This window comes from Schistocerca americana, chromosome 4 (genome assembly GCF_021461395.2).
Source record: "Schistocerca americana isolate TAMUIC-IGC-003095 chromosome 4, iqSchAmer2.1, whole genome shotgun sequence".
Lineage (NCBI taxonomy): Eukaryota > Metazoa > Arthropoda > Insecta > Orthoptera > Acrididae > Schistocerca > Schistocerca americana.
This window is the reverse complement of record NC_060122.1, coordinates 595,021,045-595,165,223: the sequence shown is the minus strand read 5'-3', so window position 1 is coordinate 595,165,223 and position 144,179 is coordinate 595,021,045. Positions and strand designations below refer to the sequence as shown.

Genomic DNA, 144,179 nt, shown 5'->3' with positions numbered 1-144,179 from the left:
TAGACATTAAAATCACCCAGACGGAGAAAAGGTGGGGGGAGTTGCAAAATGAGTGCAGCCAATACCTGGGGCAGTGCATCACCATCTGGAGGGAGGTAGATATTGCAGGTGGTAATTTCCTGTGTTGTCCTGACAGCCACAGCTTCTAAAGGTGTTTGAACCAGCACAGGTTCGCTACAGACAGAGATAAGGACAAAGATACAAACTACACCTGACGGTCTGTCACAGGCAGGAAAGTTTTTACAGTACCCCAATAGCCACGAAGGGTTGGGATCTGCATTGCAGAAAACCAGGTTTCCTGAAGGACAACGCAAAATGCAGGTGTAATGCTTAAAAGTTGACATAACTCAGCCAGGTGGGAGAAAAGCACTGCAGTTCCACAGTAAATGACACTTTCTGTCATCTGAGAAGGCATGAAGTGACAAAGGAAGTACATTACACCTCAGCATTACCTGCCACCACTGGTTGAGAGTTGGCATCCAGTACCATTGCATCCAAAGCATCAGCTAGATCTAGGTCCTCAGGAGTTGCCAGAATCACCACCTTATCCTCAGATGCAGGGCCGTGGGTAAGTGGTGGTCTGGGGGCCACTGGAGGCTCCTGTTTCTTAGCAGACTACTTCTTTAATGTTTTGCATAGGGGGAGGGACATAAGTTTTGACATCACATCAGTATACCATAACCTTGATCTTTTCAGGTAATGAATCACCCTCAAAGTCCAAGAGGAAGGCACCGGTAGCAACCCTATTGTCTTTACAGTCCCTGTAAATGTGTTATATGAAATGAACACCCCACCATTCTAAATTGGCATGTAGCTTCTTGTCAGATTGCAATATGAAGTCGCAATGAAAAATTGTTCCCAAGACCATGTTGAGGCTTTTATGGGGAGTGGCCAAAACAGGACTATCACCCAGCTTATCACAGTTGAGTAACGCCTGGGACTGAGTTGGGGATGCTGTCCGAATCAAATCCGACCCATTGCACATTTTGGACAGTGCTGTCACTTCCCCAAAATTATCCTAAAGGTACTCAACAAAAAACAGACGCTTCATGTCCAGAAAGGAGTTCCCATCAGTTCTGTCGCACACTAAGTAATGAGGCAAATATGGATGTCATCCTTCTGTAGCCCTACATTCCTCCCATGGTGTTGCTAGAAATGGGAATGATTTAGGGTCATACCTATCAGCAATATAATCAACCTTCCCTTTCTTAGAGACTGCGGGGGCTATTCGGTCTCCAGCAAAAGAGGACTTGGCCCGCTTCATTGTGGGTCATCTACCCTGATGTCATCCACTCCAACCAGGGGCTCTCCCCATGGGCACCACCCAGCTTCAGCAAAGACCACCTGGCACAATGGCCGTTGCCGGGAGTCCTGATGCCCCTAGAAGATGGGCATCTACTTGGCAGATGTGGGGAGGTTGCAGCTCTGGCGTCGGCAGTGTGGTCCTTGTGTTGTCAGGAGGCTACTACCAAATCAGTAAATGATGGCCTCGCCACAGTAGACTGGCAACCGTACTGGTTGTTGGGTCCCAAGGAACCCAATATTGTCTTAGGCGAAAGAGGGCAGCACAATATGGAAGTAGATGATGTACCCTGTAATGCAGATAACTGGATTGCAGGTGGAGGAGCAGACCCAGGACAATATCAGGTGCTAAAGATCTAACCGCACACTGGATATACAGTGCACAATGTAAGGCATCCATCCCCAAATGGCCCACACTTCAGATAGTTTTGAATGAGGTGCAGGTCAAACCCTGAAAGGGGACCATAACTGAGTTGGCCGAAAAGTGTGAGACTCCTTTTAGTCACCTCTTGTGACAGACAGGAATGCCTCGGGCATATTGTAACCTCTGACCCACAGGGGATTTCCATTGCATGGATTGGGAGAAGGAGAATAGGTCTTTGACAAGTCCAACATGGTTAAATTTGGTTGCAGGGCTAAAGGTGAGGCTTTTAAATAGGACTGAGACTTCTGTGGAACTGAGAGTTTAGTTGGAAAGGTTAACAACAATGTTACAGGAATGTGTTGGTTCTAGATAGGTGGAGAGTTGGTTAGGAGTTTTGGGAAATGTGGCAATTTTAAAGGCCGGAGAGGCAGGGTTTAGCTGCTATGAGGGGTGGCTGAGGAGGACCACTTTGGGTGCAATAGTGTTTTCTGCTCCATTTTCCCCCACCTCCATGCCCCACAACCTCCTTTTGCTGCCCCTGTTGGCATTCTAGTCCCTGCACATTCCACCAGACAGTGTTCCTCTCTCTCTCCACCCATACATTACTATCTCTTCCTCGCCCTCTCCAGATTGCTACTTGCATCCCACGTGATAGCTGCATTATGGCCTGAGATGCTGGAGTTGGCAGTCGTGTGTGCATGAAGTCCGCTTGCTTTTATGTGTGAATGGTTTGTGTGTGTCTCTTTTACTAATGATGGCTGTGGCCAGAAGCTTTATGTAAGTGTCTTTTAATTGAGCCTGTCTGCAACTTAATGTGTCTTCTTTATGGTAAGAAGCAATCTATCTTTTCCTACATTGCTGATATTTCTGCCTGGAGTTTCCATTGGTTGACTTCCACGATTGAGTTGTTCTAACAATGCTTCCCATGTAACATCTTCCATAAGTAAATCCTACATGCCATTTTCACATAAATATACTTCTCACTCAGCAACCAAATAGTTACACAAAGTGTACTCCACAGTCACAGTGACCCTTCAAAAAATATTCCTTTCAATGTCACACAATTTTGAATGTCTGTCCTCTACTAGGTCTCACTCAGTGCTGAATTTACATTGGTGGCAGCGCAATGTGCATGTGCAGTGGTGCATGCACAGTAAGAAATGAAAACCTCCAGGGTCAGACTAACGTATACTTCTAAAGTTAAGGAAATAGACGGAATACTAAAAAGAAAATTTACCTCTTTTTCCAGCAAATGTGACAAACAAACTTATCTGTCTTAACAAAGAGGAATAAATACGTGCAGGGCCCATGATAGAAATTCACATTATTGCAGGGCATTCTGTAGAAGAAAAGAAGATTAATTTTAGTGTCTCATCCGTGATGTCATTTGAGACGAGTTTCAAACTGAGTAAACATGAGGAAAGAATCTGGCCATTCAAAGGAACCATCCTGGCATTCACCTTCACCGATCTGAGAAAACTATCACTTCAAAACATTGTCCAGTGTCTTCTCCACTGAACCCCATCCCCACTCCACCCCATCCCATCCCACTCCCACTCAGTGTACGTACTTACACTAACAACAAGATAGTGAGGGGATTGGAAAAATATAAATGATTTGCATAACATAACTGATCTGTTTTATACATTTTTTTCTATTTATTTTCTCTCACAGATCTCTGCTTTTTGTATATATCTTCGGACGGAATTTGCATTGACAATAAAACAATTTTAAGGTTCTACAACAACAAAAACAATCAATTTTTGATGCCATAATGTAATTGGAAAGCCTTTGGAGCCACTGGCTCCTTCTTCTGGCAGTAGGGTTGAAGGGGAAGGAAGCGGGGTGGAGGGAAAGGAATTGGAGAGGTTTAGGACAAGGATTAGAGTTTAGAAAAGTCACCCAGAACCCCAGTTCAGGAGAGACTTACTGGCAAGGCTCCCCTGACCTAGAGTTCTGGGTGACTTTTCTGAACTCTATCCCTTGCCCTAAACCTCTCCAATTCCTTTCCCTTCACTCCTCTTCCTCCTTCTTCAACCTTTTTGCCAGAAGAAGGAGCTGCTGGCTGCGAAAGCTTGCATACATAAAACCTTTTTTATAAGTGTGTTCTCCTGCCACCGCTTGGCGAGTAGATTTCTTATCTGTCCAATTACATTAAATTTTATAGTTCTGTAATAAGTGCTCTCAACGAAGACCAAAAGAGGTCAAGTAGGGGGAAAAATTTAAAATTTGTGTAGTAGGAAATTTTTGCATTATGGTATGAGGGAGTGTCAACAACCTACTAAAATTGCACCCCCCCCCCCCCCCACCCCCTGTCATCGCAGTAGGGTATGAATATTGGTGTAGGCGTGTGTAAAGGTCACTTTTTAATGTTTTTCTTGAGTAATCTTAAATAACAGCCTCTAGCAAAAATGACACAACAGCTGAATAGCTGTGATAATGACTTAAATGTACATTATCAGTCTTTTCCTGATGTCTGAGTAACTTTTGAATCATAATTGTTCTTAGTGTCATTCTTTCCTCAACGTATAAATAACTTTTGTGTCATAATTGTTCTTAGCATCATTGTTGATATGAGCAAAATAGCTATAGTATATTTACAAGGTCTGTTCAAAAACTCCAGAACTTCATCCACAAAATTTTTCTATGCTTTCCTTTTAGTTATTGTGCATGGTCTCCTTCAAAATATTCTCGCTAACGATTGATGCACTGCTCCCATCACCATTTGCAGTTCCAGAAACAATCCTGGTATGCCTGTTGCTGGATCACATGTCTACAAATTTTCCTTTATCTCACCCATCATTGAAATCTTCACCCTTTCAATGGGATTTTCAACTCTGGAAATAAAAAACAATTCTGCTGGGGCCAAGTGAAGAGCATACTGAGGATAAGGCAGCACAGTGATTTCATTTTCTGTGCAATTTGTTTCCTTCTCACACTTTCTCGCAGGCAATCCAACACACCCAGATAGCACCATTGACTAACAATTTGTTCCTGTGGCATGAATTCATGATGAACTAATCCTTCAAAGTCAAGGAAAACTATCAGCATGGCTTTGACAGTTGACTTGACCTAGTGAGCTTTTTCGGTTTTGGAGAACCTTTCCCGACCAATTGTCAAGACTAAACCTTGGTCTCAACATCGTAACCGTAGACTTACATCTCATCATCAGTTATGTTTCTGTTAAGGAACATATTATTTTCATTTGTGCAATCCGAAAGCTCTTCACAGATTGTGAGGCAAAGGTCTCTCTGGTCTTCACTCGTGAGCAGTGAAATGAACTTGACAGCAACACGATGCATTCCAGGATGCTGTGTCGGGATTTCATGACATGATCCAACTGAAATGTTACATTCTTCTGTAATCTCTCAGTCAGTCAGTCAGTCAGTCAGTCTTCAATTGGCACACACAATTTTGTTGATGTTCCTGGCATGAGTGTCGTTGGTAGATGTTGAAGGGCACCCTGAATGAGGGTCATCTTTAATTTTCATCTGGCCATTCTTAAACTGTGTGAACCATTCATAAAATCGAGAATGGCTTAAGCACTCATCACCGTAGGCTTGCTGCATCATTTGGTGTCTCTCTGTAAAGGTTTTCTTAAGTTTCACGCAAAATTTAGACACGTTGCTCCTCTAACTCTGCCATCTTGGAATTCGCAAACAGTGCGCCACAACGTTCTACTCAATGCAACACTGAACAATCACTAACGGACATACAACAATGAAACTTCCAGTAGTTACACATTAACCACAGGCGTGTGCAGGGATACCAACCATATTTCTCTCCAACACACCATTGGTGTGAAATTACAAATGCTCCAGAATTTTTTGAACGATCTTGTATTTGCAGTTGTTAAGTGAGCTACTGTGTACAAAAGTTCAACAGCTGGAGCTTTCAACTGCCTGCCACACTGAAGAGCCTGTCCCCTGTGTAACATGCTGTCAACACATATTTGACAATGCCTATTTCATTGTCTTCACGGTCATTGCCTGCAATTTTTTTCACAGCATTAGGAGTATCAAAGTTATCGCTAAATATCTGAGCTAAAGATCTGAACAGGTCACAATTGCCTGGCTTTACAATATCCTGTCAATGATTGACAGCAGCAAGGTGCCACATTTACCAATACAGTCTCTTTCCCTCAACACTACAAAGGTCACTGACAACATCACACTTACAAATTATGCGCCTCTCAACACTGCTTATAGGAACATATTTCACATTAAAGTTCACTTAACAACTGCAAATAAGTGCTCATTTAATATGCTGAAAATAATTCCACTATATAAACCCGAGCTTGGTGAAGGCATTTTGTCTACTCACATACGAGAACTGAACGGGAAATGTTGCAGAGGTATGGTCCATCTCCAAAATAAAAAATGAGCAGTATCAAAGATACCTTTTCCAAATTGCTACTGCTCCCATACAGGATGACTGAGATTCGATTTCCCCTCTAGCAGTGTAGAACAGTGTACACAGATTTAAACAGTTCCTGTACGTATGTGTTTCTTGTGTTAGTATAACTGTATTCCATAGAGTGTTAATGCACTTTGTGGAAAGCTAACATCCTCCGTGAATGTCTGCACACTGTATCACAAGTGGTTCATAAGGTGCACTGCAGAGGGTCAGTGTAACTTCATGATGCACCCTGTATTTGGTTCTTCTGACATAGCAGGGTAGACAGAGCTGGCAATCACCTTCTTGCCCTTCAGTTTAAAGACCTAAAAAAGAGGGAAGCTCATGACCAGAACCCAGCGACCTACCTTTCCTTGTGGGTCTACCCTGCACCCCTGCCCCCTTTCACAATGCCAGAACACAATTTATCCTTTAATGTGCCTCTACTGCACCTAGACGTGGTACACTCATGTAATAGTTGTATTTAACACGCTTCATTTAACAGTAAACAGTAATTTTACACCATTAAAACACTGTTTCTAATAGTCCGTGATTTTTGCATCCCCTGCCACATGGAAATTGTTGGTTCAACAGAAAAAATGAATAGGACCTTTTTTGTAGGAAATTTAATGTAGTTTAATTTTGTACTGGGAGATATTTTGACCAGAAGCCACAGTTTTTGAGTTAAAGAAAACCATAAAAAGAATGACCTTTAAATGCTCTCCTCACCCCACTGGTGGGAATTTTTAGTGTGTTGTTCACGACACTCCTTCCTATCACTCTACAAAAATTTGCAACTACACTAATTTTTTCCACAGATTCTCCTTCATTGACTGGACTGCTTTATAAAATCCAGAATCTTGCAGTGGACAAAAAAACAATGAAAATCATGCCTATGAGTATCACTGTAGGATCTCTAATAAAGTAATTTGAGTTTCTGGACCCAGTTTACCACCATTTTCACTTTATAATACAACACAAGTAGTTCTATGTGTCAACTTCACTTTGTCAAATTCATGGCACCAAGACTTGACACCATTTTATCCCTGCCTACATTGGTAGCCTCTGCACCACCATATGATGCTACTTTCTAGTGTAACTATATCATTGTTTCCTCATATTCTGTAAATGAATAGTAAGAATGGCTGTCCGTATTTTCTCATGCAAGTCCAGATTCCTCTCATTTTAATATTGCTGTCATTACGTGGCACATACACTAGTGTAAGTGATACAGCCCTTGAGAAGGCAGACACCTTGAATGAGTCAACTCTGTTTTGTCTTCCGCTGGAAGACATCAATCATATATAACACACTCTGATTAAGTAAATATCTAATAGTGATGCAACTATTATTTGAGCCCTTAGAACTTCTTGTTAAATATTTTTGGTGTGGATTCCAGTCCATGGAACATCACTCAATAACTACTAAAGTTGGAATTCAGTTGTGACCCTCCTGCATTTTTTGATAATCTTGAAATAAACTGGGCTTGTCATTCACTTTATGAAAAATTGGTTTTTTGTGGTTGTTCCACAGAAATCACCAAGGATGGTAATGCCTCACTTCCTTTTTTGTGACTGATCATTTTTTTTTTTTGTCATCAGTCTACTGACTGGTTTGATGCAGCCCGCCACGAATTCCTTTCCTGTGCTAACCTCTTCATCTCAGAGTAGCACTTGCAACCTACATCCTCAATTATTTGCTTGACGTATTCCAATCTCTGTCTTCCTCTACAGTTTTTGCCCTCTACAGCTCCCTCTAGTACCATGGAAGTCATTCCCTCATGTCTTAGCAGATGTCCTATCATCCTGTCCCTTCTCCTTATCAGTGTTTTCCACATATTCCTTTCCTCTCCGATTCTGCGTAGAACCTCCTCAATTCCTTACCTTATCAGTCCACCTAATTTTCAACATTAGTCTATAGCACCACATCTCAAATGCTTCGATTCTCTTCTGTTCCGGTTTTCCCACAGTCCATGTTTCACTACCATACAATGCTGTACTCCAGACGTACATCCTCAGAAATTTCTTCCTCAAATTAAGATCGGTATTTGATGTTAGTAGACTTCTCTTGGCCAGAAATGCCTTTTTTTCCATAGCGAGTCTGCTTCTGATGTCCTCCTTGCTCCGTCCGTCATTGGTTATTTTACTGCCTAGGTAGCAGAATTCCTTAACTTCATTGACTTCGTGACCATCAATCCTGATGTTAAGTTTCTCGCTGTTCTCATTTCTACTACTTCTCATTACCTTCATCTTTCTCCAATTTACTCTCAAACCATACTGTCTACTCATTAGACTGTTCATTCCGTTCAGCAGATCATTTAATTCTTCTTCACTTTCACTCAGGATAACAATGTCATCAGCCAATCGTATCATTGATATCCTTTCACCTTGTATTTTAATTCCACTCCTGAACCTTTCTTTTATTTCCATCATTGCTTCCTCGATGTACAGATTGAAGAGTAGGGGCGAAAAGCTACAGCCTTGTCTTACACCCTTCTTAATACAAGCACTTCGTTCTTGATCGTCCACTCTTATTATTCCCTCTTGGTTGTTGTACATATTGTATATGACCCGTCTCTCCCTATAGCTTACCCCTACTTTTTTCAGAATCTCGAACAGCTTGCACCTGATCAGTAGCATAATCAAACATAAGAATATTTATTTATTCATCCAGGAATCATATCTTGATGATATGCAGAGGTGCACAGAAAAATTTAGACATTCTTTGATAAGCAATACTAAAGTACCCACACGATATACCATTACAATTCTTGCAAGGGGGGAAGGTTATTTTGTGTGTTCAAAGTGGCCCCCATTAACAGCCAAATGATGCCAATGCTGCTGAACTATTGACCAAACTACAATTGTCAGTGTTGCTGGTGTGATAGCCCCACAGGATGCCTCAATGGTCTCTCATAGCTTGTTCAGTGTAGCTGGCTTCTGTCGATAAACTTCATTTTTCAAGGTCTGCCATAGGTAGAAGTCAAGAGGTGTAAGGTCTGGAGACTGGTGGGTACTCAGTACCTCCTCTTCAACCTATCCATCATCCAGGTAAATTTCCAACCAACTAGGCTCTGACATGTCAGTGCTAGTGCAGTGGAGCATCATCTTGGTCTACGTAAAATCTTTCATTTTCAAACAGCTCTTCGATGGCAGGAAAAATCGATGTTTCCACCATATGAAGTACACCTCACCAGTTGCAGTACCTTCAAAGAAGACTGAGATGATTGAAATGCATGATGACAGACCACACCACACATTAACACCTGACAGATTAACATGTTTGTCCATGTGAAGGCAAGGATTTTCCGGAGTCCAGTACGCACAATTGAGGTGGTTTACAGTACAGTTATGTTCAAATCATGCCTTGTCACACCAGATGACCATCCCTGCAAACTGTTCATCCTCGCAAAGCATGCCTTCAAACCACTTACAGTACTCCATCCTCCAATCCAGCTCGCCCTCATTCACAGCGTGCAGTGATCTCGGAACTTATGCTTTCCACTTTGCGGCCTTCAGACTTTGACACACGCTTGGCTTATCCTGCTTTCACATCTACCCTGCTTCACAGGTTTTTGAGGTGAGTTAGTAACATGTTGCAACACAGCAGTGCAGGGATCTGGACTTACTGATGTTCTTGGTCGGCCAGACCTTTCCTTATGCACATCCTGAGAAGTACCGTCAGCTTCAAATTGATGCTGATTATGATAAATTGTTGTATGCATTGGTAGTTGAATTTAATACACATTACACCATTGCCTTTGTACCTCCATCAAGTTTTCATACTTCCAGTACCATATCAATACAGCCTTGCATTGCTCAAATGACAATCTTACTTCGTTCATTGCTGCACTGTCATCTGCTGGAAAATGTGTGCCAAGATCTTTAGAGAAAACAATGGACTACACCACTACACTACCATGTAAAATTGTGACAATATATCATTTTGTTCCAAAGATATTAACTATCAAAGAGTGTCTTCATTTTTCTGGACCCCTCTGGGTCACACCATTTCATACGATCATAGGCCTCCCGCCCCCTGTGCTTCAGTTTCCCTGAAATTTGCTGTGGGTATAGATCAGTTCTAAAAATGAATCCATGCAAAATTTTAAAGTAGAAGCTTAAGTACGTGAGAAAGTGTGGCCTTCTATTTGGATGGCTTTTCGATGAATGTGGGTGAAAATGAACAAAACCAATTTTTGAAGCTCTTTTATTACAAGACAAAAGCAAGCTGGAAACTCTTACTTTAAGGTCCTGGATAACTTTTTGCTGTGAATCAGATAAATACAGTGTGGCAGAATTTAAAGGATTTTGTGAGCCAACATAATGCATTAAAGTGACTCAGAAAACCTGCACACAAAAGTGCATAGATTCTATTAGCACATCTTCTTGCTTAGCCAACTGTTTTCAGTTATACTCAATCACAAATATGGCGTCCAGTTTAAAATTACAATAAATAAGCCAAGTTCAGACATAAATATGTTAAAGTGTCATTTCAGATTTTTTTCTTTCTGGTCCCATTGTAAAGAACACAGTTTTCTGCACTAGCAACATCCTGTTGGATCTTAGGGCCAGTTCACCAAAGGGACCAAATATGAGGTTGAACTTCAACAAAAGACGTGTAATATGTTATGACTGCAACACGATACAGGTCGCTGAACAAATAACTTCAAGACAAGCAAGAATGACAACTAGTAAATTAATGCTAGTGTTCCAATTGGCCATGAAAACCATGGAAACTTGTTGACTCAACCAGTTCAAAACCATTAGTTGAGTCAGTTTCTGTCCAAATCCTGGTAGTGACCATGTATGATTGCAAAGGCAAGATTGGCATCACCACGTTAGCAGACATTGCTTATCCTGTTACATATAGATGACTGTGTTTGCTAACTTCTTCATCAAGGTTCCAAAGCCTCAGTTGAGTTTCTAGCCTTGGTTCTGAAGCTGTGTTAGATGGTTTCTTCATCGAGGTTCCAAAGCCTCAATTGGGTTTCTTGGCATGGCTCTCAATACAATATATGGGTCTCTTCATGTTAGTTCCCAAGCCAGCGCCACTTAAAATACTGATTCATGGAATTAAATTTTTCTTCAATAGTTCTCAGTATGGCTCATGGAAAGTTATACTCTCGTCCTGTTCAACTTGCTGAAGTTGCTACAGTGTTCATAATGATGTGCTGTTCACGAATCCAACATTTGTCTTCTTTTTCAGGCCAACAGAACAAACAAGCTGGACCAAAAGGGTGCATGAATTTTACCTGAGCATAATGTTCTTCATGTTGCCAGTCACACATACGAGGGTTGGAACTTTAATAGTGCAACTATTTATTTACAGCTCTTACAAAATAGATGTGTGTTTCAAAGTTCTACTGACCTTCAAAGTAGTCACCAGCATTGTGTATAACCCATTGCCATTGATGTGGAAGTCATAGGATACTCTTAGCAGTGCCGGTTGTGTTGACAGTTCAAGTGATGTGGTCTATTGTCCGACAAATTTGTAGCAGTTCTGAAGCGAATGCTGTGAAATGTTCCCTTCAGTTTAGAAATTGAGCTGAACTCAAACTGTTCATCTTTGGAACACAACCTACGACCAGCTTAGAGACAGAAGTGATGACACTTTCTGCAGGACCTGACCATCATTTTGCACGACAATGCTCAAGCACATACAGTGCAAGCTATTACTGATTTGATTGACTGATGGGGCTGCTAAGTGCTATATCACCTACTGCACTTCCCTGACTTACGCCCTTGTGAGTTCAACTTGATTTCTAAACTGAAGAAAACACTTCACGGCATTCGCTTCAGAACTGCTACAATTAGTCAGGCGAGAGACCGCGGCGCTTGAACTGTCAACACAACTGATACTGCTAACAGTATCCTACGACTTCCAAATTGCTGGCAACAGGTTATATACAATGCTGGTGACTACTTTGATGCTCAGTAAAACTTTGAACCACATACCTTTTTTGTGTGAGCTGTAAATAAATAGTTGCCACTATTAAAGTTCCAACCCTTTTATGTTGCCAATCCACCAGCGACTGCAGTAGATGCAGGCTGTGTATCGTCCGGGAATAAAGCTTAAAACTGACATAAAGCCACATTAATGTCAGTTTACTGATAAACAGAGGCGACCAAAGAAGTTGTATCACTTGAAACCCAACCAACTTGAATGTGGTTCAAATCCATTACCAAAAATTGGTGTTTTCGCGAGTTCCAACTGAAATATGGGTGTTTGAAAATCATTTTTCTTGTAGTTTTCTTTCGTCTTCTATTTCTTTACATCAGTTTACCAATCACCACTGTCACTTGACCTATCACTGTGCATTTAACAAGCTGTACAATCTTGTGATGGTAGCATGCTGCACATAATTTTTGGTGAAACTCTACCATACTTTCCACCCCTTTGCTGAATCGACTCTTAAGAGACAAAAAGATGTTTCTAGTGCAGAAAAGTGTGTTCTTTCCAGTGGTGCTGGAAAGGACAACTTCTGAAGTGACCTGTTTGCAATACTTGCACCTTAAGTTGGCTCACTTTCTGCAGTTTTATATTTGGCATATGATGTAGCTGATTGAGTGCAATCCACAAAAGTGTAAGGCAGGAAGATATACTGATAACAGTCTTGCCCCAGGTGCTGTTAATGTATGTGCCTAATTTTATGTCTTCTGGATTTTTTTCCCTTCCAGACACATCTGACTCCAAAGAAGGCCAAAAAATTTGAATGCTTTCCTCTGCAGGTTTCTTGGGGTACTCTTGAATCATTATGCTGGCTCAGAAAGTGTTTTACACACTGCTACGCACTGTTTTTCTGCTTCAGACAAAAAGTTGTGTACGATCTGAAAACAAGAAGTTCCTGTTCCCCTGTATTAAGAAAGGTTCAAACATTGGGGTTTGCTCACCTTTGCCGCACCCTTGTCAAAGAGCTTCCCAAATGTAGGATCACAGTTTCCAACATAGTGCGTATTACGAGCTCAAATTTTGTGTAAGTTCAGTTCTATGGTATATCTTTATCCACAGTAAATTTAAACAAAAATCAGATAGGGAAAAGTGGGAAACTTTTGAAAAATTGGATAGAATGACGCTTCTATAGAATCATCATAAAACGTTCAATGAACATAAATAGCTCACTTCTTTAATCTACAAATACAGAGACATTTTACAATACGTACTGTTAATGTCATCCCTCTGCAACGACAGTCAAGGCACAATGATACTAGAGTTATTTACACAGTCTACTACTTTAAATAGCATCAGTCCAATTACTCTTCCGTGGACGTAGCCTATCTGCACTGTGGACAACAATTTCTTTCTAATGCTTACGTACTTAGTTCAGCATCCTGTAAGCGAATATATTGTAATTGACTGGCAGCGCTGGAATGATGCAAAGACTTGGCCAAAGTCAGCTGTATCTACATCATTCTGGATTTTATGAAGAAATAAGAACAGTCAAGTTTTTCACTGCAGTAGTCTGCAGAAGTACATTGGTACACAAATAAAATAATGGGTTGACTCCAGAAACATCAGGTACAAGGTGTGTTGTGTAATTTTTCTACAACAAAATGTTAATGTGGTTTACATACTGCAAACCCATTGTGAAAGATTTATGCAAATCTGTTATCACCTATGCTATTCTCCAGTCTTATGGAACACACTGACCTATTTAGCATCATCCATAATAGTTGTCGGATTTAACTTCTAGTGTGTAACGAGAGTCTAACATGTCAAAGTTTCATTTCACCATATACACTACTGTTAACTAAAAGGTTTATTCTGAAAAACTCCCTACATTGGAGCTAAGACATTCTGCAACGTATCCAGGCTTTTCCAAAGAAGCTTACTGACTAGCTTGCACTAAACGTGTCACGAGTAGCAAAAACTTAACTGGCAACGCCACAGTACAACACATAAGAAACTAAAAGTACTGTTACGTCCAATTTGTGAACACACTCACAAGAAAAAGAGTTGCACTGTCAACATGTTCAGGTAATAGATTCAAATTACACTGATGGTATCCATGTCATAGCATTCCAGTACCGCATAAAGATGCTCTATGTAACACTGTTGCCTCCCGATCTGCTGTAAAGACAGCTCTGACAATGGAATGTCAGCAGTGTAGATCTCAAATGAAGGAATCTGCTGGAAGCTATCTACTGTGAATGGGTATTGAATTACAGGCCTATAAGAAATTGGCTTTCTTTTAGTGCATTGCACAATACATGAATTTTGCAAGTTGTGACCAATGTCCAATTCTGCAAGTAGTACATAGGAAAGAGCACATATAACCACTGGGAAACATCTGGATTTTACAGATTATCTTATCAGCAGTACTGGAGAACCTTTCAATACCCTCTGACTGAACTATCATACCTATTATCAGACAGCCTAACAGGAGCGATACCATAAATGTACTCTTCCACATCCAAATATTTTACTGCATACTGCTTCATGACTAAGAACCCTTCTGAAGCCATCTTTTATTTGTCAAAGAAAAGAACTACCCGGCATGATATCAAAGTGAATTTCAATTTTCACTTATGAGATTTAAACAAACAAAAGTTAAGAACTTAATTTTAAGCATATTTTGCCACTTTTAAATTCATTGTAGGTACTGTAATGACAATGTCAATATAGAACAAAAACAGAATATGTTATTTCCATCATACCAATTACTTTAATTCTTGGTGTAATTCTACACAAAACAAACAGAAGCAAATTTGCTCATTTGTTTTCATTTAATTGTGTTTAACTAGGTTTTATAACGGTGATCAACCATACATGAACATTGACTTAACAATGTTTAACTAGAAGTGCCTTGTGAAAATTGAAGAGTGCAGTTACATTGTGTCGATTGTACTTAGGAAGAAAATGTTCTTCCATGGAAGTGTTGATTACATACTCTCAACACAGCAGCAGAGAGGCAAGCAATGACAACACTGCACACCATGTCATTTTTTCAGGCAAGTTCCGCCCCTATGTACAGCACCACAATGGTCGTGTCCATGAGAAGAAACTCCATGAGAAAATGCTGCCCGACTGCATTTGTCATGTTCATTTCAAACCCAGCACCTGACGTGATGACATGTTGTGCCACTGAGCACACAATTATCCCTTCCGCTTTGTGTATCACATAATCTGAACAGCAGCAATTACATTTATGACATGTTACGGTCAGTAAGTGTGCCCTATCTTTGAGGTCTCCCTGCCATCTTCCAACAGGGTGGCCTAAGACTGAAACTGAAAGTGTTACTTTACAGACAGCATGTTTTCCAGATCTCTCACCCATTGCAATCCTCTGGAACTTCACCACTTGCCACGAACTATGACCATCAACTCTGTCGTAGAACTGATGTCACCCAAGCTCAATTCGACAGAGTGCCAAGTTTGGGTCACATCCATTGTTGCTGCCTAAGATGGCAGCTCTGAGCACTCAATTTCACACCCTGTATACCCCTAAAGTATCTAAGAAATTAATCACCAAGTATTGTTACTGCTACACAGCATACATACAATAAGTAACGTATCATTATTTACTTCCCTATCTGGTGTCACAGTTTTTAATGACCAATGGTGTACACACTAGCACAGTCAAGGTCTGTTTAACGCAAGCAGTCAGTGAAATTTACATACCTAAGTCTAAATATTCCGATAAACTCTCAAAGTGAATGTATTATGTTTATTTCAACAACTGTACATATTTTATTTCGTCAACTTATCCAATACACTCTTAAAACTATACATACATACACAAATGAACTTTCCACTATCTACTTTCCAGGCACTAGGATTTTAGGAGGTTCTGAAATTGTCATAATGAAAGTGATGTAACTGATACAGTACTTCATTATACCAGACAATTAACCCAATGGAGTTACAGCATCAGTTTATTTCCTTTCTTGTTACCACATGCTATGGTTCTCTACATTTTTCTTACACAGTTTGTCTTTTTTTGTTTCCTCATAATCTTCACCATGAAAAACTGCAATTTTTAAAGTGAAACTTATAACAAGCACAAATGAAACTGAAAAAAAATCACAACTGTTTTGCAAAACACAAAACCACAACATGTGCTAAAAAAATAATAAATAAAAAAAAGCATTTGTGCTGTTACTTCAGAGACCCATGTCCAGATAAAAGAAGAAAAATTTGTTTTTCCACAAGATGCATCAAATCTACGAGCAAATTCACTGACAGTAAGATTATCCTAAGGCACATATTCATCACATGAAAAGCCATTTTTTCCATTTATTTGGTTATTCTATTATCAGAACATCATTTTAGCCTCGTTTTGGTTTCTCTGTGAAGGAATAACGTGAAAAAAGTCAGCATTATGCAACAAACAATTGTGTCCATATATTTTATTTCAGTCTCATTACATGCAACTTCTTGACACTAATATAAAGCAAAGCAGACACCTTCACAATAAAAAATCACATATACTCAAACTCACTAAAAGCTGTAAGCTGCATATTAACAAGTATATCCAATGAAATTTGAATAAGTATACGTGCAAGATCTATCAGCTTGTAAGCTAAGCCTACTTTAACAGCCTCATATCAAAGCCAACTTAAGTACAGAGACCATCACACATGTTGTGGATATTTCACCTCTTCCATCCATTAACATACAGTATTGCAATTATGCTTCTCTACTTATGGAACTGTCTTCATCAGGCTGCACTGGAACAGACATGGAAACATTTTCGTGCACGTTGCATGTCGCAGTCACAATCAACTTTTCGTTTACACATGAAAGACAACAAGGCCTGGAATTACTTACATACCTCTACAGAAATTGCATTATCACCACACTGTTAACCGTAATTAATGTCATTTCATAAATAAAACGACATCCCAAATAAAGAACCTGATGTAGAAGCAATTACTGAGGTATCGGAAACAAATTTTAATTTTTGAACATCTCGATACATTGCTTGCCGCTGAGTGTGCACAAATTCAGAACTGATAATACCAACGAAATGCACCAAAATTCTGTTTTATTAACTTCCAGCGTTTCGTGTGTCAGGATTTTCTTCATCGTAGCTGACTCCCAGCGTTTCGTGTGTCAGGATTGTCTTCATCGTAGCTGACACTTCTGATGGAGGCTTGAATATAACTGCAAACAGTCCTGTTAAGTTCCAGAAATTCTTTATATTCCCTCTTAACTCTCAATAAATTTGCATCCATTTCTTCTGTAAGAGATTTAGAAATTTTGTTACGTATCTCAAATTTGCCTACTGACACATGTTACTTTCGAAGTACTAGAGGTTACTCACCAAGCTTATCTGTTAAGGCTTTCAGTCTACTCGTTACCATTTCATCATTACCACCGATGGCGCTCATGACGAACGTGTAAATAACACAATCGAGAAACAACTTTGAGCTAAAACGGATAGATTAATTAAATTTACAAAAGAACTCCCTAAACAAAAACTTTTTATGTGACATTGTGGGCAAAAGAAAAAGAACCCTTCTTATAAACGCAGGTATACAATCGGGACCCACCTTTGAAGTTGCAGATATGCGGCACGAAACTCCACTAGCGAAACACAGATGTACTGAAACGCCTTCCCACTTCGCTATTTCGGAAAACTGTGTGCAATGATCAATCGATAACTTCGCGGTTGTTCACACATACGGTCACACAGCACACACAAATTCAACGGCAAAGACGTTAAGGTTGACTTCCATATATATATATGATCTATAACCGTGATGGAGTTGCCACATTGTAACAGGGCAGTAGTACCTATTGTCATTCTTCTGCTTATGACTTTAAAGCGATAATGTTTCTTTTTCTTTTTAACAAACATGGTCAACAGTTTTGTTGCACACGGATATAGTAATCGATACACAACAGAAAGTGGTACTCAATTCCACCTTAAGTTACATATGCTTTAATATGTGTTAAAGGAAATAGCGTTTGGGAAATTCAGATCCTGCAAAAAGACATGTAAAATATTTTCAGTTTTCCTCACTCACGTCCAGAAATTTTAATGGAATAGATTTACGCATTACGAAGGCATTACTGGACTCTGTAACCGGCGCATGTCAACAGGGTTCGCGTGCTGACTGGCAGGATCACTGTGCGACGCTTTCTCCAGGCTGCAGCGTGCGCTCCATGAGTTAATAATTTGCTTTGAATTTTTTAGTAGTCCTGTTACTGTTTTCCTCATTTAGTTACCAAAAACTGGTAATATTCGGTGCACTGGAAATGTTTCATAATGTTATTCTTACTGTTATGTGAGCTTAAAAAACTTCAAGTCTAAATAAAGTGTTGAACAGAATTATACGTCATACGTATTCTCGCTGCGGACAAGAACACGATAACGAGATCGCAAGTACAACACACATAACTTGCGACAACATCATCATTTGTAGCTCTCATTTTACAAAAGACAGCTACATGTATGCACCAGGAGCTGATGGATGGCTGCTGAAGTATGACGCTATCCCAAGTTCATCCAGTTTTCCAGGACATTTTCAAGTGAAATTCAATCGGAAAGGCAAGTTGTTCGGAATAAACCATCCGTTTCTGAGGTAAAAACCATGTATTTAACTAGCAACAAGAGTACATCTTGCTGTTAATATATCGTTCTGAATTTGTAGTAGTTCATAATTGTTGCTAAGTGATTCTTTTAATTTTGTTTCAGGAAATGAATAAGATCCAAACGACAATTACGTTGTGTAAAACCGATGGCAATCATGAGAAGTGTGATGCAAGTATTAAGACTGATGTCTCTCATAGAACTCTGACCCTTAGAAAAAAGTGGGACATTTGCAGATGAAACTCGAGTGGCGTGAAAAGAAGGGTGGAAACAATGGCATAATTGATTACAGTGCTGAAAAAAGGAAACTGTGCAAATGACAACCGGGAATGTGTTCTTAGGGAACGTTTTTGTGGTTTCCTTTAGACTTTACAGTTACTGAGGTGAAAAACAGTGATGCAAAGAAGCAATCCAGGTGGTACCCTGAACTAACCAAATAATTTGCCCTCATACTGTATTTCTGTTCTCCTAGGGCATATAGATTTGTACACCCTATGTTTATTTTGCCCCTCTCCAGCATTCTTCGTGGTTTGGTGTCATCAGTAAATTATGAACCTGGTTGTCTACAAAAGGTTTTCAACTATCTCAGACATAATACCAGCGACAAACGGTATCTTAAAGTGTGTGCACTTACTTTTGATATAATGTCTATTAGGAAACAGCTTGTGTGGGACAAGAACAAAACAATGTATGCAGGCTGTATTGATCTGGGAAACATTGTGAATACAGATGCAGAAGAACTGCCTACTGACAGATAGTGTCATATACTGAAAAGTTTAAGTGCCCAATTGCATATTGCTTTGTGAATAAACTGTCATCAGATGTAATGTATGTATGTGTACATTAAACAGGGGACCTAGAAACGACGGTGAGGCTTCGTCCCACCGTAGCCATCAGTGGTTCACAACCCCACAGCAGTCCACCCACCCCACTGCCGCCGCACACAAAACCCAGTGTTATTGTGCGGTTCGGCGCCCAGTCGTCCTCTGAGAACGTCTCATACCAGACAAGTGTAGCCCCGAATGTTTATGTTGTAGAATAATTATGGTGAACACGTACATGGAAATTGTGTGTGTGCAGCAATTCCTGACACAGTGCAACTGAGGCAGAATAATGGGAACCGGCCTGCATTCGCCAAGATAGATGGAAAATCATATTAACAACCATCCACAGGCTGGCTGGTACACTGGGCCTTGACACTAATCTGCCGGGTGGATTCGTGGTGCCAGGGAGCAGCTTACCTTAACGCTCAGGAAACAGCCCATTACACCGCGTGGCTAGAGGGGCAGGCTGTCAGATGTAACGAATGAAATTGTGAGAGTTTGTATACTGAAACTGCTGTCTTTATGAGTTCAGTGACATGTGATGGTGCTGCTGTCAATATTGAGACACTGAAAAATATTGAATGCTTACTGAAGCTAGAAAATTTTGCCCTTTACTTCAAGAATCTTGCCAGTGACAGTAATGTTCATGCAATCCTTAATTCATGCCATATGCAGAAATTAGTTCATAATACTTTATGTGAAAAGAAAATTATTAACTGTGTAGCTGGAGATGTGAAGTGGCACTTTATTTTAAAGTTACATTACCTGCAAGAGTGAATCTTTAAAATTTGCCAGTTCACTCTCTGGCTCATAAATGAATTTCTATAATAAGAAAATGGATCTCTTTTTAGCAGCCCAGACAATGAACTCCAGTGCTGCTGATGCCATTGAATTTGTAGAGAGTTCCCGCACCCAGATATTCAGGACGCCTCTGCAACTGTAGAGTTCGTCAGAATTATTGATGAACTGCAACTCTAGGTGCCTTTACGCTAAGGGCTGTAAACAGCCATTGAGACCTGAAAATGTAAATTATTGGACAGAATTTCGTTCTTGTGTAGGAAACTTCGTACAGACATTTAGGATTGATGGTGTATGTACATTAGTAGATCCACAAAAACATTTGTGCTGGGATTTTTTATGTGCATACAAGGTGTTAGAAACCTCTATCAGGAGTTTCTGTTTTGGGATAATGAATTTCTAAAGTATTTTTTGAGATACAACCTCTCACAAGATCATCTAGAACTCCTTTTCTCCCTGCGTTAGTTCTAGGTTTGGGAAACAATAATACCACCACATTACAGTTTCAGCCTGCTCTGAGAAAAATTCTGCTGAAGAACAATGTTACTGCAAGTGTCAAGAGTAATGTAGATGACAGTGAAAAAGTGAGCTTTTTCAGTGTTCTTGAAATGAAATGCCATAAGAAGGAAAATCACAAATTCACTGATGATAGTGAAAATACTAGTTACTTTGAGGCTCTTGATTCAGCATTACTTAGTGAATACAAGGATGATATTTATTATATATCAAGAACAAACAAAAATGGAGAGAACTTGATAAACTTCTGCAGAAATTTTGATCTGAAAATCATGTCAATGCAATTCCAGAAACCACACAGAAAACTTGAAACTTGGAAATCCCCCAACCATGCTTTAGGAGAATTTCAGATAGACCACGTAGCAATATCCACAAAAAACACCAGAGAAATAATGAACGTAAGAACAAGGAAAGGAGTTCTCGAATCTGATCATCACCTTCTCCAAATTAAAGTAAAATTTATACCCAATAGACAAATCAAGAGAACCAACAGATCTTTCAGAACAGATCCAGAGTACCTACAAATTAACAAGAAAGAAATAATAGAAGAAATTACGAAAATCAACAGCAACAACTGGACAGAACTGTCAGAAAAAATAAAAGAACTGATAAAATTGGGGCAGCCACCGAGAAAAAGGAAACACCGATGGTGGAACATGACATGCGACAGGGCCATAGAAGACAGAATACAAGCCTGGAAAAAATTTAACAGCCATAAAACACAAGAAAAATGGGAAGACTTCAACAGGATACAGAAAAACACTCCAAAAATAATCCGAAGAGAAAAAAGAGGTTACGAAAACAGCAGGTTGAAGGAGATAGAAGAAGACTTCACCAGAAACAACACACGAAATTTTTACAGAGTATTCCGAGAAAATATGACAGGATATCAGCCACCAAGCTTATGCTTCAAAAGACAAGATGGGACACTGGAGACAAATCCGAAGAAAAACTGTGAAATATTAGCCAGATACTTTGACACGTTACTTAACTGTGATAAACCAAAACAGAGATTACAGTTTACAAAACCAGAACCCAACCGGGACTCCGAACCCCCAACATATGAAGAAATCGTGAAAATAATAAAATCCTTGAAAAATAATAGAGCACCAGGAGAAGATGGACTGATTGCAGAAATCTGGAAATTAGACCATGAAAACATTACACCCAAAATCCATAGTATAATCAAAAACATCTGGGAAACAGAAAAGATACCAGAAGAATGGAAGTCAGCCCTAATACACCCCCTCCATAAGAAAGGAGACAAAACAGATCCTAATAACTATAGAGGAATTTCGTTACTGCCGGTGACATACAAAATTCTATCAAAAGCTCTGTTAAATCGCCTAGAACCTCAGATAGAGCCACAGATCGGAGAATACCAAGGAGGGTTCAGGAAGGGAAGATCATGCAGTGAGCAGATCTGGTGTCTGAGAACATTATTAACAACAAGAAAGTCCAGAAACACCACAGTAACATTTGTTGATTTCAAGAAGGCTTACGATTCCATAGACAGAGAAACACTTTTTAATACACTAAAAGAAATGAAGGTAGACAATAAGACCAGAAAACTAATTCAGGAAACATTAACAAATACAAAGTCAAAAGTAAAGTTCATGGGCGAGATCTCAGAATCTTTCGAAATCAAGACAGGAGTGAGACAGGGAGATGGCCTGTCACCCATTTTATTTAACGCTGTTTTAGAGAAAAGCCAGAGAAGCCCTAGAGATATTGCATGAAATCGCAGCCAGAACAGGGCTACAAATATCATATGGAAAAACCCAGTACGTGGACACAAAATCTACAGACAGAAGCCCATTGATTACAAAGTACGGAAAGATAACACAAGTAGAAAGTTTCAAATACCTGGGAGAGATTATTCAGAAAACAGGACTGAATTCTACAGCCAATGAAGAAAGGGTTACAAAACTACAAAAAGCATACAGACTTACATGGAACCATTACAACAAAAGAAATATTTCTGTCAATGCCAAATTAAGACATTACAAAACAGTAGTCTTACCTGAGGCCTTGTATGCCTCAGAAACAACAGTAATCAGAGGAAGAACAAAAATCAAGGAAATGGAAAAGCAAGAGAGGAAAATTCTGAGAAAGATCTATGGGCCAGTTCAAAGACAGGGGATCTGGATAAAGAGACCAACAAAGGAATTGTACAAACAGGCAGAGACAATTACAGACAATAACAGAAAAAGAAGGGCAAAATTCTATGGGCACATTCATAGGATGAATTAAAATAGGCTGACCAAGAAGATTTTTAACATAGTGGTGACGAATAAGATGAAAACTAACTGGGTAAAGGAAACCATGGAAGACCTCAAAAATCTAAACATCTCCACAGAAGAAATATCAAACAGAGGAAAATACAGAGAAAAAATCAACAAACAGAAATTCGAAGATACACCAAAAGAGAAGAAACCAGGAAAGAAGTGGACAGAAGAGAGGAAGAAGAAACACAGTGAATTTATGAAAGGTTTTTGGGAAGAGAAAAGAAAGAGACAGAAAAAAGTGCCATGAATTTGAAATGTACCAATTTATGTACCATATTGTCATTGTGAATATTGATTGTGTTTTAACGCTCTCCTTAATGGGGAATTAACGATAATAATAATAATATCAAGATAAGTTGTGAAAAAGATTATGCAAATGTTCACATGTTCTGAGTACAAAGAACTTACTGCTGTTCGATAGATGACCAAATGATCACACTTACGGCAAGTCTCTTGTGCCAGATTCACCTGCCTTTACTACGCAGGGTGGCACATCCATCTGTGTTAACGTTAAAGATTTTTCATCCTGTTTACAGCAGAAATTAGTAACAAAGTAAAGGTTCAGCAGTTTCGTTTGCTATTGAGGTGTACAGAACTTGTCTCGTTATGTGTAGAGAAAAATGCACTTTGCGTCATGTGTTGCTCTATGAAAGTTCGCCACATATCTGATGAAGTAATTATAAGACGTTTTTCCTGTCAATGTTTCGGTCACTTTGTATTGCTGTATAGTTCCGTCATTCAAGAAATAAAATGTGAAAAGTGACAGCAAAACATCTTTTGCAGAGAGGTAAGATTCTTGAGAAGAATAATGTATCGGCAGCTTTAGCGGCACTACGGAAATTATATATGCAAACACAGCAGAATAACTGCGAAATTGATTTTGCAGGGAAAGGTTGGAAGGTACAAGACATTAGCTAACTGTCAACTATAAACTAAACACACCCAGCATCAGTAATGTAAGTAAGTGGCAATTACATTTTTCTTATGTAGCAGAACCGTTTGACACCATGCGCCAGTTTAACATTGCTTTTGTGACGTCACACCTCATTGTATTGTTTCGTGTAGTAGTCTCTCCAGTTTAGTATTGAGCTCACTGCCCTATTCTCAGCAGTAGCCAACTTTTCTGAGGGAGCACCCTCCTGTGTCGCTGTAAAACCATAGAGCAGCAATTTTTCCTCAATGTGTAATACCATCTGGCATGAGAGTCATATCTTTGTCAAATATCTTTTATAAAAGACACTTCATATAATCTTTGATGATGTACTGGGGTATTACCATCACACATTAAACAACATTATCAAATCGATAATACATTGGGCGCGTATTGATATATTTTCAGTCCTAGATATATTGACGACCAGTATCTGTGGTTCCAGATATTGTCACTTTTGTCAATACATACTGAACATGTGAAGTCGAATAGCCCCATTGACAGATCGACAATATTCAACACTGAGATACTGACAGAACTTCATGAAAGCCAAATGCTGCTAGTGTGTACTGTTTACGTTTTCAGGACTTTCATTGTGCATATCATGCACTAGATTCAAGTTTCAGGTACTCTTTTAAGACCAATTCACACTTCCCATCATGTCACATCAAAACATATTTCAAATGGTGAGACTCACACAGGTCGTCAATGTCACGTCACTGTTTCTTAGGAAGCCAGTTTCCACCGTGCGGTTTGTGGAGGAAACGGTGTTGTCGTCTGCTAACATGGGAACTAATTTATTTCCCCCGCACTCAGTCATGTTGTGGAAGTGGATTCTATGCTTCTGTTTCTTCTTAACCTTCCATGATGATTTGAATACTTTTCCATTGAGTGTTATTCCATGAACGAGTCAGATATTTGGAAGTGAAGAATAATTTTTGTTTTGCAATAACAAAACAGAGCTGATGCCTACACTGTGTGTATAAGAACACAAGGCGATGAAGCCTTTTTCATAAACTAATGTTTTAAGTGAAAAAGTCAGCTCTATTGAAGTAGAAACAAGCTGCTTTTTGTGACATTATTTGATATTTAGGTAAAAACCGCAATGGATAAGGTAAACAGGCTCTATATATTCCCTTATAAATATTTTTTGATGTGTTTGGTGCAAGTAGTCTCCTAGCAAATAAATATCTGAAGCGTTGTTTCACTACTAAGCAATTTACCATACTAAACTTGTGAAAACCTTTATGAAGAGTACTTTCGCCATTAATAAACTTTATCCCTGTTAGTTCCCCAATTCAGATACTACACTCCAACTTTTTATGTCATGAATAAGAGCACAACATGATCGTTAATTACAATGAGTAATTGAGGTAATAAGACCATTGACAGTGTCCATACCTACACTTTTTTGCACAGGGATGACGTAGAGATCAAAGAGTTTACATATGAAATATGTAGCCACTGATTCACTATTCATATCATTCCATCCCAAATTTCAACAGTGCTTGGGACTGAAATGTATGCAGTATCCAAAACGAGTTGTGACTTGCTGTTGTTGAAGGGATGGGCTGTGGTGCTGGACACTAGGTCTGTCCAGTGTTCTCAGAGAGTTACACATAGGTGGCATCTTGGTATTAGCTGTGGTGGAGGCTGCCTTCAATCTGTTGATGGATATTGTGATAGGAGGGTCATTGATATTGACATCAAATGTTTTGTTGGGGTGTGCCAGTACTGTGTATGGCCTGTCATATGGTGATTGGAGACGTTTTCGAATAGCATTGTGTCAGATGAAAACCTGTTTGCGCGACATTAAATCACAGAAAACAAATGGTAGCTCGACAGAAGTTCTTGTGAAGTTGCAGGCTGGGCTCAAGTCGTTGCGCAAAGTCCAAGGCTTCGGTACTGTTAGAAGTGTCAGTAAAGAACTCTTCCGGCAGTTTAAGAGTTTGCCTATACACTAATTCAATTATTGTTGCACTGAGCTATTTGAAAATTGTCCACCGGCCCAACAGAACAATAGTTAGGCTGTCAGTCGAGTGCTCTATGGGAAGGCATCCGAGAGAGACCTGTAACAGCCGATGAAGGCAATTAAAAGGACCATTAGCAAAAGGGTGGTAGGTGCAGGTTCGAATATGGCTCATGTTGAACAATGCTGAAGATGTTTTAAAGTGATGTGGCGCGAATTGCTTGCCCTGACTAGCAATTACACGAATAGGAATGCTGAAGTGTGGGATCCACTCTCGGAGTAAGATCATGATTACATTTTCTGACATTATGTCTGTCATAGGATAAGTTTTAGGCCAAGGAGAGAAACAGTCAGTTGGTGCAAGGCAGTAGTGGTTCCCTTCGGATGGTGCCAAAGGACCAGTGACATCGATGTGGACTTGTTAAAAATGTTGACTCGGTGGGACAAAGGTACCATGCAGCGCCAGTATGTGCTGAGTTATTTTGTTGTGCTGACAAGCATTGCACTGGTGAATACGTCCACTACAATCTTTCTCGATGCTTGGCGAAATAAATGATGAAATTACTTTAAAGCAATATGACTCGAATTCCTTGTTCTAATCAGTAGTGACATGAAAAGGAATGCCAAAGAGTGGGAAGCACTCAAGGAAGGGCGTTGACTACAGCTGTTGCCATTGTGTGTTTCATGGAATAGACTCCAAGCCAATGAGAGAAACGGTCAGTTACTGCAGGCAATATTGATACCCTTTCGATGGTGCTAAAGTTCTGATGATGTTAATGCACACATGTTGAAACTGTTCACTTGGTGAGGCGAAAGTACCAAGTGGACCATTGTGTGCCGAGATACTATTTTGTGCTGACAAGCAAAGCGTTCCACCGATGAACAAATGCCTTACAATCTTTCTCGATGTTTTGCGAAATAAAGGCCTTCTTCACCAATCTTACAGTAGCTTTCACTTCTGGATGAGAGATCGTGCAAAGAGATAATGTTGTTTGTTTACAAGGGCCTGCCGTAACGAATGGTCGCGCTTGTGGAGCTGATATGTCGCATTATAGAGCTACATTCGAGCTCAGTATCCAGATGCATCGTAATTCTAACTTTAAAGATGCTTCAAGGCATGTATTCATTCACTGTCTCCTTCTTAGTGCTATGAATTCAAGGTGCTTCAATACAGCATCAGTGCAAGATAGTAAATCTGCTGCTAAATTCTGTACACCTTCATCATGCTGCAAGTCCATAGCAAATTGTGCAATGAAGTGCACACAGATACTGTAGCTGATGCGGTGATGCCTTGTCTGGCTTCTGGGGGAAAGCAAACGAAAATGGCTTATGATTCATGAAAATTGTAAAACGCCTGCCTTCAAACATCTGCCTAAACATTTTGATTGAGGCGCAGGCTGCGTGAGGTAGCAGACATATGTTGACCAATGTGCTTGTGAAGGTGATTGTTTCTTGTTGAAGAGAATTAGAGCTTTCCAGTCATTTTGCACACATTGTTGTTTCACAGCTCCTGTTAGAACTTGACGCATCTGCTATAACGTCAAGATGTGCATCAGGAAGATGCTGACCTAGCAAAGCAGCCTCAGCAAAAGCAGCTTTTACTTTGCCTGAGGATGCTTTCTTTTTATCAAACCACAGTAGTGTGGCTCCACCCTTTAGCTTTTAGCATTTCATTGAGAGGTGGTGCCAACAATGCATGACGGTGCTCAAAATGGTGGTAAAAAATTGTCAAGTGCAACTAAGGCAATTCTTATACTGTAGTGGACTGGGGAAACTGAGATAAAGCTTGAAGCGGCGGAATTCCTTGTGCATTGATACGTTACCCTAAAAATGTGACTTCTGCCACTTCGAAGTACCATGTTCTTGTAGTGTAGTGAATAGATTTTAGATGCATTAGATGTTCAGCCTCTCTACATGACATCAGAAACAGGTCATCAATTTAGATTTAACAAAAGTCTATGTCCACAGTTACTTCATCCCTTATGTGCTTTAAAGTCTGGGTGGCATTGCATGGCCCAAGTGTCATTCACACAAATTCCTTAAGTCTGAATGGAATGAAAACAGCAGTTCTGGCACTGGACTCGCATTCGGGAGGATGACGGTTCAATCCCGCGTCCAGCCATCCTGATTTAGGTGTTCCGTGATTTCCCTAAATCACTCCAGGCAAATGCCGGGATGGTTCCTCTCAAAGGGCACGGCCGACTTCCTTCCCCATCCTCCCCTAATCTGATGAGACCGATGACCACGCTGTATGGTCTCCTTCCCCAAACCAACCAACCAACCAGCAGTTCTGGGTATATGTTCCAGTGCAATTGACATATGATAAAAAGTAAGCACAATGTCGAACCTAGAGAAAATAGTCTTACAGTGAATGTTCAAGCAAAGTCTTCGATATGTGGCATGGGATGTACTGTTCTGATAGTAATCTGAGGTTAGTCACCACTTGGGCGCTGCCCATTGCTATTTTTGTGAACTATTTGGAGTGCAAAGGCCCAGCTACTATTTATAAGAGAGACGCGATCTTGCAATGGTGTGTGTTGGAAGCTGCTTGACAGTCATTGTAATGCTGATGCGCTAACAGTAGTTTTTCTGCAGTCATGACACACTCTGTGAGAGTGCAAAATCGTCCTCCTGCAGCTTGAATGGACAGTTGCTGTGTTAAGTAGAAATGAGGTAGACAGGGCAAATAGCCATGGGATGTATTTTGGTGCAGGAGCGAAGCATGTTGTATGTCTGAAGAAAGATGGAAGCAACAAAGGAAGTCGATTCCTATTACCAGATCAATGATGTCTCTTATGTAAAAGGTCCATCTGAGTTGGTGATGAGGCATCAGTTGTAAGATACATGTGATTTTTGAATTGTCAGTTACGTGAAGTTGTAGTACTGACGTTTTGGTGAATGTCGATGTGCTGTCCAGTGATATTGAGCTAATGTCAGATCCAGTGTCTATTAAAAACAGCTTTCTTGAATTGAGGTTGGCCTCCCACGCATGTGGTCGAGAGGGGTGGGTAGTTTGAGTCAACAACAGTGACTGTCTGTGACTTGACAGCATGATGCAAGCCAGTGCATCTATGGCAGCATGTCTAGAGTTTGCAATCGTGCAAGGTGCGTGACAGTTATTTGCAATGGCGCCAAAGTGACAATGCTGCCAGCATAACTGCTGCCTTGAGGTGTCTGGTGCCTGCAGCCCCATAGCCAGGTAACACTGACATGATGCGTAGGCAGCTTGTTGGTCGTTTCGGGAGAAGGGGGTAGGGGGTGTGTTGTCCTCTTTATGTGTAATCATGGAAGATCAGGCGATCAGGTCAGCCAGGTAGTTGTCCAGGGATTGTTGCATGCAGTCAGCCAGATTCATCTGTTTCTCCAGGGGTTCACGTTTGTGTGATGTTACTGCCAGTAGTAGTTGTGAAAATTTAACATTCCAGAGATTCCAGAGGGCAGCATCCAGCATGAGGTTAATGTCAAGTGCAACCAAAGGTGAGGTCGCATCCTACCAGTCAATTGTTTGTCATAGATAGCTTGTTTTAGCTGTTGCATGGGTTTCTGTGAGAACCGTTGCAACAGAGTGGATTTAGCTGCATCTCACTAATTGTGGGTAGGCGTGTGTCATCATCTGAAATGCCTAATGAACTAAGTACATACTCAGGTGAATAAGACAGTCAACCAGCTGCAATAAATAGCGGTATTCAATTAACTTTAACCATGGTTTCAACGGGTTTCAACCCGTTTTCTTCAGAAGGAAAAAATAAAAACTTAGCATTAGCAAACAGCCAAGTAAAGCAATCTAACATCCCTACATGAAATGTGTTGGTAACGATATGTACATACATTTGTATAAGTTTAGGCCCCTAAAATCAAGGGCTTGTAACATCAGAAAAATCCATCACATTAAAAAGTCAGACCGTGTTAAGTGGTACATGCTGATTCATGATGGATGTGACCATCGTTGTTGACATATTTCATGAGGGGGTTTTAGAGTGGTTTACTAACTGACTGTTTGCTAATGTGAAGTTTCCGTCTTGTCCTTCTGAAGAAGATAGGTTTAAATCCGTTGGTACCATGCTTAATGTTACACTGAATACCACCATTTATTGTAACTGGCCGGCTGTTTATTAACCTGCTATTCTGAAACAGTTGCTGGATTGCAGCCATGTTCGAAACACACACTCCACACTGGCGAACAAGAAAGTGAGTTTTTCTGGTCGAGACGGTGACAGTTTGTATTGGGAGCTTAGCCTGTAAGGTAGGTAGTGGCTGCAATGTGGCTCAGTTATCGTAGGCTGAGCTGTTATCGGCAATGAGAGATGTTGCTGAGATCAGTGTGGTAGGAAACGTGGCTACTGAGATGTCATAATACCTGACCAACTGCGTAATTCACACGCAAATTGGGCAAATGTCTTTTCACATTACTTGGTACAGATGTTGTGGTTGATACATGAAGCATATCACAGTTTGAAATAAGATCTGCTTGCAGATTTTTGCACACTATTGTGAATTTGCGGTAGATTCCTGTTCAAAGTCCAGCAACAAGTTGTCTGTTGGCTGCCATTGTCGTAACATAGTAGGAGTCATGGTGGTTGGTAAAGTTGCACTTGTAGCTCTGGTAAAAACGTGTTCTATCACAGGTCGATGATCCACACAATGACTGCACTGTCGGTATACTTCACCCACATTAATACCATATGCAATGTTCCATGGAACTGGCAGAGCTGTATTCACAGCAATAGATGGCTTTATTGTTAATGCACATTAAAACGATTCATATGAAAACTTGCAATACGTGTTTCTTTGTTGACATGGGGTCAAAACTACAAAAGTATTTCCCTACTGGATTACAGGAAACAAATACTTTACCAAAGTGTGACACTTCAGCATGTCTAGATCGTATCATCATATAATGACTCAGAATGGAGCGCTGTCTTTGACTCACCCACACGGAAATTCCTCTGCTCTCTGGACAGCGAAGAGTGTCACCTTTGATATCCCCAGACATCAGAGTATTAGTTAGATAACACAGAATATGGGTTTGTCAAAAAATATAATACATGCCACACATAATAGTAATGATAATGAAAATATCTATCAGCCCATATAACACTTTCAGAATATATTTTTCCTCCTTTTTATCTTTTTCTGGAAAAACTTACTCCCACACCTACGCCATATGTAACACTAATACCTTACCCTCATTCTGGGCTCAACAAATCACTTGTTATAGAGGAATCCTGCCTTAGTTTCCCAGGCTAGCTAATGGGTTGTTGCAGTGCCCAAATATGGTCCTAACTGTTAAGAATATTTATTTAGTGAAAGGTAAATACAAATGGCTCTGCGTTTACAAAGTGGACACATTCGTGGCACAGAACTAACTGATGAACTGTTGTGCAGTAAATGTATAATATAATGATTATAAAGAATCTGCCTCGATTGCACAGATGAAATTGAGTCCTCTACGAGGTCCTTAAATTATTTAGATCTCATTTTGACTGTAGTGAACAGCCACATTGCTTTATATACGAAAAAATACATATTCTGATAACATTATTCTTGCTGACTCTGCACATCCGCAAGCCCGAAAAATGACCTTCTTTCATTCAAGTCTACATTGTGCCATGGCTATCCCCCTTTCCCCAGAGGCGCTAGAAATGGAATTAGTTACGTTGGAAACTATCTCTAAAATAATGGTTACTTAGTAAGACGAATGTACAGTAAGAAAATAAATATAAATAATAATACGGCTTCCACATTAGGTTATGCAGTAGGTGATGAACCAATGGCAATTATACCTGTTCCTTTCATTGGTAAAATAAGTTACAAATTAGGACAGTTACTTAAAACCTATGGATTTAGAGTAGCCTTCTCCACTAACAATAGTTTGAAAAAGAAGCTAATCCACTCTTTACTATTCGCTGGTGATAAACTTTACAAAATTACCTGTGGTGACTGTCCGAATTCGAAATATTATATTGGTCAAACAGGTCGACCTCTAGCTTCTAGATATAAGGAACTTATTCCCACCGGAAGTGGTGACGGTACGCGAGGTTCCACCTTCGCTGAACATCTTATACAAATGACACACGCGCCTAATCCCCCAGCCAGTACCGAGCTGCTTCACTCTGAAGTATGACATCAGACATATTAGAAGAACTAGAGATTTTTAAACATCTGTAGTGTGACAAAGACCGCATCCTTAACGACCAACTCCATTTAAAAAACAAAAGTTTTTTCATAGGTTTTATCCCCTTGCTCAGTGCTTCACATAATACCATACAACACAGGAGATAGCTGATGCATTCATGCGGTCGCTTGGTGTCACGGATGGTCAGTTCGTTCAGTCACGCTCTCCGTTCCCTTAAATTTAGTTGTGATGGCTGCCCTTACAAACGTGGGCACACTGATACAATACACATGTTTTTTTATTTCATTTAACGCCTTATAATGAGTGATTCTTGTACATGTTCACAGTATTCTCACTTCTTACAAGCCCCAATATTTGTAATATTGTCAAAATAGCCATTCCCACTTAGTTATAATTATCCAAGTTGAATATGGTGATGCAAGGATGTTTATCGTCATATTCATTCCAAGTCCGAGCTCTGGCCTTAAAGTAGGAAATAAATCCTTAACCTTTTTTTAAAAACGTTGAAGTGATGTTGCACGTCTCTTCACGCCTGTACACATAACTTTGCATATCAATTTGGTAACACCTGATAGCACTGATCACTTTGACCTCTGTTGGTCAATAGATAATAAGGGCAATGAAAGCGACGTTTTACGTCCTTTCACGCACGTATATTAGGCCCATTACATTATCTGACCTCTCATGTCAACAGCTATTAGAACATATAGGTAGTTTGTCTGTTCCACACTATATGCGTTCACAGACCTCACTTGAATAAGCTTCTTGGTTCAGTACCACAAGCACCTGATTTTAAGAAACTAGTTTAGCCTTAGGTTCTTTTTACACTATTTTAGTCATGTGTGATAGCACTGTTGAAAATGACCTCTGTCGGTCATTAGGTATTTAGGGCGATGAAGGCGACATTGTACGTCCTTTCACGCAATTAAATTAAGCCTGTCATACTAATTTGAGCCTTTTCTGGTCGATAGCACTTATAATTTAATATAGTAACTTTACAGACTTATCCAAGCGTAATCATCAAATACTATCACCGACCCCAAGTAATTGAAAAATGGGTTTTTCATCCCCATATTTTTAGCCTGCTTCTAGCTGATGGTATTTCGTCTATCCTGCGTGCATGCATTTTGACCATCCATGGAGTGTGCTATCCCACATATATAGTTTCTGCCTATCCACGTTCTATTGTTCTATAAAATCGTCCTCGAGCTAGGATATTATACAAACACATGCATTAACTTCCTGTGCCTTTGAACTGGTCATCGGATCACTTTCATAACACATTTTCTGCCAATCACATGGAAGAAGACGATTTCTCAATTTGCACATGCACGTTCCTTTCCAACATTCTCACAGTCCAGCTGCTGGCGCTACCTCAGTTAACCTGAGAGCCCGCGGTCCACCGAACGTTGGCTGGGGTGAGGAAGCACGCTTCTGACGTTTGAGCTAAGTACAGCTATTGATATGGTACACACGTACCAGCTATTTTATATTTTATGTGAGTCTTATGCCATTTTGGACGTTCTGTATTAATGCTGGACCTTGCTTCTTTAAGCAGTTTGTAGTTTTAGTGTGTTCCGAAGAAGGCGTGGTTATCTGCGCCGAAATCTAGGTCACCATCCTGTTTCTATTTCCAATTGAGGCGGATACTTTGTAATCATTAAATTATTCACGATTGCTGATGTGCTGCAGTGTTAATAGTTCTCAAATGTATAATACTCATTGTTGGGATCATTATCGACACAGTCAATGCATCGATATAAATGTGCCAAATTCCAACATGCCTCCTTATATTTAAATCACACTCAAGTTGCATTCAACATTTACTAAAATTTTAAAAATTTATCCTTGCTCAAAGATTTGGTAAAAATGTTTGCTGCAATGCTTTCTGAATCTACTTTAAAATGTCTACAATTCCATTCATTTAGCATTCATTCACAAAATGGTTTCAATTTGTAGCAAGGTTACCACATCTAGCAATACTGAATTCCGCCGAGTTGTCTTGATATACTTAAAGGCTTAACAGGCTTTGAATCAAAAATATTCAAAATATATTGAATTAACTGAACTTCAGTGATAGCCTTTGACAGTACTACATACTCAGCAAAAGTAGAAGGCTTTGTAATGCGTCTTTAGTTCTTAGGTTTCCAAAATATTACATTTCCAAACAATCTAATTTCATGGTCTGATGTGGACCTACGATCTTCAGAATCGCCTGCACGATACATGTCCACAAAATAATCTAAAAAATTAATATTTTCAGCCTTTTCATACATTAATTTAAAACCTTTTGTTTCATACAAATATTTCAGTACTTGCAAAGCATACTTAAAGTGAGAGTCATTGTAACAGTTTTGAAATCTACTCAAATAGTTTGCACTTTAACTTGTGTATTCCTGAGCTAATGTACAGGAGAGCACCTGCTAAGTTCCTGTGTTTAGTAGCATGACTCTTATCTTGTGCTATTTCTAGTTTCAAATTTGCTTCCATTGGAGTACTGTACAACACTGAATGTTCAATCTGATATTTCTTAGCTAGGGATTCAATAAAGCTTCCCTGACTCAGAATCACTATGTTCCTTGCATTATTATAATTAACGTTTATCCCAATATAATTCTTTACTTCACCTAAGTCTTTCATCTAAAATCGCTTGGGTTACTGATTTTTTGTTTCTTGCGTTTTTCCTTTTATTTTACAGCAAATTAACAAATTGTCAACAAACACGGTTTTATAGATATATAATTTGTAGTAATCAGTACATGTAGGCAGTAATCATACATACTTCTTTTAAAACATTGAACTTTTAAGAGATCATCCAAACTATCATACCATATTGTAGGTCTTTCCCTCAAGCCATATAATATCTTAAATAACTCACAAGCTCTCTGTGTTTCAACCTTGTATCAAGGAGGATGTTTCACATAAAGTTCTGAGAAAATTTAACCATTACGAAATGCAGTACAATTGAACCCTTTTGACAACAGAATGCCAACAAAACTTTCAATGTTTCTGTCATAGCAACTTCCAAATAAATAACAATTTCTTTTTGATGAAATTACGATACAGCCAATCTTGTTTTACAGTTGTTATCTGATTTTATTATAGAAACTCACTTTACATCAAGAATATTTACATTCAGTGGTTAAGGTACAAGTTTACGGGTTTTATTTGGTTTCAAACTATCGATTTCTTTTTACGTTTTTCACTTCCAAATTTCTGACTCATTACATTTCATTGCCGCCTCAAAATTTTCTAGACTTCAACACTACAGAAGTTTACATGAATGAAGTTATTCATGACATAATCAAAAACTCTCTCGAGGATTCTATGTTAGCTATTGGACCTCCTCACATCTTGTTCCTGTTTTTTTTTATTTTTTTGTGTTTGCTTGGACACAATTTGGTACTCCTTTCTTCCATCTGCCCATTTATTGATTCATCGTCTGTGCTCAGAATCACTAAAATGGTCACTTCATGGTGCAGAGTCCTCAAAACCATTATATCTGACGTCATATTCAGCAATATCAACTTGACTGAAATTATTACTTTGCCGGCCGGTGTGGCTGTGCTGTTCTAGGCGCATCACTCTGGAACCACGTGACCGCTACGGTCGCAGGTTCGAATCCTGCCTCGGGCATGGATGTGTGTGATGTCCTTAGGTTAGTTAGGTTTAAGTAGTTCTAAGTTCTCGGGGACTGATGACTACAGATGTTAAGTCCCATAGTGCTCAGAGCCATTTGAACCATTTTTTGAAATTATTACTTTGTTGTTAATCAATACTCTGAGTCCAACTGTACTACACCCTGCTGAAATCCCTCTTCTTTACTATCCAACTTTGACTTTCTTAGCGGTTCTGGCACAGATACAAGAATGTCGGCTTTCACGACCGGATGTTTCAGCTGCGGAGAATTCTTCTGGGTTGTATGGCTGTGGTACATGGAACTCTTCTATCCCTGACTTTTGGTCCAAAGCTACGTTGGACATCTTCAGAGGTGCTCCTGGTTGTGCTGAGTCTTGCCGACTGACGAGTCTGACGTCGAAGAGCGGCCTAAATACCGTGGAAAGTGGGCGCGGTCCGGATTTCACATGATAGCAGATATAAACCTTCTTAAAGATAAAATATAACTATCGATCATAGGACGTCAAAGAGAAAAACTTCTCATCAATTCTGTAGCGCCACTACCCATATATCGCTGAGTTTCATGGCTTCTTCTTTTCTGTTAAAATTATCCCCACGTTTATATATTTCAATGACTTTTCTCTATAGCTTTGGATAATAGTTCGCCATAGTACATAAAACTTCAGTTTACTACGCGATCAACCAACTGAAGGGAAAGCAGACAAGTCAGCTGTGGCGGAACATGGTCTTCAGTTGGGTGATCTCGACGATGTGCCTCATGTGTCTATGAATCGTTGCTTGTTCCTGACTGGCGACAGTCAATCTTTAAAAATCTTGGTTTGCCACATTTGTAATGCAGCCGCTCCTGGTAGTTTGAACTACTTTTCTCTTCAGTGTGAAATCCATTGGGTTTTACGCTTTCGCATCCATCCCTGGCTTTTAAATCCATCGTCTGAAGTTTATTTTTAACATAGTCGACTGTTTGATCGCCTTCTTTCAAAACATCGGTCAAGTCCCCAATACAGTTTACGAATCCTGGCAACGATTTCTACATGTAGTTCAGCTTCTTCTTTTCTGTCCCTTTTGAATCTGCTGATTTTAATTTATTAACTTTTTCCAAAAATAATGAAGAATGTTGCTGTGACCCTATAGTCTTCGAAACTGTTCGTCCAAGTTCTTTCTGTAAACAATTTGTAGTGCTGTTGATTCTTTGGAGTATAATTTGTCGATCTTTTTCACTACCTCAAACACAGTTTCCTTATCATCTACGAATTATTGAGCTTGTTCGAGATTATTCCATATATATGAGGCGTCAAAATGCAAATTGCTGTAAATCCACCTTTTCTCGAAAATGAGTTTGTCCCACCATTTTTTTCTCTGTGGTGCCATCTATCGATTACACTAACAAAACAGTTTTTTTTCTGCCCTCAAATGTACCTCGAAAACCGTCTACAGATGTAAAACTCTGTCTTTCCACTTCTAGTTGCAAAGCAATACTGAGTGAATCCATTGTATGATAAAGAAGAACTTGGTGTATCCTTAGTATGCGCCATTATTAATAAGGTTTGAAGATGCAAAACTCGCTTTGTATGCATTATGAATTTTGTCCGAATAATACAGCTTTCCATCCTTATTACTTCATACACTTTACTTTTGAGCCGACGGGTGGCAATTTGTCAAGTTGTCCCTACTGCAAACTAATGTGAAACAAGGAACAGTAGCAAGTAAACTGTTACCTACCCATATTGGCTCGTTTTTCTTGGCTTGGCTTGTTTGTGAGTGCATGGAGAGCGTTTGCGGTATTGTTGTTGGATAAAATACAAAGAGTGCTTTATCATTTCCTCCATAATCATGGATGTTACTGATGGAAAACATGTACAATCAGTTCCAAAAGGAATAGGCCATGAAAATGGGACAATCCTTGTGACTGGAAGAGGAACAAAGCAAAACACATGAGGTAACATTGAGTCCTCAACCCTAGTATTTTGTGCAATTTCACTGCATGGAAATAATAAGAACTTCATTACCAACATTTCTGTAAACAGTAAGTAAAACTGTGATGTTTTAGGTTTATGTTAATATAAATTATGTTCATTTCATATAGCTGCAGTCAGGAACGATTTCCTTGAATGAACAGGGCATCATTGACTTTATAATCATTTGTTTAGGAAAATGTAGTACAGTGCAGGATTTTCTTAGTGCATTTTCCTAGCTTTATCCTTATTAATACTGTTCTATGGTAGATATTCCGCAAGTGGGTTTCCAGTTCGTCTCAATTGCAAGCCTGCAGCTTCATCAGTATATCAGTGTGCAAGAGTATCAATGCACGATATAAGGAGATCACATCAGGCCTTTTATAAAGTTGCAGACAAAATTAAACAGGACTTGTTTATAATTATACACACATCAGTCGAATCTCCGAGGAGGCGTCGGATTGAAGCAGTGGATTCCACGAAAAACATCAGATACTATTTGCCCCATCTGAAAGAGGTAAACCAAACTCAGCAATTGCGTGTGGGCCAAAAGCTGTTTACTTGTGTTTCTTGGCATATCAACAGCGAGAATACAAAGAGTCTGTTGATGGTACTTACAGACAGGAGAAGCTCCAAGACGAGGTGGAGACGTAATGTTGAATATTTATCAAGGAAAACGAGTGCGGTTGCATGGGGGCTTAATTATAAATTTAATGCAAATATTTTTAATTTTTAGTAGCTAACTGTCCGGTTGCGCAGTCTCGTAAACGGTTGGCCCTGGCTAGTTTTAGTACGCAATCTGACTGCATAGAATAACAACAAAGAATGAAAGAAAGTTTCCGTTAACACAATTAATTAATTAAGTCCCCAGCAACTATAAAACCCACGAAACCAAAACACAAGTGTAATTGTTCTGTGTGTGGAAGTGTGATTCAATGTACACATCTGGCACGGTTCTTCTTCAATAAGACATGAAATTTTAAATACCATTTATGCTGAAGTAATTAAAAAAAATAGAAATACTATAATTGCGTAAGGAAACCAGAATTACACTCTAATACAAGAACACAGGCCAAATGCTTTGTTGACTGAACCTGTAATGACACATTATTTAAGACATTGAAATAATAAAAAGAAAAGGGAATTTTTTTTTACCTTCATATATATTGACGAAAAGCACTCTGATGATTACAATATCTCCATTCGAACAACATCTGCTGTCTAGCCCATCAAAACTGCATAAAACATGGAACAAGCACTCCCTACTACAACATCTCAACACCGACTCACTAATACCACATCTCGATAAGCACTGACTACTGCCACATCTCGACAAGCACTCTCCACCACGACTTTTCGACAAGAACTGCCAGTGGAGGCGGCGGAATAAAACTCTTTGGTGCAATCTCTGGCGCTGTGGCTCAGTGTAGCCACCTTTCATATGCCCTTCCTCCACGGGCCAGAATTTGATGGTATTTTTGCCAGCATTGGTGGTGAAAATACCACCAAATTCGTCCACAAAAAAACAGACGTAAATATCACATAATTTGATAAAATTTTGGCTTTGCACTGACCTTTCAATAACCTAATATATAAAATACAGTAAGCAATACAAATTCTTTCATACATGTGACTTTACATAATAGTTTACACAATACACAAAAAATCAGTTTATACAAATGTTCACATAAAATGCTTTCAATGATTCAAAAAAACAAGTAGTTGATAGTTCCAGCAGTAACACCCAGCAATGGTCAACAGGTGCAAACAGCAAGAAGTAACATCATTTCAGTAGAAACAGTTCCAACAGTGGCACCCAGCAATGTTGAGTAGGTGCAGACACCGACAAGTGATATCATTTCAATAGAAGCAGTTCCATCAGTTGCACCCAGCAATGTTGAACAGGTGCACACACCAACAAGTGACATTATGTCAGTAGAAGCAGTTCCATTAGTGGCACCCAGCAATGTTGAACAGGTGCAGACAGCAACAAGTGGCAACATTTCAGTAGAAGCAGTTCCATCTGTGGCACCCAGTGATGTTGAACAGGTGCAGACACCAACAAGTGACATCATTTCAGTAGAAGCAGTCCATCAGTGGCACCCAGTGATGTTGAGCAAGTGCAGACACCAACAGGTGACATCTTTTCAGTAGAAGCAGTCCATCAGTGGCACCCAGCAATGTTGAACAGGTGCAGACAGCAACAAGTGACATCATTCAGCAGAAACAGTTCCATTAGTGGCACCCAGCAATGTTGAGTAGGTGCAGACACCACAAGTGACTTCATTTCAGTAGAAGCAGTTCCACCAGTGGCACCCAGCAATGTTGAGCAGGTGCAGACAGCAACAAGTGACAACATTTCAGTAGAAGCAGTTCCATCTGTGGCACCCAGCAGTGTTAAGCAGGTGCAGACACCAACAAGTGACATCTTTTCAGTAGAAGCAGTCCATCAGTGGCACCCCGCATTGTTGAACAGGTGCAGACACCAACAAGTGACATTATCTCAGTAGAAGCAGTCCATCAGTGGCACCCAGCAATGTTGAGCAGGTGCAGACAGCAGTCCATAATATTCACTATCACTAATCACACTGTTCATCAGAGTTTATCAGCAGAAATTAAACCTGTCCTAGTGGCACTAATCATGCAGAAAAGGTGCAAGTAACAGTCCATAATATTCTCTATCACTAATCACACTGTTCATCAGAGTTTATCAGCAGAAATTAAACATGTCCTAGTGGCACCAATCGTGTAGAAAAAGTGCAAGTAACAGTCCATAATATTCACTATCACTAAACACAGTTCATCAGCAGAATTAAACATTTCTAAGTGTCACACATCAATGTTGAACAGGTGCAGGTGTGAACAACAGTTTGAATGCACACACAATTGCTTTTACAACATTATTATCAATGCTCTTACACTAAACATACAAATTATAATAAACATACAAATGATATCAGATAATTGTCATATTAAATATTACAAATACACAAATATCAGTAAACCTATAATATTTATGGGTGTCAGTGCAAGCCACAACAAACAAGTAAAATAATATTTTGGAGGTAGGTCGGTACCAATTATCTGGGATTAGAAAGGGAAAACACACAAAACACACTCACTCATCTTTCGTCCACATTAGTGCTACTGTGTAATTGAATAGTGTTAACTGTGTAAATGCAATTCTGTCAAAATTTGATGTTCATCATGTCTATCAAGTAGTAGTGGCAGCAATGTATAACAGTCAATAATAGTTAGTCAATGTCATAGTCATCATGTCAAGAGCAATGTTTGCCAACCAAATCAAATGTACTGTTGCTGAACAACTGTCAGTGTGCCAAGATATGCAAATGCTTCCTCTCTCAAAAAAAGTGTATACTGCTTAGTGATTTACCAAAATGTGTGTGTAGACAATCTTCCTTCTACTTGAGTGTTCTAGTCTGCCATCTTCATCCTCCTTGTTCCATATAAACCAACAAAAAAAAATATGCTCCTCACTTACTTTACCTCTTATCCACCAAAACTCCAATAATCATCAGCAACACATAATCTTAATACTTCAATAATACCTCTTACGTCGATACATATAAACCTTATCATCAATAGCATTTACCTTACCTCTCGTCCACCAAAACTCCAATAATCATCAACTTCACACAATCTCAATACCTCAATAATATCTCTTCAATACGTCGACACATATAAACCTTATCGCCAATATCATTTCCCTTCCATAACAACTCTTTCCTCTAGTCAGTCTCCTCGAACAAGTACAGATAAAATCCTAGTGCAAACTTCAATTCATCATCCCATGCAATCCGAAGACACAGTGTCCACACACAATCTCTGTGTAATCCATCTGACCCAAATCTTCTACTCATTATGAATTATAAAATACATTTTGGTTACCTTGTCCATCATTAAATAAAAGAAATGCATACATGACCTCTAACAGCCTTTAGTTTGAATAACTTTCAGTAAGTAAGTACGAGTACGTAGTATGAAAGATCACATAAGACTTTGAGTGAATAAATCGTAATATTTCACAGTGTGTACACCACTTCAAGAATCATGGCAAATCAGAAACATACATGTGGAGTACTTCTTGTGTCAATTGTCACTTCCTGTTTCAATTGCTCACGAAGAATGCAGTGTAATAACTGTCAATGGTCTAAACCTAGTGTTGGTATGTCATGTCGTTAGCTTCTTTCCTATTAGCATAAATTTATACAGCTTCCATAAAACCTCCAGCTCAAGTGACTTCAATGAAGTTTATTGTACTAATGTCGTTCGTAGCATTATAGTAGTTCATTTTCTTATCTTAAAAATATAAGGCACTGAGCGTAAGCAAAACATGCAATAGCGAGTAAATATACCATTAGAGAACAGAATATCAACAAGTGGATGCAGCACAATTCCTACCACGAGGCTCTGCCAAGCAAACAATCTATAATTAATACCATAGTGTGACCTAAACTCCATGTTCGTACCCAGTATATCAGCATTTCTATATACCAAATTAAAGAGTAGTAATGACAACAAAACAGAAATGTGTAAATATGCAATCCATACGCAAAGCAGCAAATATATATCTTACATAATAAACAGGTCATAAGCATCATATCAGCATAAGCAAATAAATGATCATATGAAATCTTAATAAGTAAACATATAGGCGCAAGCAGATAAATCACAAAGTATAACTTACACACATATCAGCACAACTAATCAGGTGACAACTATAATTTAAATAAATAAGCACAGCAGGCACATAACAAAAAAATATGACATCAGTGAAAAAGCAGTGCAGCCAAGCGATGCATAATATACATAAGTAACAACCCTGTTCATTAATCAATTATTGTCAAAATCAGTTAATGTACGCAAGCACGCCGTTTCACAAGTAAATTCATAGAACATGAAATTTAGCACAAAGTATAAATCACGTAATCGCGAGCAGCAAATTATGTCTAAAGTACATACCTAAGTGGAAATTTGTTACATGAAAAATAAACTCAATTAATAGTTACCTTTTTAGTTTATTAATTTCTTCTTCGAAATTACATTCTTCCTGAAATTTTCTCCATAGCAAGTCCTCTTAATGTCAGACAGACACAGAATTTACCTGTAGTTCTTAAATATTTTATACAACCGTATCCTGAAAAATACTGAACGTTAATAACATAATTTATCAAGTCACTATAGCTTTATACTGAATTTAATCGGAGACTTTAGACTGTGTATTTGTTTATGGCTGTCAGTGCATTCGCACTGAGCGCTCGATCAGCTGTAGGTACGCGTGACGTAAGAAGTAATTGTTTGCGGTCAACGACTGCCTTGTGCGGCGCGCAGACTTGACTGTTGCTTTGAGTATGTGCTGCCGTCGGAACGCGGCGCGGTATCCTTGTACTCTCCATGTGTTTACGCATAACTGTTAGTCTCTCAAAAGTATGTCATTCCACAAAAATTTTAACATTTGATATATGATGTATTCCCTTAGAGCGTCGAGATTTAAGAGTTTCTTACTTCGACAGTGTTATCATGAATAATTTTGCGAACTCTATATGGACCGTTATAAAGCAAAAAAAATTTGCGACACAAGCCTTTTCCTTTGTGAGACTTAATTAACACATTCTGACCAACTCACAAGATTTTTAAACGACCAGGATGTTTAGCTGATTTCTCTCTTCTAGCAGCCCCAGATGCAATATTTTGCAGAGCCAGGTTGACAACTTCAGAATGCCGCAGTTTACGTAAAGGCGGAAAAGAAACGATTTCAGAAATGCGATTTGTCGGTGCTTTGTTTTTTAATATCAGTATAGGCGGTAAAGAAGTTGAATCATTAGGGAGTTCATTCAGAATGTTTTGAAAAATATGAAGATACTGATCCCATGTTCTGTGATTCTGATGACAATAAAGTCGACAAAATTTATTGATTTCCTTCATCCATCTCTCTGAAGCATTAGATTGAGGGTGAAAAAGTGAGATGAAAATTGGTTTACCAAATTTTAGAGCGAAACTGTGATCCATTATCTGATGTAACCTTACCAGCATGATCAACTTCTTTAAGAAAATGTTTGATGAAAGCGTTAGATACTGAACGGGCTGTTTCTTTGCGTAAAGGTGTAAAACACACATATTTTGATGTCAATTCCACTGCTACGAAAATGTACGCAAAACCATTAGTAGAACGAACCACTGGACCGAACAAATCGACTGCAGCCATCTCCTCTAATTTCGCTGGAATGATAGGAAACAATGGTGCTCTGTGAGAAATAGTTGGCGGCTTAGCCTTTTGACATAATTTGCATTTGGCAAGAACAGATCGAATACGTTTTTCCATATTACTGAAGTAGCAATTTTCTTGTAATTTATGAAAGCATTTTCTGGGACCAAAGTGTGCATAACTGAAATGTGTGTACCAAACCAATTTATTAACCCACTCATCAGGAATACAAACTAACCAAACAGTGTTGTCAACCGGTTTTCGTTTAAAAAGAATATCATTGCGAACTAGATAATACTGTCTAATCGCTACGCTTTCCTTTTTCCTCCACTTCTCCTTAATGTCCTTCCAGATTGGATCCTTAGTTTGCTCCTTAGCGATGTCCTGGAGCGAAGACGAAATAAAATTCTCAAACGCAACACCTTCAATATACATCAAACAATAATTGTTTTCTTTGCAGTCCTTCTCAGCACTTTGTTTCAAACCCATAGGTGCACGTGATAAAGTATCAGCAATAATATTTGAAGAACCCTGTATGTAAACAATACTAAAATCAAATTCCTGTAGATACAGCGCCCATCATGACAATCTTCCATGTGTTAATTTTGTTGACATAAGAAATTCCAGAGCTCGATGATCGGTGTAAACCTTAGTATGTCTGCGAAACAGAAATGTCCGAAATTTTGTGAAAGCCCAAACAACAGCCAAAGCTTCAAGTTCCGTAATCGAATAATTCTTTTCTGAATTAGAGAGAACACGACTTCCAAATGCAATAGTCTTCTGTACTACAACGCCGTTTTCTTCTATCTCTTGAAATAAATGTGCACCTAGGCCTTTGTATGATGAGTCCGTCGCCAAACAAAAATCTTTAAATAAATCCGGATGTGAAAGAAGTGGAGCAGCAACTAAAGCATCACGAAGTTGTTCAAATTCTGATTGAGCTTCCTCATCCCAACACCAATTAGATTTCTTTCCAGATAGTTCACATAAACGAGGTGTGGTCAAATTGTCCAATCTAACAAAGCGTCTAAGAAAATTACAGACACCAAGGAAACTACGAACATCACGTTTTGTGGTAGGAACAGCATAATTACGAATAGCGTCTAATTTCTCTGGATCAGGAAGAATACCTTCTGTAGAAATAATGTGACCGAGAAATTTCACCTGAGAACGACCAAATTCAGATTTTTCCAAGTTCACTGTAATGCCAACTCTTGCAAAAATATGTAATAATGAATCCAAAATTTTGTTGTGCTCACTCCAAGAACGTTTAGCAATGAGAACATCGTCAACATATGAAGTAATATTGTCACGAAGATAAACAGGTAAAATTTCGTTTAAACTACGAATGAATGCTGCTGAAGGTACAGTAAGTCCAAACGGTAATTTCCGAAATCACTTTTGGGTAAAATAGTCATATCCGGTTATTCTTTAACGACTCTATTGATAGATTGATAGTCGAAGAGTTGTTTTGACAGATGCACAGAATAGTAAAAGAGTAGGCAGCGGTGCAGAAAACTAAAAGGGAAATAGCACCACTACAGCTCGGGGCCCTATGCACGCTAAGGCACATATTCACTTAGTGTAGCGAATCCCCTGCGGACTTTAATAGCCGCACATAAATTCCAGTTTGTGACTTAGTGGCCAGTTTGGTGGAAGTGCGTACATAAATTGCTCTAACCATGAACATGGATGTATGTCATTCTTCGAATTGCGAAAGATCTTAAATTTCCGAACAGTCAAAAAGTGTTTATAGTCAAAGTTTTCGCCTCGTGGCGACAAAGATCTACCGCGTCTGTCTCAGTCCGAATGTCGATTGTTGTCAAGTTCACGCGCCTGGCGCTCTCTTGTTGCATCCCGTAAATGAAACAAATTATTTTCTTCAAAGCCCTCTGCTATCTGTGATTCTAAATTTCTTCTGCTGTCTTTTCCTACGATTTCGCCTTCAATTTGTTTGACTTGCTTTCGTAATGCCTCAACTTCCCTTTTAACGCGTTCATTAAATTTTCCCTGATTTTCAACATGTTTATTTATGTTCTGGTACTCTTCAGTTTCTGCAAATGGTAATGGAGCTGTATCATCCGAATCTCTGTCGCCATTTAAGCCAAGACTTGTCAATTTATCTGAAATCTCCTCAACTCTTTCCGATAAGTCACCTAATTGTTCTTTCTGTTTATTTACGTCTTCAATAAGTGGCGCGACTCGGGTTTCAGTATTAACACATTTAGTAGTTAACTGTTCATACTGTTGTGTTAGGTTATTTAATCTGTCATTTGGTATGGATTCCTCGATTCTCTCAAATATTTCTTCCTTATCGTTTGCACGTTGTAAATTTAACTCTGAAAATTTCTGTACTATCACGCGATCTCTTTCTTCCTGTTCTCTATCCTGTTCCCTTTGTCTAATCTCTACTGCAACTAATCTATTATAGTGAGAATTCAAAATCGGTTGTACTTTTTCTCTAATTTCTTTCTTTAATTCATCTTTCATGTTTTTGAAACATGTCCCTATTCGTGAATCTAACCGTGTCTCCATTGTTTCCATCTCTGTTTTAATTGTTCCTATTTGTGATCCCACTGTTTTTAATTCAGATCCTAACTGTGATCCCAGTGAGTCTAACTGTGTTTCCATTGTTCCCATCTCAGTTCTCATTGTTCCTATTTGTGAGTCTAACCGTGTTTCCATTGTTCCCATTTGTGATCCCAGTGTGTCTAACTGTGATCCCAAATTTAATATTGCACCCATCAACTGCTCCATATGAACTGGTTCAAAATTCCTTTCACCCCTAACATTTCCCACAAAACCAGCTTCCTTCGTCATAGCTGTAAAGCTATCTGTGTTCGATACTATTGCAGAATCTTCTGTCGTTAATCTCGTATTCTGTGAATTTTCTGATTGAGAAAAATTTTGAAATGGTCCCGGACTATCTTCCCGACTTATTAAATTGCTTTCAACTTCATCATTCATCGTACTGTTCTCCTGTGTTGGCGAGTTCGCCATGTTAACAGTTTCGTCATTCTCACTATTCATCATTTTTGCCTTTTTCATTGATCGCATAATCATTTACAAAACGTACAAAACTCGTCACTATACGAAAATGACAAACAATGACATTTTATCACCAACAACACCATTCACACGAAATGCTTCCCTCAAACACGATCAACGAACAATTGAAACAATTGCACTAAATTGTCAAACTCGTAGACAAGACAACAAAAATTAAATTCTGCAAACAAACAAAAAACCATTAGAAGAATGACAATTACCAAATCTACACATGCAATATAGACTACAATTACTAAACTACGAATTACTACAACACTACTACTGTCTGCTATTTATACAATCAGAAGAATTCCAAGGGACGATCCGAAGCAGAGGTCGCCACGTGCATGGGGACTTAATTATAAATTTAATGCAAATATTTTTAATTTTTAGTAGCTAACTGTCCGGTTACGCAGTCTCGTAAACGGTTGGCCCTGACTAGTTTTAGTACGCAATCTGACTGCATAGAATAACAACAAAGAATGAAAGAAAATTTCCGTTAACACAATTAATTAATTAAGTCCCCAGCAACTATAAAACCTACGAAACCAAAACACAAGTGTAATTGTTCTGTGTGTGGAAGTGTGATTCAACGTACACATCTGGCACGGTTCTTCTTCAATAAGACAAGAAATTTTAAATACCATTTATACTGAAGTAATTAAAAAAAATAGAAATACTATAATTGCGTAAGGAAACCAGAATTACACTCTAATACAAGAACACAAGCCAGATGCTTTGTTGACTGAACCTGTAATGACGCATTATTTAAGACATTGAAATAATAAAAAGAAAAGGGAATTTTTTTACCTTCATATATATTGACGAAAAGCACTCTGATGATTACAATATCTCCATTCGAACAACATCTGCTGTCTAGCCCATCAAAACTGCATAAAACATGGAACAAGCACTCCCTACTACAACATCTCAACACCGACTCACTAATACCACATCTCGATAAGCACTGACTACTGCCAAATCTCGACAAGCACTCTCCACCACGACTTCTCGACAAGAACTGCCAGTGGAGGCGGCGGAATAAAACTCTTTGGCGCAATCTCTGGCGCTGTGGCTCAGTGTAGCCACCTTTCACAGTTAAGAAGTTTGTTGAGAAGCTGAAACCAGTTCAATCACACTACTGCCAAGGAAAAAAACATCAGTAGACTCTTTATGTCCATTGAAAATTCGATTACAAAGCTTTGGAAAATGTTTTATTTGGATCCATAGAAAACTGTGGACAAAGTTATGTACGAGTCTTTCAGATCTATTTTTGTATCTGATTATAATATCAGTTTCGCTTCCCCAGCAACCGACTGTTGCTCAGTGTGCATCAGTTTAGAACAACAAATAAAGCAATTAACCTGAAATACTTGAGATGAGGTGAAGAAACAAGAATTGACAACTCAACTTGCTTTACACAAAGCTACAGCAAATGCTTTTCATGATGTATTGAAAGTTGAAGACAATGATGAAATAACCTTGGCATTTTACTGCCAGAAAAACCCTCCATTGCCTACACTGCAAGATCAAAGTGCTTATTATGCATGTCAAATGTACATGTATAATTTTACTATCTGTCAAGGACCATCTGGTTCATGGCAAAACAAAGAGAACACGTTTATATACACATGGAAAGAAACAGACTTTGGAAAGGGATCCAATTAAATTGTTTCTTGTGTACAGCACAGGTTAACATCTACAGACCTAACTGACATCAATACCATCCAACTGATGTCAGACAGATGTGGAGGGCAAAACAAAAACCAGACGATGTTGGGTATGCTGTGCTATTGCCCAACGCAACAAGCTCCTGTCAATGTGAAACGAGCAGCTGAACATTCGTTTCTCCCGCCCGACAGAATTTCTGGCCGAACAGAAAAGGTTCTCAGGTCTAAAGTCGCAATTACCTCACAGAGTGAGTATAATGAAGTGTTTAAGGATCACAGGATAGTCTTGCAATTAGGAGTAGATGTCAACAATCTGTGTTGGAAGGAAGCAGTTGCTGATGTCATTAAGCCACATTGTCAATGGCACTTCAGATTTGCCCCTGTAAAGCGGGTTGTGACCACCAGAAGTAAACAAAGAAACGCACTAGTAAGAGGTGAAGTGGCTTATAGAATGGACGCTGGTAAAGGAAGAGGGATATGCAGACGAGGCAGAGCCTACTCGTCCATGGAGCCAAATGTTATCAGAATTGGAAGAGCCTTAAAGGAAGCTAAATTGAAGGACATTTATTTCTTGCTCAAAAAGCATTTCGGGCACACTTGGGAAGAAAATTAAAATCTTGCTTTCTACAAGAACATAATTCATTGTCAGACACCTGGGAACAATGCAGATGAAGATTCAGACTTTGAAATTCATCCAGAGGACAACGAGTTGCCAGTGTAATTTAGAGGGGACGGGAGAGGACTTGAAAGCTTGTGGCGTATTAACTACTTTCCAACTATTGTTTAATGTCACATAATTTGTAATCACATTCAGGTTTAGTCATTAAATCTTTTGTAACAGTATTAAGGTGTCTTTTTATTTTTGTTATTTTAATATATGCACATCAATCTCTACAGCAGCATAACTCGGTAGATCCCTGGGAACAGAGGCAAAAATTGGTGAATCCAAATTATTTTAGGTAACAACTAGCAAAATAAAAGCCGAATATTTCAGGGATTATGAGAAATATACTCCTTAGGTAAGCATAAATCTATGATGAAAAAGAATTTCAAATATCTGCCATATGAAGTAAGTAAGAAGTTTTTTGCGTTTCCTGAAAAAATGTTCTAGTGCAATCACTGCATTTTGCTTCTGGACGCCTCATATAGATTTTCTCCATCCCAAGTATCCGCTTTGCCATGTTCGTTTTCGCTGTTGAAGCAACTATATAGGATTTATTCCTTTTCAGATACGTTTCCATTCGCCTTTTCCAGTTCCCAGAGTCTTCTCCATCAAAAAGCGGTATCTTTATCTCAGCCACGTTCCATTTCACAAACGACACTTTTCGAACAACGATCTTCCTTTTAGTTCGCAACCGATCACTATTTTCCCGAATAACATTCTCCTTTTTTAGTTTACAACAGTAGACTGCTACCATCTTAAGAATATTTATTTGGAAAAAGGTAAATGCAGTTACATCGGTATTTACACAGTGAACGATTCATAGCACATTCAGCTGACTGGCTAAAGTATGTACAGTAAATATATAATGCTTATTGTTGATTTCCCTATCGACACAATCAAAACTATCGATATAATGTACCGTATTCCAGCACTGACATCGGCAGATAGTGTGTGTAGTGCTATGAAACAGTGTGTGTACTGTATGTTGTGTGTGCAGTGACTGGGAATTAGACATTAATGAACAGTGTAGCATTAGGTTTTCATCATTATTAAATAACTTGTTTGTACCCTGAGGCAACCCTAATGAGGTAACACTGTTCTAAACAGTCCCCTTGTATTCATGAGGATGGGTACTCCAGTCTTTATCCAGCCATCCTGATTTAGGTTTTCCACTGTTTCCCTAAATTAGTTCAGGCAAATGTCGAGATGGTTCCTATTATAAGGCCACAGTGAACTACCTGTCCATCCTTATCATTCTACACCAGAATGTCTGTATATGGGAATTACTTTATTTTTGTAGTTTTTAAAGTTTAACGCCAAGACGTGTCCAATAGCCTTGTAAAGTAAACCTTGTTGTTGTTGTTGTGGTCTTCAGTCCTGAGACTGGTTTGATGCAGCTCTCCATGCTACTCTATCCTGTGCAAGCTTCTTCATCTCCCAGTACCTACTGCAACCTACATCCTTTTGAATCTGCTTAGTGCATTCATCTCTTGGTCTCCTTCTACGATTTTTACCTTCCACGCTGCCCTCCAATACTAAATTGGTGATCCCTTGATGCCTCAGAACATGTCCTACCAACCGATCCCTTCTTCTAGTCAAGTTGTGCCGGAAACTTCTCTTCTCCGCAGTCCTATTCAATACCTTCTCACTAGTTATGTAATCTATCCATCTAATCTTCAGCATTCTTCTGTAGCACCACATTTCGAAGGCTTCTATTCTCTTCTTGTCCAAACTATTTATCGTCCATGTTTCACTTCCATACATTCCGGTTTTCATGGGTACTATGCACGTTTTCACCGCTGAATGATCGTGTGAACACTACTAAGTGGACCTCCTCCTTTAAATTTTCCATTGTCGTGTACGACATATGTACATAATTTCTTTGTGACGAGAGAGGTGGAGCGTGATCTCATGTCACCTTTAGTAAAATTACCGTTATCGGCTAGATAAAAAAAAACACTCTTACCTTTTGGAGGTGTCCAAACCTATGGATAAATAAAGCTACTACTAATAATACTACTGCAGTACATTAACATGTGACAAGTCGCTTCTTTGCAATAATTCTCAGACCCATTTCCTCTTTTTCTTTTTTTCTTTCCCTGCTGTAGCTAATAAATTTCGTCACACTTTTCCTTTTGTGTATCATTCTTAACCTTCCCAAACCACTGTGCCTTTGATGTCTACAATACTGGAAATACTATTGATGATGTGAGAGTCTCTTCAATATATCAAAGGGTAGACTGACTAGTATCACAGTCTAATAAATACAGTCACGACGCTCTCTGGTGTCAAAGTTGTTACCGTTTGATAGCTGGAGCGACACTAGCGCTTCAAGCGACTAGAGACTGGTCAGTCACATGCGTCGTAAGGATAATGTTCGTTTTTAATTATTTTCTACTTAATTAACGAAATATTTATCATAACTGTGCATTCCATGCGTTGGTAAATTACCAAGAGGCATGATTATCGTGAAATACATGTAAAACCAGCATAATCACACTGAATTAATGACATAAGCTACAACTTAATCACGAAAAAATACTTTCCAATATATGTGTATTTGCACCTTACTCCGCTGAAAGCAAGAGAATATTAACAATTGTTTCATGTGAAGCCTATTTTTTTGTTGTTGACTATTGTTATTATCACAGGCGCTCTGCTTGACACTTTAAATGTATTTTGTGAATTCTAATGAGTCACCCGTTCTTACACTTCACTCGGCTTTCCAATACATGAATAATTTTGTAAATGTAATTATTTTTGCTTCAAAAGCGAATTTGTTGAAGAGTCTTACCATTTGTAGCTCAATTGTGGAACTGGTTTGTTCTGTGTTGGGAAACTGTTTTATTGTTTTTGATGGTTTAGTATCACGCTTGTGTCGTTTTCTCTTAAGATACAGCTGCGGTGGCTTATTTCGTACATTAATTAATGTAAGTATTACATTCCATATAGGATTCCCAAGATCCAAATCGGTGAGCTGGTTGAAAATGTAGCGAACGGAACTCCACTTTTCTGGCTAGATATACAAAGACTTTCTGCAAAAGGTCAGGTCTTACGGTGTTTACTAGCGATTTTTTTTGTTATTAAAGGAAAAAGACATTATTCGGTAAATAATCGTGTACATGGCGAAACTGTGCTGTAAACTATCGTTTCGAAAATTCCAGGGTCCTCAGGAAACTAATGAATAACAAATGTGGTGTCATGTTGCAGTTGCTGTTATTGTCGATTTTTATCGCACTACATAATGATTCCCTGTCATAACAACTATTAGACAGATCGGTATAAACGTTAGCATTAGCACTCACCAGATAGCGTTTTCAGAAGTGTGCTGGCTAGCCGCTCGGGGCCCTGCTGTCGCTGCAGGTAACAAAATCGAGAGGAGAGTCGCGACTGTTATAGACTGTGGTAGTATTGTCAAATAACTTTTTCATCGTGACTCTGAAATGCAATAAGTTGTTTAACCGACATAAATTATTTTCGAATGTGCATGCCCGCACCACTACATCCATGATAACACGCCGAAGTTGAAAGTGATAAAATATGAAATTCTCTCACTATTCACATAAATCGATATCTATCGAATTACAATTGACATTTGGTCTGTTTATAGAAAAAAAAAAAAGCAAAGGTGTTTGTAAACAGTGTACAGGTGATTTGTTTTAGCTGGATTTAGCTTAAGGGTGTGTAATACAGTTGTGTGTGTGTAGCATATAATTTGGTTTATGTAGTGAATGATTAGTGTTTCCTTTTTGCAGGTTCATGACTAGAAGTTGGAGAAGCGAAGGATAGAAAACCGACGAAATAATTCGTTTCTAACCACAAGGAAATGCCTCGAAGTGTCCGTGCAGCCGGTTTTGTAATTTTTAGGTACATCAGCAGTAAAATTGAGTACCTATTACTACAGGCGTCATATGGGGAGCATCATTGGACACCTCCAAAAGGTAAGAGTGATTTTTATCTAGCCGATAACGCTAATTTTACTAAAGGTGACATGAGATCACGCTCCACCTCTCTCGTCACAAAGAAATTATGTACGTATGTCGTGTACGACAATGGAAAATTTAAAGGAGGTGGTCCACTTAGTAGCGTTCACACGATCATTCAGCGGTGGAAACGTGCATAGTACCCATGAAAACCGGAATAGGCAATGGTTATTAGCTATGTAGCTCTATTGTTTTGCATATTTGTCACAACGTATGCGAGAATTCTTCACATGCTACTAGTCATTTCCTTTCCTGTGCCACTTTCAAATAGTGATGGAAAATAAAATCCTGTCAGCTTTGCTATAAGCCCTAACTTCTCCCGTATTATCTTTGCAACCGTCATGTGAAATGTTTGCTGGTGGCAGTATAATCATTGTGCAGCTGGCCTCAAATGCCGGTTTTCTAAATTTTTCTCACCAGGACCTCGTGAAAAAAATGTTCATCTTCCCTCCAGGGATTCCATTGTGAGATCCCATAGCATCTCTATAATAGTTGCTTGCCGAGGGAACCAACTGTTATCACATCTAGCAGCATGCCTCTGAATAGCTTCAATGTAGTCCTTTGACCTGACCTGACCTGACCTGGCAGAGATCCCAAACACTCAAGCAGTACTCAACAAAAGGTCACAATAGAGTTATATATGTTGTGTCCTCTGCAGCTGAGCTATAGTTCCCCAAAATGCTCCTACTGAAAGAAAGTCAACCATTCACATTCCCTTCAACCAACCTGAAATGCTTGTTCCATTTCATATTGCTCTTAAACGTTTGGCGTGGGTATTTGACTGACACACCGTTTCATGCAGCACTCTTCTAATGGTGTATTTGAATGTTGTGGAATTGTTTTCTCCCCACATCTGCATTAACTTAATTTTTCTTCACTTGTAGCAAGCTTCGTTTTATCACACCAACTAGCAATTTTGTCTAAGTTGTTTTATGTCCTCCTACATTCACTCAGCCATGGCACCTTACTGTACAGCACAACATCATTAGCAAGCAACTGTAGACTGCAGCTCACCCTGTTTTTCAGATCACTTATGTACATAGAAAATAGGAATATGCCTGTCACACTTCCCTGGAGCACTCGTAACAATACCCTTCTGTCTGATGTATACACTCGCCATCAAGGACAACATGCTGGGTTCTGTTACTTAAGAAGTCTTCACTCACACACTTGGGAAACGAATCTGTATGCACAGACCTTCACCAACAGTCTGCATGGGGCACTGTGTCAAATGATTACCAGAAATCTAGGGATGTGAAATTTGCGTGTGCTCTTCATTCGTGGTCCACAGGATATCATATAAGAAAAGGGTAATCTGAGTTCTATACAAGCAATGCTTTCTAAATTCATGTTGATTTGTGGACAGAAGCTTTCTTGTCTCAATGAAATGTAATACGTTTGCACTTGAAATGTTTTCAAGGATTCTGCAACCAACTTATGTTAAGGACTTGTATGTGACTATGTGCATCCGTGCTTTTTCCTTCGTTGTGCACTGGAGTCACCTGCACTTATTTCCAGCTGCTTGGGACTTTGCAAAGGGCAAGAGATTTGTGATAAATGCAAGCTAAGTAAGGGGCGAATGCCGCAGAGTAATCTCTGTAACACCAAATTGGAATTCTGTCTGGACCTGGCAACTTACCTTTTTTCAACTCTTTCAGTTGCTTCTCTAACCCAGGGATGCCTATTTCTATGTCCTCTATTCAGCAGTCCGTGTGCCAGTATGTCTCCATGATTATTCTGTGTGAATGATTTCTTAAATGTGAAATTTAAAGCTTCCCACTTTCTGTTTACTGTCTTCTAATGCCACCCCAGACTAGTTGACAAATGATGTGATAGAAGCCTTTGACCTACCTAGTGATTTTAAGGACGAGCAAAGTTTCCACTTCTTGATAAGATCTTTTGCTAAGATATAATGGTGGAAGCTGTTGTGTACTTCTTGCATTGATCTTCTTACTGATGCATGATTTTCTATTAACTTTTGCCTGTCACCATTTGCACTTTCTATCAGTCTGTTGGTAGGGAGGAGGGGGGTGGAAAAAAAAGAAAAGGCAAACAGAAAATAGCAGCATCAAATGTTCTTATGACCTGTAATCTATGCAAGTATTGCCTGCTATCATGAATTTAAATGTAAGCATTCCTTACAGGTTTATGGGCTAACCAGAGGCAAGTGTTGCATTAATTTATTGTTGAATGCTGATAACACTTGGCTATTCAGTATGTTGTGTCAAAGAGTATTGTAGAAAATACTGCCTTAACCAACCTAACCATTTGTTTTAGGCACTTAATTTATATGTGATAGTGTTTGTTGTTCGTAACATAAGTTAGTCTAGGGACCAATGACCTCAGCAATTTGGTCCCTTAGGAATTCACACACATTTGAACATTCTTTCATCTAGTGTTGTGGTCATATATGTCTCAGTTGGAAATGACTGAGCAATGTTGTTTGAAAACTCTAAAGCTGAAGAAAGACGTTTTTGGCTATAAATGTATTGGACTGCCAAAATAATCTCATCACCAATTATATAGAGAATTATAACTATTCTTTCCCCCATAAAATTACAAAATTATCATATCTGCTGGCAGCAGGTTGAACATTACTTCAACCTCACTAATTGAAATTGTACACTCAAGACTACAGTATACTGGAATATAAATGTAAAACAAATTAAGAAACAGACAAATTCATTGTGAAATGAGATTCCCAAGGAAGAAGGGTGCCACTAATTCTTTCACCAGAAATTTTGCTAATCAGTGGAAAAAAGTCAAGCTAGATGAACCAGTAACATTTATTAGGTAATTACTTTTGAGAAAACAAACATGTCGTGGTACTGTTAAGTTGCCATTGTTAGCACTTCATTAGATATGCTATAAAAATAATGCCAGTCATTGAGGATGGAAAGACACGTGCATTGTGTCAAAATTGGTAATGGATGATACCCTTCTGCTAAGCGCACACATCAACAGCTGCTCATCTGCTGAGTTTGTGCCTCCGTGTGAATACCAAAGCATCCATTACCGCCAGTCAGCTTTGACCTGTGATGTCATCAAAATGGTGGGCACTGCCATTTCACACTTACACAGCGTGTCATCCAAGACGTCACACACTAAGCACATGAAGAAAAACATTATTATGACATCACCTATAATCCAATTAATTCAAGAAAGAGTATCAGTCTAGCAGGACACCCACAGGAATTTGGGGTTTTGGACAGGACAAAGTGAACAACGTACCTGCTAACAATACACAGTAAAAAAAAAAAAAGTAGCAAAAATTCACAAAAATCTGGTATCGAAAATGTTACATGTTCAGCTCAAACGAACCCCACGATACCATGAAAGTGAAAAACACTCTAAAGGCTGGTATCAAAAAGTTCACTTGACATGTATCCTGTATAGCTGAACCAAAGCCCACAATGCCAACAAACCAAAACTCCCATGTCTAAACTATTATCAAAAACCCAACCTGAGCAAAATAACTGCAAAACACACCATGATACCCACATATCAACTAATAGTTACGAACTTCAGTCAACAACTCAGCACACAAAATCATAAAAATTTGCCCCAAAATCAGTTTCCACTCCAACATATCAAAGAAAATTATGCACATAAACACCCCTCCCCCTCTTCCTTTCCTCCCCCAACCACTAGATTTAACTTACAAACTTCGGGCTGTATAGTTTACCAACAAATTTCAACACTGCAATTGACAATAGTTTTCAGGCAAACTCTTCCTTCAACAGAGCTCATAAAGTTGAGACTCTATAGTATTAGCACCATTAGCACCAGCCCCCATTACATAATTTTAAAATTCTGCACACTTGATTCATCATTTAATGTTGAGAACCCCTGCTCCCTAAAGAAAATTAATCTAAAATAACAGTAGAGCCCTCTACACTGTATTGCTCAATTAATCCAACCAAAACCTATTTTGTCTGCCTACCTGCCACCACACTGAAAAATCACATCAGTAAACGTAGCCAGCTGGGGGGGGGGGGGGGGGGGGATGATGCCGCCCACAACCAGACTCCAATAACACCACTACCCCTCCCATATTATTTAGCTTTTCCAAACACAGACTTGTCAGTTTCCGCACCTAATCCTGCACCCAACACCCCTCAAAACAATCCTCTATACTTCATAAACTCAGAATGAACCTCCAGACATATTGCTAAAGTCCATCTCATGGGTACAAAACCCTGTCAAAGATAATAAGTCAGCAGAACACTATACTACTTATCCCTTGTTAGACTCAGCCACTTCAATTAATTTCATTACTTCACCCCACTGTTGATCCTTCATACATTCCACCACAAGGCCAAATAACTGCTGAGATTTAAATGTCGTGTCCATGTTGTCACCCATGGTGGCATCTTATGTACGACTGGCAAATTTTGTTGTTAAGGTACATAACTAGTAACAAATGATAAACAAAAATTAAATTTCCAACCATTAACAACAAGATAACATACCATTTCCAAAGCTGAAAACAAATCAGTAGTGAACAACAATAAAATGACTCTGACAAGCCAGCAAAAATAGACTTCTAGAGTAGGGAATAATATAACAGCACTTAGTCTGTTAGCTTCACTAACATCACTGAAGTACAACTCCTAAAGATAGACATTCAGCAATAGTGTGCCACCACAGAAAACAAAATGCCATCTCCAAACATGATGCATATTAGATACATGGTTTAAACATAGCATAGCTATGTCACAGAGCAGAGTCATGCCATATTATGTACTCCCTGCATTTACTTTTATTTATTTATGGTATCCTCTTTCTTCCTAGAATTTCTTTTTGATGATTGCTTCCTCTACGATCTTTGTGTCATATTTACTTCACTTGTGCTCCTCTTGTTTGTCACTTCTCAAATGCCCTTCTAAATTGTTAAATTTCCAGATATCGTGTGTTACATGCGTTTAATTGTTAGCATTCAGCTCATTCTGTCTGTATATATCTCCTTTGGCATGGGCTCCTGAATACCATTCCTGTGCAATCCTCTCTATATTATGTTAAGGTGCTCAAATTTGTATTTTTTGTGTATCTGTAAACCTACTGTCATCCAGTTAACTCATTAGATTTTTATTGTAGCTGTCTGCAGATAGGTAGCTGCTGCTGTTCCATTTATAAATTTTAGAAGTACGTATTAGTGGTTGCATGTGAAATGAAATTTCTTTATTTAAATATCGCATCACTGATTCCAAATAGATAGTAAGTAATAATGGAAACAACATGTAGATAATCATATCAGAAAAGCGGATTTCGGTCACTGTCCTTATGATGTATGATGTGGATGATATCCACTAAACTTTGAAGCTAGCACACTAACTGGAAATTGTTGTTGTTGTTGTTGTTGTACCTCCCAGTACCTACTGCAACCTACATCCTTCTGAATCTGTTTAGTGTATTCGTCTATTGGTCTCCCTCTATGATTTTTACCCTCTACGTTGCCCTCCATTACTAATTTGGTGATCCCTTGATGCCTCAGAACATGTCCTACCAACCGATCCCTTCTTCTAGTCAAGTTGTGCCACAAATTTCTCTTCTCTCCAATTCTGTTCAGCACCTCCTCATTAGTTATGTGATCTATCCATCTTATTTTCAGCATTCTTCTGTAGCACCACATTTCGAAAGCTTCTATTCTCTTTTTCTCTAAACTATTTATTGTCCATATTTCACTTTGATACATGGCTACACTCCATTAAAATACTTTCAGAAATGACTTCCTGACACTTAATTCTATACTTGATGTTAACAAATTTCTCTTTTTCAGAAACGCTTTCCTTGCCATTGCTAGTCTACATTTTATATCCTCTCTACTTCGACCATCATCAGTTATTTTGCTCCCCAAATAGCAAAACTCATTTACTACTTTAAGCGTCTCATTTCCTGATCTAATTCCCGCAGCATCACCCGATTTAATTCGACTACATTCCATTATCCTCGTTTTGCTTTTGTTGATGTTCATTTTGTTTCCTCCTCTCAAGACACTGTTCATTCCTTTCGCTGCTCTTCCAGGTCCTTTGCTGTCTCTGACAGAATTACAATGTCATTGGCGAACCTCAGAGTTTTTATTTCTTCTTCATGGATTTTAATTCCTACTCTGAATTTTTCTTTTGTTTCCTTTATTGCTTGCTCAATATACAGGGAGAGGCTGCAACCCTGTCTCACTTCTTTCCCAACCACTGCTTCCCTTTTGTGCCCCCCCGACTCTTATAACTGCCACCTGGTTTCTGTACAAATTGTAAATAGCCTTTCGCTCCCTGTATTTTACCCCTGCCACCTTCAGAATTTGAAACAGAGTATTCCAACCAACATTGTCAAAAGCTTTCTCTAAGTCTACAAATGCTAGAAACATAGGTTTGCCTTTCCGTAATCTATTTTCTAAGATAAGTCGTAGGGTCAGTATTGCCTCACGTGTTCCAACATTTCTATGGAATCCAAACTGATCTTCCCCAAAGTCGGCTTCTGCCAGTTTGAAATTTGTCTGTAAAGAATTCGTGTTAGTATTTTGCAGCCATGACTTATTAAACTGAAAGTTCAGTTATTTTCACATCTGTCAACACCTGCTTTCTTTGGAATTGGAATTATCATATTCTTCTTGAAGTCTGAGGCTATTTCACCTCTCTCATACATCTTGCTCACTAGATGGTAGAGTTTTGTTACGCCTCGCTCTCCCAAGGCTGTCAGTAGTTCTAATGGAATGTTGTCTACTCCCGGGGCCTTATTTCGACTTAGGTCTTTCAGTGCTCTGTCAAACTCTTCACGCAGTGTCGTATCTCCTATTTCATCTTCATCTACATTCTCTTCCATTTCTATAATATTGTCCTCAAGAACGTCACCCTTGTATAGACCGTCTATATACTCCTTCCACCTTTCTGCTTTCCCTTCTTTGCTTAGAACTGGGTTTCCATCTGAGCTCTTGATATTCATACAAGTGGTTCTCTTTTCTCCAAAGGTCTCTTTAATTTACCTGTAGGCAGTGTCTATCTTACCCCTAGTGATGTGCACCTCTACATCCGTACATTTGTCCTCTAGTCATCCCTGCTTAGCCATTTTGCACTTCCTGTCGATCTCATTTTTGAGACGTTTGTATTCCTTTTTGCCTGCTTCATTTACTGCATTTTTGTATTTTCTCCTTTCATCAGTTAAATTCAATATCTCTTTTGTTACCCAAGGATTTCTATTAGCCCTCGTCTTTTTACCTACTTGATCCTCTGCTGCCTTCACTATTTCGTCTTTCCAAGCTACCCATTCTCTTCCACTGTATTTATTTCCCCCATTCTTGTCAGTCGTTCCCTAATGCTGTCCCTGAAGCTTTCTACAACCTCTGGTTCTTTCAGTTTATCAGGTTCCATCTCCTCAACTTCCCACCATTTTGCAGTTTCTTCAGTTTTAATCTACAGTTCGCAACCAATAGATTGTGGTCAGAGTCCACATCTGCCTCTGGAAATGTCTTACGATTTATAACTTGGTTCCTGAATATTTGTCTTACCATTATATAATATATCTGAGACCTTCCAGTATCTCCAGGCTTCTTTCATGTATACAACCTTCTTTCATGATTCTTGAACCAAGTGTTAGCTATGATTTAAGTTATGCTCTGTGCAAAATTCTACCAGGTGGCTTCTTCTTTCATTCCTTACTCCTATTCCATATTCACCCACTACATTTCCTTCTCTTCATTTTCCTACCGTAGAGTTCCAATCATCCATGACACTTAAATTTTTGATTCCCTTCACTATCTGAATAATTTCTTTTATCTTATCATACATCAATCTCTTCGTCATCTGCGGAGCTAGTTGGCATTTAAACATTTACTACTGTGGTAGGCGTGGGCTTCGTATCTATCTTGGCCACAATAATGCGTTCATTATGCTGTTTGTTGTAGCTTACCTGCATTCCTATTTTCCTTAAACCTACTCCTCCATTACCCCTGTTTGATTTTGTGTTTATAACCCTGTATTCACCCAACCAGAAGTCTTGTTCCTTCTGCCACTGAACTTCACTAATTCCCACTATATCTAACTTTAACCGATCTATTTCCTTTTTAAATTTTCTAACCTACCTGCCCGATTAAGGGATCTGACATTCTACGCTCCAGTCCGTAGAATGCCACTTTTCTTTCTCCTGATAACAACGTCCTTCCGGAGATCCGAATGGGGGACTATTTTACCTCCGGAATATTTTACCCAAGAGGACGCCATCATCATTTAACCATACAATAAAGCTGCCCCTTTTCAGGAACCACATGTTTGTCTGGCCTCTCAACAGATACCCCTCCATTGTGGTTGCACCTACGGTACGGCTATCTGTATCGCTGAGACGTGCAAGCCTCCCCACCAACGGCAAGGTCCGTGGTTCATGGGGTATGCTGAAAATTATTATATTACATAAAGTTTGAAAGTATTTTCTGCCTTGTTATACTGAAAAATTCTATACTACTGCAAAAAATGTTAGCTAGGAAAGGATTAGCAATATTAGTGCCATATATAAACAATAACACAATGATATTATTGCCATAGTCCACAGCATTTATAATCACTTGGTTGTAGCAAAATGTTTCCTGTCATATAACATGACATCACTAGTTTTTGTATGTACCGCTGTGCTTGTATGAAGAAGTTATTCAGGATGCCATATATTGTCACACGTTTTGACATTTAACTCACTGCGTGAAGTATCTGAGCGAACTCCAGTCCTTTATTATATTTTCCAGCAATTATGTTCCCATTCCTGCTGTTATAATAACTGATAGTGTTTTCGTTTCATCAAGGGTATACATACGGACCACAAGCCCCGAAGCCGTGTTTGTATTGAGGAGGAGGAGTAGCATTCAAATCCCCATCCTGCCTCCATGTTTATGTCTCTGGTTTCCCTAAATAGCTTAAACTATGGCTTACATTGAAAACAAAAGCAAGTGGGTAATTAGTCTCTTGAGAGTGTCATCCAGATCTTGTCATTGATTGTCACAGATTTCTGGTGGCTGGCAGCACTCAGGTACAATTGGTTGAGGTGGTTTTCTAAAGCATTTACAGTACCTTTTTCTGTCTAAGAACCACATTGTAACACCAAGCAAAACTAGATATAGAGGGGTGGAAATGGTGCTAGGTAGTGTTATAATTAACATATTTTTTTACTGGTGACAATCAATGTGTGTAAAAGAGTGATCCAGACTGATTTGTTCTTTTTCATGGGGAACTGTCATGACAGCGCACCTACAGAGGTAAGTAGGGTAAATACAGCACAAATGGTTTCAAATAAACATTGAATTTGTTTTCCAACTGTGTGGACAGTTTAAAAGACCATGATAATATCACACTGGGAGCAATTCACTACCAGCTAAAGATACGCAATAAGTTTGAGGGACCAGGGTATAGTCATAGCAGACTAAGGTAATAATTGATAGCATAGGCATGGGCTATAGTCTGCTATTACCAACAGGAAGGAATACAGGTGACTGTAATGCAATCACAGTGCGTGGACACAAGGGTTTAATGAACTCACGTAGCATGACGGCTATCTCACATTCAGACCCATTTGTTTGAATCATTAAGTCTGAGCACAAATAAATCTTCTACATCTACATTTATACTCCGCAAGCCACCCAACGGTGTGTGGCGGAGGGCATTTTACATGCCACTGTCATTACCTCCCTTTCCGGTTCCAGTTGCGTATGGTTTGCGGGAAGAACGACTGCCGGAAAGCCTCCGTGCACACTTGAATCTCTCTAATTTTACATTCATGATCTCTTCGGGAGGTGTAAGTAGGGGGAAGCACTATATTCAATACCTCATCCAGAAACGCACCCTCTCGAAACCTGGACAGCAAGCTACACCACAATGCAGAGCGCCTCTCTCGCAAGTCTGTCACTTGAGTTTGCTAAACATCTCCGTAACACTATCACGGTTACCAAATAACCCTGTGACGAAATGCACCACTCTTCTTTGGATCTTCTCTATCTCCTCCGTCAACCCGATCTGGTACGGATCCCACACTGATGAGCAATACTCAAGTATAGGTCGAACGAGTGTTTTGTAAGCCACCTCCTTTGTTGATGGACTACATTTTCTAAGGACTCTCCCAATGAATCTCAACCTGGCAACCGCCTTACCAACAATTAATTTTATATGATCATTCCACTTCAAATCATTCCGTACGCATACTCCCAGCTATTTTACAGAAGTAACTGCTACCAGTGTTTGTTCTGCTATCATATAATCATACAATAAAGGATCCTTCTTTCTATGTATTCGTAATACATTACATTTGTCTGTGTTAAGGGTCAGTCGCCACTCCCTGCACCAAGTGCCTATTCGCTGCAGATCATCCTGCATTTCGCTGCAATTTTTTAATGCTGCAACTTCTCTATATACTACAGCATCATCCGCGAAGAGCCGCATGGAACTTCTGACACTTCCCCCCTGCGGGTTCGGGGGTAAGAATAGGCCCGCGGTATTCCTGCCTGTCGTAAGAGGCGACTAAAAGGAGTCTCAAACGTTTTGGCCTTAATGTGATGGTCCCCATTCGGGTTTGACCTCCATTTTTCCAAATTCCACAGAAGTACGAGCCTTTTGGGGAAGGACACCTTATGTGGTGCGCCATCAGTCCTCTGTGCCCTACGACCTTGGCACTCTTGATCGTCTTGGCGTCGCCCCTGCACCCTCCATCCCTCATTTTGGGCATAGACGCCTGCTGTATTGTGTAAGTACCGCCCTTAGTGCGTCACCACCAGCACCCACGATCACTATGGACTACCCATGGCACCCGAAATCCAGCACGGTAGCCAGCCCGTTGTGGTGGGGTCGTCATGTACCCTCTAGGTTGTAGCCCCCTGACAACACAGGGATCGTACTGCCGATGCCTGAGCTGACTCCTCCCCACGTAAGCCACGGAGTAGATGCTCGTCTCTCTGGGGCATCAGGACTCCCGGCAACGGCCATCCTGCCAGGTGGCCTTTGCTGTGGCTGGGTGGCGCCCGTGGGGAGAGCCCCTGGTCGGAGTGGGTGGCATCGGGGCGGATGCCCCGCAGTGAAGCGGGTGAAATCTCAATCTGGTGGTCGCCCGACCGCCAATGTCTCTAAGCGTGGTAAGGTGGAATTTAACGCTGTGACGTATAACCCGAAGTCGTTCCCTTCCCTAGCCACACCATGGGAGGAACGTAGGGCTGCAGACAGACAGGAGCCGTATTCGCCACGATACCTTGTATGCAGCAGAACTGATGGGGATTCGTTTTTGGGGACTAAGCCTCTTTTCTTCGTGCACAATCTCGAAGATAAGTTTGGGGAAGTGGCGTCTCTTTCCAAAATGAGGAGCGGGGCCATTTTGATACAAGCAGCTTCATCTGCGCAGTCCCAGGCATTACTCGCCTGTGGGAAGCTCGGTGACATCCCTGTTACTGTCACTCCCCATAAGTCCTTAAATTTGGTCCAGGGGATTATTTTTCATAAAGATCTTCTGCTACAGTCTGATGACGAGCTACGTGAGAACCTGGCACGACGAGGTGTACACTTTGTCCGTCGTGTCTTTAGGGGGCCAAAGGATAATAGGGTCGCTACCGGTGCTTTCATCCTGGCCTTTGAGGGCGAGTGCTTGCCTGAGAAAGTCAAGGTCATGATATACCGGTGCGATGTCAAGCCCTATGTCCCGCCCCCCTATGCGATGCTTCCAGTGCTGGAAATTCGGACACATGTCCTCCAGGTGCACTTCCAGCCCCACGTGTCGTGATTGTGGACGACCTCCACATCCTAATGCTCCATGTGCTCCGCCTCCCACCTGCGTTAACTGTGGGGAGCATCATTCTCCCTGCTCACCGGACTGTGCAGTCTATCAACGAGAGCGGAAGATACAAGAAATTAAGACCTTGGACCATTTAAGTTACCAAGAGGCAAAGAAGAAATTAGAACGACTCAACCCCACTCCTATGTTGAGGAGTTACGCTACCGTCACACTGCCGCCACCAGCTCCTGCACAGACTCCCTTCTCTGTTGGCCCACAGAGAAATCAAGTAACGTCTGCCCCACCGCTGGGACAGGCCGCTCTCTCTTCCACTGCTCCCAAAACACCGAGGTGGGAGCAGTGCGCCCCAAGCAACCGGGGACGTTGGTCCCCACCTCTCAGCCGGAGCGGCGACGGCCCTCTCCGGCTCCTCAGCCGGGGAAGCGACAGCTCCCTCCGGCTGCTCAGCCGGAGACGCAACAGCCTCCTCCGGCCTCACTTGTTCGGAAGGGATCCCTTGGGGGCGTCCCTTCCACGGACTTCCCCAGTGTCTCACAAGACACTAGCCAGTGGCTGAAAAAGCCACCAGCTGCTGGTCGAAGGGCTTCACGCTCTTCCTCTGTTCCTGACAATGCGTCAGGACAGCCCTCCCAGCATGCCAACCCTCCTCCCAAAGACAAGAGAGAGAAGAGGAAGCTCTCCAAGAAGGATAAGGACCCAGTGGTTCCCGCACCAACGCTCCCTGTCAGCTCAGCCTCTGAGGACGAGGTCGAGCTCTTTGCGTCCCCTGATGACCTGGATCTCGCCGTCTCCTCAGAAACGATGGCTGTAGTGACGTCCGTCGCTCAGTCGGTGGCAGCATGTGACCCTGCCAAGTAATTTGCCTTTTCTGTGCCTGAATGCCCCTACCGGACACGCTTTGTACAATCCTCCAGTGGAATTGTGGCGGTTATTTTAGCCATCTCCCTGAGCTACGGCAGCTTCTAAGCCTGACACCTGCTTTCTGCATTGCCCTACAGGAAACCTGGTTCCCGACAATGCGGACCCCTGTCCTTCGTGGATACAGGGGTTATTACTGCAGCTGTAGCACTTACAATTGTGTGTCAGGTGAAGCCTGCGTGTATGTCCTTACCTCTGTATATAGTGCTCCTGTGCCCCTTGAAACATCATTGGAAGCTGTGGCTGTACGTGTAAGGACTACCCAGGACATAACCGTCTGCAGTGTTTATCTCCCTCCAGGTGGTACAGTCTCCCTGACCGACTTGGCTGCACTTGTCGCCCAACTCCCCACGCCATTTCTTCTCCTGGGGGATTTTAACGCCCACAATCCCCTGTGGGGTGGAACGAAGGTTACTGGCCGAGGCAGAGAGGTCGAGAATCTCATCTCCCAACTCGACCTCTGCCTCTTAAACACTGGCGCCGCCACACATTTCAGTGTGGCGCATGGCACGTTCTCGGCCATAGATCTGTCATTGTGCAGCCCAGGGCTTGTATCATCGGTCCACTGGAGAGTCCACGAGGACTTGTGTGGTAGTGACCATTTTCCGATCTTCCTTTCACTACCACAGCGTCGCTCCCTTGCGCGCTCGCCTAGATGAGCATTTAGCAAGGCAAACTGGGACACGTTCTCCTCTGCTGCCACTGTTGACTCTCTCCCCCATGGTACCATCGATGTGGCGGTTGAGACACTGACTGCAGCAATTGTTTCCGCTGCGGAACGTACCATTCCTCGTTCGTTAGGGTGCCCCCAGCGAAAGTCGGTGCCTTGGTGGTCTCCAGAGGTCGCTGACGCCATTAAAGAACGTCGGCGGGCTCTTCAGCGACATAAGTGGTACCCGTCTTTGGAGAACCTCATTTTTTTCAAACGTCTCCGTGCTCAGGCACGGCGGCTCATCAAACGGCGGAAACAGGAGTGCTGGGAGAGGTACGTTTCCACCATTGGTTCCCGTACTTCACCCTCCCAGGTGTGGATGAAGATTCGGCGCCTCTTTGGATTGCAGCACTCTACAGGTGTCGCAGGGCTTACCATCAACGGGGCGGTATCCACCGATGCTGATGCAATCACCGAGCATTTCGCTCAGCACTATGTTCGGGCCTCTGCGTCGGGGAATTACCCACCCGCGTTTCGCGCGCTCAAATGCCGGGAGGAAGGCAAACGGCTTTCCTTTGCTTCTCGCCACCCTGAGGCGTATAACGCCCCATTTAGTTTGTGGGAACTGCAGAGCGCCCTGGCACAGTGCCCCGATACAGCCTCTGGGCCAGATGGCGTCCACAATCAGATGCTCAAACACCTTTCCCCGGACTGTCAGCGGTGTGTTCTTGCCATCTTCAACCGCATATGGGGCGATGGTGTCTTTCCGTCGCAGTGGCGGGAGAGTACCGTCATTCCGGTGCTGAAGCCTGGTAAGGACCCACTTAATGTGGATAGCTATCGGCCCATCAGCTTGACAAATACTCTGTGTAAGCTCTTGGAACGCATGGTGAGTCGACGGCTGTGTTGGCTACTCGAGACTCGGGGTCTTCTGGCTCCGTGCCAGAGCGGCTTCCGTCAGGGCCGTTCCACTGCCGATACTTTGGTCTTTCTTGAGTCTGCAATCCGCACTGCTTTTTCCAGGCGCCAACATCTCGTCTCCGTCTTTTTCGATCTCTCCAGAGCATATGACACGACGTGGCGGCACCATATTCTCGCCACGTTGCACGGGTGGGGTCTCCGGGGCTCTCTCCCCATTTTTATTCAGAATTTTTTATCTATTTGGACATTCCGTGTTTTACTTGGCACATCCCATAGTTCACTTCATATCCAGGAGAACGGCGTTCCACAGGGCTCTGTATTGAGCGTGCCCCTTTTCCTTGTGGCCATTAATGGCCTTGCAGCAGCAGTAGGGTCGTCTGTCTCACCCATGTTATATGCTGACGATTTCTGCATCTTTTTCAGCTCCTCCACCATTAGTGTTGCAGGGAGCCATACGCAAGGCGCAGGCGTGGGCCCTAGCCCATGGGTTTCAATTTTCTCCTGCGAAGACCTGTGTTATGCACTTTTGTCGGCGTCGTACTGTCCATCCCCACCCTGAGCTCTATCTTCAGGATGCCATGCTCAGGGTTGTTGACACTTACCGTTTTCTGGGATTGCTGTTCGATGCCCGGCTTACTTGGCTTCCACATATTCGTCAGCTCAAGCGTCAGTGCTGGCAGCATCTGAATGCCCTCCGCTGCCTAAGCAACACAACTTGGGGTGCAGACCGTAACACGCTGTTGCAGCTCTACAAAGCCCTTGTGCTGTCCCGACTGGATTATGGGAGTGTGGCGTATGGCTCAGCGTCGCCCTCAGCGTTGCAACTAGAGATGGGGGATGCGCTTTTGAACTAATTCATAGAGTTGAATCTTTCAAAGGAGTGAACAATCAGTGATTCAGAAAAAAAGAACGGTAGCTCCAAACGTTTCTCACAGCAGAGAGAGAGAGAGAGAGAGAGAGAGAGAGAGAGAGAGAGAGAGAGAGAGAGAGACGGAGCATATCAGCGGGGCCTTTGCTGGTCAGAGCACACTGGACGCCACACAACACAGCCAGCGCCGGCCTCTGCCCTGCTTCTACCTTGGCTGCCTGCATTGTGCAGTGCCCCATTGGATTTTGTGTTTCACATATGCCGTGCCGTCCATGTGCGTCGTCTGCCGCGCGCAGTGTCTGGCGCAGCTTAACTTCGCATCGCACTCTGTCGGCGATCGTTTCAGTCGCACGTCCTGCCCTCTGGGCAGTTGATGCGAGCAACAGGACAGAGAGCCACCTAGCGGATAACATAGGAACTATTTGCAACAACCTGCTCGCAAGAGAACAGACGATTTGTTTCGGAGCGGGTGAGTTCACCGCTCCCCCCACCCTCGGAACTCGCCCGCTCAACGCTCACCCCACCGTCTCGACTCTAGCCAGAGCGTTGAGCAAAGCGACTCAGGTGTCACTCTGGTCTCTGCAGTCTCAGCTCACGCAGTAATACAGCTCGTGGCTCGACCCGCTCGACTCAGCGCCTCTGCATCGGAGTTCGTCCCTACTGGATATTGTTCTTCATAGTAATACCGCTATGTATATTACATTATTATGTTATGTATACATCAATTGTTTTTATTTTATTTTTATTTGTTTAAACTGATTAGATTAGGTTCCTGATGACTCCTCTTACTATAGGATTTTTATTATGGACACTCGAATTTACGCTTTAATTACGAGCGAACCGATAAACGTATCGCAAAATGTGATACACCAATATTTTCCTTGTTTTATTCTGCGTAAGGCTATATGCAGCACTTTCGTTTTACAGTCAAGTTTATATTTTTTTTCTTATTCTGGTACGGATTTTGCGATTTTAGGCGTCTTCGGAAGGAAACGTTCACTTTAAAAATATATGGCTTGCGATGAATTTGTATGAGGTTAATGAAATTTTAATACATTATAGCCAAATATATTGTTAATGTAAATCTCAAGTTACAACATTTTCCGATCACCCAAAAAACCACGATAGTGCAAAACAAATCAATAATCAAAAACTTTGTCATATCGTGGAAATTTCAATAAACAATACAAAATTCTTACTCATTATCTGTGTTACTTAAAAATAGGATAAAATAAGATCAAAATACAGGTGTAGTACTGGAATAAACCAAGTTTAAAGGACAATGTGCCTTCCATTTATTTTCTATTGTAAATGAGTGGTGAGTCATGAAAAAGAGCTAATTCATTTCAGGGAGTGAACAGTTCTGATCCAATCTCTGAAAAGAACAGTTTTGCCCATCTCTAGTTGCAACTGCTGGACCCCGTTCACCACTGGGTTCGATAGGCGACAGGAGCATTCCGCACCAGTCCTGTTCATAGCCTCCTTGCTGAGGCTGGGGTTCCTCCACTTCGTATTCGGCGTCATCAACTGTTAGCCAACTATGCTGCCCACGTCCGTTGTTCGCCCCGTCACCCTAACTATCGTCTCCTTTTCGAAAACGCGGAAGTCCATATCCCACACCAGCGGCCACGATCAGGCCATACAATTGGGACCCGTGTTTGGTCGCTCCTTAATGAACTCGAGCTTTTGCCTCTCCCATCTGCTTTCCAGGTCCGCCCACGTACACCACCTTGGTGTATTCGTCGGCCGCAGCTTCGGCTGGAACTTTCCCAATGGCCGAAAGATTCAGTTCCTCCTGCAGTCTTGCGCCGCCAATTCCTTGCGCTCCTAGGCGCATACCATGCCTCGGGGGTTATCTATACCGATGGCTCGATGGTTGATGGCCGTGTGGGGTACGCTTATGCTCATGCGGACTATGTCGACCAGCGCTCCTTGCCGGAAGGCTGCAGTGTTTACACCGCAGAACTGACAGCCATTTTTCGTGCCCTTGAGCATATTCGTACCAGCACTGGAGAGTCCTTCGTCATTTGCAGTGACTCGCTCAGTAGTCTGCAGGCTCTTGACCAGTGCTACCCACGCCATCTCATTGTTGGTGCCATCCAGGGGTCCATCCACGCTCTTGAGCAGCGTGGTCATTCGGTGGTGTTCATATGGACCCCGGGACACGTTGGGATCGCGGGAAATGAACTCGCCGACAAATTAGCCAAAGAGGCTACCCGCAAACTGCCGTTGGAGATCGGCCTCCCGGAAACTGATCTCAGAACCGTTTTGCACCGTCGGGTCTTTGGGTTGTGGGGAGACGAATGGCGCACTCTGTCTGCACCCAACAAGCTGCGGCAGGTAAAGGAGGCAACGACTGTGTGGGGTTCCTCCATGCGGGCCTCTCGCAGAGATTCTGTTGTTCTGTGTAGGCTCCGCATTGGCCACTCTTGGCTGACGCATGGTCATCTGCTGCGTCGAGAGGACCCCCCTCATTGTCGCTGTGGTGCGAATCTGACGGTGGCCCATATATTGTTGGACTGTCCTCTTTTAACCGCCCTCAGGCGAACTTTTAATCTCCAGGGTGCTTTATCATCTCTTTTAGGTGACAATGTCTCTATGGCAGATCGGGTTTTAAGTTTTATTCGCGCAAGTGGCTATTATAGGTCCATTTAACTCTTGTAACTTTACCCTCTTTTGAGCTGTCTCTTTTAATTAGTTTTGTGTTGTAATTCGACTCCACCCTAATTTTTTCGGCTGGAGGTTTTAACGTGTTGCAGAGTGGCTGGCTCATCCTATTATTTTCGTGATCATCCAGCCACAGTCCTCTGCTGTGCAGTTTTCATTCGTTCTGCCTTTGTTCTCTATGTTGTTTTTGTTGCTGTGCTCTGTTTTCCGTGTTGTCTTACAATGGACCATGGGGCTTTTCTTCCCCTGGAGTTTTTCTTTTAGTGCTTCGCTTGACTGGTGGATAGTTTCCCTGTGCCCTGTGTTTTTATGAAACAAGGGACCGATGACCTTTGTAGTTTGGTCCCTTTAATCTTTAACCCAACCAACCAACCAACCTTCTGACACTTTCTACTAGGTCATTTATATGTATTGTGAAAAGCAGTGGTCCCATAACACTCCCCTGTGGCACGCCAGAGGTTACTTTAACATCTGTAGACGTCTCTTCATTGAGAACAACATGCTGTGTTCTGTTTGCTAAAAACTCTTCAATCCAGCCACACAGCTGGTCTGATATTCCATAGGCTCTTACTTTGTTTATCAGGCGACAGTGCGGAACTGTATTGAACACCTTCCAGAAGTAAAGGAAAATGGCATCTACCTGGGAGCCCGCATCTAATATTTTCTGGGTCTCATGAACAAATAAAGCGAGTTGGGTCTCACATGATCGCTGTTTCCTTTGGACACAGCATTGTAACTCAGAAACTGTTTGAGTAGCATGTGTTTTCCTATCTTTACAAACAGTCAGAAAATCTTGCATCTGTCAAGTAATATACTTTCACACGGGTTCCCACATAACAGGAAAAGAATGTAACCGATAATATTCGAGCTCACAGTTTTTCCATGTGATTTGTAGTTTTACATGCACAGTAAGACTGTCATAAAGCCTAGCTGTCAAAATGTGGGTGGCAATGTAATAGTTAGACGGGTAAGGTAGGGTTACTGGATAAAACGTGTGAGGGTACCATAAGACAAGTGGAAGCATTAGTTAACACATGCATGAACAAGTTGACAGGTAAGAGGGCAGGACTAACTTTGTGCTGTAAACCCAACTGGAGAGTAGTATGTAAGATGCAGTTGAGCTGCACGGGTGTTGTAGGGAAGAATCTTTATAACTCCTGTTACCTCTGATGTAGCAGTGAGGTTGTTCATGTTCTCATCTACCGACTGTAAGTTCTGGACAGTGGTGTTTTTAGTAGCGAGCAGACTGTCTTCCAAATGCAGAAGGCAAATGTGTTGGTGGACGAAAGTGCTGTGATAGCTACCTTCAAGGGAAGTGGCATGGTGGATAGCTGCATTCCTGTGTTTGGTATCTGCCTGGTCAGATGTTCGGAATACAGTTCTAAGTATTGATCCTCCTGCACTGAACCATGCTGTCTTGAGGTGATCTGGTGGGATGACACCACAATGCCAAGTAACTGTTTGTGGGCATTATTAATCATTTTGATTACGTCTCGTAAGGAACAGAGGTCTTTCGGTTGTTTCATGTTGATCGAAGCATGTTCACTTCTCTCGTCCTCCAATTACATGCTGCAGTTTAGCTTCTTCATTGTGAAACAGTGACAATTTAATTTCTGCAAGAGTTACAGCCTGGAGCAGTGTGTGCAGTAGGTTGTTCAATCATTCAAATAGCACACCTGATTGAGAGGGCTGGATGTGGAATGGCAGTAGCTCAGTGATTATGGCTAGAAAAATGAACATGATGCCACACTGTATTTTTAAGCATTGTGTAGAATGCGGAAATTCACATGACAGACAGTGGTAATGTAGCATTCAACTTGGCTTGCAAGCCGACAGGCAGGTGGTGCAGCCACAGTGATGTTGATAGGCACAACTACCTAGAAGACCAAATTTTGCATCTTAAGATGGAGTTGAAAATGCATATCATATAGTATGATGACAAGAACAGTGTAAGTAATTATCTGTGCTTGGTGACGGAAGTGTCAACATTTGGTGTTTAATAGACATATAGTGGGACCAACATGTAGTCGCATAGTGATCACCGGCTGTGGACTCTCGAAAGTTTAAAAAAGGAGTCTTTGGCATCCAGGGATTGTTATCTGGTATTGCTCGTGAGTGTTGACTCTTGGGTTTTTCTGTGGTGTGGCAGCTACAAGAAGGCACTTGTCTACCACAAGACTGAAATAAGGCATTGGCAACACATTCTGGATCTTGCAGGAAACCAGAATCAGCATTTGTAATCTGAGATGTTTATGGGGTAGAGTTGAGTTTCCAATTCAATATTATTGCCTGCCATGGATGGAAGGCAGCTGTTGTTGTGGTCTTTAGTCCTAAGGCTGGTTTGATCCAGCTCTCCACACTACTGTACCCTGTGCGAGCCTCTTCATCTCCAAAAAACTACTGCAACGTACATCCTAAATCTGCTTACTGTATTCATCTCTTGTCCCCCCCCCCCCCCCCCCCCCCCAAACACACACACACTTTCTTCCAGTACAAAAGTGCTAATCCGTTGATGTCTAGAGTGTGTCCTATCAATTGATCCCTTCTTTTGGTCAGGTTGTGCCACATACTTCTTGTCTCCCCAATTCTGTTCAGTACTGCCTAATTAGTTACGTGATGTACCCATCTAATCTTCAACATTCTTCTGTAGCACACATTTCAAAAGTGTCTATTCTCTTTTTGTTGGACCTGTTTGTTGTCCATGTTTCACTTCCACACAGGCCTACACTCCAGACAGATACCTCCAGAAAAAACTTCCTAACACTTAAATCTATATTCAGTGTTAATAAATGTCTCCTCTTCAGAAATGCTTTTCTTGCCATTGCCATCATCAGTTATTTTGCTGCCCAAATAGCAAAACTTATCTTCAACTTTAAGTGTCTCATTTTCTGATCTAATTCCCTTAGCATCACCTGATGTAATTTGATTAGATTCCATTATCCTTGTTTTGCTTCTGTTGATGTTCATCTTATATCCTCCTTTGAAGACACTGCCCATTCTGTTCTACTGCTCTTCCAAGTCCTTTGATGTGTCTGATGGAATTGCAACATCATCAGAAAACCTCAAGGTTTTTATTTCTTTTCCCTGAACATTAATTCCTTTCAAAATTTTTCTTTGTTTTCCTTTACTGCTTGTTCAGTGTACAGATTGAATAACATTGGGGAGAGACCACAACCCTGTCTCACTCCCATCTCAACTACTGCCTCCCTTTCATGCTCCTCGACTCATATAGCTCCCATTTGGTTTCTGTGCAAGTTGTAAATAGCCTTTCACTCCTTGTGTTGTACCCCTGCTACCTTCAGAATTTCAAAGAGTATTCCACTCAACATTGTCAAAAGCTTTCTGTAAGTCTGCAAATTCCATAAATGTAGGTTTGCCTTTTCTTAATGTATCTTCTAAGACAAGTCATAGGGTCAGTATTGCCTTATGTGTTCCTATATTTATCCAGAAATCAAACTGATTTTTCCCAAAATTGGCTTCTACCAGTTTTTCCATTCTTCTCTAAAGAATTCATGGAAGTATTTTGCAACCTTGACTTATTAAACTGATGGCTGGGTAATTTTCACACCTGTCAGCAACTGCTTTCTTTGGAATTGGAATTATTACCTTATTCTTAAAGACTGAGGGCACTTCATCTGTCTCATATATCTTGCACACCAGATGGAAGAGGTTTTCATGGCTGGCTCTCCCAAGGCTATCAGTAGTTCTGACAGAATGTTGTCTACTCCCGGACCCCTGTTTCGACTTAGGTCTTTCAGAACTCTGTCAAATTCTTCTCGCAGTCTCATATTTCCCACCTCATCTTCATCTCTGTCCACTTCCCTTTCTATAATCTTGCTCCCTACACCACCTTTCAACTTTCCCTTCTTTTGTTAGCACTGGTTTCCTATCTGAGTTCTTGATATCTATACAGCTGGGTTGTCCTATGTCAAGTATCCTAGTTTAGAACTTGCTCCCAGCTCGGCCAGCTTCAATTTTGATGAAATTTGTATAGTCTGTACCTGAGGGATGTTCTTGAACTTCTGCAAAGTTTCAGGTTCACTTGTAACTTGGTTAACGTACTGGAGCCATTTTTGTGAATATCAATTTTTCAGAGACTGCAAAATCACAAAGAAATCTTCAAGTTTGGCATGCCACTGTTGCTAATCTAAAAGAGCTAGCCCCTTACTTCTGGGCATAGTGGTACAATGTTTTATGCTCAATGCATAAATGATGCCAGTAAAGATCAGAAAGTAATACTTTTGGCATAATCTCAGTTCAAAGTGGGTAACAAATCATTTTACAACTAGTAGGTAGTGAGGAAAGTGCACTTGGTTTTTTTGCCAAACTATTGTTTGTTTGGCTTGTAGATATTTCACAAACCAGGGCCTAGCGTATGTGTTTAATTACTGTGCTACCATTCTGCAAATTTGCTAAAAACTGAATGTACCAAACTATGCCCATGTTCAAAGTCACATATCTCAGAATGGATACCTACCACACTACATTCATTAATAACATGTCAGTAGAGCACAATTTCGTTCTACTACAAATATTTATTTCCATTTTGATGTCTCTTTGGGTAATGTGCAAAAATTTTGCCTAAAATATGAAATTTTGTAGCTTAAGTATTCATTTTTTATTTTTTGATTAATGAAAATTTAAACCTCTTGTGATAGGTTCATTGCTTCATTTCACTGTAGTGAAACTGCTACATAACTTTTTTCTGAATACTAATTGCCTACTTATTGTTTTTATTTCTTTTCTTTAGTTAGGACTCAACAATTTGATGTTAGTGCCTGAAGCTTATCAAGTTGTTGTTAAAATGGAGAAACAAGATCAAGTCAGTGCATGCAGTTATAGAAATGCTGATTCCCAATGCCAGTTAACGGCATACAGTGCCTTAGAGGGACTGAAAGCTGTAAAGGAACTTTCATTAGAACAACAAAAATTGCTTACTTGACAGAGCGCTTTACACACTACTGAAAATGCTCAACTATACTTACATCGTGAAGCTTTACTCTTACAAATGTTTGAATTTTTGCAAAGATGATGCTGCAACCCTTTCGGTAAGAAAAACCATACTGCACAGAAATGTTTTGTGTTCAGTCTACATGGAAACAGCTGACCAGTTAAAAAGGATAGACGACATCTGATATTAAACCTGCCCAAAAAATGTGCCATCCTGTAGAAAAGCATTTGATACAATGAAATATTCGCAAATGGAAGTTACACCTCAGTCAGATGAAGATGACGAGACTAACATTTACCACAATTTGAATGGAAGCTTAACAGCTGTTGGAATATCACCATTAAAATTTCAATGAATTGGTGCAAGGATACAAAAGGCTATGCAAAGTGAAAAATACATCAACTTGAAGGTGGAGTTACTAAGAAAACTGTAGCAATTGGAGGATTTGATTCCAGTGAACTGGAGCAGCCATGCACAAGCAAGCAATGCTTGACTTGTTTAGATTACAGCCAGCTGACCGAAAAATTGAGAAAAAAATTAAGTACATCAAATAATAATGAGGAAATTCAAATGTCAACCTTAGTTCCCCAAAGCTGGTCTATCAAAAAGACTATGGAAGGATTCAGTGTTCCAGAAAGAATGGTAAGAAAGACTAGAAAGTTAAAAGCTGAACAGGGAATATTGGCACAGCCATAAGGTAAATTTGGGGGAAAAAGCTTCCTGAGGCTGTGAAGGCAAGAGTCACAGAGTATTTTTATGATAAAGAATTTGGCCGGATATGTCCAGGTAAAAAGGACTGTATTATTGTTCAAGTAGATGGAGAAAATGTTTAAAAACAAAAGTATTTGTTACTGAGAAGCTGAAAAGAAGTGTTTGTTGCTTACTGCAATAAAAATGGACTGGAAACTGGAGTTTCCAAATTTTGTAAATTAAGGCCAAAGTGGTGTGTGACTGTTGGTGCACTGGTTCACATTCAGTTTGCATCTGCACAGTACATTGGAATGTGAAACTAACATTGGCACACTGTCCAATAAAAGAAGACTGTAATATTTTCTTGAGCAAAATTGTGTGTAATTTGGAAAAGAAAGATTGTACACTTAATCGCTGTGAAGTGTGTCCAGCAACAGAAGCTCTGGACTATTTGTAAAGTGTTTTCGCAGAAATTGATCCTGAGGATCCAATTCAGTTTAAGCAATGTTTTGACACAGACAGAGATACAACTGAAACCAGAGATATGACAGTGGAGGAATTCATTGAAGAATTAGTTACAACGCTTTTGGCCCTTTGTTCTCACTACTACATTGCAAAGCTTCAGGGCAAGCATTTGCAATTGACTAAAGAAGGTCTCAAACCAGGAGAATAGATTAAATTAATGGATGTTGCTGAAAATTATTCCTTTATTGTCCAGCAAACAGTTCAAGGATTTCATTGGGAAAATAGCCAAGCTATGTTACATCAATTTCTTATGTACTACAATAATAATGAAGAACTTAAAAGGATCAGTCACTGCCTAATCAAGACTGCCTCCGACATCAAATCCCTGAAGTGCACGTCTGCAGAAATTAAGCATATCCATCATTTTAGTGACGGTTCTGCTGCCCAAAACAAGAATTTTAAGAATATTTCAAATCTTTGCCATCATCAAAAAGATTTTGACATCACTGCAGAATGGTATTTTTTTGGAACAAGCCATGGGAAATCACTACGTGGTGGTACTGGGGGCACAGTTAACGTTCAGCAGCAAGGGCTATCCGCCAGCATCCAATTGAAAACCAAATCTTAGCACCAACTGATCTGTTTCAATATTGCAAAGCAAATGTGCAAGGCACTGACTTTATTTATATCAAAAAAGAAATTCTTGAAGATGCAAATATTGATCAAGAAAAGTGTTTTGAGGATGGATGTACAGTTTCTGGTACAAGAGAGCATCACCATTTTTTACCAGTTGATGAAAAGCGACTTCAGATTTGTGAAGTATCAAATAATATGTTGTGCTTTATAGCAAATGTTGACCGAAATGCTAAGTTACTTCTAAACGCGTAGCCATTATTGAACTATAATCTGGCAAGTACAATGCTTGTATTTATGATGGAAAGTGGTAGATAAGAAATATCTGAAGTTTCATACAAGGGAAAAGATGTCTTGAGTAATTTTGTGTTTTCTCAAGGAGCTGCTCAATCATTTCATTGGCCTGCTAGAAGAGATATATGCTGGATTCGAGAACAACAGATAATTGCAGCCGTTCCAGTTCCAGCCGCATCAATGATGTGGTGGTGATATCATTTGCCGCAAGCAGTAGTTTCAGACATCAGCAACCAATTTAAAGCATTCGACAACAAAAGACTCCCACATTCAGGCTTGGGAACCTCCAGTAAAGAAACCCACCTGTGGCTGACCGTGCCTGGCAGTGGGGTTACCAGTCACTGGGATTGGTAGTGACTTAGCCACCGTGGACAATGGAAGGATTTTTCTCAAATTACAAAAAAATGTTAATAGTTCAGGTGAAATTTTTGCACCTTGCCCAAGACACCAAAATGGAAGTAAGTATTTCTAATACAATGAAATGTGCTCCATTGACTGGTGTTAATGAATGTAATGTGGTAGGTGTCCATTTTGAGACACGTGATTTAGAAGGCAGGTACAATTTGGTACATTAAAATTTTTAGCGAATGTACAAGATGGTAGCACAGTAATTAAACACACAAACTAGATCCTAATTTGTGAAACATCTGACAGCCAGACAGACAATAGTTTGGCAAAAGACAAGGTCCATGATGCCCTTTCCTCACTACTTATGGGATGTTAAACTACGGAGCAAATTTGTCGCAAGATGATTTTTTGCCCACTTTGAACTGAGATTATGCCAAAAGCATTGTTTTCTGACCTTTATTAGCATCATTTATGTGTTGAGTACAAAATGTTGTACCACTATGCACAGAAGCAAGGAACAGTGGCATGCCAAACATGAAGATTTCTTTGTGACTTTCTGGTCTCTGAAAAAATGGTATTCACAAAAATGGCTCTAGTACCTCAACCAAGTTACAGGTGAACCTGAAACTTTGCACAAATTCATGCAGGTCCCTCAGGTACAGACTGTATAAATTTCATTAAAGTTGAAGATGGTTGAGCTGGGAGCCCTAGGACACCTGACCCAGCTGCTTCTCTTTTCCTCAAATGCCTCTTTAATCTTCATGTAGGCAGTATGTGCCTTTCCCCTAGAGAAATGTCCTTGTAAATCCTTCCATTTCCTCTAGCCATTCCTACTTAGCCATTTTACACTTTCTGTATTCATTCCCTTTCACTCGCTTCATTTGGTACATTTTTATATTTTCTCTTTCCATCAATTAAATTCAAATTCTCTTGTGTTATCTAAGGGTTTCTACTAGGCCTTATCTTTTTAAATATTTGATCCTCTGCTGCCTTCACTATTTCATCTCTTAAGGCTACCCATTCATCTTCTACTGCAGTCCTTTCCCCTATTCTAGTCCACAATTGCCTAATGCTCAACAACCTCTGGCCGTTTCAACTTAACCGGGCCCCATCTTTGTGATTTCCTACCTTTTTCCAATTTCGTGTTTTAATCTACAGTTCATAACCAACAAATTGTGGTTAGAATCCACATCTGTCTCTGACATTTTAAAATCTCTGTCTTACCATTATATAATCAGTCTGAAACCTTTCCGTGTCTCCAGGTCTCTTCCACATATAAAGCCTTCTTTTATTATTCTCAAACCAAATGTTAGTGATGATTAAATTATGCCCTGTGCAAAATTCTACTAGGCAGCTTTCTCTTTCATTCCTTTCCCCAAGTCTGTATTCACTTGCTATTTGCTTTCTCTTCCTTTTCCTACTGTCAAGTTCCAGTCCCAATTAGTTTTTTGCCTCCGTAAACTAAATTTCTGTTATCTCATCACACATTTCTTCAGTCTTGTCATAATCTGCAGAGCTAGTTGGTATGTAAACTTGTACTACAGTGGTAGGTTTGGACTTCATGTCTATCATGGCTATGATAATGCGTTCACTATGCTGTTCATAGGCTCTTACCTGTTTTCCTATTTCCTTGTTCATTATTAAACCCATCCCTGCAGTACCCCTATTTGATTTTGTATTTATAACCATGAATTCACCTGACCAGAGGCCCTGTTCCTCTTGTCACCAAACTTCATTAATTCCCACTGTATCTAACTTCAACCTATCCATTTCCCTTTTTAAATTTTCTAACCTACCTGCTTGATTGAGGGATCTAACATTCCATGCTCCAATCCATTAGCCCACCAGATTTGTTTCTCCAGATGACAGCCTCCCAAGTAGTACCTGCCCAGAGATCCAAATGCGGGACTATTTTACCTCAGAAATATTTTACTCAAGAGGATACCATCATCATTTAACCAGACAATAGAGCTGCATGCCCTCAGGAAAAATTACAGCTGTAGTTTCCTTTTGCTTTCAGCCATTCGAAGTACCAGCAAAGCAAGGCCGTTTTGGTTGATGTTAAAAGGCCAGTGCAGTCAATCATTCTGACTGTTTCCAGGCTGCTGCCCTCTTCAGGAAACATACATTTGTCTGGCCTCTCAACAGATACCCCTCTGTTGTGGTAACACCTACAGTATGGCTATCTGTATCACTCAGGCACGCAAGCCACCCCACCAACACCGACGTCCATGTTTCATGGAAGGCAGTGCAATACAAAATAAGGATTGCCACATATTTGACTGGGGTTAAGCTAACAGAGTTGGCAGTATGCTTAGAACAAGGCCAGAGTAGAAATTTTGACTGTGGAGGAAAGGTACAGGCAACTGAAATGGATCATTTTCTGGATAGGATTAGGATAGTTTTTCCATCCAAACCACAGCTTTCCAATCAATCGTGAAATTGCCACTCCGGCATTGGACTGGAGATAAGGGTTTACGGAATAGGTTCTGGAGGTATGTATTTGTGGTTTCTGTATTGGCTGGGTCTGGTACCCAATAGGTGGGCACTTAGTAAGGTATCAAAGCTTTCACACAGTCAGTTGAAAGCAGCAATGGCAGCCTTTAATATTTTTCCAGGGATGAATGCACAGGATAGTAGCTGGAAAGATAGTTATAGAAATAAGTACATAAACTAATGATGAGACACAAGTGTGTGTAGTGAAACAAGTGCCAGGATATTCTATTTCTATGGAAACTGTTGTGGAGGTATACAAGTGTTTAATAACAAGGCAGCTATGGGAATGCAGTGCTGGAGGCGAGATAATTTTAGTCATTACGAAGATTCAGAGTCAGGTTCCAGCTCTCAGCTGATACACAGATACAGAGTGGCAAGTTAAGTGTTTATATTTTTCTGTGTCTTCCTTGAGTATATTTATTAAATTTCATGCTTGTTTCTCTGTTTGCGATGTTTACTCTCGCATTTTTGTAAGTATAAATTCATTTGGTCCTTAGAGCAATAGTTGCTCTGTGAACAGGGAGCTATGTAGTTCATTAACACTTTAGTGTCCATCAGGAGGGTAGCAAGTTGCATATCTAGAATTGTGTGCTTTTATAGTTCACTTCCAGTTAGTCCTGCTAGGACAACTAGGATGTGTTCAGGCTGCGTGCAGACGCAGGAGGAGCTGGCCGCAGTTCGCAAACAGCTGAATGTGCTTTTGGTTACGGTCAGTCACCTTCAGGCTGCTGCCTGGGGAGTAGCGGTGGCAGAGAATCTGGCACATAGCATGGGACACTTCAGGTGTCGCTTATTTTGCCCACAGGTCTGCTACCAAGGCACCGCCTAGTGCGCACGACACGTTGGATCTGCTCTCACAGCAGGGTGAGTGGCAGGTGGTAACGCCGTGGTGTCGATCGAGGTGGAGGGCTAATGTGTAGACTGACCACCTTGCCTCACCGCTCACCCGTTCTCCCTGTGAGTGGACAGGTGGCTGTTCCTCTAGCAGGGTCCAAGCAGGCACAACGGGGGGGGGGAGATGTTTACTAGTTATTGGGAGCTACAATGTTAGGCACTATAACCCCTTAGAAAGATAGCATTCTGTTCTGGAAAGAAAGCCAATGTGCGCTGGGTATGTCTATGGGGGGGGGGGGGGAGGGTCCTTATCACAGATGTGGAGGCCTTACCTGTGGCTGTCGAATGTGCAGTGTGCAGGTGTCTGCATGTTTTGCTCACATCGGCACCAACGATACGAGGCCTATTGCTTGGGTTCTAAGGCTATCTTCAGTTTGTACAGGCAGATGATGGAGGTGGCTGACCTCACATGTGGGGAGCAAACAAGAGCTTGCAATTTGCAGCATAGTTCCCAGAGTTGACTGGGGTCCTTTAGTTTGGAGCCGAGTGGATATTCTCAACCAAAGGCTTCATCGATTCTGTGATGCTCTTGGCTGCAGATTTCTAGACCTGTATTATCGTGTGGGGATTTGTAGGACTCCCCTTAATAGGTCAGGGGTGCGCTACACAAAGGGAGCAGTTACTCCAGTAGCAGAGTACTTCCAGAATGCACATGAGGTTTGTTTAGGCTATGCAGTAGTTTGAGGTGTTCTGATGAACACTCGCCAGTTGATATGCAGCAAGGGAAGTCTGACGGCATTCAGAATAAAGACACTTCCACTATCACAGTTTTATAAGTAAACTGTCAAAGTATACTTAATAAAGATCCCAAATTTACTGCCCTCCAGGAAAGTTCTCTAGCTCAAATTATTCTTTAGCTCAAATTATTCTTGGGACTGAGAGCTGTTTGAAATCTGAAGTGGAAAGCTCAGAGGTATTTAGTGTGTCATGTGGAATGTATATCGGAAAGACAGTTTAGAGGCCACAGGAGGGGGGTGTTCATTGCAGTTGACAAAAATATTGTTTCTTTTGGGGTCAAAGCTGAATATGACAGTGAAGACATCTGAACACATCAACAAATAACTTGGTTTTACCTACACCTGTTATGTTTTTACTGTCCAACTGATTTGTTGTGACAGCTTTAGAGTCATTAAAAGAAAGTCTATGGTCAGTAGCACGTAAAAACCAAGATCATACAATACTAATTGGAGGTTACTTTAAACTGCGATAATAGATTGGTATGTCTATGGATTCTTTGTGGGGGATGTGGATAGACAGTCATGCGAAATACTTTTGAACTCATTTTCTGAAAATTGTCTTGAGCAGCTAGCTCAGCAGCCCACACACAATGGAAGTATCTTAGACCTTGTAGCTACAAATAGGCCGGACATTATCGACAATGTCAGTATAGCAATGGGGATTAGTGATCATGTCATTATAGCAACTATGATGACGAAAGTTAATAAATCAGTCAAGGAAGCTAGGAGAGTGTTTCTGCTAGGTAGAGCAAATCATCAGTTATTAGTATCTCTCTTAGACAGTGAATTGGAATCGCTTAGTTCCAGTAAGAAGGATATAGAGAAATTATGGGCAAAGTTTAAGCACATTGTAAATCATGGTCTTGAGAGTTAAGTGCCTTGTAAGTGGATATAAGATGGAAGAAATCCACCATGCTTTAAAAACAACATTCGGCAGATGCTGAGGAAGCAGAGGTTGTTGCACTGTCAGTTCAAAAGGGATTGCACAAATTATGACAAGCAAAGTTTAGTAGGGATTCGTGCATCTGTCAAAAAATGTATACACAAAGCGTACAACTACTACCACCATCGCACTTTAACAAAAGATCTGATAGAGAACCTGAGAAATTTCTGGTATTACATAAAATCACTAAGCAGTCTAAGGCTTCCATTCAGTCCCTTGTTGACCAGTTTTGTTTGGGAGTTGAAGATAGCAAACTAAAGCCAAAGTTTTAAATTTCAGACTGAAGAAATCGTTCACACAGAAGAATCCTGCAAACATATCGTACTTTGACCATCGGACAGACTCCCTTATGGACGACATAATAATAAGCATACCTGGCGTAGAGAAAAAACTGAAAGATTTGAAAGCAGGTAAATCACCAGGTCCGGATGGAATCGCAATTTGATTTTACAAAGAGAGCTTTATGGCATTGGCACCTTACCTAGCTTTCATTTATTGAGAATCTCTTGCACAGCACAAAGTCCCAAGCAGCTGGAAAAAAGCATAGGTGACTCCGGTATATAAGAAGGATAAAAGAACAGACCCGCAAAATTACAGACCAATATCCCTAACTTCTATTTGCTGCCGAATCCTTGAATGTATTCTCACTTCGAATATAATAAACTTTTTTGAGACTGAGTTTTAGAAAGCATCGCTCATGCGAAACTTAGCTTGCCATTTTCTCTCATGATATACTGAGAACTGTGGATGAAGGGCAACAGGCAGATTCCATATTTCCAGATTTCTGGAAAGCACTTGACACAGTGCCCCATTGAAAGCTGTTACCAAAGGTACGAGCAAGTCCACAGATATGTGAGTGGCTTGAAGACTTCTTAAATAATAGAAAACAGTATGTAGTCCTTGATGGCGAGTGTTAATCACAGACAAGGGTATTGTCAGGAGTGGCTTAGGGAAGTGTGATAGGACTGCTGTTGTTTTCTATATACATAAATGATTTGGCGGACAGGGCAGGCAGCAATCTGTGGTTGTTTGCTTATGACGCTGGGGTGTACAGTAAGGCGTCAAAGTTGAGTGACTGTTGGAAGATACAAGATGACTTAGAGAAAATTTCCAGTTGGTGTGATGAATGGCAGCTAGCCCTAAATGAGGAAAAATGTAAGTTAATGCAGATGACCAGGAAGATCAAACTTGTAATGCTCAGTTACAGTATTACTGGTGTCCTGCTTGACACAGTCAAGTTGTTTAAATATATGGGCATAACAATGAAAAGTGATATTAGGTGGAATGAGCATGTGAGAACTGTGGTAAATGGTCGACTTTGGTTTATTGGGAGAATTTTAGGAATGAGTCTGTGGAGGAGACCATATATATGACGCTGCTTCGACCTATTCTTGAGTACTGCTCGAATGCTTGAGATCTGTATGAGGTCGGATTGAAGGAAGACATCGAAGCAATTCAGAGGTGGGCTGCTAGATTTGTTACTGGTAGGCTCGAACAACACATGAGTGTTAAAGAAATGTTTGGAAACTCAAGTGGGAATCCCTGGAGGGAAGACAATGTTCTTTTTGAGATACACTTATTGAAAAAATTTAGAGAACCGGCATTTGAAGCTGACTTCGGAACGATTCTACTGCTGCCAATATACATTGTGTGTAAGAACCACAAAGATAAGATATGAGAAATTAGGTGTATAGACAGTTGTTTTTCCCTTGCTCTATTTGCGAGTGGAACAGGAAAGGTAATGACAAGTAGTGGTACAGAGTACCCTCTGCTACGAACGTACAGTGGCTTGCAGAGTATCTATGTAGGTTCAATAGACATTGTTTAGCAGTGGTCGCTTTTTACACTAAGGTACTCACTTCATTGGGAAAAGTTGAAGTGTACATATTCCAGGAACCCGTAGTAAGGCTTACACATCCAGTGGAACCGCTAGTGTGTCAAATATACATATAGTCTTAACCTGTCTTAAAGTTATGAAATCGTTTTAGTGGAAAAGGCAGGTAGAAATAGTCACATACGGACACCAGGAAGGATGCTCAGTCGAGTGCAGACTGGGCTAAATTCTTGTGCTAGTGGAGCACTGCACTTTGCCGGGTGCATGGGTGTAGAAAACGGAGGGGCAGATGAACCCTCTTGAGATACACTAGATCAGATCCATAGATTACTAGCTAAGAACCACTGTATACACTCGTATCTGCAAACAGCCAGGAATTCCACTGCAGTATTATGACTTGATGGTACAGCCTGATTCATAGCAAGGAGTTTTCAGAAGAGGGTTTTATGGCACATGCCAATATCACAAGAAATAAATGATCATACAGCCAGAAACACTGCTCTAGGTCCTGATGTGATCCATTATGCCATGCTTCATCATCTGTGCCCTGAATCAAAAAGACAGCTCCTCTCTCGAATGAGATTTTCACTCTGCAGTGGAGTGTGCACTGATATGAAACTTCCTGGCAGATTAAAACTGTGTGCCAGACCGAGACTCGAACTCGGGACCTTTGCCTTTCGCGGTCAAGTGCTCTACCAACTGAGCTACCCAAGCACGACTCACGCTCCATCCTCACAGGTTTACTTCTTTCAGGAGTGCTAGTTCTGCAAGGTTCGCAGGAGAGCTTCTGTAAAGTTGGGAAGGTAGAAGATGAGGTACTGGCAGAAGTAAAGGTGTGAGGACGGGGCGTGAGTCGTGGTTGGGTAGCTCAGTTGGTAGAGCACTTGCCCGCGAAAGGCAAAGGTCTCGAGTTCGAGTCTCGGTCTGGCACACAGTTTTAATCTGCCAGGAAATTCCAGCTCCTCTCTCATTTCAATCAGATCTGGTTTGATGGACAGTGCCCCATGACTTTGAAGGAGACAATATTAATTCCATTCTGGAAATCAGGCAAGGACCATAGTGCCCCTAACAGTTACCAGAGTGTAGCCCTTTTTCACTTGTATGGGTAAGACTCTTGAACGCATGGTTTACTGCCGCCTCATCTGGCTACTCGAATTCTGAGGTCACCTGAACCACTCCCAGTGTAGTTTCGGGTGCTACCATTCCACCCTTGACAACTTAATGCTACTGGAGATGGCAATACAGGAGTCCTCCTTATGGCAGAACCATTTCGTTGGTGTGTTTTTTGACCTCAAAAAAGTATATAACATTACTTGGAGTTAAAACATTCTTCACCAACTTTATGCATGGGAACTATGTGGACGCCTGCCACTTATTATCCAATTCTTTCTAGGAATGGCATTGTCAATATCGTGTTGGCGATGCCTTGTTTGACTTCTATGTTAAAGAGAATGGGGTTCCCCAAGGCAGTGTCCTCAGTGTCACATTGTTACCATCGTTATAGTGGAATGACTTTGCAGTCTTCTACTCTTCCTCTGATCTTATAAAGATGACGAGGCAGCTACAGCTGACCATTAGGAGCTGAAAACCTGGGCCAGGACAACTGGTTTTCACTTCTCATGTGAGAAGACTATGTGTGTCATTTTTAACCATTGTTGTCGAAGTTTTAGCCAACCAGTGCTCACAGTGAGGGACAATATTTTATGGTTTCAAGAAACTGTGAGCATTTTGGGTTTATTATTTGACTTGAAATTAACTTGGCTCTCACACCTGAAAGACCTATGAACAAAGGGCTTCCAGTCTTTGAATATTTTGAAATGCTTTAGCGGAAAAACATGGGAAGCTATCAGGTCCCGTCTCCTGCAGTTTATGGGGTATTTGTTTGATCATGTTTAGATTATGGCAGCATGGTCTATGGATCAGCCCATCCTTCCTACCTCAAGATGTTAGATGCTATCCATCATGAGGGCATTCAAATACCGACTGGAGCCTTTCGGACTAGCCCAGTTCAGAGTCTGTGTGCAGAGGCTGGTGTATCACCACTCTAGTTTCCGTGATTTATCCTTTTGGCTCGACAGGTGCTGAAAATCTCAACATCACCTCAGTCAGTGACATTTAGTTCATTGGTCCAACCCACCTTTGAACAGCTGTTCAGGAATTGGCCCCATGAGAAAACTTGTACTCCAGATTATGTTTTTACAACTTTGTGTTTGTCCATTTTAAGTACATACTACAGTGTTAATGTTGTTTATACGGGTGGATAGCAGCAAGAGAATGTCATCAGTTGTTCTGCTCTTTTGTTGGGTACCCAGTCACATTAGGATACAGGGCAACAACAAAGCCGCCAAGAAAGCTTGTCGGGATGGTGCTGTCCACCAATGTCCCATCCCGTTGCACGCCATCATCTCATTTTATGACCAATTCATCATGCATCAGAGGGAGACTGAATGGTTGCAGGTGACAGAAAACAAACTGCAGTCACTCAAATCGACCACAAAGGCATGGCAGACTTCATGTCAGTCTCACCGCTGGAAGGAAGTTCTACTTAACAGACTATGCATTGGAAATAGCCATTTAACACTTGGCTTCCTCCTCCAGCAGAAGGATCCAAAACACTGTATAGTTTGTGGCGTATCACTTTCACTTCAGCGTACTGTGGCAATGTGTGTCCTGTAAACTGATATTAGGACAGCCCTCAGTCTCGATGTAGATTTGCCCATCGTCCTCACAGATACTGGTTTCAGTATTACAAGGGTGGTGAAGTTTTGTGAACTGACAGTTTACAAAATTAACTGAGTGTTAGGTCTCTAAATATGGTGACAGTGCTGAAACATGTACAGTCCTAGACGTAAAACCCGGCTACTGCTGTAAAGACTAAGTCTGCAAGGTCGCTAAATATGGTGACATGTACTGAAATATGTACAGTCCTAGACTTAAAACCCGGCTGCTGCTGCAGAGACTAACTCAAAGTAATCCACATAAGGTGGTCAACATCACCGACGTCTCTCAGCTTTCTAAGCCAGGCCAAATGCATGGTGTGGTAACACTGTAGGATGCCCTAAATTGGTGGGGAAGGGAGGCACATTTTAATACATTATAAACTACTCCGCATGTGGGGACAGCCTTTGTCCCCACCCACGAGATTAGCTGAATTTTTGGTCAGGGTGCTGATGACCATGATGTTGAGCACCGATCACCTCTTATAATAATAATAATAATAATAATAATAATAATAATAATAATAATAACCTACTTAAGTAGTTTATGTATCATAACTAGCCATCAGTAACAATATTGCATAGGAATGCTCAGTGTATGAACTGATGGTGTTCAAGTAGAAATGCAGTAATAATTGCTGTTTGATTTTTATTGCTTGGAATGACAGCTTAGAGTACTCCTACACTTGACTTTTGAATCTTGCCTATAGAATCCAAATGTCACATGGCACTTAAATGGTTGCAGTTAACCACATGTGTCTGCTGCTGAGTCTTCCTGAATGTGGAAAATCATTTATACCAGAATGATCTTTCTTGAAACAATAAAATCCTTTTCCAACATGTTTTGCCCAAAGGCATTCATGTCACATGCAATAAAAAGATTCTGAGCCACTTCTGCTGCCTTCACCTCTCTTTTAAATCCAGAGTGAATAATATGTTGCAAATGTTTGACCTTTTCCCACTTGAAAGTGTATTTTACAACTCTTGTACAAGTTTCTTAAGTTTCAAGCATGCAACATCTAATACATAGCTATAAGATAAATACTAGAACTCCAGGTAAGACAATGGCAGTTGACAAATACACTCATAACCCTGTGCAGCATTCATTTGGCGTGTGGCCGGTGGCCACTGCAAGGTAAGGAAACTCAATCATAAACTGATCTCATCTTGATGCAGCCAAGAGCTGTTCGGCGAATTGTTCCTGGAAGTTCTTGCAGTTACAGGTGGGTTAGAAGGTGAAGCAAATGATCCTTGAGGTTCCGTGAAACTGATGAAATGAAGTGCCGTATGGCTAGAACCCCCCATCAGGTAGACTAGTCACTTGGTGCAAGTCGTCTTAGTTGACACCACTTCGGTGGTGTGCGTGTCGATGGGTATGATATGATGATGAACAAAGTACAACACCCAGTTTGTGAGCGGAGAAAATTTCCATCCCAGCAGGGAATCGAACCCAGGCACTGACATCTCAGCTATTAAGGCGGATATGAAACTGATGACTTTAGCAATCAACCAAAATGCAATTTAAAAATACAGGAAATGAAATGGACTCAAACTAAAGATGTTATTTCTACACAGCATGACAGTTACCTCTAGACCATGAGCAGATACAGCACTCTTAACAGCTCGTGAAGAGTGGCAGCACTTCCTCTATACAGTTCGACATCCTACAGTGTTGCCAGACCATGCATTTGGCCTGTCTTAGAAATCTGAGAGACAGCCGATTACATTGGCCACCTTAAGTGAATGACTTCTACTCAGCCTCTGCAGCAATAGCCTGGTTTTAAGTCTAGGATTGTACATGTTTCAACACAGTCACCATATTTAGAGATTTTGGACTCAGTTAACTACAGGGGGCATTAGATGGCAACAGGAGCCTTCAGGACAGGCACTATATCCATTCTCTGTGCTGTGATTAGGGAACCACCTCTAACCATCTGGCAAAAGTTCCTCACGGTGCAACATGCATATAAAGTCTGGCCAATTCCCCCAGTCTCTGATCTTTACTCTTCTTGTCCAGTGAAGAACAGAATGACTGAATCTTTTAATAACATAAGAAGATGGGACTGGAGTCGAGGAGCAACTTGCAGAGCTAGGTGTAATGGACCTGAACATTTTAACACAGATTTGGTGCAAGTATTTCTGTTGGTTAGTAGTGAGACCAAGGCTGTTTTTAAATTTGGAAATGTACAAGAAATCTTGTGTGCCAGGTTTTAAGAGGATGTAGATGAAGACGAAATGGGAGATAAGATACTGCATGAAGAGTTTGACAGAGCACTGAAAGACCAGAGTCGAAACAAGGCCCCGGGCGTAGACAACATTTCATTAGAATTACTGATGGCCTTGGGAGAGCCAGTCATGACAAAACTCTACCATCTGGTAAGCAAGATGTATGAGACAGGCGAAATACCCTCAGACTTCAAGAAGAATATAATAATTCCAATCCCAAAGAAAGCAGGTGTTGACAGATGTGAAAATTACCAAACTATCAGTTTAATAAGTCACAGCTGCAAAATACTAACTCGAATTCTTTACAGACAAATGGAAAAACTGGTAGAAGCCGACCTCGGGGAAGATCAGTTTGGATTTCGTAGAAATGTTGGGACACTTGAGGCAACACTAACCTTAAGACTTATCTTAGAAGAAAGATTAAGAAAAGGCAAACCTACGTTTCTGGCATTTGTAGACTTAGAGAAAGCTTTTGACAATGTTGATTGGAATACTCTCTTTCAAATTCTGAAGGTGGCAGGGGTAAAATACAGGGAGCGAAAGGCTATTTACAATTTGTACAGAAACCAGATGGAAGTTATAAGAGTCGAGGGGCATGAAAGGGAATCAGTGGTTGGGGAAGGAGTGAGACAGGGTTGTAGCCTCTCCCCGATGTTATTCAATCTGTATATTGAGCAAGCAGTAAAGGAAACAAAAGAAAAATTCGGAGTAGGTATTAAAATTCATGGAGAAGAAGTAAAAACTTTGAGGTTCGCCGATGACATTGTAATTCTGTCAGAGACACCAAAGGACTTGGAAGAGCAGTTGAACGGAATGAACAGTGTCTTGAAAGGAGGGTATAAGATGAACATCAACAAAAGCAAAACAAGGATAATGGAATGTAGTCAAATTAAATCGGGTGATGCTGAGGGAATTAGATTAGGAAATGAGACACTTAAAGTAGTAAAGGAGTTTTGCTATTTAGGGAGTAAAATAACTGATGATGGTCGAAGTAGAGAGGATATAAAATGTAGACTGGCAATGGCAAGGAAATCGTTTCTGAAGAAGAGAAATTTGTTAACATCGAGTGTAGATTTAAGTGTCAGGAAGTCGTTTCTGAAAGAATTTGTATGGAGTGTAGCCATGTATGGAAGTGAAACGTGGACGATAACTGGTTTGGACAAGAAGAGAATAGAAGCTTTCGAAATGTGGTGCTACAGAAGAATGCTGAAGATAAGGTGGGTAGATCACGTAACTAATGAGGAGGTATTGAATAGGATTGGTGAGAAGAGAAGTTTGTGGCACAATTTGACTAGAAGAAGGGATCGGTTGTTGGGCATGTTTTGAGGCATCAAGGGATCACAAATTTAGCATTGGAGGGCAGCGTGGAGGGTAAAAATCGTAGAGGGAGACCAAGAGACGAATACACTAAGCAGATTCAGAAGGATGTAGGTTGCAGTAGGTACTGGGAGATGAAGAAGCTTGCACAGGATAGAGTAGCATGGAAAGCTGCATCAAACCAGTCTCAGGATTGAAGACCACAACAACAACAGGTTTTAAACAAGCTTTGTACAAATTTTTAAGATGTGCCCTTTAATTTAAAAGTTAGTTACACTGTTTGGTCTATGCCAGGCCATACTGTTCACTGCTCAGTAGTTTTTCCAGACAGTATCTTTATGGTTAGAATTCCAGACAAATTTACAGTATTTCTTGCAGAGCTCTGTGGAATGCTAAAGACACAAGAGCAGATGAGGTGCAGTTGGCACAATAAATTTCTCATTTTCTCTGTTTCCTTAAGTGCCCTACAGACTGTTCAGCATATGTGCCCAGCAGATACAGCAGCCTCATACATATAAAAGGCACTTCACTTCCTACAGTGTCATGGAACAGAAGTACCAGGCCACATGCATACCCTGGGACATAAGCAGTCTATCATGGGAGTAAGTGAGGCACATGAGGCAAGGAATGTACTGCCTCCTGCTATCCCATGGTGTGTTGTTATCCAATAATTGAGCAGGAAGCTGGTGAAGCTGACAATTTTGCCATGGTGAACATTGCTCCATTCACACAAATGAAAAGAACTGCCGTTGACACAACTGAGCATAGGACGCTGGACTCAGATACATTGGCACCTCCTCCAGCAGGTGGTCCCACCACTATGCAGTGCTTGTCATATCACAGTGTGCCACACCAAAGTGCTGACAACAGGATGGCAATCTTTCATGACAATTTTTCCACTGTATTAAATAACATTGAGACAAATGTGAAAATATTTGAAGGTTTTGCATGTTGTCTGGACCCCTGCCAAAAATTGTAGGAACCATGATTATCTGGATCATACTATTACAATTCTATATGTTTTTCCATTTCATTATTAATCAGTATTTTGAAGCAGAGACTCAGGTTTTTATGTAATCACTTTTGTCATCCGTTTCATGAACTGTTAACCAGCATTCACTTGTGCTCACAGTGGGCCTTCACTTTCCCTGTTTTTATTTGTATTAGACTTTCACAAGTACAAGGAAATAATTTTTAGCACCTTTTTGGCTTTTTTAGCTAATTCTTCTTTTTTTATAAAGTTTGCCATGAGTATATTATAATTTTATTTAAACAATAGAAAATCCTGGGTATAATAATTACAATTTATGGAAAGAATGAACTGCTACTCACCTTATAGAGGAGATGCAGACAAGCACACACAAAAAGACTGTTGTACATGTGACCTTTTGGCCAAAAGGCCATCTCCTGTTGTTGAAAACACAAATTCACACAAGCACAACTCACACCCACACATGACCACTGTCTCTAGCCCAGAGGTTGGACTGTGAGCAACTGTGCTTGATGGGAGAAATAATCTGTGTTGTGGGGGAGATGGGATAGCAGAGTAGCGATGGGCAGGGTGTAGTGGTGGTTGTAGGAGCATGCAGGGACGTTGTGGGGGCAGGATGGGGCTGCTAGGTGCAGTCGTAAGGTTTGAGGGTGGGGGGGGGGGGGGAGGAGTAAGGGGAGCAGAAAAGGAGAGGAGTTGAGGAAGGAAAAAGAGAGATACCATTCGGTGTGATTGTAGAATAGAAGGCCGTGTAGTGCTGGAGTGGCACAAGGGGATAGGAAGGGGATAGCTGGGAGGAGGACAGAGTCTAGTGAAGTTTGAGACCAGGGAAGGTACAGGAAGGTAGGATATATTGCAAGGAGAGATCCCATCTGCACATTTCAGCAAAGCTGCAGTTGGTATGAAAGATCCAAATGGCTCGGGCTCTCAAGCAGTCATTGAAGTGAATCATGTTGTGTTGGGTAGCATGCTCAACAACTGGGTGGTCCCGCTCTCTCTTGGCCACAGTTTGTCAGGTACTATTCATATGGGCAGACAGCTTGTTGGTTGTCAAACCCACATAGAACACAGCACAGTGGTTGCAGCTTAGTTTGTAGATCACGTGATGCTTTCAGAGGTAGCCCTGCATTTGATTGGATGGTGCTTGTGACTGGACTGGAATAGGTGATGGTAGGAGGATGTATGAGATAGGTTTTACATACAGGTGTATGTGCCATGAGGCAAGGGGTTAGGAGCAGGGATGGACAAGGGTATTGCATAGGTTTGATGGGCATCGGGATACTACTGTGGGAGAGGCGAGGAGGATGGTGGGTAGGGCATTCCTCATTTCAGGACATGGTGAGAGATATACAGGGTGATTCAAAAAGAATACCACAACTTTAAAAATGTGTATTTAATGAAAGAAACATAATATAACCTTCTGTTATACATCATTACAAAGAGTATTTAAAAAGGTTTTTTTTTTCACTCAAAAACAAGTTCAGAGATGTTCAATATGGCCCCCTCCAGACACTCGAGCAATATCAACCCAATACTCCAACTCGTTCCACACTCTCTGTAGCATATCAGGCGTAACAGTTTGGATAGCTGCTGTTATTTCCCGTTTCAAATCATCAATGGTGTCTGGGAGAGGTGGCCGAAACACCATATCCTTAACATACCCCCATAAGAAAAAATCGCAGGGGGTAAGATCAGGGCTTCTTGGAGGCCAGTGATGAAGTGCTCTGTCACGGGCTGCCTGGCGGCCAATCCATCGCCTCGGGTAGTTGACGTTCAGGTAGTTACGGACAGATAAGTGCCAATGTGATGGCGCTCCATCCTGCTGAAATATGAATTGTTGTGCTTCTTGTTCGAGCTGAGAGAACAGCCAATTCTCTAACATCTCCAGATACTGTAGTCCAGTTACAGTAGCACCTTTGAAGAAAAAGGGACCAAAAACTTTATTGGCTGAAATGGCACAGAAAACGTTCACCTTAGGCGAGTCACGTTCATACTGAGTTGTTTCCCGCGGAATCTCAGTGCCCCATATACAGACATTGTGACGATTGACTTTCCCGTTAGTGTGGGAAGTTGCTTCATCACTAAACACAATCTTTGAAACAAAAGATTCATGTGTTTCCATTTGAGCAAGGATAAAATCACAGAAATCGATTCTTTTAATCTTATCAGCTGCAGACAGTGCTTGAACCAATTTCAGACGATAAGGTTTCATAACTAACCTTTTTCGTAGGACTCTCCATACAGTTGATTGTGGAATTTGCAGCTCTCTGCTAGCTCTGCGAGTCGATTTTCCTGGGCTGTGAACAAATGCTTGCTGGATGCGTGCTACATTTTCATCACTCGTTCTCGGCCGTCCAGAACTTTTTCCTTTGCACAAACACCCATTCTCTGTAAACTGTTTATGCCAACGTTTAATACACCACCTATCAGGAGGTTTAACACCATACTTCGTTCGAAATGCACGCTGAACAACTGTCGTCGATTCACTTCTGCCGTACTCATTAACACAAAAAGCTTTCTGTTGAGCAGTCGCCATCTTAGCATCAACTGACGCTGACGCCTAGTCGACAGCGCCTCAAACGAACAAATGTACAACTAAATGAAACTTTATAGCTCCCTTAATTCGCCGGCAGATAGTGCTTAGCTCTGCCTTTTGTCGTTGCAGAGTTTTAAATTCCTAAAGTTGTGGTATTCTTTTTGAATCACCCTGTATAAATATGATTTTGCAGTGTCTGTGTTATTCTGCATGCATGCCCAAAGGAACTTTGCATTGTAATCAGAATAACACATGCATTGTAATATCACATTTATCTGTTGATATTGGGCATGTGACTTGCGAGTACAACGTCTAACCTGTACGGGACTATACATAATGTATGCATGAGTACAAGTTGTAGACACATGGTTGACAACGTGTGGAAGCTTGGTTCTGGCTGTGGGTCACGCACGAAAAGACAAATGGTAAGGCAACTGCTCGTGATAAGGTAATGTTCAATTGCAGCAAGGCCATTGGCATTAAGAATGTTAGTGTAGAGAGGGAATTGGCATCAATAGTGACAAGCCAGGTGTCCTGCGGTAAAGGAAAAAGAACTGAGGAGAGTTGGTGGAGGAAATGGGTGGTGTCTTTGGCATGTGAGGGTAGATTCTGGGTAATAGGCTAAAGGTGTTGGTCCACAAGAGAAGATAGCCTCTGGGTGGGGGCACAGTAACTGGCCACATTGGGGTATCCTGTGTGGTTGGGTTTATAGACTTTAGGAAGCCTGTGGAAGATGGAAGTGTATGGGGAGTGGTAGGGGTGAGAGAGAGACTCACAGGAGAGGTTCTTGGATGGGCTTAAGGATTTGAGGAGAGACTGGATATCCCGTTGTATTTCCGGAATGAGGTCACTGTGGCAGGATTTGTAGGTGGATGAATCTGATAGGTGATAGAATCCTTCTACCAGGTAATCCTCGCAGTTCAAAATCACAGTGGTGAAGCTGTGGTCGGGTGGTAAGATTATAAGATAATCAGTTTTTGGGTGGTGGTTTGTGGTTTTTTCTGCAGATTTATTAGTGTCCATGTTGAGGGTTTAGGGAACAATGGCGAGGCAAGATCTGATGTTAAGAAATTCTGGAACATTAATAGGGAATGTGCTTGGGACAGCAGAGGTGGATCATGATTGGATAGGAGAGTGAATGGAGTTAGGCAGGGTTCAACATTGGTTCAAACTCAATTCAAAACCAATGTTGAACCCTGCCTGACTCAGTTCTGTCCTCCATTCAGCCGTGATCCACTGCCACTGCCCCCAAATTACTCTCTATTAACATTCCAGAATTTCTTATCCTCAATCCTTGCTCAAAATCATTTCCCAAATCCCTCAACATAGAAGCTTGACAATGAACAAGTTATCTGTCCTCGTGAATGGTCCCTGACAAACTATGACCAAGAGATAGCTGGACCGTCCAGTTGCTAAGCATGCTGCCCAACACATCATGCTTCGCTATATTGACTGCTTGAGAGTTCGAGCCATCTGGATCCTTCCTGCCAATCACAGCTTTTGTGAATCGTGCTGGTGGGAAGTCTCCCTGCAATATATCCTACCTTTCCATTCCTGCTCTGTCTGCAGATTTCACTAGTCCTTAGCCTACGGCCACCTATGCCCTTCCCTGGTACCCCTCAAGCACAACACAGCCTTCTATTGCACTATCACACTGAAAGGTCTTTCGCTTTTTCCCTCCTCAGCTTCTCTCCTTTTCTACCCCCCACCCTCACCCCTCAAACCTCACAACTGCACCTAGCAGCGTCATGCTGTCCCCACAACGGTCCTGTATGCTCTTTCACCAAGCACTACACTCTACCCACCCCTATTCTGCTATCCCTCCACCTCCCCAACCCATCCACTTCCTGAACCCCTACTGCCCAGATTGCTTCTACCATCAGGCTAAGTTGCCTGCAATCAGACGTCTGTGGCCAGACAGTGGTCATGTTTGTACAGCTTGCATGACTCTCTCTCTCTCTCTCTCTCTCTCTCTCTCTCTCTCTCTCTCTCTCTCTCTCTGTGTGTGTGTGTGTGTGTGTGTGTGTGTGTGTGTGTGTGTGTGTGTGTGTTTCTGATGACAGGATACGAGTACGTCAAAAGCCACATCAGCTGTCGCATCCTGTTTGCCAACAGACTGCCGTCATGCTGGTGGAAGATATGTTCATATGTGGGAAATGTTTTTTATATGGGATGCAAAAACACTCCAGTTAACCTGTACTTACAGGAGAACAATTCCTCCTGAATTGGTCAGCAGTGTTTCATAAATATTCCACAGACATGACGGTTCCTGTGTGGCTCCTCAGGTCACTTGACCTCATTTCTGTTGAGCTCATTTGGGAAGGCACTGAATGAGATGTTGCTGTCATTATCAGGATGAGGGTTGCTTTATGTTAATAGATGTGTCTAATTCAACTGCTCATAAGTGTATTACAACACACACGTGCCTAGTTTGTGTGTAGGGTATAATGTCATCATCATCATCAAGAAGATAATAAAATTTAAATAAAAAAATATGCAGGCTAAGAAAGCATTTTCACATTTAATTTTGCAGCAGATTGAAAGTATATTCCAAATTGTTACTTAGCTGTAATAATAGTCAGTTACTGTTTAGCCTCTCTGTGTTCTCTAACACATTAATGTGAAACAATGCCTGCATCAATATGGATGCCCACTGACTTTTCCGTCCATGTTACAGGTCATGTAGATCCGGGAGAATCTGATATTACAACTGCATACAGAGAAACTGAAGAAGAAGCTGGATTAAAGAAAGATGATTTGAAAATTTTTGAAGATTTTGAAAAGACTCTACAGGTAGTGATTATTATTCCATCTGAAATAATTTGTTTTTCTTTTGATCTTCTTCCAGACTATTTTTTGTTGTATATGTTGACAAGTGGGCTTATCAGTAGCTTTATTCCTAACAACATCTGTTGTTATCAGGCAATACGTGGTCGTGCGGTAGCGTTCTCGCTTCCCACGCCCGGGTTCCCGGGTTCGATTCCCGGCGGGGTCAGGGATTTTCTCTGCCTTGTGATGGCTGGGTGTTGTGTGCTGTCCTTAGGTTAGTTGGGTTTAAGTAGTTCTAAGTTCTAGGGGACTGATGACCATAGATGTTAAGTCCCATAGTGCTCAGAGCCATTTATCAGGCAATAACTATTCGAGAGGAGGATGAGAATTTTCCTCACAATTGTGAAAATCATAGTAAGATCACCTTTTAAATATTTAGCGGTACTGACTATCATAAATAATGATTGACAATATTTGAATTAAAATGAAATAACAATTTTCAAATTTCAAGATGTTCCAGGGTATTTCTGAAGTCCAAAAGTGCTGGTTATAGGTATTATTGTAGACTGTACAATATCAGAGATATTTTATTTCTGAGTCTAACATGGAAATTAGTTTAGCAGATATGTTAGGGTAGCTTACACATATACAGTAACATGCAAAGATTTTTCAGATTCTGTGAAAGTACTGGTAATTCATGGAAAGAACTAAAACTAAATATTGGTACACTTTTGGTTGCATTTTTAATACACTTTTGGTTGCATTTTTAAAAATAATATCAGAAGGACAATGTTTGGGGATGAGCAGGTAAGTAGCTTTGGGGCAAGGAAATTACATCAACTCAATGTATAAACATTGGTTAGAATATAAGGAAATATATAACAATGTAACATGAAAGTGTAAAGTTACTGAAGGGCAGAGGAAAGTACAAAATATGATGCACAAGAAACTTCCTTTATCACTGATGGAAAGAAGAACTGAAATGATGAGCAAGGAAGTGAAATGTAGCAGTGAGAAGCCACAATGCAGAAGAATGTGAAGGAAGGAAACAGTTACAGGTCAATGATAAAAGCAGTTACACAGAAAGACAACTCTTCAGAATAGAGACAGTGCAGATCAGTTGTGAATAGCAATGAAATGTGAAATACTTGAACACTGATTGAAAGTAATTTTGATAATCTACTATTTTCTTGATTTCATATAAACACCACAAGACAAAAAGAAAATTGGATGAGATGGGCTATTTAAATTTTTGCCAAGATCAAAACAAAAAATAACTGACAGAATTGTATGCTCTCGCAACGCCCATAAAAAATTCTTTCTCAAGTTACATTAACAACATTTTAGGTTCAGGTTTAAGTATACTGTGTATTGCACTATACTCTTACAAACAAATTTGAGTATTACAGTTGTCAGAATTCATGAGTCTACATTTGAAATAAAAACAAGAAAGGAAAGGAAGGGGTGGAAATAGAAGATGAAATCTTGATTGTCATGCGTATCTGAGGAGTTTGTGAAACTTGCAGGGTACAATACTGCATTTTGTTCTTGTACTTGCATACAAATTATATGTTTCACTTGACTTCTGGCCTCAGATATTCACCATTTTGTCTTTTGAAACTATCAACTTACATGTTAATTAGCTTGTGTCACGTCAATCTGATGTGCAGTCTAGCAGTCGTTGTAAGTCATTAAAATATAGACAATAGCTGTCAGTAATTTCAAAGCTCCATTTCAAAATACACTGAAGAGCCAAAGAAACTTATACATCTGCCTAATGTCATGTAGCTCCACTGCGAGCATGCAGAATTGCTGCTACATGACTTGGAATGGGCCTGACTAATGTCTGAAGAAGTGATGGAGGGAACTGACACCACATATCCTGTAGGGCTCTTCATAAGATTACAAGGGAGTGGAGATATCTTCTGAACAGCATGTTGCAAGGCATCCCAGATATGCTCAATAATGTCCATGTCTAGGGAATTTGGTGGCCAGCAGAAGGGTTTAAACTCAGAAGACTGTTCCTGGAGCCACTTTGTAGCAATTCTGGATGTGTGGGGTGTCGCATTGTCTTGCTGCAATTGCCCAAGCTGTTAGAATGCACAATGGGCATGAATGGATGCAGGTGATCAGACAGGATCCTTATGTATGTGTCGCCTGTCAGAGCCATATCTAGACGTAAAAGAGGTCCCATACGCTCCAACTACACATGTCCCACACCGTTACAGAGACTCCACCAGCTTGAACAGTCCCCTGCTGACATGCAGAATTCATGGATTCATGAGGTTTTCTCTGTGCCCATACTCGTCCATCCGCTCGATACAATTTGAAATAAGACTCGTCTGACCAGGCAACATGTTTCCAGTCATCAACAGTCCACTGGCAGTTTTGACGGGCCCAGGCAAGGCATAAAGCTTTTTGTCATGCAGTCATCAAAGGTGCATGAGTAGACCTTCTGTTCTGAAAGCATGTATTGATGAAGTTTCGTTGAATGGTTCATACACTGACACTTGTTGATGGCCCAGCATTGAAATCTGCAGCAGTTTGCGGAAGGGTAGCATTTCTGTCGCGTTGAACGATTATCTGCAGTTGTCATTGGTTCTGTTCTTGCAGGATTGTTTTTTGGCCACATTGATGTTGAAGATTTGATGTTTTACCGGATTCCTTATATTCATAGTCATACGGGAAAATCCCCATTTCATCGCTACCTCGGAGATGCTGTGCCCCGTTGCTCGTGCACCGACTATAACACCATGTTCAAACTCACTTAAATCTTGATAACCTCCCATTGTAGCAGCAGTAACCAATCAAACAACTGCACCAGAGTCTTGTTGTCTTTTATACGTGTTGCCGACAGCAGTGCAGTATTCTACCTGTTTAAATATCTCTGTATTTGAATACACTTGCCTATACCAGTTTCTTCGGTGCTTCAGTGTAGTACATATTGCAACCTGCAAATTTATTCATTTATAAAATTTTATAATCTGTGCACTGCATTTTTCATTACTAAGAGAACATTTTGCATGCAAAAACCATGTATTGGAATATTTAAAATTTTCTGGGTTCATAATGTTGCACTTCACTCTCAGCTCTTCATTGTCACAAACACAGGCACTTAGCTTTCAAATTAGGAATTTGTGAACCTTTTTAGTATGTTACTGAAGTTTTAAACTAACCAAGTAAGTTTTGAATCAAGCTCAATTACTGTTTATTAACTGCAGTATGTGTGACATCAGTGGAGATTCATTTGCACATTTGTAAATTGTAGGGTCTCCATGCAGTGAGAAATGACAAAGCTCGTAACTGCATGAGAGTGCTTAACGAAAGTCAAGAGACTGTACTAAATGGAGTGTGCTTGGTCTAGCCACAGATGATATTGAATATGTAGTAGGAACTGAAATTTCTCCCAATAAATAATTCACAGAATGAGCAATCCACTCTGCAATGGAGAAATTGCTATTGTGAAACATGAAGTTTACATCTGTTTGCCAGAATCCAGGCTCATGTATTTTATGGATTGTGTATTGTATGGGCCGTGCTCTGAGCATGAGGTTTGCAATTTGTTCTGTATCTCAAGATTAATTGCATGCCCACATGCTCCTCCAACAGCCATCACACCTTGGGAGTAACTGATGGGTTGGGCCTGATGTGAACAGCTCTGAATATGGTGTGACTGAAAGAACTTGATGACCTCTAAAGTCAGTGTACACTTCAAAATGACAAATATCTTGTGAACATGTTACTATACAATCCCTGTTAAATTTACAGAGGTTAACTGGTTGTCTCTCAGAACAGTTTGTTAGTAACATTATCTTACACGGAAATCCGCTCCTGTCAGGACACAAAGAAGAAGAATAAGCCTTGTCACCACGACTGCAGAGTTCCGCAAGCAGCTGTAGCCGCAGAAGGACTGCGGCCTATGGTCTGTCGCGGGGCGTCACGCTTCCCCCACCACCCAGCGCCGCCCTTCCCCCACCACCAGCCACGCACTGCTCGGAAGTGTCCAGACGGAGGCTGCGGGAGAGGGATGGAGATTATATAAAGTCGGGTTCCATCAGAGATCAATCAAACTCCAAGAATGCCTGAAGATGGCAAGAAGTTGGCTTGCAAAAATATCGCGCCTTTTGGACGATGCTACCGGGCTGAATACCTGAGAAATTTTCAAGATTTCTGTAAGCCGGGAAAACCTCAGATCACACATCAAATACCTCTACGGGGAGGAGATGCACAGCAAAATCAAGAAGCTGGACAAGCTATGGAACAAGAAGGAGCGCCTCTTGGCCTCCCTTGTCTTCCTACTGAGATGCCAAGAGGACCGAATCATACCATCTTTTGTGAAGGCCACTCATCATATCAGAACCGCAGCCACCACCCGGATCACCAGAAGAGCTAGCCTGGCCCTGGTCAAGAAGAGGATCCGGTACACTTGACGCAGACTCGGCGAGACCTCTAGAGATCTCTTCTCACTCCACTTGCAGCTTGCCTTGACACTCACCCCTGACTCATGAGAGTGGGTAGATGCAGTTAGTTGGTCTCAAGCCAACAATGTTTGGCAATCGGCCACCTGCAGACAAACTGCAAAATATGAATGCCTTGCAGCCAAACCACCGCAAGAAGAACCACAGAGAACTGCCATTAACTGTACAGGGAAAGTAATTGATGAAGCTACCTTATCTGTACTTAAAAAGGGGCTGAATTTCGCACCAATATTGACAACATTACCAACAGAACAATTCATCAGCACGGTGGAACAGGCCGCTCTTGCATTTCCACGTGATGCTGCAGAGGAAATACGATGGGAAACATGCCATGTACTCACCAGGGCGGCTCTGCCGATGCCGAACATCTCCAAGGAAGAGAGGAAAGCACTGAAGCGGCTCTGAGAAGATGCCAAGACTGTCGTCCTCCCAGCAGATAAAGGGAATTTCACGGTCTTACTACCATGTAATGTATACTAACAAAAATTGTACTACCTATTAGAAGATGAAACCTACCAGAGAATCGAAGACGATCCTACCAACAGAGTGAAAAGGAAGACTTTGAGCTTCTCCAGCACACCTTCGAAGATAAGAAGATGGTGAAGAAACTTCGTCCATGAGCAGCTGCACCTCCTAGACTTTACGGACTACCTAAAGTCCATAAGGATGGATTGCCTCTCCATCTGATTGTTAGCAACAATGGAGCATCAACATACGAATTAGCAAAACATCTGACATCGATGCTCAGTCCCTTTGTGGGCAAATGTCAGCACCATATCAGAAACTCCCCACATTTCGTCCAGCAGCACCAGAACTTCTGATTGGGCCAAGAAGACCTCATGGTGAGCTTTGATGTGGTATACCTGTTAACTAGGGTACCTCTAAGAGGCTCCCTAAGCCTCATAGGAGAAAAATTCGGACCAACAGCAACGAAAGTTTTTGAATTTGTACTAACGTCAACATACTTTCTGTTTGATGGGAACTTATGGGCTGTCCGCTATCACCAGTAGTGGCCAATATGTTTATGGAGGCTTCTGAAGAAGAAGCTCTCAAGTCGGCAGCCTACAAGCCCTCTTGCTTTTTTCGATATGTAGACGATACATTCGTAATCTGGCCGCATGGATGACAACACCTCCAAGACTTTCTGCGGCATCTGAACTCACTGAACCAGAATATCAAGTTCACAATGGAGGTAGAAGAAAACAACCAGCTTCCATTTCTGGATGTGTTCGTCAAGCAAAGACCAGATAGCAAACTAGGACACAGCATCTACTGTAAGCCAACACATACAGATTTGTACCTGCATGCCTCCAGCTGTCATGCTCCTTCACAGCGAGAGGCTGTTCTAAGCACGCTGGTGCACAGAGCATGCGAAATCTCGGACTGTGACAGCCTAGCAGCTGAATTTCAGCACTTGCAGGCCATGTTCCGCACGAATGGTTACAACAACCGACAGATAAAACGGGCCTTAAGACCGAAGAAGCCGAGACTGCAGGGTTCCAAGGATGAAGACAAGCTGGTTGCGACAGTGATCATACCATATGTCAGGAACACATCGACAAAGATTGACAGAATACTCAAAAAATATAATGTCAAGTGCATGTTTCGCCCTCCATCCAAAATGAAAACATTATTAGGATCAGTCAAGGATGACTTAGGACTCCGGAAACTGGGAGTTTGCAGCATCTCTTGCCAGTGCAGGAAAATGTATATAGGCCAGACCATCTGGATGGTACAGGAGAGATGTAGTGAACATAAACGCCACACAGACAACGCACAGCTGACCAAGTACGCCATGGCAGAGCACTGCATCTCACATGAACATGACATGAACTACGATGGCACAAAGGTGTTACGGCAGTTGAACACCTTCTGTGATTGTCTCGTCAAACAGGCAGTGGAGATCCGGCTGCATGATGAACTAATAAATAAAGACAGTGGTTTCCAGTTAAGCAAAGCCTCAGATCCAGCTTTAAGCATGATTAAAACACGACGACAGTCTACACGGATATCTGCTCCAGTCAGGACACCTGAAGAAGAAGAAGAAGAAGAAGAAGCATTGTCACCACGACGGTAGAGTTCAGCAAGCGGTCATAGCCGCAGAAGGACTGCAGTCCAAGATCTGTCGCGGGGCGCCCACCACCCAGTGCCGCCCTTCCCCCACCACCGGCCTCGGACCGCTCGGAAGCGCCCAGACAAAGGCTGCAGGAGAGGGGTGGAGATTACATAAAGTCGGCATCCATGAGAGGTCAACCAGACACCAAGAATGCCTGAAGATGGCAAGAAGTCGGCTTGCCGAAATATCGCGCCTTTTGGACGACTCTACCTGTCTGAATACCCAAGAAATTTTCAAGATTATCTTTCTCCTATGAAAGAAGCGAACCATTTACATTCAGTTGTTTCCAATACAATTACAATTACTTTGGTAGCTGACACATGTTTGACACCATCATCATATCCACCACACCGTATCATTCTATATTATGAAAACCCAATAGCCTGAATATTTGCTAGTCCAACACCCTCAGCCAACACCTTTTCTTCTTTCTTTACCTCTTTTCTTCTACCTTTTTTCTGTTCTGAAAATAAGCTTACACAAAGATGAAATACTAATCAATGTATCTCACAAACATAGAAATACTGAAGCACCAGTTTGGTACTGTTTGGTCAGTCTAAAATTCGCGCTGTGCTACTTTCCATTTGTATCACTGCGTAAGGCAGATTATCAAACATTTCCAGTTGGAATACTTGAATTAAATATGTGAATTGTGTTTCCTGCAGTATGCAGGCGATAACTATATGCTTGTTTAATGGATTTCATAATGTCAGGAGAACTTTTAACAAACAGATCTGTCGTGATAGATTTTCAGTTACAGTGATTCTACAGTTCAGCTCTTCTCTTAATTGAGTTGCATCTACATTAGGATTTGTAGATACACACTGATGCAAAACACTTTGTCTTTCTCAAACTGCTTGTCAGCAGGATTTTAACTCATTGTTTGTCATTTTTCATCTTTCTTGATTTTTCAGACTTGTACAAGATGTATTTAATACTACAGTATGTCATGTGGTTCAGGATTGATCAGCAGATTGTAACAGAGTGAGAGTGAAAGTTCTACTGTATTTTTATAAGAGTGGCACCCTTTCTGATCACAAATGTTGAATAACACCTCACTGTGTTTGCACAGCATGTAAGCAGTAACACAGCCATTTGTAAGAGCTACTGCACAGTCGCACACTACTCAATCATTGTGACAACTTTGGAGCATACTTTCCAGAACCATTGTTGTTGTAAACAACATCTTTTTTGTCTTAGCTGCACTTTATTGTTTCTGATTATGTGTTTTGCTCTCCACGATCTTCACAGCTGTAAAAAGACAAGAAGTATAAACGTGGGATACACATTATTTTACAAATTACAAGAAAGATGTGTTTTAAGAGAAAAATAGATGAACATGGAATAAATGTTATTTCAACATATGTGCTCACAAACTGATGGAGGACAAATAGTCTTGTTTCTCCTTAATTTGTAACCAGTAGGTGCTTATTTTTGAAATGTACCTCATATGGGACATACAATGACATGTTAAATGGGCAGATCTAAAACTTAAAGAATCAGTACAGTGAATTTCATCAAAAAATACATGATCGTACCAAGTATAAGTGTGTACAGCCATTAATACAGCCACAGGTGAGAAAGCAAAACCAAAATGCCTAATCAGAAATAATAAAGACCAAGAGAGAAAAAAACTTTGTCTGTGTAAGTGTATAAATGTGGTTGCTGTCGTACATTATCATTGCTGTTATTTTGTTTACATTTTCATGATAGCATTACAAAAGTTCCTGTATTTGATGACCTATCCTTGTACATAATGTGATGTACTAGCAAACACATCTTGAAAAAGTTTGACAAAAACCAAAAAATATGATTTGCAAGAAAAGGAACATATTAAAAACTCCCTGGTGGCAAAAATTTGCCAAAGCTAATTTGGTTAGTGTTTTATAAGCAGGCAGAACTACAAATCCTACATTACTTACTTTTTATTGTATCCAGAAGGTATTTTAGTGATCGTGCTATCATTTTAGTTGTATTTCTATGTTCTCTATGTATTTATCCATCTGAATCAGATATAAAGTTTTGCAAGAGTCAGTGATTTCCAAAAGGTCATGCACAATTTCTCTTATGAAATAAAAATTTAGCACTTTTCGCTTATTATCATAGCACCCAACATTCAAAACAATGATAAAGTTATTAATTGACTTCCATCTGTTCATGTGATTAAAATATTGATGTATATTTCAATGATTTGCGAAAAACTAGAGGAATTAAAACTCCACAAAAAGTAATTGAGCTCCTTAGTGCTTAATAGTGGATTTTGAAGAGAAGCAGCAATCTGGAGGGATTGGGGGAAGGGAAAGGGGAAGGGTAGTAGTGTACAAGCGGGGAGAGAGACGAACGCTGTCTGGTGGAGTGTGCAGCGACTAGACTCCAACAGGGACAGTTCAGGAGCAGGTTGAGGGGCAGGGAGGTGGGGGAAAAAAAGGAACAAAATATGAGAGAAGTGGAGAAAAATGGATGGCTGCATCGGCAGAGGGCTGCAAATAAACAGGGTGGGAGATGAGAATGGGGAGGAGATGATAGGACAAATTCCTACCTGGAGTTTCCATTGTTTGAATAATTTGGAAAACAGTTATCATCTTGGAGAAAAAATGATCTGAGGAAGTATGTATTTTAAATTATGTGTTATTTCTCCTTAATTTGTTATCAGTTAGTGCCTACTTTTGAAATGTATCTCATATAGTACATACAGCCACATTTTAAAGGAACATTATTTTTTTTTTAAAAAAAAAAAAGGCGATTGTAAATAGGTGGCTTAAAAATATTTTATTATATTTTTTCTCCTTCACTTGGAAGACAATACATATAAAATATTCTCAACAATTTAAGCTAACTCTAAATTCCTGAGCACTAAGCACAAATCAGTTACTGAGAAAAGCAGAATGTGCTTATTGAAGCACACAGTTTTTGGGTATTTGATGTACCTTTACTTCTTGTTTATTTGATTTTTTTACAGTACAACGTTCGTGGACGACCAAAAGAAGTTGTTTACTGGCTTGCCCAGTTAAAGAATATAGATACTCCAGTGCAACTGTCAAAGGAACACCAAGAGTACAAATGGCTTGAACTTCAAGCAGCATGTGAACTGGCAAAGTATTCTGAGATGCAGAAGCTGCTACAGGAATGTGATAGTTTTTTAATGTCAAGAAGTTCTTTATGAATTACTGATTTTTGTCTCGTGGAAGACATTGCTGTGTAAATGTGTTGATATATCTAATGCCTTTGTAAATTGCAAAGCTATCATATGTTGTCCAGATGCATTATGTTTGATGTAGGGAAACTAGAAAAATTTTAAGCCTGATTCTTGTTTACCACTGCAAGCAGGTTCAAAGGTAACTTGATCTTCATGGCTGTATTTTACTTCCTGTGACCCTAGATACAGTTTACATATATATTGTCAAATAATCATATTTGCAGGTATGAATTCCTCAGTGATGTTTTGTAATGGATAGAGTACACTAGGTGGAGAACATAAAGTTGAATAAGAGAGCCAGAAAACTTAAAATGCAGTATTTTGTCAGACAAAAACATTGTATTTCTGATAGTGAAATGCAAATAAGCAAATCAGATATTATATAAAATTTAAATAATTATATCTTTGTATTGTTATTTAGTTTCATGTGTTTGCAATTTTCTTCGTATTGTATTTAGCTATTTATCTCCTGAATTATACTAGATGTTAGAATGAAATAAAACTGGATTGGGGGGGGGGGGATTCCAATTTATCTCAAGTTATTACACTGTTCTTGTGTAACAGGTTGTAGAAAATACTCAAATACTCATCTTCGTGTTGACCTTGGCCTGGACAATTCTCGTGACATTGCACGAGCTCTAGCACCGCCATGGGCACATACCCCATGGTCACTCAAAGTGATAGCAACCTTGTCAATAACAGCCATCAGGATAGGACGCCTTTCTCTTGAAGGTGCCTCACCAAGCTTACTCGTGTTTTCGAATTTCATTGGCATATTTTTTAAACTGGTTCCCTCCTTATAACTTTCAGTTTGGGATACTTTCTCAATGCATCACTGTAATTGCTGCCGTTCCCCTGCAACGCTTTCGCTAACAGTGTACGGTCTCTCTTCTCGTTAAACATACTGTTCAGTCACTTTCACTCTGGCTTGTCCAATGACTGCATGAATGTCATATCTTCATACAAAAGGTGTACGGTGCCATATTTGCACCTGGTGGCCAAAATAGGAACTAATTTTTTTCCAACACAGATCTGCTTCGAATTAATGCATTAGCAAATCTACCAAGTTTAGGTGCCACATGATAATTACAACCCACATGGGATCTCCGTGAGCAGTTGTACTTAATTATAACCACCCAGTATTAACACCAAGAAAATGTTTGGGACTATTTGGAACAATAAGCGAAATGTAGCAACCAACATCCTCTCAGTTTGGTAGCTCTACGAGAGCTAATCATCAATATGTAACTTCAGCTGGTCATGGTGTGCATGAGGAAACTTACGAACTCTCTTCCTCACTGTACTGAGACCATTATCAAGGATAGAGGCAATGTTGCATAATGTTAGTGAGATGTCTCCTGAAGGGGTCTGACTTTCTGTCTGCTGTGCTTGCTTAAGCATGTACACAGTTTTTTGGAGACAATCCGTAAACAATTCCACTGGTATAACTGGAGGAAGACCCAGTAGAAGACAAGAATGAAAAACGTTCTTTCTTAATTTTTTACTTATTGTGATTCATTCAGTTAAAAGTTCTTGGAACTCTCTTGTTCTTGTCTCAAAACATTGTAGCCTGATAGACCTTAGTGAAAAGTAAAGTCTGTGGCACTCAAGCTGCGAGCAGGCTTCTGCCTTGATTGCAGGTAGAATGCAGCCCTTCGTTCGCTGTGGCACTAGAAGGGGGAGGGCTGCTAGCCCATCACCCTGGTCACCTTTTAGCCCCAGGAGTGATGCTCGCTACTCAGCTGTGTTTTTGAAAGCTGTTATGGAGTACTGATGATTGTAAATGAATCTCAGGTCGATATCCTAGAGCCGTTGTGGTCTTCCTTATGACTGTGCACTTGTGGAGTGAAATGGTTCCTAGTAGAGACATCAAGAAGACGATCTGTCAGCAGGCTCGTGATGGTCGTAAAGATACTGGAGGATTATTTTCTCTCACTATGGAATTATTTAGTAATAGCTCCTGGAAAAAAAGGGGGGAGAGGGAGATTCGCTCCAGTGTATTAGCCCAAGTGTACACTGGACAGCGTGTGACACAGATATGACAGTGCAGCATATGGAAAGCTATTGTACAGGATGGCGGGTATGGGCAGGCGGTGGGCGTTATGGAATAATAGTGTAATTTTTAGAGAAAGGCCATTTATTGGCTAAAGCATGATGAAAGGGGCTACATAGGCCTAGGGAGGTGAGGGTGAGCCAGAGCTTGCAATTTGGCGAACATTGTTCGCGAAGCTACCGAAAGTGGTTGTCTGCCAGAACTAAGTCCACAGTGCCGCAGCACCGGGAGAAGCGGGAGATGATCAATGCTACAGGGCGCGCATCCGACTCGCGGGTGAGCAAGAATACAAGAGAGCGGGCCCGGCGACGGGCGGCCGGGTATGTTCGACGCACCACGCGGCTTCCTCCACCCTGATTGGTCAGGACCGAGCAAACCGTGCGGGCGGCATGGAACTTTCCAGAGCGTTGCCTGCTAAGCGACGCCTGGGACGGCGTTACCTCGTCAGCACACGAGAGAGGCGCGTGAACAAGGTGCCCTTTCTCGGTGCTGACTTCCTGTTACTAGACCGTGGGACGAAAGAATTTACAGGCAGCTAACACTGCCGGCCGTGACTTGGCCGTAATGGAGTAATGAAGTTACTAGTTGGAGGCTCATATAATAAAGTAAAATCTCCTATTGTCTGGCTCATCCTTTACATTCCTCCCCCTTCCGTGGGAGCGGAGAACGTATGTGAATTCGCTCAGTGCAATTATTATTTGAATGTAAACAAATTTAAATTTATCTTGCAAAAGAAAGTGAACATTGGCTCTCACGGAAGACGGCAGGGGTCTTAATCTATGGGAGGGTATAGAGACTCTAAAGACCTCCTAAGGGTCGCAAGGGGACTTAGATCAACAATTTTGTGTGCATGCAAGAATCATCATAAGACATCAAATCATCATAGAATATCAAAACATCATAAAACATCAAAACAAAATTAGAACAAAACCTAGCAGTGTGAATTAGATAAACATGTCAAGTGTTCTTGTTGTTAAGTTGAGGTAAAAATGTCTTTTTTTTTTTGCTTTTGGTAGAATAAGTTGAAAATTTAAACACATCACCACTGATGAGTCACGGCGGGGGCGCCTGGCGCGAGGCGGTGTGGTGTGTTGTCCTCAGCGGGCAGCGCGCAGGCTGCCGGCAGGAAGGGGGCGTGGCCGTGGCCAGGTCCGTGTACTGGAACTCAGCGCAGGGGGAGTATGAGGGGAGATTCACACGTTTCAAAACACAGTTGAAAAGGGAGTTATTACTAAGGAAACACTTCACTACACTACGCTAGTTTTTCCACATTAACTGATATCTCAGTTTCACTCTTAAAACTAAGGGAGGGCACATGCCTGATAGGTTCTTGTTTTCTCTTTATTGTTGAGTTTAGTTTGTGGCTGTTTACCATTCATTTAAGTGCCAACAGGCGAACGTAAGAAATTTGTCCTTTTTCATGATCTAGCAAGTCATCAATTGACGATAGGAGGTGATTATTTGATTTCTTAGATAAAGCAGGGAATCACGAAAAAGCTCCCAGGTATAAAAAACATAAGTGGCGCGAATACTAAGTAAGGCGTAGTGGCATGAAAGGTTATAAGTGGTGTTCCAACGGGGACCGTTTGCTAAAGACCTGCGCGGAGGCTACGTCAGAAAGGCGCGCGGCAGATAACTTCAAAAGCCAGCGCGTCGTCAGGGCTGCACGCGGCAGCTGAGGGGTCTATGACTGTCAAATGCAACAAAATAGAAGTGGGATTACGCGTGACATAAAGCTAGATGAGCTGTTACAGTGAGTTCAGTTTAAAATTACATTATGCATCAGTAAGTTGGTTCGTAACCAAGTTCCTATGAAATCCATTTGAGCCCAAACATAATTCTTACACAAACATGAAAATATAAAAACGAAGCACTCAAATATCATATTAAATTTACTGCATATTCCATATCACTAAACAAAGAAAGTTAAGTGCCTCTTAGGGCTGACCCTCTACGTGTAACAAGGTTCACATTTTGATAAGAAGTTCCTCATGCATCAACATTTTTGCTGAACATATCAAGTAAAATTGACAAAGAAAAGTGACACCAGTTTTGTGCAGGTGGGGCGTAGATTGTGTCGTTGGATGGCAACGCTGTTGTCAACGAGAGGAGAGAAACAAAACACGACGATGTCCATAGTGGACAGAGGGACGGATAACTGAGTACTCTGACGAGAAGTAGGATAGGAAATAGAAGATTCGGAGTGCTCGGAACGGAGAAAAAAAAAGGGAAAAAAGGAAGACAGACCCCAAAGGCAGGGAAACCCCCTTACTGTTCCAGTTCTTCACTGTGGCGCCGGAGGGAGAAGTGTGTTCGGCATTCTCTGCAGAACGGACTTGCCACAGCTTCACCGTCCCAGTCCCCGGAAGGTAACCCCAACACTCCCTGTTAACTGACCAACGAAGGGTAACAATTAGCAGTCCGCAACACAAAGTAATGAAATCGTCGGTAGACGGCTTAGGTTCCGGACGAGGTGTGGTACTCGGTGGAGCAGTTGCCTTGCTGTAATTAGTGGAGGCTCAGCCATCTTGGAGGACAGAATATTAGAAAGCAGACATTTGACAAATGGGCGGACTGTCTGCTGTGGCACTTGTCAAAAGTGCTCACAGGAACAGGAAATAACACAGGGAAAAACGAGATGAATGGCAAGGACCCAAGAACGGGTGGATCCCCTAAGGGCGTGACACTGTTTAATCTTTAGTAGTAAATCAGCCTGAGAGTAGGCTGGGTGCAGGATGAACACTGCTAGACTATAGTAGTCATATAGAGACAAGAGCCACTGACGTGTAGACGAAAGTGATAGGTAGGTGATCGATTTACGAAACCGAAAATTGAAGGAATAAATCGATCAGCTGGGCTCTCTGCGGGCGCTAACCGCAACGTGTAAGGTACACGGTCCTGGAGGAATTCAACGCCGTTGGTAGGGAAAAGCAAAACTTGACAAGAACCTAGAGATTTCCATAGTGGGAACAGAAAGTGTAAGAAATTGGATTACAATATAATTTGAGCGTAATTTCTGAAGGACTTTCCTTTATGAAGGTATAGTGCGCGGCGCATCGTGGACACGACGTTATCGCCTTCTTAACTGTGTAAATGACAATTCTGCGACTCCAAGATAGCTACTTCATGCTTCTTCTTCTTCTTCAAACTCGACTTCTCTCACCTAAAACAAAACTTTACTGCGCGACAAAATTCACCGTCTTCATTCTCTCAACATCTTGCGACTAACTTTGCGACCAAATTCGCCGTCTTCATCCTCTCAACATTTTGCGACTAAACTCGCCATCTCTATAACTCCATGGTGCTGGCCTCATTGGGCCCAGCTGGTTGCTTAAAACTCCGTCTATCCTTGGTTATATCGCAGTGTCCTGGGACACGTCATACAGTTAAATGCTACTACTTCAATAGTCGGTATTCCTTCGGAAAATATAATGGGGAAACAAAGAAGGCTCAAGGTTTTGAACAGAGATTTCCGCTTACTGTGGCGTTTAGCTGCGGGCTAGACGCAGTTAGCGTCTGATGTTGCCTGATCAGCTGTCGTCAGAGAGCACGGAACACTGTTCTGTGAACTCTTCTTCGAGATGGAAGATCAAAGTCTGGGCTGAATAGTTTTGTGTTAGAATACGCCCGGGCAATAGACTGCAAAAGGCGTTGTTCGGTTGAAAGTTGTCAGATGAAAGTGGATAGGACGGACTATGTCGCAAAATGGAAAAGAGAAGAAACGACACAGACAGCTGAGGGACCGCGCGGGAGCCAACCGCGTCACGTAAGGTACGTGCCCTTGCGAGTGGTGTATGACTCTTCATGTGTTGTGTTGAGAGAGGAAAGATGAAAGTGGGTAGGATGGACTATGTCGCGAAACAGAAAAGTGAAGAAACGACACAGACAGCTAAGGGACCGCGCGGGTGCCAGCCGCGTCACGTAAGGTACGTGCCCTTGCGGGTGGTGCATGTGGTATGTCCCTCCAGATAAACATTCAAATACAAATCAAAATAAAGCATGGTTACATCCTAAACTACTCTTCTAAAACAATTTATCACCTAAGACATCATTATTATTAACCAGATAATTGGCAGTACTCGGGAACCTACTCTAGCATACTTGAAATCCTACAAAATTATTATCTTCATCAGTATAGTAACACAGCGACACATGGAAACACTAGGTTGATACAAATACTAAATTACTGGTGCTGGCAAAACTTCAGCAAAATTCTCTAAATAGTTAGTAATAAAACAGTCAAAACGAACAACAATAAGATAATACATGGACTTAAGTAATTGGACACAAGTAATTAGACATAAGTAATTGGACGTAATCAATTAGACACAAGCAATTTGACATAAGTAATTGGCAACTCGTCATAGTGATATAAGCGGTGGCAAAACCTTAACCAAAGCGAAAGTTTAAAATATTATTTCCTTCAAACAAAACTTCCTTATCCTCCAGTTACATTTCGTAGCAAAATGAATGTAAGCATCCCCTGGTATTCCTTTAAGCTCTCGTTTGTATTTTCATTCCAACCGATCTTTGGTACTTCTACCCACAGGAAAACTATCATTAAGTAATGGCAATGTTGTGTGTAATGCTGTGGAATAGTGTAGTGTCACGTTAATACTTCCTTTAGCAAGATTCTGATGAAAAATGATTTTATGTCTCCTTCAATGGACAGACCAATAATTATTAAACGTGTGATAAACCGTTTCCTGTGTTGATTTGTTTTTGCAAATATTTGTGATTATCAGTCACCCAGTCAATCGTTCCGGTGTGTATTTGTTGTTCTTTTTTGTTCATTCTCTCACTTACCTGCTTCCATATATTCAATATTGGCGGCTCGACGAAGCTAGTTGCATCTCGGAAGACGTCGATATGACTTACCTGTCGGTGCTTTGGTTTTTTATAAAATTAGAGTTCATTTGTCATATAAAGAGTGTGTAGGGAGCAAAGTAAGTTCCTGACTATTGAAAATGTGCATAAAGTTATTCATAGGGTTCGTTATATCATGGTTAAGAATTTCTGTGTTGAGATTCAGTGCAGCTTGAGGTGCTAAGGTGCGACACGCGTCGAGCTCGTGAGATTGTAAGTTGCTGACAGCACAGCTGACAGTACGGCTGCGTCCTGTTTCACTGGCTGGGCGGCAGAACTGGCGTTCATGCTGGGTCCGTCCTCTTACTACGCGTGGAGTTAACCTCTCGGTACAGTCACAAAATTTCCTTCCAGAGTTATCTTATGTTGTTCACGACAGTTATGCATGGAGGATGTTCTTTTCTAAGGGACTCTAATAACTTCAATCGCTAGAGGTCACAAAACTATCGGGTTACAACTATTTTACTTAAACACTCTGTTCTTCAAAATTTAGGTAAATGGCAGGTGTTAGACTTCTATATAAACTATATTTTGCAATGGCATTCCAAACCCAACTCCTCGGCTAACGCGTTCCCCACACAGCGGTCGTTTACAGGACAGATATAGCGGCAAGTGCCGGCTTTCTTGACGCCATATAGATCCGTTTATTAACCGTGGTGGTGATACAACATAGCCGGAGATCGATCTGAAATTCCAATGTTTTCTAATCCTGATAGTTTCCACAATGCGTACCAGGAAAAAGTTCTCTCTTACGATTTTTGTTCCATACTGAAAATTCAAATAGACAATACACATAGATTCCCGTCTTTAGATAAGACTAATAAAATCTGTAGGGCAATATTAAGCTGGTGATTTTACTTTTATAACTATCACTTTAGGTTTGCTGTTTAAACTGCAACGTACGAATGTACAAAGATGTAGCGTGGCTGACGCACGTGGCGTGCAGGGCGATGGTTGGGTCGTGAGGAGGGGCGAGGGGAGAGGTGCAGATGCTGCACGCACCATGGACAGAGACGGTGGGTGGGGAAGGGGGAACTGCAATGGCCGCTCTCTCGGCAGGCCGGTGGGTGGGGAGGGAAGGGGGCCGCGTCGCCAACTGACAGGGAGGGGCGGGACTCGGCGCATGTGAACAGCTGTAGACCACAGTGGAGGTATTTACGCACTCCTTCCGTGGCATTTAATATACAGAAATACGTGGTACCAAAAAACTTACCTCGTTGTCTGTTCAACATCGCATCATGAAAACAATAAAATAGCACTTCAGGAAGACTCCTTTTACTTTAGAGTAGCCTATTTGTTGTTTAACTTGGACGTATTTATTCTTGTTATTATCGTTGTGTGATCATTTTGCAAAACATGCATGTAATAGGGCGTCTTTCAAAGTACAGGTAGACGGCTGCATGTAGTCACTGATCTACTGGCAATTACGAAGGCGTATTAGTATCATGCTTTTATGGTAAAGCTTTAATACCTGTGTTCGTGCACTATTCACTAAATTAACAAGTGAAATGTGAATCTCTTTGAAATATACAAGATTAACTGATTCTTTCTCTACGTGTTCTTTTGACAAGGACAACTTTCACCTTAATTCCATGATTAAAGAATGTTTGTGGTTTTAATTCTCGACTGCTACGATAACATGACTGGAGACGTTAAATGACAAGACAAAATGATCACATAACTTCAGTCACTTCCATTAACATGTGACGTCATAAATTCTATTACCAGTTACCAACAGTTGCCAATTCTTATGTCTACTTATAACTAACATGCACAATTTAATTAAATGTATAGTAACTACGGTGTTTTCCCTCAATTAATTCTCTTGCTGCATGCAGGACTTTTCCAACTGTTTACATACCATTCCAGACCTACTTTCAGGAACGCAAATCATAGGGGTTTGACCTTAGAGCATATCTACGTTGCTGTCTAGGCGGTTGTATTACCTTCTTTCTTGCTTTTTTGGGTGGAACTACTGGCGTAATAGGCCCGGTTTCACTGTTAGGTGGGGGTGGCTCGGGTCCTTTATACTGTTTCAATCTGTCAAAATGAACGATCACTGTGCGTTCCGCTAACTGAATTTCCGCATTTACCGGTGAAGTAAGCCGGATGATACGGTACGGTCCTTCATAAGTAGGTGTAAACTTTTTGGTTCTTCCCTTTTTTACTACTGGATTGCTCAACATAACTAGGTCTCCTACCTTGTACTCAGGCATTTTTGCTTTTTGATTACTTCTCTTTAGCTGTTGGGCGGTGGCTCGGGCATTGTTCCCTCCTACTTTTTTCCAAATGGATTTTAGACGTCGAGCTAGACCTTTCACATCTTTGGATTTAATTCCAGGGGGCAGTTTGTCAATTTCAAAAGGCGAATTCATAGGGCGGCCATATACTGCTTCATAAGGTGAGTACCCTGTAGCTTCATGGACACGGCTGTTATATGCTGACGTGACGTATTGAACATACTTGTCCCAGTCAGAGTGATGTTTATTAACATAGTAAGACAGCATGCGCATAACGGTGCGGTGGACTCGTTCCAGGCGACCGTTTGCTTTTGGGTGGAACGGTGTCGTTCGCCACTTTTTAATTCGCAATAACCGACAAACTTCGGTAAATACCGCAGACATGAAATTCGTACCCTGGTCTGTGAGTACAGCTTCAGGGCTTCCGTATGGTAACACCAAATGGGTGACAAAAGCACGCGCTACTGTTTCAGCGGACATATCTGGTATAGGAATGAGAATCAAGAACCTAGAGAAATGATCTATAAGGGACAGAATATACCGATTATTTTGGGGGCTCACAGGGAAAGGACCGACAATATCTGCTGCTACTACTGCCCAGGGATAAGTGGCTTCTGGTACCTGCTGTAAAGGCACTTTCGTTCGAGGTGGTAAGGACCTCTTAACACAAGGTAGACAATTTTGTATATACTTTTGCACGTTTTTCCGTCTTCCTGCCCAGAAATAACGGGCGGCTATTCGGCAGTTTGTGGCGCGAAGGCCGTTATGACATGCCTGCAGGCTATCGTGACACTGTGCGATAATCTTGGAACGTAATTCTTTCGGGATTACTGCCTGTTTGCCCAAGTGGGTCTTTCGATATAAAATTCCATCTTCAACGGAAAATTCAGGCAAAGCCACATACTTCTGACATTCGACGTCTCTTTGCTGTGCCTCCCTTAATTCTTAAATAGAAACGTCATTAGCTACGATCACTCTGACCTTTCGGCTTAATGCGTCGGCGTTCTGATGTAACTTGCCCGGTTTGTGTTTCACCTCATACTCAAATTCGCTCAATTTCAAAGCCCAACGAGTTAGCCTACTACTAGGGTCTTTTAAGCTCAACATCCACTGTAACGCGGCGTGATCAGTGATGACAGTGAATTTTCTCCCATACAAATAACATCGGAAATAAGTTACACCAAACATGAGTGCTAGTAGTTCCTTCTCAGTTGTGCTGTAATTTGACTCTGCTTTATTAAGCTGTCGAGACGCATAACCAATTGGTCGTTCTTCGCCATCTATCTCTTGTGACAGGATGGCTCCTACAGCATAATCTGAGGCGTCCACTGACAGTATGAATGGTTTTTCAAAATCCGGGTACGCTAGTACAGGGGCTCTAGTTAAAACATGTTGAATTTGTTGCATAGCTTTATCACATTCTTTGGTCCAAATAAAACTAACTCCTTTTTTCAATAAATTAGTCAGGGGCTTAGCAAGGGTGGCATAATTATTCACGAAACGTCTGTAGTAGTTTGCAAGGCCTAAAAATGACTGTAGTTCTTTGACATTTGTCGGTGTTGGGAATTCCTTTACTGCGGTGGTCAAACGGGGGTCCGGTTTGACACCTTCTCCACTTATTATATGACCTAAATATTGTACTTGTGACTGGGCGAAAGCACACTTTTCTAATTTTACACTCAAATGAGCTCCTTTTAACCTTTGCAAAACATCCCTCAGTCTTTCTGCATGTTCTTTTATCGTTTTAGAAAAAATAATAATGTCATCTAAATACACCAAGCAGGTTGTAGGTTTCAACCCACGCAGCAGCAAGTCTGCAAATCTTTGGAAAGTGGCAGGGGCGTTTCTCAATCCAAATGGCATCCTTACAAATTCATACAATCCTGTAGGTACAACAAAAGCAGTTTTATGGCGGTCCTGGGGTGCAACAGGGATCTGATGGTACCCAGAACGCAAATCAAGGGTGGTAAAATACTTACAGTTGCCCAATCGGTCCAATGTTTCATCAATGCGCGGTAACGGATATGTGTCTGGTGTCGTTACCCGATTTACTGCCCGCATATCGACACATAGGCGATAGGCTTTCTCCCCATTTACTGATTTCTTTGGCACAACGACCACGGGAGACGCCCACGCACTCGAGGAGGGTTGTATGATTCCTGCAGCTAATTGCTGCTGAATCGTATCTTCAACTACAGACTGCAAATGATATGGTATACGGTAAGGTTTTTGTGCAATTGGCCGAGCTTCTCCGGTCGGAATTTCGTGCTGAACCAAATCCGTAGCCGGTAGAAACTGCCTCTCTTCAAACAACCACGAAAATTCCTCTAATACCGGCTGCAACATCCTTTTCTCCTCACTGTTTAAATGACCTAACTTCTCTGCTAACTGACTCCTTATCGTCGACGCGACATATCGCACTTCTCTAACTGAATATTTCTTTCCTTTCCTTCCTTTCTTATCTTTATTTCGCTGCTTCTCAGCTCCTCTTATTTCCTCAAAAATTTCCTGACCACTGGCAACAATAGTACCCTTCGGTATCACAACATCTTCTACACCAAAATTATCTATACTTACTGGTATCGCAAAACCCTTCTGTCTCCTTTCCGGTCGGCAGATACTTCTCTTTATATGTACTGACTGACGATCTAAAACATCATTCTGGGTGAGCGGGTCAACCAGAATGTCTGTATTAGGCTGTTCTTGATTTTTGACATCTATCCAGAGAATCTTTCCACTTCCGCCTTTTATCCTCACAGGGTGAGTGGTTTTTATCGCCGACATCTGCGGTTTTATGGGAGACTGTGAACGGCGCCTTTCGCAGCTCCCTCGCGTCTGACGGGGGTGCGCACTGCCAAATCGGTGAATTGCTTCGCCGAACTGCACAGTTCGCGTTCGATAATCCACTATCCCCTGATAACGGTGCAGGAAGTCATTCCCTAGTATGATGTCAAATTCACCCTTCTTTAGCCTTACTACCTCCATCATCTGACTGTATTTACCCTCGTCGATTTGCAGGTTCACTACACACGAACCTGCAGGGACAATTACTTCCTCTCCAAGGCCACTGATATGGTACCGGGGTGGCTGTAACACCCTTCGATCATTTTTCTCCACAAACAATACACTAACTTGAGCACCAGTATCAACTAAAATTCTAACTGATTTGTTCCCGAGTACGCCAAATAGACTAACGTGTTCCACCTCTGTACATTTTTCGGTCCTAACCGGGTGTATTATTTTTGTCGGGGGCGCGGGTGGGTGGCGGAACCTGCCCCCCAAGCGTTTCCCTGATTCGACCCCGCGTTGCGACAGTGGCCGCGCATCTGATTTGAAAATGGTGACTTTGTGGAGCAAACATTATTAGCATGACCTACTGTCTGGCAAATAGTGCAATACGGCGCGCGACAGCGCATTGCCGTATGGTTGGGCTTCCCACAACGCTGACAAAATACTTCTTTTGCTGGGACCGGTACTGGGTCCGATGGGCGCGGGGCGGCAGCGCAAAAACGCAACACCTCTTCGCGAAGCATTGCCAAACGAACAGCTTCAAACAGAGAAGTGGGGGAGGCAGCTTTGACTTCTCCTCCGATGCGGGGGTCAATACCGCGGACAAATGCATCAATTGCACGCGCTTCGGCTTCTGAACGCAAAATTCTGTTTTCACTGGCATTTTCACCTAGCTTGTAGGTACGACAAGATACTGCTCGTATGCGATCTGCAAAGGCATCAAAATCCTCATTAGGCTTCTGCCTAAGGGTTGATAATTGATCTCTGTAATATGCGGTACCTCTGGTATCGGAATAACGCGTAGTCAATCCGCGGGCCAATACTTCAAATTCGTGCGTGTCACGCAATTCGTCCACTGTTTCTATGAACATTCGGGCTTCCCCTGTCAACTTGAGTCTGGCTACATTGACCAATAGATCATCCGGCCAGGCACACGTGCGACCCACATCACGAATATTTTGTAAGAACATAGCTACATTTTCGTGGGACTTCCCAGAAAAGGTGGGAATGAAATCAGCCGCAGGAAAATTGCTTACAGTCGCCATGTTAGCAGAAATTGTGGCGTTTGTATTAGAGACAGAATTAGTGTTAGTTGCCTCTGTTTGAGCATTTGTTACAGGGGTGGAGCTAGCCACAGGTATGGAAGTTCGCGCACTAGCTTCCAGCGTCTGTTTCAAGACGCGGTTTTGCTCAAGTAGCTCCTGATTTTGTGCGAATAACTGGCGCATTTGTGCATTTATGGCCTCGAGCGGGTCTTGCGAGACAGATGCATCTACGGGGGTATCCCGTTCCGTCGCTCGTGTCCCTATCGGCATGTTTACAATTTTATGGGACGCTAGTGACCAGAAAAAAGTAATGATTGTTACAAAAAAAGGACGGCCACAAAGATTCTCAATCCAGCGGCGGAAGATCGTCGAAGATATAGTTGTAAGCATCGCGGCGACTTACATGGCGATGGAGGCGGTGCGACGCAGTGGTGGCGGCGACGGCGTGGTGCAGTGGCTGCGGCGGCGGCGGTGGCGTCCGGACCCTCGGGCGGCGGCGAATGTGTTGGCGGCGGACGGCGCTGGCTCGGCCGGTCGGCGATGGCGGCAGCCCCTGGCGCGTCGGTGACAGCGGCGGGCGGCGGTGGGCGGCGTGGCGGATGACGGCGGCCCGGCAGGTCGCGCAGCGCAGCGCAGCGCAGGCCCCTCCAACTCAGGCAGCGGGCAGCGCGGCGGCGTGCGGCTCACGTGGCTGACTAGCGTGGGCTGCCTCGCTGCAGCGCGCGCCCTGTCCGTGTTTAGTGGAGCAGCCACGGCCCACGTGGAGCAAACGTGGCAACCGGTTGGCGCATTCCATGCGCGAAGTTCACGGCGTCTCGCCGGGAAAAATTTTGTGTAGTGACAAAGTCACTACGGGAACGTATCCAAACTTCTGACACCAATTGTACAGGATGGCGGGTATGGGCAGGCGGTGGGCGTTATGGAATAATAGTGTAATTTTTAGAGAAAGGCCATTTATTGGCTAAAGCATGATGAAAGGGGCTACATAGGCCTAGGGAGGTGAGGGTGAGCCAGAGCTTGCAATTTGGCGAACATTGTTCGCGAAGCTACCGAAAGTGGTTGTCTGCCAGAACTAAGTCCACAGTGCCGCAGCACCGGGAGAAGCGGGAGATGATCAATGCTACAGGGCGCGCATCCGACTCGCGGGTGAGCAAGAATACAAGAGAGCGGGCCCGGCGACGGGCGGCCGGGTATGTTCGACGCACCACGCGGCTTCCTCCACCCTGATTGGTCAGGACCGAGCAAACCGTGCGGGCGGCATGGAACTTTCCAGAGCGTTGCCTGCTAAGCGACGCCTGGGACGGCGTTACCTCGTCAGCACACGAGAGAGGCGCGTGAACAAGGTGCCCTTTCTCGGTGCTGACTTCCTGTTACTAGACCGTGGGACGAAAGAATTTACAGGCAGCTAACACTGCCGGCCGTGACTTGGCCGTAATGGAGTAATGAAGTTACTAGTTGGAGGCTCATATAATAAAGTAAAATCTCCTATTGTCTGGCTCATCCTTTACACTATGGAACACAAGAGGAGCACATGCTGGGAGGCTGTTTCTTAGCCAGTTTTGCAATTATTTTGTTGGGAACAAATGGCTGAATTCATGGCTCTTAGTTCAGAGTCGGATTTTGACTGGAATATGGTCATCTGTTTTTATGTGACCCCTTAAAAGAGAACATATCAGACTGGAAAAACGGATTCATGACTAACGGGAAAACTCACCGTGAATTGTTTCTATGTCTGAGCTTTCTGGTTAATGATTAATTAACTGTTGCCCTTTAGATAGGAGTTAATGCCATGGGGTTCACGAGCTTGTGCAGAAATCTACCTATTCTTAAGATGATAATGTCCAAATCCCAGCTGGTACTGAAAAAGCTGGATATCTTCTTCAGGTAAGTTTTATGTAAATTTCCTACAAAACTAGCCTGAAACTAAATGATTAGTCTTTTGTTAAAAGGCAGATGTCTACCCGAATGACTTTCCAGGTACAGAGAAAAAAACCAGCATTACTACATTTTGGGAGTTTTCTCCAAATTTTCCATTACAGAACACAAAACTACTACTCTTAATGAAGATAGATGGTCTGAAATCTCTTGAATTGAGAAGAATGATAATATTATTACATTTTTAAAACTCTGAAATTGTGCCCTTTTAACAAATTTTGAAAAATGACAAACATATAAATTAAAAAATAACTATTTTATCGGCTTTTTCATGCTTGTACATGACCCCACTTTTTTAATATGCTTGGAAAGAAAATTAAAAAGAAAAACATGTGGAACAAGTTCATACTAGTAATTTGATTCGGTATTTTCTTTCACCAAAGTGTCTTTCAGAAAGCCCACATAATATTCACTCCAACTATCTTCCACATAATGATTTTGTGAAGGTCCATATGTTGCTATTATGGGCACTTTACCAGAAGGATAGTACACTCATGCCCATAAATTAAGGATAACTTCAGAATGTGGTGCCACACAACTTGGCACTATACAAAACTGGCACTATAGCATAGGCACATAGGGAACACACTCGACACAGATCTATAAGTCCACGGTATTCGTAATAAGTTGAGAAAACTGTCCCAAAAGACATGTGCTACAAAATGCCACTGTTTTCTGCACATGTATCCTGACACCAGTATGGGAAATGATCACCATGCACATGTACACAGGCTGCACAACGGGTTGGCATACTCTGGATCAGGTGGTCGAGCAGCTGCTGGGGTATAGCCGTCCATTTTTGCACCAGTGCCTGTCGGATCCCCTGAAGTGTCGTAGGGGTTTGAAGACGTGCAGCGATACGTCGACCTAGAGCATCCTAGACGTGCTCGATGGGGTTAGGTCTGGAGAACAGGCAGGCCAATCCATTCGCCTGATATCTTCTGTTTCAAGGTACTCCTCCATGATGGCAGTTCGGTGGGGCCGTGCGTTATCATCCGTCAGGAGGAAGGTGGGACCAACTGCACCCCTGAAAAGTTGGACATACTGGTGCAAAATGACGTCCTGATAGACCTGACCTGTTACTGTTCCTCTGTCAAAAACATGCAGGGGTGTACGTGCACCAATCACAATCCCACCCCACACCATGAAACCACAACCTCCATACAGGTCCCTTTCGAGGACATTAAGGGTTGGTATCTGGTTCGTGGTTCATGCCTGATGAAAATCCGGTGAGAATTACTGTTCAGACTATACCTGGAATCGTCCGTGAACATAACCTGGGACCACTGTTCCAATGACCATGTACTGTGTTCTTGACTCCAGGCTTTACAGGCTCTCCTGTGACCAGGGGTCAGTGGAATGCACCTTGCAGGTCTCTGGGTGAATAAACAATGTCCATTCAGTCGTCTGTAGACTGTGTGTCTGGAGACAACTGTTCCAGTGGCTGCGGTAAGGTCCCAAGCAAGGCCACCTGCAGTACTCCGTGGCCATCTGCAGGCACTGATGGTAAGATATCAGTCTTCTTGTGGTGTTGTACACTGTGGACGTCCCTTACTGTAGCGCCTAGACACATTTCCTGTCTGCTGGAATCATTGCCATAATTTTGAGATCACACTTTGTTGCACACGGAGGGCTCATGCTATGACCTGCTGTGTTCGACCAGCCTCCAGTCGCCCTAGTATTCTACCCCTAGTAATGTCATCAATATGTGTTCTTTGAGCCATTTTCAACACACAGTCACCATTAGCACATCTGCACACTTACTCGTTGTGTCGCACTCTGACATGCACCAACACACCTCTGCTGCCAGCGCTACCGTGCAAGGACCGAAGGTCAAATGCACAGCATGGTCATACCCCGAGCTGATTTAAACCCCCAAACCGCCCACCAGAGCGTTGTTTCACCATGTATTTGCATTAGCTTTAATTTATGAGCATGAGTACCATATTTACTCGAATCTAAGCCGCACCTGAGAAATGAGACTCGAAATTCAAGGGGAGAGAAGAGTGTTAGGCCGCACCTCCAAATCGAAACAAAGTTGGTCCATTGTAATATGAGACACAATTTATGTCGAATGAATGACGATACAGCGACAGTAGTTTGGTTCGAGTCGTAAGCTTAGCAGTTAAGCTTTACCAGGTAGCCATTGCTATGCGTCAGGCGCTCCGTCCGTATTTATACGAGTACCCTTCCCTTTTCACGTGCTCTGTCTGGTTTGAATCAATTGTTTATTTTGCTTTGATCTGATAAGTGCTGTTTTCTTTGTTATAGGTGTTCACGTCATCCTAAGCTGAAAATGCATTACTGTACTGTGTCATGCATTGTTTGTCGCGTTCTGATGGTGTGTGTTTACGGCCTGTCGCCGCTCGCGGCACGGCTTGCTTTTGTGCGCGTTACCGCCGCTTACAATTAAAAAAAAGAGGAATCGTCTCATTAGCGAAATAATGGCAAGAGACTGCTATTTGTTGTTACTTACACTGCTGCTTTCTTTGATAATGATCAACAAGAACCAAATAATAGACTGCGTATGATAGAACATGTTCTGAACGAGAGTTCGGCGAAAATTTTTCTCCGTTTGAAAATCTTTGCGGCCGCTTCTTTAGTACATCAAATTCTGCACAAAAATTAGAATCATCTTAGATTTAAAAATCTAGTCAGTTGCCGTGCTTCATTTCTGACTGTATCACATTAGGCATAAGAATAATACGAATATAAACATGACACGATACGTATATTCTTCCGCGTTCGCTGTTGTCTCACTCTAGTTTCGTAGTTTATTAGGCAGACAGGATTTAAATGAAGTAGCAGCAAACACAAAAGAATACATGGCAAAATGTTTATATTCGTATTATTCTTATGATGAAGAGAATACTACATGTGATTCACAACTCATAAAAGTTCCTATTAGCAACCATCTCTTATCACAGGTAGGAAAAAATTCAGAACGTAGAGTTGGCCATATTGACAAACATCCCAAACAGTCTTGCCAGTCGGATTTTCGTAGTACATTGAAAGGCTGCTACATTCGAAGACGAACAATACGGAATTTGTATTTACTTCGTTGGATAATGTATGAAAATGCAGTGGTCGAAACTCGGAGCGGAGAAAAAAAAAGCTCGTCTTCCACCTTTTTTTTAATTTATTTACTGACGCAGAGGTTTTGGCGAAAGTATTTATCTTTGTGCCTACAAAGCATACCTGTTTAGCGCTACATATATTAGACAGCAGAAGTTATAGTTGTAGCGGCACCTACCAACATTTTTCAGAACTTCAGCTTGCTTTGCACTCGATTCTAAGCCGCAGGCGGTTTTTTGGATTACAAAAATCGGAAAAAAAGTGCGGCTTAGATTCGAGTAAATACGGTATATATATTTCTTTGTTGTTCAACATGCTTGCTTAGGCCAACATTAAAGGTATGTTTGAGTAGACCACTGATGAATGGCAATCCCACAATATAGCCAGTGTTGGTGGAATCATAAATGAAGTGGTGTAGAGAACTTACACAAAATGAATTACATCGTTCCTCTGTTTGATTGACCTCTCTAAGAAAATGGTTGTCCTCTTGTAGAAATGATTTAGTTTAAGGGACAAAAATACTAAATAATATGAAAGTACCATCATTCTCTACCATTCTGGCATTCATTCTTTCTTGAGTTGTTAGGATAAGATGCTCCTCTCAGTCTTGCTTCTTTATTATATTTATCTTATAGTTTTGGGGGTTTGATTTCTTTTCCCTCCAGTAACACATTCACTTTCATCTGAGGAAACCATGGTGCTATGTGCTTTCAAGCAACAGAATAAAATCATTACACAATTGTATCAACTACAATGCATTGTTGTGCTCTCCCCTAAAAGGTGACAAAGTACATTGTCAACTCAATAACAAAGTAACATGAATTATTTTCTTAAAAACTCAAATGTTCAGGACATTTGTCCTTTTCATACAATACGAAGGAAATAACAGCATTTTAAACATACTTGCAATTAAGACATTGCTGCCCTTTTAATATAGAATTATATATCCACCTTCAGGTTTTATAATCAATGAAACAGTAAAAAATCATAAATACTGTGACGTCTGCCCTTTTAACAAATGGCTATTCATTAATTTCCTTATTCTCATTCCTTCGCATCTGGGAAAAATTAGAATTATAGAAGTAGTTTTAGAAAAATTAATTAGAAAAATTGTTAGCATGAGATCCATTAGATGAACTTGAAGGCACGGCAATGGGCTAATTAAGGAATGTTAAAGATGAACTGATGCAGATTCTTGAGCTGAATGCCAAGGAAAAAGGCTTCCACTGCCGAAATTATGTTGCATATGCACAGTAAACTGTTCTAGAACATTGTGTGGGGCAGGCAGAAGCACTTGCACTACTGTGTCGTCCTGCTATGTGCCTCAACTTCTGCTGGGAAACACAGAAACACGCGCTGACCCACCCTGCATGACTGAGTCCAACAGTGTGACTGGCCTTAATCTGCGTCCTACGTCACCGACTGAAGTGACTGAGAGCATTCGACACTGAATTCAGGCCATTGCAGTTACAAACAGCAGCATTGGACGACATATCATCGTGTCCTGCGTGCGATTGACGATCCCCGCTACTAGATGGCCGCTGTAGCTGACCGGCTGTTTCCATAAAACAGCGCCCATAAACCACAAAATATTGTATCTCGAGAGTAAGGCATTGAAATTAGCTTTACTGAAGAAAATGGGGTGATAAGGGAGTGCTGTGCATAATATTTGCAGAAGGAGGAATCGTCTTGCAGAATTTCATAGTTTAGAACATTGACTATGAAGATCACCAGATTAATTCTTCAAATACACATGGACAAGCAGACACACATTCCACTATATAATCAATTAAATTAAGACGAGTGTATCTTATGTGACTACGAACTTTCAACAGCCGATGAGTGTTTAAGAATGGCTGACTAATGTAAGTATGGAAAAATGAGTGACATTCCTTGGGTGACCAGATGCAATTGTTTAAAAAGGAGGACAAACAGCTTCAAAAAAGAGGACAAAGGAAGAAAAGAAGAGGACACATCAAACGGGTCAACTGCAGATGAAGACGCCACACGTCAGCTTTGGACAAGTCACTTGACTGCCGGGAATTGCTGGTAAAACTAGTAGTTAATTGTTACTGGTGGTCAGGTGGTGATTCCCAGAGCAATATTTTTTTTTATTTTAAATTAAAAACATTGATTGTGGTGTCAGTGTGGCATCAATTGTTTTTATAGAAGGGGACGAATTGTAAATTTAACTGTATTACGCTCATCTTTGCAAAAAAGCCGAACACTGTAAAAATCCACCCGGACCCCGGACAAAGAGCTTAGAAGGAGGACATGTCCGTATTAACCCGGATGTCTGGTCACCCTAGACATTCCTCATGAGTTGTGTGAGATAATTAAACTACCAAACCGCTGGTCTGTGTTCGATTCTTGGTCAATACTTTTCTTCAACCGATATTTTTGATGTGTACAGCCCTAACAACTGATCTATGTACCAAGTTTTATCTATACTCGGAACCCTGCATGTCAAAGTATATTTTTAAGGTCTTGCCAAAGTATTCGATTTTTAAATGTGTACGCACCTATCCCAGGATAAAATTCAAAATAAAACACATTGAACAATCATGAAATTTTACTGGTTTTTGATTGTTGGGGACATAATTCGCCAGCAATCAATGTTAATGCCAATTGTTTCAATTAATCTAAATAGTCTCCATAAATAAAGCATACAAAATTTTTGAAGAAAAAGGTCAAATTGTATTTTTTTAAATTATTTGTCTAAAAACAAGAAATAAAAATGGCTCTGAGCACTATGGGACTTAACTTCTAAGGTCATCAGTCCCCTAGAACTTAGAACTACTTAAACCTAATTAACCTAAGGACATCACACACATCCATGCCTGAGGCAAAACAAGAAATAGAACAGATCAGAGAAACATTTGATGCACTTCATTTGCTGTACATGATTTCGAGCATCATTCAGAGATATGTCAAATGATTCCTTGATCTATTTTATTTCTTGTACACAAAGCATTTCACAAACCATCGAACCATTTATTTTTATTTTTTTTAATTTTCAAGTTTTACTCAGACAGCATGATCTTACTGACACCTCATTTGCGTTCCTAGTGTCTCCTGTTCTCGAAATGTCCCAAATTTAGTACTTCTTTTCCGAAAGAATCCTTTTCGATAGTTAAATATCTTTTTATGCACAAAATGTCTAGGCCGCGAAGAGAAGAACTTTTTGACACTTCATTTACATAGCCAGCGGCAGCTGTTCGTGAAATATTTCAATTTTTCCTCATATCACTAAGTTTCTGTTAATTACTGTGATTACTTTTAACAAATTAAATATTTTTTTGCAGAACTAGACCTCACGCTGGTCACTTTGATACTCCATGCACTTAGGCAAAATACGTCCTCTTTGTGCGCTGTCATTTGGGGGGGAACTTCTTTCGATATCTTGAACGATTTCTATTTACGAAATTGACAATTTTTATGACCACGCTTTTGGGTGTGCCACGTGCGGCCCATCTGCCACATATACAATGCAAAATCTCGGGAAGTGAGAGAAATATAATTCTGTTCTCAACTCTAAATATAATTTATATATGCTACATTTCATTTGGAGATATGTAATACCTAAAATGAAATATCCGCAAATTTTATGCAGTGCGATTTTACTTGTGCGAACTCTTGAGAAATTTCATGCACTCATTTACATAGGTTTGTGTAGCAAAGTAACTACAACGAATAACGAAAAGAAATTCAGTTTTTTATCCAGTGAAGTCTCAAACTGTAAGCCGAGAAAAAAAAACAAATGTTTTCATGAAATAGTTTTCAGAAAATTGCATGATGTATTTCACAGTAGTTGGTGCTTCCGCTCCAGCGCTTTGCAGAGAAAATTATAGTAACCTGACCCGAGTTGGTTCGGGAACAGCGAAGTTGAAATGTCATAGACACCACTTATATAAATAATTTCAGATCGAGACAGAGCTATACTGTTGACTCTGACGGTAAATATCAGGTAGCGAAGGTTCTGTGCTGGAAACCTCTTACCACTTGTATAAACTGTCACTACAAACTTATATTGCATTACCCCGAAGGTACTTCTTTGGGATCATTTTGTCATTCCTTCAAAAACGCCACTGATTTTCCAGAAAGAGTTTATCCGTTAGTGAAGGAATGAATCCACTGTCTCCCAACTCACCAGCAAAAACAGTGATTTTTTTCCGTTTTCCGTCGTTCCTTAGTTGCTTCAAAATTCGTGGAGGTATATTCTGTTTTTGCAACTAAATAAAGATAGATTGTTTTTTTGCATACGCCTTTAGCTTCTTTTATTTATGAAGTGGCCTGTAATATATATAAATATGTAGTTACGTGTATGTTATATGTTACGTTTTCTCATGTTATTTTCTTCTTTTTCAAGCTGTAAACAAGTTTTGCATCATAAAGTTCGTGAGGTTAAATTATAGTTGGGTATTACGATTTCCAGTGTTGCCAGTCCATTTGTGTGCTCCTGGAGATGTGTTTACTCAGTCCCCATATTCAAAAGGCCGATTTCTCTCTTTTTTTTCCAACCAAACTTATGATAACACTTGACCTGCCACACTCATTGTTTGTTGAACGTGCGTGTGTTCACTGTGTCGTAGTGTTCCCAACCGACACGGTTTCTTTATCTTTCATCTTTTGTTTGTGTTGTGAGGCCTGGTATTTGTTGATTTGTTGTGTGTGTGTTTTGTACGTGTGAATGCCTTATTCTTCATGTGATTGGATTTGTGTTATGTATGTGTGTGTGTGTGTGTGTGTGTGTGTGTGTGTGTGTGTGTGTGAAACAGTGAGAGAGAGAGTATTAATTAATTATTTAATGTGATTATGTTTCACATTTCTGTTTGTTATTGTTTTAGTGGCTAACATAACCAGTGAGTAGTTCCTTATGTTGGTTACGTCATTAATTATATTAATTACTAGAGACCGGATTATTTGCATGTTGCATATTTGGCTCCTTTTCACCGGTTTTGTATATTTTAACGAAAAACTAGCGGCGATGCATATTTTCGCTCTGTTTGCAATATTTTAAAAATTTAGACGAACGGCCTCTAGCTCGATCTGGTTTTGATGTCTCACAGGCTGACCGCGACATAGAACTGCGTTCAATCGCTAACCGAGAAGCCACTGCCTAGCGAAATCATTACAGAAGAGGAGCAGGAAGAGGCAGACAGAATGCTCATGCGCCCGGTTATTCCGCTCCGCTGTCATACCGTACGCGTCAGCAACAATTAAATTAAACTACGCAAGCTTTTAGTCGCACAGTCCATTGTTTCAGTACAGCTTCCTGTTTACTTGTACACAGTTGAACGTGTTTACGACGTGTAACGTGTTGTGCGCCATGCCACTCGAAAAAAGAAACGTCGTTTCGTGGATAGCCGACCGTCCTGGAACATTTACATATGACGGAACTACTTTATATTGTCGAGTTACCGAGAAATATATCATGCAAAAAACTTTTCAAATAGACCTGCATGTTAAGACAAGTCTTCATGTCGCAGGAATGCAGAAGAAAGGACCACGACAATGACTTCTGACAGTAAAAAGTGACAGTAGCAGGGATGTGTCCAAAGGTAACCAAAAAAGTCGGTTTAACATGGCTCTATGTGAAGCTTTCTTCTTCTTCTTCTTCTTCTTCTTGCGTTACGGCCTCTGTAGGACCACGGGTTGCCCCTTCATGGACTGCATTTTCCTCTTCTCCCAGAACCTTTTCATTTTTTCTCTCTTTCTCTCCCGCTCTTCTCCCGAGATCTTCAGTTTCTGTTTCTCCTGGCGGCTCCACTGGTGACATTCTAATCTTTTCCTGTATTCTTCTCTGTCATTGATCTCCGGCATATTTGTCGGTGTATATTTCTTCCTCCAATTTTCCTTTCCTTCGACCTTGATCCCCAATTCCAACCAGTCCTTCCGAAGTTCAACAATCCACTTGGTTTTTATCTTTCCCCTTGTCCTCCCTGTTGTTTCCCAAACTCTCTTCGTCATTCTGTCCATACTCATCCTAACTGCATGCCCAGCAAACCTTGCCCTTTTGAGTCTGATTTCCCCAGATATTGTTCTCATGTTCCAGTACAATTCTTTCCTATGTCTTCGTATCCACCTCTCTCCACCTCTTTTGGGACCTAGTATTTTTCTCAGTATTTTTCTCTCTTCTTTCTGTAGTTGTTCTGCCCCATTTCTTCCTAGTGTCATCGTCTCAGCAGCATATAATACTGCATTCCTCACTGTTGCCTTGTAGTGTCTTATCTTTTAGCCTCTGTGGGCATATTCTTTTTATTGTATATCTCTCTCGTCATGCAGAAGGCTCACCTCATCTTCTTTATCCTCTCTGTTATTCCCTCCTTGCTCCTGTTCCGTCCTATTATAAATTCTCCCAGGCATTTAAATTTGTCCACCATTTGCACAGTGTCTTCCGATGTTTCCCAGTCTGCAGTGGTGTTTAATGTCTTTGTCTTGTTATAGGCGATCCTCAGTCCCACCTTTCTGGCTACCTTACTTAAGTTGTCGAGTTGTGTCTTTGCTTCTTCTTCCGTCTCACTGTTGCTATGTCATCTGCAAAGGCTAGGCAGTCCACTTAAGCCCTGTTGTCGTTTTTGTCCCCCACATGGGTCTTTGGTATTCCCATTTCCTCGTTTATTGCTCTCCACTGCCTGATGACTTCGTCCAGTGCTATATTGAACAACAGTGGTGACAATCCATCTCCCTGTTTAGCACCAGTCTTGATCTCAAACTCTTCTGACAGTGCTCCTCTGAATCTCACCCTTGCTTTTGTGTCTGTCAGAATTTCTTTTATGAGTTCTTGTGTAGTTCCATCAAGTCCTCTGTTCTTCAGGATCCTAACAAGAGTCTGTCCGTCGATGGAGTCATATGCCTTTGTGAAGTCCACGAAGGTTATTACTGTCTTTTTGTTTCTTAAGGCTCTATATTCTATTAGTTGCTTCAGGATAAATATCTGTTTTACACAACCTCTTCCCTCCCTGAATCCCGCTTGGTAGTCGCCAACTGTACTTTCTACCTGTTCTTCTACTCTCTTGAGCAATAGTTTTGACAGCACGTTGTATCCTACCTCTAGTAGCGATATTCCTCTGTAGTTGTTTCTATCTCTCTTGTCCTCCTATCGGTACTACAATTGCATTCTTCCATCCTTCTGGCAACTTCTTTGTTTTCCAGATCTGGTGAATTATGTTGGTCGTGTTGTCTATTGCTTTGTTGCCTCCCCACTTTATCATCTCGGCTGCTATACCGTCCTCTCCAGTTGCCTTATTATTCTTCAGATCGCTTATGGCACGTGCGACTTCATCCCTGGTTGGAGAGCGTGTTTCTCTCTCTCTTCTTTGTCAGTCTCCAGTTCCAGCTCTTCTTCAGGTGGTTCCGACAGTTCTCCTTCGCACTGACAGCCAGCTCCCCTTTCTTATCTCTTATAAACAGTTCTCTACCCATGTATCCAATCAGACTCTTTTTGAATTTCCCGAAAAAGTGTCTGCTGTCGTTTTTCCTGAAGTTCGTCTCAATCTCGTCCAGTCCCTGCATCATCTTCTGTCTTCTGGTCCATCTTATTGTTCGGGCAGCTTCCTTTCTTGCTCCTAAGAAAACTTCCAGTTTTTCCGGGTCCTTCTTGCTGCTCCAGTCTCTCCAGGCTTTCCTGCGAACCTCTACTGCTTCCTCACATTCCTTGTTCCACCACCAGTGCTTCTGTTTCTTTTCTTCCTTTCCCCATAGTTCAGCCTGTTCCGCCATATTTCGCTTCACGTCGTCCCATGCATTGAATTATTCAATTCCTTCCTCATATCTGGATCGATTGTGTCTTAATTTGTCTCTGTCTACCTTTATGTTTTCTGTTCTTCTGTCCCTGTTTGGAATCCAAAGGCACTTAACTTCTGTAAGATAGTGATCCGATTCTATTCTTGTGTTCTTCCTGACCTTTGTGTTCATGATCTCTTTAGCATTTGTCCAGCTGATTGCTATGTGGTCAATTTGGAATTCCCCAAGGTGGGTGCATGGTTTGCCCATGTCTTTTTCTTACATGGTTTGTCCCTGAAGTGTGTTGTCATCAATCTCATTTTGTGTTCTCGACACAGTTCAATTAGTCTTTCTCCATTTTTGTTTCTCCGCTGGTGTGCAGAGTACTGGCCCACTACTCCTTTATGTTGCTTCTCTCTTCCAATCTGTGCATTATAATCTCCTACTAGTGCCTTTACATGTCTATATGGTATGTCTTTCAGTGTATCATCTAGCTCTTCTCAGAAACTATCAGCAACTTTCTTGTCTTTCCTGTTCTTGTCATTTGTAGGTGCATGTCCATTTATTATTGTATACTTTTTGTTCCCTACTTGAAAAGTCAGTGTTGATATCCTTTTTGACCTGCTCTTCATTTCAATTATGCCATCCTCGTATCTCTTGTCTTCTATGAACCCTGTACCAAAGCATCTAGGTGCATGTCTTTCCTTTCCCACTTTAATTCCTGGTTTCCCCTTCAGTATTATGAAGCCTTCTGTCTCCACTGTGTCTTCGTCAGTGTATCTTGTTTCTTGCATCGCTAATATACCAATGCTTCTCTTTTTCATCTCATCTATTACCTATTTAAGTTTACCAGTCTTAATCATTGTCTGTACATTTATGGTTCCAATTCTGAAAGTATTTTTAGTTTTAATCTTCTTTGAGGTTCTTGGGAGCTCCGACTCTTCCCTTGTCGATTTTTTGGCAGGTCCCCCAGAATCGTCGACCTTGGTCAATGGGGGATTGTCCCCCTGAGGTAATCTCGATTCCATGAGCTAAAAAAAAAATTGAATTGGACAGCTCATGTCCGTCCAGTTATACGACTGAAGTTGTTAGCCGCAGAAGATGTGTTCCGGCCGCCCCTGACATGGGGACACAGACGCCTTGAAGCTTTCATTGCATGCATTGTTTCTCTTCACAAACTTACAAACCCTACCCTCAAAGGCTTCCTGCGCAAATATTTCTTAAATTAAAATATACCAGATGATCAACATTGCGTAAAAATTACATACCGAAAATTTACGTAAATATTCTGGAAGAAAGAGGCAACGAACGCGAGGACAGCATTATCTGGATTTCAGTTAACGAAACTACAGACATTGTGGCCGTTGCATTGAAAATTTAATTGTTGGTGCTTTAAAAGAAGAGCCTTCTTCTTCCTATTTAGCGGCCTGCAAAGGTCTTGAAAAAAAATAAATCAATCTATGATGGCCGGCCGGTGTGGCCGTGCGGTTCTAGACGCTTCAGTCTGGAATCGCGTGACCGCTACGGTCGCAGGTTCGAATCCTGCCTCGGGCATGGATGTGTGTGATGTCCTTAGGTTAGTTAGGTTGAAGTAGTTCTAAGTTCTAGGGGACTGATGACCACAGATGTTAAGTCCCATAGTGCTCAGAGCCATTTTCACTCTATGATCAAGGCAGGAAAAGCCCTCCGAGTATTTTATCTCAATTTGATTCATGAGACGTGCTTTGCTCATGGAGAACATCGCTTTGCTGAAGAAGAAGGTTCCACCTTTGTGAATGTAAATAAACTGATTTCATGCACAAAGGAAGTGTTTCTAAAGGCTCCCGCTACCAAATGTGCCTTTACCTCTTGAATCATTGGTAACTCACTGCAGTACGTGGGTCGAAGCTGTGTTGTTTTACAATTAACATTTCGAGGCCATTAGAGGGGTATGGGTGTGAAACATGGACTCTCGGGACAGAGGAAGACCAGAAGCTAATGTGGTGCTATTTTATCGACGAGGTCACAAACGAAGTGGTTCTGGAAAGAGCAGGTGAGAAGAGAAGCTTCTGGAGTTTCATTGTTAAAAGAAGAGTGCAATTTACAGGCCATCTATTAAGACATAAAGGACTCCTGAACATAATCATAGAGGGATATGTCGAGGGAAAAAGACTAAGAGGATGACCACGACTGAGGTACATGGATCAAATCGTGAAAGATGTGGGACGTAACACCTATAAAGAAATGAAGAGAAAAGCTGAAAGACGCACAGAATGGAGACAAGCTGCCATTGTAGCTGTTGCAAACCAATCCTTGGATTGACCACTACAGAAGAAAGAGGGGTAGTAAACGATTTCGATAGTACAGAGGCTTTGGCTGTTTGCCAGTGCAAGGAAGCTTTTAATGATTCCGGTATTAAAAAAGACATTGCTGTGATTAGCACGCATTTTTCCCATATACGTGCAAGTATGAAAAAGCTTGAAACTCAAGGTTTGGTTTGGTGTTGAATGAATCTATTCTGTAATGAATACATTTATTCCAGTGAACTCCTCATTGTCTGAGGTATTCCCAAGAAAAGTTTGAAAACGTTTTAAACAATAACCAAGGCTTTGAGCCCTTGTGCCAAATTGATAGTTTTGTTAATGGGACAGGTGAACTTTTACCGGAAACAATAAGTGCCAACATAGCACTCAAATTCAAATACTGCCCTGTCACCGTAGTTGATGTTCTGCTTATAAAAATGTTTTGAGTGATCGAAGACACAATCTTACTACCGAACATCTGGAACAGCACTTGGTCGTTTATGTTTACAGTGGTAGAAAAATGTGAAATAAATTGTAAATGATGCTTCGGTCCAATGGTATTAATTAAAAGCTAATGCTGTTCAGAAAAATTCATGATTGTAAGTTGTTTTTTAAATAAAATATTAAGTAGACAAAGTTTTTGGGTATGGTACCGCGTCACAATGTAAAAACTACTACTTAGACCCAGAAGAAGGCCGCTGCAATCGTGGCCGTAACGTTGGTTTTTCTCCAGCAGTATGGTTTTACATTATGACGCGGTACCATACCCAGAAAACTTTTATGTCGACTGACTCTGGCCGCGAAAGCCTACGCAATTATAAAATATTACGTAGTTTTTTAGCTTGGCCCCCCTCTGCGCGCGACAGATCTCGAAGTTGGTCCGGCACATATCGATTGGTACGCTGAGACTGACTCGCATCGCATCCGCTTATGACTGACAACAATAGCAAAGAAGGAACAATTCTTGAAATACGTTGTGCGTCCCCTTTTTACAAATTCTGAGAAAACAAACCCAGAAAGGACCTCTTCCAACGTCTACCAGAAAGCATTCAGAAAATGATATCAGCGTTCTAAATGTGCCGATTTTTCGCATGACATGTTCGACTTTGCGATATAATGCACGCAGTAACTACCATGTTTTCTTTATTTGATCTTGCATATTTCGACACTTTTCATGCATTTTTAAGCATTTTTCATGCATATTTTAAGGTTTTATTCACATATATAATGCGGTATTTATTAACTACTTTCTTTTTCATTACAAGGGCTCTTTGTATATGAAATTTTTTTTTGTAATATCAGGTTTTTTTTTTAATGGTTCAATCCAATAATTTTCCTTTCTTGTTCCATGTTTGGGTGGTACACGTCCATTTTTCATTAGGTCTTCAGTACAGATAGAAAGGCTATTTTTACGCTTCCAGCTTCTTATGTTCTTTATACTTAGTTTTGAAATTTCTGTCATTTCCTGATATTCACATTCTTGACATTCTAATTGGTATACACCTGTTCCTTGGTATTTACCTGGTTTGTCTCCTGCCGTTCGTAAATGAGGGTGAGGTATGTTTCTTCTTCTGTAAGCAATGTGTAATCCTTGTTTCTTCGTTATATATGCCATTATGCGTGTTGATTTGTGTTTGTATGTTAAAGGGGTCCATTTCTTTCCGTTACTTTCCGTTAGACATGTCATGAGTGTTACTATGTGTGTCGTAGTGCCTACATTGTTTGTGGGGTTCTTTGGTGCTTTTGTTCTCTGCTTATTTTAATTTTTGTTTAGTTGTATTTTGCTTTTGTAGCAGATTCTGTGTACTATACTGATGTTACAGCCATTGTTTTTGGCCATAAATTGTATTGTTTTAATTATGGAGTCCCTGCATGGGTTGCCCATCCACATTACGAAAACATTAAGTTGGTGTATTAAGTTCGTTGCGTTTTTGTTTTGCATATTGATATTCCGGTTGCTATGTGTTTATTTATCTATTGTCATTTTCTATTTGTAGTTCACTGTTGCTATTTGAGTTTTTGGAGATAGTAAGTGGAGCTGTGGACGGTAGAAAATGGAGTGCTAATTGGAGAAATCGGGACGTTTCCGAAATATTCTTCTGTTTTAGTTCAGTAGAGGGGTGACAGCAGCAGGGGCAGCCAGAAACGTGTGCGCTATGTATGAGGGTAACGCCATTGGGCAGAGCGCGGAAAGGAAATGGTTTTGTCGTTTCATGGAGTATCTTTTTGACATTAGGGACTCTCCATGTTCATGAAGAACTTAGGGATTTGATGATCGTTTAAAGGCATTAATCCGCGGTAATCTACGTCGCTGTACTCGAGAATTGGCAAATGTGGTGAACTATGAACATTCCACCATCATGTGACATTTAGATTCAGTGGAGAAGCTTAAAAAAAACGGGTGTACGTGTACTACAGGCTCTAAGCCAGATCCACGAAAATCAGCAGATGGTCGCATGTGCTTGTTTGCTTTTCATCAATTGGCTCGCGAACAACACAGACCATTCCAGTCCTGGACCGTTACAGGTGACGAGAAATCGCGTATTTATGCCAACTTAAGCGAAAGAAAGGAGTGGTTGAACGACCCCAAACAATGCAGCAACTCCCTATACAAAACCTGTGTGATTCCACATAAGATAATGTTATGCGTCTGATGAAACAGCGACGGCGTGGTCTACTACGAATTGCTTCCGCGTGGTATAATAATCACTGCTGACAATGTCAACAACTGAGACGTCTTGCAGCCGGAATCAAAGAACAACGACCGGGAGGACTGCTTGAAGTGATGCTACTTCACGATAACGCCCTCCCATATTCTTTTAGAATGATAGAAAATACTATATAGAAATTGGGGTGGGAAGTCATTCCACACCTACCTCATTTACCTGATTTTGTGCCCTCAGATTTTCACCTTTTCCGTTCTCTATCAAACAACCTTCAAGAAACTTCCTTCTAGGATAAAAATGCGTACCGAACAGGACTCTTAAGTTTTTCGCCGTAAAACTACGTGATTTCTACAATCGCAGAATTGGAAAGTTACCCCAGTGTTGGCAGGCTGTTGTAAGTAGTGAAGAAGAGTGTAATATTCGTGAGTCGTGACTAAAGTCTCTGTTATGTGTATCTATTATGTGTATTACGGAAAAACGCTATGACCTTACCAACTAGCCATTATAATCCTGAAGATGCGTCTATACTGACGTCAAACTGATAGTTGCGAACAAAGCACCTTCATACAGCTATGTTGCTTTTGGAAACGCCTCATCATTCTTGACTTTTTAAATTGTTAAAATTTTTATGATACTTTGAACGAGTATTGAGTGTGAATGTTTTTTATGTTATTCACAATGTCTCTGAGCAGTGGTTGCCCTCCTCAGAAAGTTGTTTGCAGCAATTAAAAAGCTATCATTGGCGGACATGAAGATCCGCAAAACGTGAAATGTTAGGAACTCACATAATTTGACATACCAGTTCGCTAATCGGCATTTAACACTATTATTTTACTGTAAACAGTGTAGATCACGACACAAACGATCCTAATACAGCCTCGATCACATACAACGTCAACTTTTAGTAGGTACAGAGAACCTCTTGAATCAGACATAATATTTCAGCTCAATAGTTTTCAAATCTACATAGAGCGAGAAACGAAAAGATACAAAAGAAAGTTTTCCTTTCAATGTGAGAACACACTGTTATGCGATGTGTCAATTACATGAAGAAAGAGTGTGCTCGTGTTTTTTTAAGTAGAATGTCCACAGACCCGCTGCTAGCCATCCTTCATGCCATCGAGTTACACAGTCCTTTTTGGAGGCGTGTAATAAGGGAAATATGCATTCTTACAGACTGCTGTCAGTATAAAGTAATATAGGAAAAATTTTATTTTAAGTTTTGGAATTTCTGTAATGTGTGTTTCAGTTAGCACATGTACAGTGGCTAAAATAACTGAAGATCCTATTACTTACTCTGGTCCAAACACTGTTTTGCAGAAACCCCCTGTAGGAGACGTCAATTCTGTGGCCAAACTGCCGTTTTTCGGAATCCGTCGTCACGATGTAGCCAAATGCCGTACACTTTTGGTGTAACCACTGCCTTCCTCTTTCTGTGAACAAACATCAGTAATATCTATGTTACTACTCATAGCCATTCACTCTACGATCATATATACCACTGATTAATTTGCAAAATTATAAATACAGAATGCATTACAGATACTTCTACCATCGTCAGGGACGGTCGTTCAGTCTAAATCATAGGTAAAATTTCTCATAAATATACGTCCAGAAGCTACAGTTTGTGTGTTTTTAAGAACAGGATATTTCACAAACTACCCATGCCACAAACCATATGAAATATTCGAAATAAGCTCACCAGAGAAATTGTTTGTCATCCTTTTTAAAGAGCAGGCTATTCGCTTTTGGAGGTTTGTGATTGGTATGGCGGAGGTCAGCGAACTGCCACCATTGTCTGGAGTCATGGCAGTGGCCGTTGATTATATGCAATCAACACAGTAATACTGGTCGACGAGCTGATGTGACAGAATGACAAAAAAAAGAGCTACAATTTCGTGTATGCACGTATCCATGACCACACAATGAATAAAAGTATCCTATTTTTTGAAGTTTCAACGTGGAGTTTCCAATGTGTCCACAAAGAAAGGTGTACCACTCGCCTCCATAAAATACAGCGTCAAACCTTTGGTGGTAAAAATACCCTAACCAACGAACAACATGTAGAAGAAAGGCAGAAAGAATTAAAAACTGTACAGCAGAGAACCGTGGCTGCCTGATCACAAAAATAAAAGGATGAGAGTGGCTGGCTCAGCCAACCACGGTTCTCTGTTGTACAGTTTTAATTCTTTCTGCCTTTCTTCTATATGTTGTTTTTGTCGCTGTGCTCCATTTTCCATTTTGCCTTGCCGTTGACCTCGGGGGGGCTTTTCTTACCCCGTTTTTTTATTTTTTTTTAAATTTTTTTAATGCTCAGCCTGACTGGTGGATGGTTTAAATATGCTCTGTGTGTTTATGAAACAAGGGACCGATGACCTTTGCAGTTCGGTCCCTTTAATCTTTAAACCAACCAACGAGGATCTGAGACGAGTGCCACGCCTTGTCTTTTTCAGTCAGTTCCAAACCCCACAGCGATTTCTGCTTTGAATGGATACACGTCCGTATCAACCAGCATCTCAGTGCGTTTTGCATGTGCATACGTTGAACATATAGAGTGGGATTCCATATTAAACGCCATTACTCACAACAGCATATAAAGCTGCATATGTTCAATAGGCCACACAACACAGAAGCTGGACAGGAGCTGACTGTATTCAGAAAGAAGAAATTCCGAACTCTATCGCATTTGGGCTGGGACGGAATTCACTGGCGAAAAATGAAAATTTGCGCTAAGGCTGGAATTCTAAACCTAGTCGCTTGTTTGCTAGGCAGTTGGGTTAACTAACTACGCCATCCTGGCACAATCGTTACACATAAGTGCACGAACTACCCAAGCATGCCTCTCCTCTCCATCCAAATTGCCATTTGCCACACACCGCAAAAGTAGCGTCCTCTAGCACTTTATCCTCATTTTGTTCGTCGCATCACACACAGTCCCCGTCGAGGTCAGGCAAAGAGGGCTGAACAATCATACAGGGTGACAATTATTGAACTACATGGAATAAAATCATCATAACTTCTGAACGGTTTATGGTTAGGATGTTCAAACTGCATGGTTGGCTATGGGGCATGATGGGAATTATATCCGCTGTATGGTTTGATATAGCAACGAAGCCTGATACATTAGGAACTCCAGAACCACCTCGTACAACAGCAACAGTTAACCAGCCATTACCATGCGAAAATGTGTCATTCAGATCAATACTAAAATTCAGTCTACATCCACAGAAGACAGCCGGTCCTTCTAGTAGTGAGTGTGCAGCGACGGATTTTATAGTATTCGTCTTCTTGTCAGCAGCAGATGTTGTCATTTCAACGTCTTCAGTTGTTTTATATATTGTCTGTCAGACTTTGAAAGTGGATCGGTAGTTGTACTTAGATGCACAGTACATTTCATTTCGTAAAACGGTAGGGAATTCAATATCTCGCAATACACAGAGTCAAGGGTGTTCCGAGAATACCAAATTTCACACATGACCTCTCACCATGGACATCGTATTGGTCGTTGGCCGTCAATTAACGACCGAGAGCAGCGGCGTTTGCATAGAGTTGTCACTGCTAACAGGCAAGCAGCTGTTCATGAAACAACAGAAGAAATCAATTTGGGACGTATGACGAACGTATTCGTTAGGACAGTGCGGCGGAATCAGGCTTTAATGGGCTATAGCAGCGCTTCTCCTGAACTTGTGGCCATATCGGTTGGTCCCTCGACGACTGGGAAACCCTGCCCTGGACAGATGAGTCCAAATTTCATTTGATATGGCCCAACGAAGCCATGGACTGAAGCTGTCAACAAGGCACTGTGCCAGCTGGTGGTGGCTCTGTAATGGTATGGGCTGTGTTTATGTGAAATGGGCTGGGGCTCTGGTCCAACTGAACCAATCATTGACTGGAAATAGTTACGTTCGGCTACTTGTAGAACATTTTCAGACATTCATGGACTTCAAGTCTCCAAACAATGATGGAATTTCTCTGGACATCAACACACCATGTCACTGGGCCTCAATTGTTCGTGATCACTATAAAGACTCAGTTTATTACTAGGCTAATTACTGTTTAGCTCTACAGGGCCTTTATACTGAAATGTTTCCCCACACCACCTAGTATTGTCTTTCTATGTGTGTGAGTAACTGTATGTTCACTGTTGTGGGTAAATACATACAGCGTACACAGGGCGGTGTGTGAAACTGATAGCGATTACACGCTTCCGCTGTTGTAGAAATCTGCTCCAGATGCTGCAGAAACCGTGTTGAGCTGAAAGTGGTTGCATAGCAATCAGATTGCTTTCAGTTCTGAGAAATGTCCAGTAACTATTGTGGATTTGAATGATCCATGAAGTGACTTCTTTTCCGAAGAAAACATCGAACTATTTCACTAGAACTGAACGCTCCCGTCGGAACTGTTCTCAGCTGTTGTTTATTAGTAAATCACAATAGCAGTATATCGCTGGGTGTATAATATGACGTACCTTCTTGAAATGAACAATATTTTATTGTTCTATTAACTGATTTCCTTTCATATGCACTTATATTTTACAATGTGAATCAAAAACTCTCAATGGCGTCGATTTTTTACATCACAAGAATGGCTCTCCACTCCTAAAATTACTCTTAACAAGAACAAAAAACTCTATATCCTAAGAATAATTATGTGAGCGCTGACCGCCACAGAGTAATAAACAATATCTTTGTCTCTCTCTCGCACTGTCACAGCAAGTTACGCTGCATGATACATCATATATGCCCCTCTTGTGAACGAACGTTTTTGGGCAAAGCAAACACAACACTATATCGGTGATTGTTTATGACGCTGTATTAAAGTCCACTAGAGTATTAATGTCCACTGTATTTCTTACGATATTTTGGTATTAGTGAATGACTATCTAAACGTAAATTATAAATTTGGGTGCATATACTGCTGAAAAATCCTGTGCTGAATTCCTGATGCAGCTTATATGCATAGCTTACATGCTTGCTTTTATTCATTTGTGGAGGATGGCATGAGTTGTGATCAGAAACCTTTTTCATCATCACTCAAAGCTTCTGTCACTCGCCTTGGAATGTCTCAAACGGATAATCTAGCCATTCGGCCAAGCCCCACAAAGGAAAACCTCGGGGTAGATTTACCATCCTCGTATTTCTCATTTGCAAAGATAATTAATTGAATTACAATGGAAAATAAAAAAAATATTTACAATATGGATTTTTTTTGAATGAATTTAAACACTGTTCACGAAAGAAACACAACACTGTTAATCTTCTGTGTCTTGAGGTGAACCGTCGACGCGTTGGTTTTACGTCCATCTACGATTCCCTTCTATCAGTCATCTCCGGGTAACTGATTGAATTCTATTCCCATTTCACCGTCTCCTCATGAGTATTATGGTTTTCCACATATGGTTAACATGAAAATAAGAGTCAGTGTAAGTTCTGTGGAAAAGGTGTTTGATCTATGCTGAGCTGAAATAGAATCTAATCTAAAGTTCTTTCTAATTCTCTGTCCTGAATTCGAAATATTCGGAAGTCGTAAGGTGTTCTTCATTTCTATCAACAACCCTAGAATGCACTATACACAAATCCAACTGGTGCTGCCGTGTCAACTTATGCTCGTCATCTTTCAGATGGACTTTAACACTTG

General features: G+C 41.1%; 1 protein-coding gene and 1 long non-coding RNA gene across 2 annotated transcripts; one reads left to right on the top strand and one right to left on the bottom strand.

Annotated features, from left to right (window-relative positions):
• Positions 1-16,383: 16,383 nt before the first annotated feature.
• Positions 16,384-17,817, bottom strand: LOC124612815. Its single transcript, XR_006979571.1, has 3 exons — positions 17,557-17,817; positions 17,328-17,434; positions 16,384-17,243 (listed from the first exon to the last, which is right to left on the bottom strand). It is a non-coding gene; the product is annotated as an uncharacterized LOC124612815 (long non-coding RNA).
• A 34,904-nt stretch (positions 17,818-52,721) lies between these two features.
• LOC124612772 (bis(5'-nucleosyl)-tetraphosphatase [asymmetrical]) lies at positions 52,722-108,047 on the top strand. Its single transcript, XM_047141166.1, has 4 exons — positions 52,722-52,909; positions 53,016-53,201; positions 97,764-97,879; positions 107,409-108,047. Exons 2-4 carry the CDS (start codon positions 53,087-53,089, stop codon positions 107,610-107,612), a joined length of 435 nt encoding a protein of 144 aa, XP_046997122.1. The 5' UTR covers positions 52,722-52,909; positions 53,016-53,086; the 3' UTR covers positions 107,613-108,047.
• Positions 108,048-144,179: the final 36,132 nt, after the last annotated feature.

Bases quoted from the DNA above. Each gene is read 5' to 3' on its own strand.
- LOC124612772 (XM_047141166.1), top strand. From the start codon at position 53,087: ATGCCTCGAAGTGTCCGTGCAGCCGGTTTTGTAATTTTTAGGTACATC. The intron at 53,202-97,763 runs GTAAGAGTGATT...TCCATGTTACAG, and splicing joins TCATTGGACACCTCCAAAAG to GTCATGTAGATCCGGGAGAA. The intron at 97,880-107,408 runs GTAGTGATTATT...ATTTTTTTACAG, and splicing joins ATTTTGAAAAGACTCTACAG to TACAACGTTCGTGGACGACC.